Source organism: Spermophilus citellus (genome assembly GCF_964194105.1).
Source record: "Spermophilus citellus genome assembly, chromosome: X".
NCBI lineage: Eukaryota > Metazoa > Chordata > Mammalia > Rodentia > Sciuridae > Spermophilus > Spermophilus citellus.
In genome coordinates, this window is record NC_138190.1 from 87,916,609 (window position 1) to 88,053,913 (window position 137,305).

The 137,305-nt window shown below is 37.2% G+C and overlaps 3 protein-coding genes across 7 annotated transcripts; 2 read left to right on the top strand and 1 right to left on the bottom strand.

The window, feature by feature from the left end:
• The first annotated feature begins 6,678 nt into the window (after positions 1-6,678).
• SYTL4 (synaptotagmin like 4) lies at positions 6,679-74,253 on the top strand. 3 transcript variants are annotated; one of them, XR_014020066.1, is made up of 18 exons: positions 6,682-6,807; positions 7,274-7,364; positions 34,871-35,050; positions 35,301-35,516; positions 35,846-35,955; positions 36,191-36,293; positions 51,960-52,061; positions 52,564-52,639; positions 53,167-53,257; positions 53,372-53,475; positions 54,212-54,340; positions 57,589-57,767; positions 58,312-58,414; positions 58,954-59,115; positions 63,527-63,635; positions 66,510-66,609; positions 67,368-67,919; positions 68,025-69,612. XR_014020066.1 is itself a non-coding variant. In XM_081277554.1 (18 exons), exons 3-18 carry the CDS (start codon positions 34,941-34,943, stop codon positions 69,661-69,663), a joined length of 2,052 nt encoding a protein of 683 aa, XP_081133680.1. In that variant the 5' UTR covers positions 6,682-6,807; positions 7,274-7,364; positions 34,871-34,940; the 3' UTR covers positions 69,664-74,253. The 3 variants fall into 3 exon arrangements, 2 of the variants coding, with proteins under 2 accessions (XP_081133681.1, XP_081133680.1); XM_081277554.1 differs by having other exon boundaries at positions 67,368-67,576; positions 69,515-74,253; XM_081277555.1 differs by lacking the exon at positions 7,274-7,364 and having other exon boundaries at positions 6,679-6,807; positions 67,368-67,576; positions 69,515-74,253.
• Positions 74,254-74,386: 133 nt separating this feature from the next.
• Positions 74,387-98,293, bottom strand: SRPX2 (sushi repeat containing protein X-linked 2). The gene is made up of 11 exons (XM_081277556.1): positions 97,945-98,293; positions 96,134-96,344; positions 91,686-91,766; positions 82,940-83,131; positions 80,662-80,838; positions 80,245-80,371; positions 79,966-80,087; positions 78,975-79,154; positions 78,520-78,653; positions 75,927-76,048; positions 74,387-74,908 (listed from the first exon to the last, which is right to left on the bottom strand). The coding sequence occupies exons 2-11, from the start codon at positions 96,213-96,215 to the stop codon at positions 74,728-74,730; spliced, it is 1,398 nt and encodes a 465-aa protein (XP_081133682.1). The 5' UTR covers positions 96,216-96,344; positions 97,945-98,293; the 3' UTR covers positions 74,387-74,727.
• Positions 98,294-105,559: 7,266 nt separating this feature from the next.
• TSPAN6 (tetraspanin 6) lies at positions 105,560-112,637 on the top strand. Of its 3 annotated transcripts, none has more exons than XM_081277474.1 (8): positions 105,560-105,772; positions 106,845-107,033; positions 107,340-107,414; positions 108,080-108,178; positions 108,550-108,684; positions 109,260-109,343; positions 111,296-111,419; positions 112,367-112,637. In XM_081277474.1, exons 2-7 carry the CDS (start codon positions 107,022-107,024, stop codon positions 111,362-111,364), a joined length of 474 nt encoding a protein of 157 aa, XP_081133600.1. In that variant the 5' UTR covers positions 105,560-105,772; positions 106,845-107,021; the 3' UTR covers positions 111,365-111,419; positions 112,367-112,637. The 3 variants fall into 3 exon arrangements, with proteins under 3 accessions (XP_081133600.1, XP_081133598.1, XP_081133599.1); XM_081277472.1 differs by lacking the exon at positions 105,560-105,772 and adding an exon at positions 105,779-105,946; XM_081277473.1 differs by lacking the exons at positions 105,560-105,772; positions 111,296-111,419 and adding an exon at positions 105,779-105,946.
• The last annotated feature ends 24,668 nt before the right edge of the window (positions 112,638-137,305 follow it).

Consider the following 137,305-nt stretch of genomic DNA (forward strand, 5'->3'; position numbering starts at 1 on the left):
ATTATTTTTAATAGATTTTATTTTTAATGATTTTATTAGTGCATTATAGTTATGCATACTATTGCAGATCATTCTGACATAATAATACATGCATGGAATGTAATTTGCTCCACTTGGGTCTCCAGTATTTCCTCTTTCTCTTCCCTCATCCATCCCCCTATTTCCCTTTTTGTATTCTACTGGTCTTTCCTCTATTCATTTATAGATTTTTTAAAAAAACTTATGCTTTATAGATATACATAATGGTGAAAATCACAATGGTAAATTCATATATGTACATAACATAATTTGGTCAATTTCATTCCACCATTCCTCCCTTTTCCTGTCCTTGTTCCCTCCCCTTCAATTCCCTTCCTCTACTCCACTGATCTCTTCTATTTTCATTGACTATCCTCTCAATCGCCTCCCTTATTTCACTCTAGCTTCCACATATGAGAGAAAACATTCAACCATTGACTTTCTGAGCCTTAGCATGATATTCTCCAACTCCATCCATTTACCAGCAAATGCCATAATTTTATTCTTCTTTATGGATGAGAAAAACTTCATTGTGCATATATAGCACATTTTCTTTACCCATTCATCTGTTAATGGGCATCTGGGTTGGTTCAATAACTTGACTATTATGAATTGTGCTGCTATAAACATTAATATGCCTGTATCACTAGAATATTGCTGATGTTAGGTTTTTTTTGGATAAATATGGAAGAATGTAACACTTGGGTCATATGGTGATTCTTTCCCTAGTCTTTTGAGGGATTTCCATACTGCTTTCCAGAGTGGTTGTACTAATTTGTAGTCCCAACCAGCAATGTATAAGCATACCTCCCCCTACTCCCACATTTGCACCAGCATTATTATTGTATGTATTATTTTTTTGTTTTTGTTTAAAATATTTTGTAGTTATAAATGGACAGTATGCCTTTATTTTGTTTGTTTATTTTTATGTGGTGCTAAGGATTGAACCCAGTGCCTCACACGTGCAAGGCAAGTACTCTGCCACTGACCTACAGCCCCAGTCCTTATTGTTTGTATTCTTAATGATTGCCATTCTAACTGGAATGAGGTAAAATCTCAATGTAGTTTTTATTTGCATTTCCCTGTTTTCTAGGGATATAGAATATTTTTTCACATATTTGTTTGTATTTATTTTTTTAAGATGTGTTTGTTTAGTTCTTTTGCCCAGTTATTAATAGGGTTATTTGGTTTTTTTAATGTTAACATTTGTGAGTTCTATATATATATTCTGGGTATTAATTTCTTGTCAGAGTAGCAGCTGGCAAAGATCTTCTCCCATTATGTAGTCTCTCTTTTCATGATTTTAATTGTTTCCTTTGCTGTGCAGAAGCTTTTCAATTTAGTGCTGTTCCACTTATTGATTCTTGGTTTTATTTCTTGAGCTTTTAAGGGTCTTGTTAAGGAAGTCGGTACTTGCACCAATATGTTGAAGTGTTGCTCTGGATTTCTTCTAGTACATGCAAAGTTTCTGATCTAATTCTTAGCTCTTTGATCCACATCGAAGTGGCTTTTGTAGGGGGAGGGAAGACTGGGATCTAGTTTCATTCTTCTACAGATAGGTATATAGTTTTCCCAGCACCACTTCTCCAGCATATGTTTTTTGGCATCTTTATCTAGTACCCGATGACCATATCTATATGGATTTTTCTCTGTGTCTTCTATTTCATTGGTCTTCATGTCTGTTTTAAGGTCAATACAATGCTATTTTGGTTTCTATAGCTCTGTAGTATCATTCAAGGTCAAGTATTGTGATACCTCCAGCATCATTCTTCTGGTTCAGGATTGCTTTGGCTTGTAACAGTCAAGATTTAGGAACAACCTAAATATCATTTTATAATTATATAAAAAATGTGGTATATCTATACATTGGAATAATATTTAGCCATTAAAAGGATGAAAGCTGATTTGAGTGATGTTATAAAAAAATAGCAGAGCAGGGAAATCCAGAGCTTTATGAATGACTATAATTAGCTACTGAATAAATCCCAAATTATTATTATTATTATTATTATTATTATTGGTACCAGGGATTGAAACCAGGGGCATTTAACCACCAAGCCATATCCCAGCCTTTTTTGCTTTTTATTTTGAGGCATGGTCTTGCTAAGTTGTTGCTGTCTTTGAACTTGCAATCCTTCTGATTCAGTCCCCCAAACCACTGGGATTACAGGCATCTACCACCATTCTTGGCCAAAATTCTTAACACGACTCACAATGTCTCTGAAATTTTAGTCTCTGCATATCTGTAATGAGTAGTGTGTCTCCAAATTCATACAAGCTAGGAGAGAGTCATGGAACACATTTTTCCTTACATCCATCAGGAAGAACTAACCCTACAAACATCTTGATCTCAGACTTCTAGCCTCCAGAGCTGTGAGAAAAAAAATTATGTTGTTAAGTCACTCAGTTTCTGGTACTTTGTTATGACAGCCCTAAAAATCTAATACACATTTTTTTAGCTTCATCTATCATCACCTTTTCCTTATATCTATGTTCCAACAACACCACTGTACCTGTAGTTCCTTGCACATATCTAGTATTATTCTAGCCTTTTTGCTTTGACTTATGGTATTTTTTTCTGCCTGGAATTCCTTTCTACCTTTTTGGTCTACTTAATTCCTACTCAATCTTTAAGATTCAGAGAAGCTATTGCTTTTTCCAGGGACTCTTCACAGTCTACTTTCCTACCAGGGTAATGCAAATGGTCTTCCTATGCATTCCCACATATCCTGAGTATCTCTTTAGCTTTGCCTTTTCCATATTACTTTATAATTTTATGTTTATAATTTGCCTGCCCTTATACCCCACCCCAGTCAATAAACAGTGAACTTCCTGAGGAAAGGGTCACCCAAATTGCAGTGCTTAGCACAGTATACTTTGCACATAGCAATGGATACATATCATTGAATGAATGTTTTTTTCAGCATTTGTTCTTCTTCTATCTTTTCTTAGCACTTACTTAAGTGCTTTGCCTACGGAACATATCAGTAATGTTGACATTATTAATTGGGGACATTTATCAGTATGTGGAGATATTTTTGGTGGTCACAACTGGAAAAAAGTTACTAGCATTTAATGGATAGATGAAAGAGATTCTGCTCAGTATCCTACAATGTACAGGATGGCTCGCTCCACCCTAAAACAAAGAAGTATCCTGTCAAAAATGTCAATAGTGTGCAAATTGATAAATGCTCATCTTGACTGAGAGACTGCACCTAATTTTTATAGCCTGTACTCACTGACTCAGTATAGACAACTAGTACACTAAATTTACTTTGTTAGGAAGACTGCTTTTTCCTTTCTTCTTTTCTTATCTCTCTCTCTCTCTCTCTCTGTTTACTAAAATAAACTATTATTCAACATGAGATGAAGAGGGAGTGTCCTGAAAATCAGAATTGAAACTTTGGCAATTAGAAAATACCTTATAGGGGCTGGGATGGTGGCTCATTGGTAGAGCACTTGGCTAGCACATATGAGGCACTGGGTTTAATCCTCAGCACCACATTAAAAAATAAAGAAAATAAAGATTTAAAAAAGAAGCTTTTTTTTTAACAAATAAAGTACCTGATAATTAGGAGACTATAAATTACAATATCTTTAAGCCCTGGAATGCTTTGTAGCAATGAAAATGAATGAACTATAGCTATATCTATTAACAAGGATAAGCCACATAAGCATAAAATTGAGGAAAGCAAATTTCAGAAGGTACTTACAGAGTAATACTATTTATGTAAAGTATTACATATTGTTCAGCAATAGACACATATATAGTAAATGTTATGTAGATACACATAGAATGATCAAGACTAAAATCTGAGATAGTGAAATCCTTGCAATGGAGAAAAACATAGGGGGATTTAATTGTATTAGTAATGCTTTATTTCTTCAGTTTAGTAGTGGGCATATCATTTTAAAATTATTCTCTATATGTTTATGTATTTTTGAAACTCTTAAGAGTTTTAAAAAAGAAAAATTGCTAAATATTGAGGTATTCTGTCTCTGGGAGCTGAGGAAAATCTCCATATTTTCAAGTTTGCAGTAGCCAGAACATCCTCAACGTGGCAAAATTGAACAACTCATTGAATCCAATCATTCACTACAGACAGGAGTTTACATACTGTAAGTAGGATCATAATCCATAAGTTCCTGTTTATATTTTTGCACAGGATAGTGCCTGGACTTGTTTGCTTTGGACCTCTCACAATATTTAATATAAAAATTTGAGCACAGAATTCTTGTGGCAGACAAGTAGGATCAATAAAAATAGACAGCAGTTTGCAAAGCAGAGAATATGTGCTAACTTTTCTAACTTTGTTTTGGTTTATTGTTGATGTTTGACACACTGTGATTTGTAACTGGGTCAGTGAGATCCTCTTGGAGGAGTCAGATTCTCACATCCTCTTTAGTGAAGTGGACGTTGGAGAGTGAGAAAACTGCACACATAGAAAGAAGTAAAAACAAAATTTTCCTGAGGAATAAAGGGGCTGGACTAAATGTTTTCTGATGTTACTTCTGGCTGAAGATGTTTCCAGCTCCTGTCAAGCACCACTTGCAAAGGAGTCACCACAGTCCCTGTTTGGGAGTGGACCACATACAACGACCAAGGCTGAGCAGAACACCCCTTCAAGGTCTGAGTTGGCAAAGCTACAAACAAAAGGATTTCCTTTTTGAAGTGGCTGCTTCACACTTCAGGGTGGAGGCAGGGTACTGAGAGGCTAAAGTATGAAAGAAAACTGAGTTTTCCAGGCTTCAGAGCCTGGGACTGGATTTTTATTGTTTTGTCTGCAAGAATTAAAATGATTTTTGCCTTTTAAAGATTTTTCAAAAAGATTTTTAAATTACCAAAGCCATAATGATCATTATAAGAAAATTGAAAAACACAGAAAATTAGGAGGAAAACAAAAATTCACTTAGTTTACCACTTACAGATATTCATTATTAGTATTTTGCATGTTTCCTTCTAATGTTTACCATGCATATCCCATCCTTTAATTGTTGGGAACATATTTTATATTAAATGTTGTATACTACTTTCAACTAATGTTATAACATAAGCATTTCCCTGGCATAGTAAACTACATGGAAATATCAGTTTGTCTATATAATGTTCCATTTTATGACTTTAGCATAATTTACTGAACCATTGAATCATGCTATTTTTCCCTAGTGTTTTATTATTCTACATAATACTAGGATTAACATAATTGGACAAAACATTTGTGTACATCTCTTTTTCCTTATATTATTGTTACTGAGGGCCTACTATGTGCCAGGTACTATGCTAGATGCCAGGTTTGTGCCTTGAGTGACATGCTGCTTTTAATGAGATAGAAAATACTGTAGAAATAGTAAATTTAAGTGAATTGATGATGGTGGGTTCAGCTTTGGATGTGTTGAATGTGAGGTAACTATAGGACATACTCATGGAGATGTCAAGAAAATAGAAGCTGTCTGGGTAGAATTAGAAAATTGCAGTTGTGGACTTTCAGAGATCAGGTAGTAGAGGAGGAACCTGTAAATGAGACTGAAGTAGTAAAAGGAAAAGCAGAAGAAAATGTTGTCATAGAAGCTACAGGAAGAGTTTCAAGGAGGATGAAATGTTTAAAACTATTGAATGTAGAGGGCAGGTCCAGAAAGACAAGGGCTGATAATGCCCTGTTTAGTTATTTATTTGTTGAGGGATTTGTTAAATCAGAGGTCATTGGTTGGATATCTGGTTAAGCACAGTTTCAGTGGGGGAAGGAAACAGACTGTTGGGGGCTGAAAAATGAATGAGAAGTAAGGGAATGAAAGTTGCAAACACACATGTAAATACATTTTCAATAAATTTGCTGGAAGAGGAGCCTCATATGTAGATAGGATAGAGGCTTGAACAGATTTATTTGGGGATGGGAGATGAGAGACTTGAGTATGTGTAATAACTGATATGAAGAAAGGAGGGGAGAGAGAAGAAGGGAGATATCTCTAACTATTGCATAGATATAAACATTTTAAAGTTTACTGATTCATAGTTGTCACGTGCTTTCTAAAAGGGCTTTAAACCAACAAACAAGTCTACCAGCAGTTTTGAGAGAATTTGTTTGGTGGTCACTTTGTCATTATTAAATGTTATTTTTAAAACCCACGAAATTTTTTGCCAAATAATCACATTATTGTGCTAATTTGTTCTTCTTTTATTACTAGTGAATTGAGTATTTTAATCAATTGTGTCCTAGAGCACGAATATGCAACTTTACTCTATGTTCTTTGCCCAAAACGTTTCTATTTTAGATGGGTATTTATATTTGTTATAAAAAGCTGAAAGTCAAAGAATCAGATGCCACATATTTTATTTTCCCAAATTATATAGTTGAGAATCTTTTATTTTCTTAGAAGTACAGGACGATTTGACAACTTTGGGCTCAGCTGAAGAGAAGAGAGGTACGTGATATTACCATCTAAGAGTGACCACAGATGGAAGTAAACGGGGGAGGAAGCATGTCTAGCTTGAGATCCAGTCCCTGAGCTCCTTTTCCTACCCCTGGAAGACATTCCTCCAGTGTCTTAAGGCTTTGGCTCACCTTCAGGCTGTGTGGGCCCCCTCCTAAGGAGCCTGGAGCATTGTGCGGCCCCTTTAAGAGTCCAGCTCCTCCCCGCTCCAGGGAAAGTTGCAGCTTTTTCCGCCTCCTGGGAGGGTGAGTTGGGCCAGCTGCCCGGCGCAGGGTTGCGGTCTTACCGGAGCCAGAGACCCTCCCTTGAATCCGACACTGGGACGACTAGCCCTCTCGCGGCACTTGTTGCAGGTGACAGGTAGGTCCGCAGCCAGTGGCCGCCCCTTCGCCCTCTGTCCAGGACTCTTTCTGGACTCCCAGCCCCTTTTCGCTGCTAAAACGCCCCCACCCCCATATCAGAGACTTAAGTCCTTCTCTAGCCCCCTTCCGTCTTTCCTTCTCCTTAGCTGACCGACTGTTCCCTCCGTCCTGTGGGTCTCTTTGGACCGCACCCCCAACGCTTTGAGTCCCGTCTGCTTGGGGCGGTCCCTCCTGCCACTTTTCTTTCTCTTGGACTTCTTCAGTCTGGTCTCGCCCACACGTAGTCAACACGGACCATATCTCTCGAGGTGCTGCCTCATCCCTGTCATCCCTGGTGCGGTGTGCTTAGACTTTTCCCGCCAGCCGAGCCCCTCCAGAGAGTTGGCCGGGTGGGCGGGGGTGGGGCCGAGCTCCTAGCGGGAACTGTACTCCAGACGTCCTGTCACCTTTGGTTTCTCTCACAGCGCTCCCCAGTCGCAAGGGGTCTCTGCCCTGCCCTGTCTGTGCTCAGACCTCGAGGCGTTGGCTTCCCTGTCCTCAGCTGGTCATCCATAGGTAAAAGTGGGAGGCCGGTTGGTTCTGCCTCAGTGAGCTCTCTGCGCTTGGGAATGGGGTCCCAGATCTGTGCTCTGGGGCTGAACTGCTTTATCTTGCTGCCTGTCAAGCAGGCTGTGGTGATTTGCTCCTGGGGGAGCACCTCCAAAGCCCACACTAGGGACATAGAACACTTCTATCTTCTGTGATGGTTTGTAAAGGGCAGAAGTTATTTCTCCTGCCCTTAATGTTGAATAAGATGGGGTTTTGGTGGTGAAATAAATCGATTAAAATTCTGGTGGCTTTAAAAAATAATCAGTTTCTCACTAACCATTTCTTCCCCTAGTATTCTGCTTCTTCAGGAGCAGAGGATCTAGCATTCCACATATTGCTTCTGGCCGGGTGACCCTAGATCCTGTACATTCGTGGCAGAAATTAGTCTTCAGTACTTCCTGGACCTCCTGTTTTTAACTGGCTTCTTTTCTGCTCTTTCAGTTCCCCACCCCCACCACTCATAAATCCGTTACTTGTAGGGAATAATGACCTAAACTATTTCTAAACTGTTTACCCCCAATAACTATGTCTATTGCAGAGTTGTGGCCCTAATAACATTTCTGGTTCTTTCTCTCTCTCCCGTGTGTGTGTGTGTGTGTGTGTGTGTGTGTGTGTGTAAGCCCCTTCAAAAAATGCTAGTAGAAAAAGCCCACTGATGACTTATGAGGCTTTTTGGGTAGGGGATGAATATTTCTGGTAACACAATTTCAGATGTTTTACTCTAAGTTAAAGCAGTGACATGGAGCTTGGAGGCCTGTTCTAGGGTAATTTATCAGTGAGTGTATATAGCATTCTGGTTGGTACTCTGAGCATTTCCCCTTAAAGTCTGCTCCTGATAATGGTTGTTAGAATTATTTATTGCTAGGCATGATAATAAGTTCTTTACATAGTTATCTCATACAATTCTCAAGATAACTCAATGCAGTACGTTACGGTTATAACCAGGATGATGGAGATTTGGAGATTAAGTGCCTTGCGCTAAATCACTCTCTGATGGGGGCACAGTTTATGTTCCTATCCCGTCACATTATCACTACTGTCTTGGATGTTAGGAACACTAATAGCTCAGGGGTGAGGACTAAGTAATTAAAAACTTCTCTTTTAAGCTCAAGCATATGTTTTGGCCTTTAGTTTCATCATAGGTGCACTGTGGGGGCTTTGGACTACTTACAGCACTAATGTCTTACCCTCTTCATTTCCAGTGTAAGGCTGCTTGCCATATTGTCACTATAAAAACATACTTTTGAGTGTACCTGGATGAATGAAATTTGGGCTTTTAACTCAGTGTTAACTGTCCTGAAGTTAGGAGAACATGACCCTGGATTCTAGGGATGTACACCCGACTCAGCTTCATCAGCTCCTGATGGCTAGGGGAGAAATAATGGGGTGGCAGGTGATAAGAATTTCTCCACATCCATGCCTTAGAGCATGAGGGTGTTGGTGTACTTGTTTTGTTATGGGATGAATAGAGTATCTTAGGCCATAATAATGGGAGGGAAGATGTCTACCCCAACTCCAGCTCTGGGAATTTCAGCAAACTGTTCTCTTTTGTTTTTCTTCCTGAAAAGCTGATTTGTCACCCATACCCTTATCCTTGCCATTAATTCTTGTTCATCTCTCAAGATTTAGCTCTAAAGTCACTTCCTTTGTGACAACCTTACTGAACATACACTCCCTTCCCGCAAGCAGAATTACTAGTTATCCTGTTTAAAGCAATTTATTTACTCCTCAATAAAGCCCTTAACACCACTCTTGGTTGTTTTTGCACCTGGAAGGTTGTAGCCTTTCTAAGGGCAAGGTCTGGATGTTGGAACTCCCTTTGTCTTAAGCACAAGAGATTAACTGTTCTAGGAACTGGGGATACTATGCTTTCAAGGGGGTTGACATGTGGTGATGATGGGATTGAAACACCATCTTGAGGTACTTGAATCCCCATAGTTGGGAATTTGTATTGAAATGTTACCTTCATAGCAAGGCATTCCATGACTATTGCATTTAAACTTGTAACCCATTCCTGAACATTCTTTATATTCCTTCCCTACCTTGTTATTGCTTATTATTTGTTTCCTCTCCCTCCATAACATAAAGTTCAGTTGGACAGTGACTGCTGTCTGCTGTATTCACTGGTAGACCCCAGGACTCAAAACAGTGCCTGGGATATCATTGGTGCATACAGATATTTGTGAAATGAATTAATGAATGACATTCACATTCTAGGATCTGGCACTCTTTTGTATGCTCCTGGGCCTGAAATTAAACCTGCCCAGTTTGTCACCCTACAGGTGTAAGGTTGCCCCTGGCCCAGTTCTCTTATAGTTTTCCTTCTACTGAGTTTTGCTTTGAGATTTCATTCCTGATGACAACTTTGACCTAGTTGGAAGTGCTTCCTCTCTCTTTTTCTAAAGCATAGGTCTCTGGATGGAAACTTCTAAAGTATAAAAGTAAAAATGCAAAGATGTTATGCTTCTTGGTGGTAGGAATGAGGGCTGCACATTGGGAGGAGGGGATGTGGATTGTCAGATGTCCTGAGGCCTTTTGGGCACTTGGCAAGCTCAGGAAGAGGTTGAAGAAAGTTACTATGCAACAGGGAAATGAACAGCTCAAAAGAATAATAGATGCCACAAATTAGGCTTCTGGCCTCAAGTCACCCTTAGCCTTTGAGGTGTGAAATAGTTACTGAATTATAAACTTTATGGTAAAGCAATAGCTGAATGTGACTTGTGTAGTACTTGACTAATTCTATACTAGGTTCTATACTAGGAGGACTATGCAAGTGGGGAAAACCATTGTGTGACAGAAAACAAAAAAGTGCTATTTCATTTAAATGTGTTTTGAAAGGTTCAGGAAAAGGCCAGAATCCCTTCAAAACAGGCTTGGTGTTGGGTGCAGTGGCGCATGCCTGTAATCCCAGTGGCTTTGGAAGCTGAGGCAGGAGGATTGTGAGTTCAAAGCCAGCCATTACTCTAAGCAACTCAGTGAAGCCCTGACTCTAAATAAAATACTAAATAGGGCTGGGGATGTGGCTCAGCATTTCAGTTCCTCTGAGTTCAATCTCCAGTACCAAACAAACAAACAAACAAACAAAACAAAAACCAGACTTGGGGGCTGGGGCTGTAGCTCAGTGGTAGAGCACTTGCCTAGCATGTGTGAGGCACTGAGTTCCATCCTCAGTACCAAATAACAATAAACAAATAAAATAAAGGCATTCTGTCCATCTACAACTATAAAAAGAAATTTAAAAAACAGACTTGGAAGGAATTGAGCCCTGGAAAATGTGGTAAATATTTTACCATTTAATATATGCTAATTTTTTTTGAAACTCAAGTTTGTACAAGAAACGACTCAATTTCTCCATGAACTTCAAACATTTGGAGTTACCCAGAACTCAAATCAGTGGAGTTTTCTTGATCCTAGAGGCTCTCATTTAGCCTCAAAGCTTTAAATAGTATCTATCAAGGTACATGTCACTCCCAAATTTATATCTCTGACCTGGACCTTTCTTATAAGCATTAGTTTCATATCTTCACTGAACTATTTGACATCTCTTCTTGTCTGTTTAATAATATCTCAAATATAACATAGCTAAAACAACTCCTCATTGCATTCACATTCTCAACCCCTTCCTTTAGCTTCCCTTATCTCAGTAAAATGGCACCATCATCCATTTAGTTGCTTAACCCAAGAACATGGGGTCACCCTTCATTCCTTTCTTTTTCTTACACCACTGCCACATTTAATTCACGAGGAAGTCCTGCCAATCTGATCTTCAGACTGTATCATGTATTCTGCCACAGCCTCCACCTCCTCTGCCTATGACCCTAGTCCAAACCACAAGGCTGCAATGAATATCCTTGCATAATACTTAAGGATATACACACATAAGTATTTCTGAGGGTTGGCTTTCTAGTAGGAGAATTTTTGGGTCAGGGAGATGTTGATCAAAGAGTACAGAGTTTCAGTTAGACTGGAGGAGTATATTTTAGTGATCTATTGCACTACATGGTGACCATGTTTAATAATAATGTAGAATATACTTAAAATTAAAATTGTTTTATATATATATGTGTGTGTGTGTGTCTGTGTATATATATATATATATATTTTTTTTTTTTTCGTGGTTGTGGGGTTGGAACCCAGGACCTTTCATGTGCTAGGCAAGCACTGTATCACTGACCTGTATTCCCAGACCAAGAATAGATTTTTGACATTCTTACCACAAGAAAAAAATAAATGGGTGAGATGATAGGTATGTTAATTAGCTAAACTGAATCTTTCTAAAATGCATAGACCTAAATATCAAATTGTTTCTCATAAATATAGACAATTATCACATCAATTAAAAATAAATAAAATATTTATACATTTAATATTTTGAATAGGCAAAGCCAAAGCGACATCCTTCCATGCATACTAGGCAAGCTCAATACTACTGAGCTATGTCCCTAGTCTGTGACAATCTTCTGAATTTTTGCCAGTCTGATGTGATGGGAAGGAGTCAGTAGAGCATGAGGAACCAGAAAAGTCTTTTAATTTTGCTTTGCTTTAACTACAGGAGAGAGATGAGACAATTTATGTATAGATAGCAGAGAGCTTGATGATGCAAGGTCCTTGAGCAAGTTGAGGGCGGGTGGGGTATGTGCATCGCAGAATGAAAAGGGAGAAAAGATGAAAAGACTAGCCTCAGAGAAAGGGAGGTAGTTCTTTCATTGAAATGGGAGGGGAAGAGTGCAGGACTGATGAAGCTGTGGAGAAGGAACTGTGTAAAGGTAGTATTTTGAAGGTGACACCCCCTGTTTACAAAGGTCTAAAATGGCATTTGAGTGGGATGAAAAGAACTCTGTGGGGGTACATTATCAAAATTATGCATACATAGATTAAAGTATCATGTTGTACACCACAAATACATGCATTTTTGTCAATTATACTCCCATAAAGCTAGAAAAATAAACAAAAAGAGGCTTGGATAATTTGAATTTGTCTCTACCTCCAGTCACAGAACCTGTCTATCCCATTCTCTTTAGTGGCACTTATTTCCCCAGGTCTAGAAATAAAGTGCAGAGAATCTAGTTTAAGGGATTTGTCTGGGTGACTATGACTGAAATATGAGAAGGCAGGAGATTGGATGGTGCTAGCAAAAGTAGACTTGAAATGATGGGCCACTGTGACTTTCTTATCTGGGTGACCAGACCTTGAACAGGAATAATTTGTAAGAGATATGACATTTCCATGGTGTCTACACTGTTTCCTTGTTTGTAGCTCTACCAGTTTAGGCATTAGAATAGCTTTAGTATCAGTGTCTTTAACTGTTGCTAGCAGCTTATCAGAAAGTATGGATTGATTTACTGAGAATGTACAATCTGCCCACTGATTGCCTACCGTATGCCAGGATCCTGCAGTAGGTCTGTCTGTCCGTCCGTCCATCCATCCATCCATCCATCCATATACTTGAGATGTTGTAGAGATGAAGGTAGACAATGACTGTTTTTTGGAGCTTATTTCAGCAGAGTAGGCATATGTTAAGTGTAATTAATTATTATTTGCAGGCCGGGTGCAGTGACCCATGCCTGTAATCCCAGTGGCTCTGAAGGCTGAGGCAGGAGGATTGTGAGTCCAAAGCCATCCTCAGCAAAAGCGAGGAGCTAAGCAACTCAGTGAGACCCTGTCTCTAAATAAAATACAAAATAGGGCTGGGGATGTGGCTCAGTAGTTGAGTGCCCCTGAGTTCAATCCCCGGTCCGCCTACCAATATTATTAATTGCAATTGTTGTAAGTTCTGTGAAGTTCAGTTTTTTAGAAATAAAAATGTAATGTTGCTTTCTAATAGGTTTTATTAATTTATATTTGCCAGCAAAGTATGAGAGTACCTCTTAAACCTTCCTTTTTAAAAACTTAACATTGTCTCTATAAAATTTTGCTGAGTTGATTTGCATAGATCCTATATGCATCCTCCCATGGACTTTAAATAATCCCTTGATGATTTATAATACTTGATGCAATGTAAATGAACTGTACTCAATTGTTATACTATATTGCTGTACTGTTTAAGAAATTATGGCAAGACAAAGGTCTGTACCATTCGGTACAGATGCAGTTTTTCTGAATATCTGCAGATGTTGAATCTGTAGACATGGAACCTGCATATACAGAGAGCTGATTTTTATTTCTGTTATTACTAGGCTACTCAGTTTGTGACACTTCCTTATAGCAGCCTGAACAAACTAAGGCAGAGACCAAAGAGTTTTGACAACTGAATGTGATTCTGGATCAGGGGTGGGAGAGAAACTAGCAATAAATGACATTATGGAGAAAATTTTTGCTGAATTGATAAGCAAACAAAAAAAACCTTTATTGCCTGTGAGTGTAAAATGTTTTCTTTTTGACATCTGTTGGCCACTTGATTTTCATCATTTAAGAATTATCTCTTTGTGCTCTCTATTGGATATTTACTTCTCCTTGATTTTAGTAGATTTCTTTCTTGTTTGAAACCATGAATTACCCTTCTTTTTCCTCTTCTCTCATCTCTGAAAACCCCAGTCTTTGTGGCCATTCATTTTTTATCTCCTTTGAACTTCTTTCTTACCTAGTTTGGTGTGTTGACAGATCTGAGTATTTTTTTTATTGGTTGACCAGGTAAAAGCTAACATAATCAACTGTTCTCCTCTGCTAATCTCATTTCTCAGAGGCAACAATGTTAAATTTGTGTCTATTTCCAGACATTTTTCCATGCCTAGATAGACTATTTCCATCCAACCAGTCTCTCTACACTTACGGGTAAAAAAAGAAATACAAGTAGAATCATAGTATATATGTTTTGTAAGGTATTTTTTGCTTAATATGCAATAGCAAGTGTTCAGTGTCAGATATATAGAACTATCTCCTTTTTCTCAACTGTATAATATTCAGTTGTGTATATGAACCATAATTAATTAATTTTCTATAGATTGATATTTATATTCTTTAATTTTTTTGCTGTTTCAGACATTGAACTTATATATATATATGTGTGTATATATGTATAGTATATGTTGACTATATTATGTTGAATATCAGTAGAATAAGGTTTACAAAAGAGTATGGCTCTATCAAAAAAGGGTGAGTGGTGCTGAAGACTAGGAAAGGTCTAGGAAGGTAAAGACTAAGAATTTTCCATTGAATTAGGAAACTCTTGGTGACCCTAGTTAGAACACTTTTGGGGGAATGTGAGGTGGAAAACTAGACTTTGGTGGGTTAAGAAGTAATTGGGGAGATGAGGAGGTGGAAGGAGTGTATATGGATAATTCTTTATGGATATTGTTTTTGAAGAGCTGAGAAAGGGTAGTAGTGGGGGAAGGGTTCAGATATGGGAAGTTTATTTTTAATAATTTAGGAGGAACTTTAGTATCTTTAAAGGCTGGTGGGAAGGAAGGGATAAATGATAAAGGAAAGTCCTTATTGGGCAAAGTACTTATGCCAGATGGGAGAGGATCCAGAATGAAGTGGAGGATTATCCTGAATAGGTCTAGGTGAAAATAGATTTATATATTTGGCAGGAAGCACTTGTCTGGTGGCATTTATATTTCTCTATGATGTAAAAAGTAAGACCAATCTCTTAGAGCAGGAGTTGAGATGGGACAGAGTTTGGGTTGGATTTTTGAGGTACCTGAGGATGGTTTAGATTAGTTATCATGGGGAACAGGAAAGCAAGGACCAGGGAAGCATAGTTGCAGTGCCAGGGAGTGTTGAGGTAAGCTTGGTAACCAATAATTCATATGGATAATAATCTACCAAATGGATTTTGCTTTTCACTAGATATCAGGAGTCCCTGTGTAGGCATAAAGTACCTCAGATTTGTAATGCAGTTATGAGTTATTAAGGATGATGGATGAGAGTGCAGTTGAAATAATAGAATCCAAACCTTCTAGAAAAGGAAGGGAAGACACGAGAAAACTGACAAGATGAAAGTAGAAGGATCTATGGAAGACTGCTCCCATGAGGATTGAGAAGAGGCTTGGGGGAGTCACTAAGTGAACAGACTAGAAAGTTAGGAGGTTATAGTCAGAGAGTAGTATTGAATTAATGATATCAAAGGTGGTGGAGTCCTAAATGATAAGCTCTTGGGTGTGGTTGAATGTTACATGGTATTCTTGATGCTATTCAACAAATATTTACTCAACAAATATTTATTGTGTGCATTTTCAGGCCAGTTAGCACCCTAGGCATTGAAGAAATGAACAAAATGAAATCTTGCACCCCCACAGACCCCAAAACCACCAAGTCCCTTCTCTCATATAGCTTACAGTCTAGTGGGGGAGATTATTTACTTTTTAAATGTTTAATTCACATGTAATAATTGTAGAGAGTCTTTATTTTATTTTATTTTGGTACTGCAGATTGAATTCAGGGACACTAGACCACTGACCCACATCCACAGCCTGTTTTTATATTTATTTAGAGACAGGGTCTCACTGAGTTGCCTCACTTTTGCCAAGGCTGGCTTTGAACTTGCGATCCTCCTGTCTCAGACTCCAGAGCTGCTGGAACTATAGGCATGTGCCACTGTGCCTAGCAAGAGATTCTTTATTTTTATACAATAAAAGGGTATCTTTGTTGATATGCTGATTCCTGCATGTAGTTCTATTTAGAATTAATAATAATACCAGGGTCAAATATTAAATACTTGGGACTAGGAAAGTATATCTAAACATTTTGGGTGCCTTGTTTTATTTTAAAGTATACTAAATGAATTATGAGAATTTATACCTCTTCTTCCTTAGAATTTTTAAGGCACTTTTATGTACTATGTCAGTATTAAAGATAAACAAATATATACAAATCTAATTTGAACAGTTTAAGTGGTTTTAATTTTTATACTTTATTTTTTAAATATTAGAACATCGCTTCTAGATGTAGAACAGATGTTGAGAATATCTGTACTAATCTTACAAAAAGGATTTGATACCATGTGTAAAGTAATTATGGTTGAACAGTTTAGGAGGGAAAGAGGGCTTACAGTAAGTTGATACCTTACATTTATTTTATATTATTTTCAAATTTATACCTAGCCATTTGTGTATATATATGTGCTCATGTATATATTTCTTGATATTTTACTTGAAATAAATTAGCATTTATTTAATGTCTTAGAGGCCTTAACACTTTAAAATTATCTGATGTGTATGCAGTTCTATTTAAGTTTGGCTACAGGATATTTGATTATGTTGTAAGTTTGTGTGACCATAGCTAGATCACAGCATCCCTAAAATTAAAAAGAAACCAAATGCATGAAATCACACTTATGTGTGAACATGGGCTGGATTAGTCACTAACCATCATGGTTTCTCATTTAAGGGGACTGAGTGTGGGTGATTTTTAGGTGACGTGACTTGCAAGAAATATTCAGATGCTAACTAGAGTTCAGTTTAGGTATCTCCACCATCTGTGATCCTGGCAGGATAAGAGGGTCTTCTTTGTGGGGATGCGCTTTATCAAAGCTTATTGAATAAGGAAAGATAGTGGTGTTCTATGCAGTAATGGGGCTGATTAAAAAACAATAATGTGTTGACTCTTATCAAACTTTTCAAAAATATTTTGTGCATATAAATGATCTGATTTTACAATATCTTTTTTTTTTTTTTTTTGTAGAGTGAGAGATTGAACCTAGGGTCTTGCACATGATAAGCAAGTGCTATGCCACTAAGCTGAACTATACCCCTCTTCTTTTAGTTGGGAATTTCTGGGTCTTTTAAAACTCCTGAACTCTTAAGGGAAGGACTATGGCAGAGAAGAGGGTGAATTGGCTATTCTTTACCCATCAACATTATTATTGGGATCTTATGGAGCCTGACTGGAAGCTTCCAGTATAGGTTTCAAAAGTTTTCAGAAAGCTAAATGTGATTTTTCTTTTTCTTTTCTTTTCTTTCTTTCTTTTTTTTTGGGGGGGGGTAGTGCTGGAGATTGAATTCAGGGTCTCATGTATGCCAGGCAAACACTGTATCACTGAGCTATATCCCTATCCTGAAATTTCCCCTGTAGCCAGGTCGGGTGTTTGGACAAATGGCCTCAGTTTATGATATTTTAAACTTTTATGGATCACATTTATGGAGGTTTGCTCCTTAGGATTGATGGTGGGTTTAAGATGCCTTGAGTTGCTGAGGAGCTGGGGTAAAATGTGAAATCATGAAAATAAGATCACATTTCCACATATCCAAAACAACTACTTTGTTGAAAAAAAATGTAGATTACAATGTCCAGCTTCCCTTTAGGTCTTATTTATTATTTGAAGTGGGAATTTCCTTTACTTATGAATATAATTTGATGGTATTGAAAGGTAAACATGTGGGCTGGGGATGTGGCTCAAGCGGTAGCACGCTCGCCTGGCATGCGTGTGACCCGGGTTCGATCCTCAGCACCACATACCAACAAAGATGTTGTGTCCGCAGAGAACTAAAAAATAAAATATTAAAAATTCTCTCTCTCTCTCTCTCTCTCTCTCTCTCTCTCTCTCTCTCTTCTCTCACTCTCTCTTTAAAAAAAAACAAAAGAAAGGTAAACATTGGATTCCATCTAGAGGAATTAGTTCCCATGTGTGATTCTAAGAGCTAACAAAAGAGATATTTTAATTACTCTTGCTACCCTAACCACTATGCTCTTGCCATCCTTCAGAAGAGATGTCTAGAAGAGGACAAAGGGTCCTCTTCAGCGTGTAGAGGACAGTTCACAGGACTGGGAAAATAAGCCAGACTGAGGACCTTTCAATCATTGATCTGTTAGTAACTGAGAGCTTAAAAAACACCTCAAGTGCTGGGGTTGTGGCCCAGAGGTAGAGTGCTTGCCTTGCTGCACATGTGATCCTCAGCACCACATAAAAGTAAATAAACAAAATAAAGTTATAAAAAAGATTATAAAACCACCCCAAGTTCCCAAGTGCAAAATATCTCATTTTCCAATTATTACCACACAGAGTAATATTCGCAGAATTTGAAGAGACATTTTAGCATAATTAATGGTTAAAAGCTAGGACTCTGGAGCCAGGTTGCCTGGGCCCAAAAAGTAGACTGTCACTTATTATGTCACTTAAGGGACATTGACCTTGGGCATGTTATTTACTCAATTTTGGACTCACTTTCACAAATATAAAATAAAATAGATATAATAATTATAATACTTTTTATAAAACAGATATAATAATTGTAATAGATATAAAATAGATATAACAATTCTTACAAGATAGATGTTACAATTCTAATACCTATCTCATAGTGTGATTGTCAGGACTAAATAACTGCATTGTATAAAGTGCTTAGGAAAGTGCCTGGTACATAATAAGCATTATAGAAGTGTTTGCTGTCATCATCGTCATCACCATCATCTTCATCAGTTGGTGTATATCTCAATAGGAGCAAAAACTGCAAAATGCTTCAGCACCTGCAAACCCTACTTTTATGGAATAAATTTTGAAAGGGATCATTTGTAGCCAAAATCTTAGTGCAAAACATAAATCAGAATCTTGCAAAATTGAGAGCTAGTTGTAAATGTCTCAGTGTTAGGGAAAAACAAAATTCAACTTGCTACTATAATACTTCTGAAAATGGACTGAGTAGGGGCAAGCCCTTGTTGTGTGAGCCATGAATGTGCTCCATGGGTGGGCCAATGGGGGTCTAGACCCCAGTTAATCAGTGGGAAGGCTTGGTTGCTTTTTGGTTTTGGAGCCTTGATTCTGATTTTTCACTTTGTCTCAATTCCTGTTTTTCTTCCTTTTGATCCAAATTTTTAAATTCATGCTATTTTGTTATGTTTTATGTATCTTTGTAAGACACTTTAAATCCTGTCTGGAACAGTGTATAAATAAATATCTTTTAAACTGATCATATCTAATTACTAACATTTGCTTAATATTTATGCTTGTCAGTCTACCCCCATGCAGAGAGGTACTGTGACTTTCCATCTGGGCAAAAATGCTGATTAGGTTTCTCAAATTTCGTAGAAAGATGTCAAAACAGCCATATGCTCATATATTTTCCAAAGCATAAAGTTAATAATAATTAAAACTAAACAGCTACTAATATTAGGTGCTTATGTTAGGCCAGTCCACTATTCCATGCTTTTTACTCATGATACATCCTTAAATCTTCACAGTCTTAGGCAGGAGTTATTATTGCCAAATTATAAATGGGGAAACTGAGACTCATGGAGGATAAACAAATTGCCCAGAGTTCATATAACTAAAAGAGTAGTGAAGGAGGGATTTGAACTCAGGCAGCCTGGTTCCAGACCCAGTACTTTTAAGCACTATTCTATGCTATACTGTTCTTAATTAGAGATGTAGCACATCAGAACTCCTAGTCCTAGTAGAAGAGGCTTTTCTGTGTTATAGGACACTCACAGGTCCTGCAGATTTTACATCATTGTTGTGTTTGTAATATGTCCCTTTCCCTCTCTTCATCGTTACCCTCTACTCTTAGATCTCATCATGTTCCCCCTGGATTTATGCCACATCCTCCTCAAATTCACATTCTGTCTTGGTGTCAGAGTTCTCTAACAGGTCCTTGCCTTATCTAAAACACTTCAAGGGTTCCTGTTGTCAAAAGCCAGTTAGCATTGTTTCTGAATATAGCATATCAAACTCCCCCTGCCTCTTGTGATGTGGTCTCCACCTGCCCCTTCCACATTCTCCCATACAATTACCAGCCAGCATTACTGCACTGCTTGCTCATACCATGTTGCTTTTTGCCTCCATGCTTTTGCAAATACTATGCAGTCTTCCTGGAAAGCCCTCTTTCTCCTGGTTAACCAACTGCTACACATTAATTTACAACCAGTTCATGTGCGTCTGCTGGATATCCTTTCTCGTTCCCTTTCCCCTGCTGGATTAAGTGCACTACCTTGGTATTCTCACAATATCCCATGCATATATATTTTTTGCTTACCATGTTTTTATATGATTATCTGTTTAAGTGTCTCTTTTCACTAGACCGTGAGCTCTTTGTGGCCATGGACTATGCTTTATTCTTTTATCCTTTGCCAACTAGCATAGCACTTGGCACATGGTGGCCTCCCAACTAGTTCACATTCTGTAAACAGTGCAGAGTACAAAGCTTCAGGCCAGGGAAAGACGTAGAAGGCACACAGACATTCAGTTATAACTACCAGGACAGCAGAAGGAGGTATCACAGAGGAATCTTTGGGGAGACATCTATTTACATCATTTAATTCAGGAGCCAGGAGGAGCTTGGGTGGGGGTTTATACCTAAAAAGACGTTGAAACTTCTGAGAAGCTAGACTTAGCATCTTTGCAATTTGAATCTATTTTGAGTTTGAGTAGCTTAGAATACATAGCTAAACACATGTGTTTTCATAAGCATATTTATAAACTTCTAGGAGAGATATCGCCTTAAAATTGAATGGAGCAGTTCATACAATACCAATACAGTATCCCAATGTCAATATTGTATTGACTATAAACCGTGTTGCATGCCCATTCAGATATTACCAGTAAGATGCTATCAACTAGTACCTTTTTGTATAGGTGGATAGATCCAGACAAGGGGATTTCTGATTTCTGGAAGTCCTGGGTCCTTGGAAGCTAGCTTCTTTTCTTTTTCTTTCTTTCTTCTTTTTCTTTTATTTCTTTCTTCTTTTCCTTTTTTTTTTTTTTTTGTACTGAGGATTTAACACAGAGGCACTTTACTACTGAGCTACATCTCCAGCCATTTTTATTTTTTATTTTGAGACAGGGTATGGCTAAGTTGGTGAGGGTCTCGCTAAATTGGTAAGGCAGGCCTCGAACTTTTGATCCTCCTACCTCAGCCTTCTTAGTCACTGGGATTAGAGGATTACCATTGTGCCTGGCCCTGGAAGCTTTCTTTTCTATATGGGTTTTTAAAAACATATTTTAATTGTAGGTGGGCACAACACCTTTATTTTATTTATTTATATGTGGTGCTGAGGAATAAATCCAGTGCTTCACATGTGCTAGGTGAGTACTGTACTGCTGAGCCACAACCCCAGCCTCTCTATAAGGATTTTTAAAAAATTCTAGAGACTCAACCACATACCCCAGATATAGTTTCATTTTTCTGTGTTCTAAAATCAGCTCTTACCATTAGATTATAAACTATAAAGCTATGCCCATACCTTGGGTACTAGATTTTGCTAGCCTTTGAGCTACGCTTCACTTATGTTTGAAGACCCACACTTAAAGTAATATTAATTGTGACTGTGCTTTAGATGGATCTGCTTTGGATATTGTCATTGCCTTGGTGATAGTTAATAGAGGCTGCTGTGTATGCCTTATGGCAACATAGATTATAATCATCAGAATGACTTATTTTTTCCTAATTAAAATAAATCTTCTCTATATGTAAGCAGAATCATGGAAACATATGGCAGCTGGTAAGAATGGTTTCCCTCAACTCTCCTTTTGGAGAAATTTCTCCAACTTTTTGATCTTTTACTCTTATCATCCAAAATTTGGATAACCCCTGATATATATTTATTTATTTGTAAGTTATAAATTTAACATTATACTTATAGTATATTATCAAGCATGTACAAAGCTGGACATAAAGGATGAAAGATGAACACTGTTTAATCTTAATTTTAATATTTATTAATGGTAGAGTAACCTTTGCTCTCATTTTGATGAGAGTGGTGACATTAAGTATGCTTCATTTAAACAAAATCTTGGTTTAAGATACAGCTACTTGAAGATCTAATTTATGTTTATTTTTGTACTTGATTTTAATGCTGATACTTCACAAAAGATTTGTCTAAAAATAAAAGGAGTGTGTTGTTGGATGAACTTAGTAAATAATGACACTCATATTCTAGTTCCAGGCACCAGTTATAAAAATGTTTTGTTGCTACACCATCTTCCCTGCTCTGAGCATGTTACATTTTAAATTTTTAGCAAATTATTTACAACTCATTGAAGGTTTTCATATGAGTTACAAGATGAAACATATCTTTTATGCAATAAAATTATACAATAATGGAAATATTTCAAATATACTTTGTATTGCTTATTCTCTATTTTAAAAACCATGGCATAAAATATTTTATTGTTTAAATTAATAAAAAATCTTCTGGTACCTTATATGTATTCTGGAATTATAAAATTTATGATTACAAGAAGAAAGTTACATATAATCTTTAAAAATTTTAAATAATTTTATCAAGGCATAATTGACATACAATAAATTACACATATTTTAAACTATAAAATTTAATAAATTTGACATTTATGAATACCCATGAAAGATAATGAACATATGATTACCTCCTGTTGTGGTTTCAGTGTGTTTCCACAAAGTTCATATGTTGGAAACTTACCAATACCACAGTGTTGGGAAATGGGGCCTAATGGTGTTTTGGTTATGAGGTCCTATCCTCATAAATGGATTAATGTCATTATTGTGCCAGTGGCTTATATAAGTAATTTTAGCCCCTCTTGTCCTATGCCCTGCCTTTTCTCTTTTGTGTGCATACACTTTCTTGCCTTTCTACCTTTTGCCACAAGATGATGAAGAAAGAGCCTCTTACCACCTGTGGCCTCCAGAACTAAATCAAAGAAATTTCTTATTTATAAATTATCCAATCTCTGGTATTCTGTCATGCCAGTATGAAATGGACTATGACACCTCTACAAGTTTTCTGGTACCATGTTGTCATTTTTCCTTCCTGTTCCTCTCTATTCTGTTGCCCACCTCCAACCACTGATCTGTTTTCTGTCACTATAGATTAATTTGCATTTTCTAGAGTTCTATACAAGTGAAATTCTGCACTGTGTTTTCTTTTTTGCCGGACTTCTTTCAGTCACCATAATTATTTTGAGATTCGTCTATGTTACTGTGTGTGTTAGTAGTTCATTCCTATTTATTACTGAGCAGTACACCATTGAATGGCTATTCTGCAATTTGTTTACTCATTTACCTCTTAATAGACATTTGTGTTGTTTCTAAGTTTTGTCTATTGTGAACGATATTGTTGTTAACATTCACATTCAGGTCTTTGTGTGGGTGGGCATATGTTTTTGCTTTTCTTGGGTAAGTACCTGAAAATGGAAAGCCTGGGTCATATGGGAAATGCATGTTTAATTTTTTTTTAAACAAATAAGCTGTCTCATAAAGTGATTGTACCATTTTACATTCTATATCTCTTCCACATCACTGTAGTGCTTGAGAGATTCAGTTGCTTCAAATTCTGCCCAACATTTGGTCTATTTTTTTTTATTTTAGCCATTGTTATAAGCACATAGAGATATGTGGTTTTAGTTTGCATTTCCCTAATAGTTAATGGCATTGAGAATCTTTTCATATGCTCATTTGCTATTTGCATATCTTCTTTGGTGAAGTGTTGTATATTTTTAAAAATTTTTGAGGTGTTAAAATTATGGAGTATTCAGAATTCTTTAGATATTATGTCCTTATCAGTCATGTCATTAACAACTATTTTCTTCCAATATATGATTTGTTTTTTAAATTTTCTTTTAATTATCTTTAAAATAGCCAAAGTTTTAATTTGATGAAGTCTAATTTATTATGTTCTGCATCATTTTTTGGCTTCATGTCAGAAATCTTTGCATTTTGAAATATGGCTACCCAGTTTTTCCAGTACTACTTGTTGAAAAGACTATCATTTCTCCACTGAACTGTCTTGTAGCTTTATAAGGAAAATCAAATGACTCTAAACATAACAATTGATTTTTGTACTCTCTATTCTGTTCCACTGATCTATTTGTCTATCTTCATGTCAATATCACACTTGCTTGATTACTTTAGATTAATAATAAGTCTTGAAATCAGGTAATGTGAGTTCGGATTTTGTTCTACATTTGTTTTTTTAATATTTATTTTTTAGTTGCAGTTGGACACAATAACTTTATTTTGTTTATTTATTTTTTTGTGGTGCTGAGGATCAAACCCAGGGCTCTGCATGTGCCAAGCGAGTGCTCTACCACTGAGCCACAACCCCAGCCCCTCCCTCTACATATGTTTTGAACCTCATGATACATTATTAGTTTTCCTCTAAACAATCAATCTATATATATATATATATATATATATATATATATATATAAGATATTTTTTAGTTGTAGATGGACACAATACCTTTATTTTATTTATTTATTTTTATGTGGTGCTGAGGATCAAACCCAGGGCCTCACACATGCTAGATGAATGCTGTACCACTGAGCCACAACCCCAGGCCCTCAATTATATTTTTAAAATAAAATTAAATAATACAAGTATTTATACTCACATAATTGCCATTACATGTATTCTTCATTCCTTTTTGTATTATTTTCCTTCTGCCTGAAGGACTTCCTTTAACATTTTTTATAGAGCAGTTCTGATGATGATTAATTCTTTCAACTTTAGCATGTATGAAAAACCTTTATTTCCCTCTGTTGTTGAGTAATATTTTGTTGGGTGTAGAATTTTAGATTGATGAAATTTTTTCCCTTATATATCTTAGAGGTGCCCTTCCATTGTTGTCACAATTAAATTGTTTCCAATGATAGATTTGCTTTCATCATTATTTTTGTGCATCTTTATGTAAAGTGTCCTCCTTCCCCTACCCAGAGTGCTTTTAAGATTTTTCTTGTTATTTCTGGTTTTAAACAGTTTGACCATATGGAGTGGTTTTCTTTATGTTTCTTGTGCTTGAAGTTCATTGAGCTTCTGGGATCTGACAATTTATAGTGTTCATCAAATTTAGGTCATTATTTCTTTAAGTATTTTTTCAGTGCCTCCACTTCCTTTGATGACTCCAATTGCATGTACATTAGGCAGCTTGAAGTTATCCCACAGCTCATTAATTCTGTTATTTTTTAAAAATTTTTTATTTCTGTGTTTCATTTTGGATAGTTTCTGTGTCTGCAAGTTCACCATAATATTTAATCTGTTGTTAATTGTAACCAGTGCATTTTTCATCTGAGATGTTGTAGTTTTTATCTCTAGGTTTAAGTCTTTTAAAAAAAAAACTTTTCCGTGTCTCTCCTCAACTTTTTGAACATATACAATGTGGTTATAATAACTGCCTGCTTTAATGACTTGGTTAATTCTAACATTTATGTCAGTTAGTCATCTTAATTGATTTTCCTTCTCATTACAGATTCTATTTTTCTCCTTTTCTGTGTGCCTGGTAATTTTTATTGGGTACCAGATATCGAGAATTTTAACTTGTTGGGTTCTACCTATTTTGATATTACTGTAGATATTTTTGAGTTCTATTCTGGGATGTACTTAGTTGCTTGGTAACAGATTGATCCTTTCAGGTTTTTCTGTTTAGATTTGGTAGGCAGGACCAGAGCAGTGCACTGGTCTAGGACTAATTATTTCTCACTACTGAGACCCTCAGTACTCTAGCCAGTATGCTGTAAATCATAAGGTTTTCCAAGTTGATGAGAATAGGCACTATTCCTGTCCCTGTGTGAACAACAGGTATGGTACTTTTGAATTCTTTCAGGTGATTCTTTTCCTGGAGTAGTTTCCTCACAGATGTTCCATGCACTTATCAGTCCTTTGCTGAATATGTCAGGGAGACTAGGTGTAGGTCTCTAAATACCTTTCTCTATGCAGTTCTATCAATGCTGTATGTTATGAATTCTAGCTATTTGGATTTTCTCAGACTCTCAGTGCTGTTTTCTCAACTTGGAGAGTTCACCAAACTCTCCCAGGCTTCTTCCTTCCTGTACCATGGCCTGAAAACTCTCTTGAGACAGTAAATTGGGAAAATCAAAAGGTTCAACTCATTTGTTTCCCATCTCTCAGAGATCATAGTCCTGCATTGATTGATGTTCAATGTCTTGAAAACCATTACTTTATGTATTTTGTCTATTTGTTGCTGTTTAAAGCAGGGTAGAAATTCATCCTTTGTTTTTCATCTTGCACAAAAGTTGAATGACATTTTGAAATCTGCAATTATTTTGACCAATTATAATATGTAGCCCAATTTCAATTATCATCTTTCAAAAGTGTAGACATCATCACATTTCTTCTTTGACATAGCTAAATCGGTTCTAAATAACTATGTTCAAATGTATACAGAATGTGGCATACAGGAATATAGATAAATCACTAATCAGTTTCTGTGTAACACATATTATCACTTAACAAGAGCAGTTTAGTTTAAGGCTTCTTGGTTAAGACTCTGGTTCTTTGAAAGACTCTGGTTCACTTTTCATGCTCAGTGAGGTATAAATATTGCCAAAATCATTTATTATCCTTAGTCTAAATGGCAAAATACTTTTATCATATCACTTTGGTAGAATATGAGTGTTAATCCATTATAGTTTCATACAAAACCACCATATAATTACAGTTTGTACATTTAGAGGAATAATTTAATGCCAGTTCAACTTTTTAGACCATGAACATGAGTTAATTTGTCAGAAATTATTCTTTCACTTATAAGGTTTTCAGCATAATTACTCACTTAAAAAAGGCCTGAAATCTGACATAACTTTCCTACATACATATATGAATAGACCACAGTGAATCTAAAAAAAAAAATCCTGAAACTTAAATGATGTCTAGATACAGTTTAATTCACAGTTCATCTGTATTATCTAAAAGGAAATGAATGTCATGTTCTAAGACCTACTAGTTAAGCCTGAAAACATGAATACACATATATAAACTGACAAAATATGGGCTGAAGATGTAACTCAGTGGAAGAGCACCTGCATAGCTTGAACATGGACCTGGGTTTGATCCCCAGCTCCTCAAAAGAAAAAAAGCTAACACTGAGCATTCTCTGCTTTTGCATTTTTTAGCATTTTACATATTTCAAAAACTCCTTTAATCTGTAAAATGCAAGCCCAAAAGAGCAGGTACAGTTATCTTTTTTTAACTAATGAAGAAATTGAGTCACTGAGAGATTAGTAAATTGCCCAAGGTTACATAGCTAGTAAGTGATGAAGTTGGGATTCACATTCAGACAGTCTTGCTCTATAGTCCAAGGTTTTAACCAAAACACACATACTGTCTCAGGAAAACAAATTTTTTTTTTCTTCTCAGCTCTAATACTCCTCTTCAGCTTCTGTAGGTTTAAGTTTAAACACATATGCACAAATAGATTTCTGATTGAAAATATTCACTAAATATTTATTCAGCTCATATGGTATATCAGGCAACTATGCCAAGCCCGTGGAGATATGAGGTCCAGATATAGGTCTTGCCTTCAAGAAGATCACTTCTGGTGGAAATTTTATTTTGAACTCGAATATTATCATCTTTATATTTATACATAGCCTTCATGTTTGGGAAAGTAGGGGGATTAGTGTTCACAACAAATTTAACACAGCAAAATGTGTTGTATATTTGCTGCCCCATGCAGAGTTATTACTTGGTGTTTTCCTAATTCACATAAATTTTCAATTTTGGAAAACCAACAATGATTTTTAATCTATGTACTATTCTTATATGGAATTCTATACTTTTGGAAACTTTTTAAATATTTTAAGTTCTTTCCCAAGGTCATATAGATGATAAATAGGAGAGCTAGGATTTATCTCAAGTCTGTTTTACACCACTATTTTCATTATTACATGCTCCCTTTTCATTTTTTAAAACTGGTCTTTAGAATCTCAAATACTTTGAGATAACTTGTTCTTCCCCTTCTTGAAAACCAGTTGTGTGAATGTTAGTTTCAATGTTTATTCATTATTCTTAGTCTATAAGATTAGGATATAGGTTGGATATGTAGAATTGTACATAAATCTATTAAATCAAATGTGTTGTTAAACTTGTTTATATATTTAGTAAATTTTATCTGCTTGTACTATCAGTAGATGAGAGAGATATGTTAACCTCCATTTTTGATGGTAAAGTTTAGTTTAATGCTTTTTTAAGTATTTTCATTGAAAAAACAACCTGATTTTTAGTAATAATTGTACAAAATTGCTAACTAAACAAGCCACCTTTTCTAAAATATTTTTTGGTGAGTAGCATGGGTCCCACAAGGATATTATATTAAGATATTTCATCTGAGTCTTGACTCATCTGAATCCTGACACTGCAGGACTAACATGAAACAAATTGACCATCAAACTCAGGTTCTGACACTCATGTTATCTGAGCTGTGGTCTTCCCTGTAGTAATCCTTGCCCTTTTGACTACACACCTGTGACTGAATGGAAATAAAGGGCCTTAAGTTTTCTTGAGCTTTGGTTTCTCTATTAAACCCTTGTATTTGTAAATTCATAGTATCTTTATGGTCATAGCTCCTCCAACTTCACATTTGTCTTTTTTATTGTATATAACTGTATTTGCACCTACATTATTTTTCTGAGTTTGAGTTTTCAAAATGTGAGGCACCATGTATCACAAAATGATATCACTTAATTCATTGTACATGAAATCATTATTTTTATCCCGCAATTCCCTTTTTTAATTTTATCCCATAGTATAGGGAATGGTGGGGGAGGGGGTGAGGCAAAAGGCAAGTTTCTTTTCTAAGATTTAATGAAAGATTAAGTCTCATTATGGTTTGTGCTTTGATCTACAGGTTATTTAGAAGTACCTTCATAAATTTCTGAAAAGTGTTGATTAAAAATTCTTTTATTGATTTCTTATTTAATTTCCTTCAAGTCAAAGATCATGGTTTGCATGAAAAGGATCTAAAAAAGATTTATTGAGACCTGAATCACAGCCTAATACATGGTTAATTCATGGGATAAATATTCCATATGTGCTTGAAAGAGTGTAATTTTCCAATTGGATATAGAATTTTTCACATGTCCATTAAATCAAGCTCATATTGTTGTTCAACTTGCTTATATATTTAATAATTTTCTATTTGTAATGTTAATAATTGAAATAATTATTTAGAGGTATGCTAACCTAGCAGTTTGATGGTCAAGTTTTAAATTTCTCTGTAGTTGTACTTAATCTTCCTTTATGTATTTAAAGATGTTTTATTACTGGGTACAGGCTTATTATCTGTATGTTGTCATCTTCCCTCTCCTTTATTCTTTATTGTCTTGAATTTTTCCATTCAGATATTAATATGGCTACCTAAACCTTTTTTTTGGTATGCATTTACTTAGTACATATTTTTCCTTTTTTTTTTTTGCTTTCAATCTTTCCCTGAATTTATATTCTAGATATCCCCCTTATATATAACGCATTGCTGTATTTTTTCCTTTATTGAGTCTGTTTTCTCTGTATTTAAAGGATAAGTTTTGCTCATATGTGTTTTATATTTATAAATATATTTGAACTTGTTTTAACCATCTTACCTTTTGTTATTCTGTTTGTCTTTTACCTCCTATGTTTTCTTTTTTCTCTTTTAATTTTTCTTCCTATTCTGTTTTCTTCTCTCCATTACCAATTCTGCAAGAACCCATTTCAATTTAGCTGACTTGAAACAGGGTCAGTGTTGGAAACAGAAGCTATTGGTGGTTGAATGTAGGGTGGGGGTGTGATATAGCTTCTGAAAGGAGTCAGAATGGCAAGTGATAGGGGAAGAGAAAGCAGAGAGCTAATAGAATTCATGGTTGATGGGCTTAAAATATTTTTTTACAAGTGTGAGACAAGGATGCCTAATAGGTCTAGAGGGAAAGAAAGTGGGAATGTAAAATAAACAAAGGCTTAAAATAAAACCCAAAGGGACTAGGTAAGCAAACTGAACAAGTACAAGGAACAGGATTTGTGGGTGACTACAAAAAAATAAATCTGAGACTTTAGATAAGGAATTGCATAGTATGTGGTTATGGTAGTAAACTGTTCAGGCATTGATATTGATTTGGGATTTTTAGGGGCACTTGTGGTAGAAGGATGAAGGTTGTGGTAGTCAGCATTCCTTTACTGTAATAAAATACTTGAGATAACTTATAAAGAGGAAATATTTGTTTAGTTTCACAGTTTTAGAGACTTAAGACCATTATCATTTGGCCCCTTTGCTTTGGGTCTGTGGTGGTATAGCACATCTCTGCTTCTGTGGCTGAGAAAGTCCATTTACCTCATAGTCGAGTGCACAAACTAGGTTCTCACAATCCCTCTTGAGGGATTGCCCCCAGTTACCTAAGCCCTCCCACTAGGCCTCACCTCTTAAAGGCTCCATTACCTTCCATTAGGACCAGACTGGGGACCAAGCATTTAACATATGGGTCTTCAGGGGACAATTCAAATCTAAGCTATAGCAAAATTACGTGGATATGGAATATACTGGTGAGAGATAGTCAGAGTTGAGCTGTCTAAATCCAGAATGTATAGGAAAAGAAGATATTAACAAGAGGCAAGAGGACTAAAAGAAAATTAGGGCTAAAGAGACTTTGGTCTTGATAAGGTTGAAGAATGGGTATAGTGGTTATGAACTGTAGTTGGTGTTATGATTTGGATTTGGAATGTCCACCAAAACCTCATGTGCTGAAGGCAATGTAGCAATGTCCAGAGGTAGGGCTTTTGGGAAATGGTTGGGTCATGAGAGCTATAACATCATCAGTGGATTAATCCATTTGATGGATGAGAATTGGACTACTGGGATGCATAGAAACTGTAGGCAGGTAGGGGCATGGTTGGAGGAAGTAGGTCACTGAGGTCATGCCTTTGAGGACTAAATATTGTCCTTGGCTCCTTTCTCTCAATCTTTCTCTGTTTCCTGGCTGCCATGAATGAGCTTTTCTTCACCATACCCTTCTACTATGATATTCTGCCTCATCTCAGGCCTAGAGTAATGGAGTTGGCCAACTCTGGACTGAGATCTATGAAACTGTGAGCCAAAGTTGACTTTTCCTCCTCTAAGTTTTTTTTTTTTCAGGTATTTGTCATAGTAACTGAAAGCTGAATAATACAGTTGGAAAGTGGGGATTCTTGAATTTAAAATTTCAGAGAGAGGCAGTTCTGGTTATTCAGGTCTGTAAATGAAAAATAAAGGAAAGATATATGGTGCTAATAGTTCTATTTATTTATGGTACTATCTTCATTTCCTCAAAGATATTCCTACTTCCTTAGTTTTTGATATTACTTGATCTCATTATGCTGTGTGGCTTTCTCATTACAGAACTCTGCTGCCTTTCCACAAGTACCAGTTTTCTAATAAATCTGGTATTATTCTTATTTCCACTGTAGTTGCATGGCAACTGGTATTACCTATTTTATCTGTGAACCATTGAATTTTGGCCAGTGCTTCAGCCATAATTATACATATGAAAATTTATTTCCACATTATTTGATTATTCCCTTGAATATTTTATAATTGCTTTCACCTTTATTCTGCCTGGATAGAGCCAGTAGAATACCAGCTCTAGAATCAGATTACCTGGGCTTGAATCCCAGCAAGTTCACTTTATTCTTAGGCAAGTTAACTTCATGTCCCCTGAATCTTCATCTATACAGTGGAGATAATAATAGTTACTTACTCTTGGGAAATAATTAAATTAGTACATATGCAAACCATTTGTTTGGAATCTAGTAAATTCTGAATAAATGGAACTATTGGGGTGGTAATGACAGTGATGGTGATCAAAATATTGGTGTCACATGAAAAATTATCAGATATTGTATTAGGCCAGATGTATAAGAGAATATTAAAAAATATTTACTTGGAGTGTATATATTCCCCTGGGGTAAAGAACTAAGAATAAATCCTCAAGAAGTATGTTAGAAAGGGTCTCTGAAAGAAGTTTTGATACTTATCATTCAATAAAACTGCAAAATTGACAATTCGAGAGAATATTGAGGGTTCAGGAACGTGTATAGCTTTTCTATGTTGTTTATACTTTCTGTTGTTTTTAAGCAATTAGTAAAAAATAACAATAAAGTGAAAGGGGCTTATTTTCTATCTTCAGGGGAGAGCAGAGGAGATAAGCATGATTCTTATTTTCTTTCCTAGTTTGTCTACGCTGGACTCGTTGTCTGCCATGATTACCAAATCTTTATTTTCAGAACAGTTTTCCTCCTGAGGCCCAGGTACCTCCAACTACAACCTGGGCTTAATTCCTGTATATCCTGTATGCAGCACAAACAATATGGTTAAAAGAAAACTTCGTGCCTTCCAAACCTGTTTTTTTTTTTCTTGTATCGCCTGTCATTGTGAGGGCTGTCACCATCCAGTCTAATTGTCTAACCTAGACATGTGAGCTAGGCTTCTTTAGCTTCACCTTCTTCATCTTCTACCACTTAGTCATGCCATTCTGCCAGTTCTCCTTGAACCTATTCTTGGTTCCTTTGTTTCAATTCTTGGCTCAGGTATTTATAATTTTAGAAAATTCAATAAGCATTTATATTCTAAACAAGTGTTCCAAGCATGATTGACCCTTTGTTGGATATTATTTAATTTTCTTGACAACCTTTCAAGGTACCCCCTTTTATAGATGAGAAACCAAAGGATTACAGATATAAAATTATTTGTCCAACTAGTTAGAGGCACAGTTAATAATCCTAGGTTGTCTTTTGCCTGGACCACTGCAATAATCTCCCTGCCTCCTTTGAATTGTTTTTTCTTTGAAATGTAAAGGGAAGACACAGGTTAAAAAATCAGAACTATATAAACTAAAAGGTTAAAATGGTCTCCTCTCAAATCACCCCAAGAAAAACTAATGATTATGTTTTTTTATTCTAGATCTTATTCTTTGAATATACAAATGTTTAGATACTTTATAAAAGAGATAATTCTTTATTATCCTAAAGTTACTTCTTGTCACTCATGGACATATTTTCCATGTATGTATGTATCTACCACATTTTTTGAATGGCTACATAGTATTCTATTATATGGAAGCATTATTTTGTTTAATGATTTCTCTGTTTAAGAACTTTTTTGTTCTTGGGGCTGGGGTGTAGCTCAGCAGTAGAGTGCTTGCCTAGCACATGCAAGGCCCTGGGTTTGATCCTCAGCACCACATAAAAATAAGTAAGTAAAATAAAGGCATTATGTTCAACTACACCTAAAAAATAAATATTAAAAAAAGAACTTTTTTATTCTTAAAATAATGTATTACTCAGCTTTAAAGAAGAATAAAATTATGACATTTGCTGGTAAATTGATGGAGTTGCAGAATATCATGCTAAGTAAGCCAATCCCCCAAAACCAAAGTTTGCATCTGATATGCAGATGCTAATTCAAAATAAGGGGGCACTAGAGAAGAATAGAGTTACTTTAGATTATGTAGAGGGGAGTGAAGGGAGGGGAAGGGATATGGGGATACAAAGGATAGTAGAATGAAATAGGCATTATTACCTTGTGTACATAAATGACTGCATGAGTGATGTGATTCTAAACATGTATAATCAGAAAAATGAGAAATTATACCCCATTTATATATGATTCATTCTACCATCATGAATAACTAATTAAATATTTTTTAAAAATGTAGCAATAACACTCTTATATAAATAGGCCCTTCCATAATATTTATGTGACTATTTTTATTATGTAGATTCTTATTATTGCCTATTTTAGAATGTGATGGGTGGTACCAAATGCCCTTCAATTAATTCTTTGAATAAATCTCTCATACTATAAATACCAATCTTTGTAAAATGAATTATATCATATCATTTCTAACATCAAAAAGCAAAACCAAAGATGTTTGTTGGATTCAAATTATTGATACAATACATTTTTAAATTCTTCATTTTAAAGAGTATTTAAACTTTATGATTGGGTCCCAATCTAACTTTCTTACCATTTTTCTTCCATGAACAAATATGTTCTCTGTTTGATAATGCAAAATCCAAATCTTATGTAAAACCCTCCCATCTATATAGATCTCTCTCCCCTTCACTATGTAAGATAGAATTACTTACTTCCTTCTCTGAATTCCCATGTACTTAATTTATAATACTCCTGACAGCACTTGATATATTTTACTGTCCTCCAGTGTGTCTGTCTCCTCCATTACTCTGCAAACTTCCTAAGGGCAAGAACTGAGTCTTATTCATATCTCTATCTCCAGCACTCTGCATAATTCCTGAAAGAGTGGTGCTCAACAAATCTTCATGAAATGGTGGAAGATATTCTTCAGTTGTAGTGATAGTACAACAAGAACTTTGGGAGGTAGAGTAGGTAGTGTAATTTTTTGAAGCATAGCCCCATACTGACTGAATACAGGAATGTAGAAGCTGGTCAGGAATGGAGAAATTGGACTAAACTGGCAGGAGTCCTCATGTGATTTTTCCTTACACTACAGACACCAGCTGCCTGTTTATTTGGGTTACTTGAGAACATTTAAAGTAATGAAAATTGAATGATTGAGGATCCACTTGGTAGATTGAGAGTTTGACTGTTTCATGCTCTTTTTAGACTCTAATGCTTATGCTAAAAGATCCAATCATTTCCCACAGTTATGAATAACTCCTTGAAAAATCAAAAAATCTTCATTTTTAGGGCATGACTCAAGTTGGAAGAGGAATAGTAAATAGATTAGATACTTTTTTTTGTCTCTGTAGCCTAGTTCAAGAGGAAAGTAGCCTACTGAAAGGCTCTAGAGCTGTGGGCCTATTCTGGAATAAATCATCTATGTGAAATGGGTTGTTCTTTCATTTTAGGCAACGCTGGAAGTTCTCCTTGTTCGGTTGCTTTGAAGAAAGAGGAGTACAAGAGAAAGTAGAATACATCATGTCAGAGATACTAGACCTCTCTTTTCTGTCTGAGGTGGAAAGGGATTTGATCCTTAATGTTCTACAGCGAGATGAGGAGCTTCGGAAAGCAGATGAGAAAAGGATTAGGTAAGAGTCCAAGAAATAGTATAAGGTCCCATTCCCTTGACCAGTGATATCTAGGCTTTTCTTTTTGCTTCTCTTTTGACTTTCAGAAGAAATTGTGTACATGACATTTACAATTCTTTGTTGGGTCAAGTTGGGCTCTGAGTTTGTTGCTTTCACATAATCAAATAGTGTGTCTTTGCCCCTCAACTCTTCTCCATCTGACCTACACAGATCCTGAATCCAATTGTGCTTGTCTTTTGGGGCTTGGCAGGCGACTGAAGAATGAACTACTGGAAATCAAAAGGAAAGGGGCCAAGAGGGGTAGCCAACACTACAGTGATCGGACCTGTGCCCGGTGCCAAGAGAGTCTGGGCCGTTTGACTCCCAAGACCAACACTTGTTGGGGTTGTAATCACCTGGTGTGTCGGGACTGCCGCATCCAGGAAAGCAATGGTACCTGGAGGTGCAAGGTGTGCGCCAAAGAAATGTGAGTGTTAACCTATGGCTGAGTAAGAGAAGAGTCCTGACTATGGTATTCAATTCTTTTCCTCAGTCTTTGACAGGAGCCATTCTGCATCCCCCCCCCCCGCCCCGGTGCTGGGGATTGAACTCAGGGCCTTGCACATGCTAGGCAATTGCTCTACCACTGAGCTACATCTTCAGCCTTTTTTAGATTTTATTTTGAGACAAGGTATCGCTAACTTGCCCAGACTGGCCTTGAACTTGTAATCCTTCCTCAGCCTGCCATGTAACTTGGATTAAAGGCATGTATAACCATACCTGGTACATTGGTCATTTTCTTTCATTCCTTCCCAGAGAGCTGAAGAAAGCAACTGGAGACTGGTTTTATGACCAGAAAGTGAACCGCTTTGCTTACCGCACAGGCAGTGAGATAATCAGGATGTCCCTGCGGCGTAAACCTGCAGGTACTGGGCTTTTCTAGGGATGGTTCCCTGTAGGACTTACCCTTAGCCATAGATCCTAGTGTGTTCTGAATGGTGGAGTCTTAACTCCATGGGCTTAGATGGTTTGTGGGAATATAAAAGATTGTACCGCCATCCCTTCTGCAAGTGTTATGATTTTGTAGGAGATGCTGTGAGCATTGTTTCCCTTTCCTACACTCATCAACACCACCCCAATATGCTTTTGTTTGTCTTTAAGCAAATAAAAGAGAGACAGTGGGACATTCCCTCCTTCATCAGACACAGATGGGTGATATCTGGCCAGGAAGAAAGATTATTCAGGAGCAACAGCAGGAACCCAGGTGAGAACCAAGTAGTTATTTAAGGAAATGCTACAACATTCCTTTAATTCTTTTATTACTTTTTAGAAATTCTTCTATCTCATAGATGTTCATTATAAGAATATTTGGATACTACCATACTAGTGTCTGTTGTATTCTGCTGCCTTTCCTATCCTCTACTATCCCTCCTCCCCTCCCTTCCACTCCCATCTTCTCTCTCTACCCCATCTACTGTAATTCATTTCTCTCCCTTGTTTTTTTCCCCCTTTCGCTTCACCTCCTCTTATATGTAATTTTGTAAAACGATGAGGGTCTCCTTCCATTTCCATGCAATTTCCCTTCTCTCTCCCTTTCCCTCCCCCCTCTTGACCCTGTTTAATGGTGATCTTCTTCTCATGCTCTTCCTCCGTGCTCTTTTCTTAGTTGCTCTCCCTATATCAAAGATGACATTTGGCATTTGTTTTTTAGGGATTGGTTAGCTTCACTTAGCATAATCTGCTCCGATGTGATTCTGCAATCTGTATACGGGGGAAAAATGGGAGTTCATAACCCACTTGAATCAAATGTATGAAATATGATATGTTTTGAACAACTAATAAAAAAATAAAATAAATAAATTTTTAAAAGAATATTTGGAATACGCAGAAAAGGGTAAAAGGGAAAAATCAATCCTAATTCTAAAACTCATGTAAACAGTAACATGTAAATAGTAACATTTGGGCATATTTACTTCATAAGAACAAGCTGAAGGCAAATAAAAATAACACATAATCATTATTTTAAAAAATTAAACAGTAGTCCCACCAGCAGTGTATGAGTGTGCCTCTCCCCCCACATCCTCACCAACACTTATTGTTGTTTGTCTTCATAATGGCGGCCATTCTGACTGGAGTGATATGGTATCTTAGAGTAGTTTTGATTTGCATTTCTCTAATTGCTAGAGATTATGAACATTTTTTCATATATTTATTCATTAAGGGGGCAGGGGGTTAGCAAGGATGGTGGAATGTGATGGACATCATTATCCAAAGTACATGTATGAAGACACAAATTGGCGTGAACATACTTTATGTACAACCAGAGATATGAAAAAATGTGCTGTATATGTGCAATAAGAATTGTAATGCATTCCGCTGTCATTTATTTTTTTTAAAAAATCAATTAAAAAATTAAACAGTACAGGAAATGAGAAAGAAGAAAGCCACAAATCACTGAGATCCTTGATACCCAAGTTTTCACATTATATATTATGTGAAAATCATTTAATATATCTTTTATCTATAGAGAGATGACTGGATGGATAGACTGAAGAAACTTCATAATATTGGATCATCATATACTAAATTAAAGTCATTCCTTCCCTTTTTTTCAGTGCAGGGGAAAAAACCCAGGGTTTCACATGCCAGGCAAGTGCTCTACCACTGAGCTACATCCACAGCTCCAAAATTATTTCATTTAATTTTGTTTGAATTTAACAGAATAACACACTAAAATAAAATGGAAGAATTGCTAATCTTTCGTTAGCAGTCAGTTAATCATTTTTGAAAGTTCCTGTTTCAATATTAAACATTATCATTTGATTCTCTGCTCTGAAAGAAGAAGAGATTCGATTTCTTATGTTTCCTTTCAATTCTTTTGCCCTATTCCTATTTGCCATTCAAGTCATTTAGATTTTATCAAGGTTTATAACATTTAAATTGTTATACAATCATAAATCATTAGCTTTTTAAAGTAGTTTGTTTATTTTTTATTTTAAAAGGATTATATGCTGACAATTGCACCATGGTGTATCTATTTCTGCATTCTTTATTTCTTGATTGTTTGGATTTCATCTTTGAGAAGTTCCTTCAACAAGGACTTGTAGTATTTATTGCATTCTTTCGTGTTAAGAGCATTTGCCAAATGTCTTTATATTTGAACAATATCTTAGCTGAGTATTATATTCTTGGGTCACATTTTCTTTCCCTCATAATATTTTAGACATTGCTAAGTTACCTTCTGCTATTGAATATAACTGTGAAGAAGTCTAATACTAACACGATTTGTTTTCCTTCCTTGTAGGCAACTTTGTATGTATGTGTTCACATGTGCACAAGTATGCATGTGGGTGTATGTGTGTGCATGTGATTGGATTTACTGTATCATTTTTCCTGATTTGTGGTATATCCTTGATGAGTTCTTTCTTCATTGTGGGAATTTTTATAAGTTAAGTTCACCACCTCAGGGGTATTGGATTTCCTTATCCTCTGTTTCTGTACCACTGCTTTTTGGTTTTTTACTGTATGATGTTAACCATGATTAACCAAACCTGATCCTTCATGCTATCACTTTTTTCACCATTTTCTTTCTCCCCTCCTTATCCTTGTCTCATTTCCTTATCCTTTTTTCTTGTCTATTGCTGTTTTTAATTTTAATGATTTGAATGAATTGTTTTTTTAGGTTTCAATATTTTTACTTTGCTTTCAGTCTTCTTTTTTCTCTTATTTTTTATCATTTTGTATTTGAGCTCTTCATTTTTATCAAATCTGTATTCTTTTTTTTCTTGGAAATTGTTTCTTTATTTGGGCTCTCCAAATTTTTTTTCTTTTATTTTTTACCATTTATTATTATTTTTTACATGCCAGTAGAGTATATTTTGTAATATTATACATACATACAATAAGTATAACTTGTTCTGATTAGGATCTCTCTCATTATATGGTTGTACATGATGTGGAGTTACATTTGTCATGTATTTAAATATGAGGATAAGAAAGATATGTCCAATTGATTCTATTGTCTGTTCTTTTACCATCCCCCCTCCCTTCCCTTTATTCCCCTTTGTCTAGTCCAATGAACATCTAATCTTTACCTCCCTTGTTGTGGGTTAGTATATCCACATATCAGAGAGAACATTCTGCCTTTGGATTTTGGGGATGGACTTGTTTCACTTAGCATGATATTCTCCAGTTCCATCCACTTACTGGCAAATGCCATAATTTCATTCTTCTTTATGGCTGAGTAATATTCCATTGGGTGTATATACCACATTTTCTTCATCCATTCATCTGGTTTTAAGCATATAATCCAAGGAGTGGGATAATGGAGTCAAATGGTGGTTCCATTCTCAGTTTTCTTTTTTTTACATTCCAAGTTTTCTAAGGAATTTCTATGCTGCTTTCCAGAGTGGTTGCACCAATTTGCAGTCCCACCAGCAATGTATAACTGAACCTCTTTCCCCACATGCTCACCAACATCTATTTTTGCTTGTATTCTTGATAATTGCCATTCTGACTGAGTGACATGGAATTTCAGTGTAGTTTTGATCAAATTTGTATTAAGTTGCCTGTGGTGTAAAGTACTCACAACAACAACAATAACAACAACAAACCTATTTGTTTTTCTAGGTTTATATTCTGCTCCACACTAGGTTCTTTGTATATCTTGTAAGTTTTTTGTTTCTCCCTACTCTATGGCTATTCATGTCTGCAGACCATTTTATTTCATTTTACTAGTATCTAATAGGGAAAGTTTTGTCTATATCTTTTGTTTGCTCTGACACAGGTTATGTGAATTGTTCTGGACAAACTTCTGACCTCAGTTTTGAAACAATTTATTTGGTCATTAGATATACTGTAGGTAGATAAGAACTGAACACTGCCTTCTGTATATAGTCAATTTCTTGGACAGAGATACATTCTGACAAATGCATCATTAGGCGATTTTGTGGTCATATGAGCATCAGAGAGTGCACATGTGCAAAATAAGATGACTATGATGTCACTGTGTGATATGACTTACTTTATTGGACCATCAGTCCATCATTGACTAAAATAGCATTATATAGCTTATGATCATACTTTTAAAATTTTATTTTTAAATTAAAAAATTTCATCTGATACATAAAAGTATACATTTATGGGGTACCATGTTATGTTTTGATAAATTCACACATTGTGTAATGTTCAAACCAGGTAAACCTGTATCTCCTTTGTCATCACCTCTTTATGATGAAATCACTAAAAAATATTATATTTTTTTAAAAAAATACACTGTACATTATCATCATATATAGTCATCTGAGTGTATAATAACATACCAGTGTTCCTTTTTTCCCATCTAACTATACTTAGTATTCATTAATCAATCTCTCTCCAACTGTCCTTTCCTTCTATTCTTTCTGGCCTCTGGTAACTCTCATTATACTGTCAACTTGTATGAGGTCCAATTTTTAGATTGTACATGTGAATAAGATCATGTAGCCATAGTTCTGTGCTTGGATTATTTCACTTAACACAATGATCTCCAGTTCTATCCATAAATGGCAGAGTTTCATTGTTTTTTAAATATTTATTATTTAGTTTTAGGTGGATACAGTATCTTTATTTTTTATATTTTTTATATTGTGCTGAGGATCAAACCCAGTGCCTCACACATGCTAGGTGAGCACTCTACCACTGAGCCACAATTCCAGCCCCTCATTGTTTTTATGGCTGAATAGTATTCCATTGTGTATATATACCACATTTTTAAAATTCATTCATAGGTTGATGGTACTCAGGTTGTTTTCCATTTCTTGGTTGTTGTGAAGAGTGTTGCATTCAGATGTCTCTTTGACATACTGATTTCATTTTCTTTGCATATATACCCAGTGGTGGGATTACTGGATCAAAAGGTAGTTCTTTAAATTTTTTGAGGAACCGCCATACTGTTTTCTATAATTGCTACACTAATTTACATTCACATTAACAGCATAAAAGGCTTCCCTTTCTCTACATTCTTGCCAGCACTTGCTGTCTTCTATCTTTTTGGTAATAGCTATTCTTACTGGGGTAAGATGATAATCTTATTATGGTTTTAATTTGCATTTCCCTGATGATTGGTAATGTTGAACATTTTTCCACACACCTATTAGCCATTTGGATGTCTTCTTTTCCTAAATGTCTATTTGGATGCATTACTCATTTTAATTGGATTATTATTTTTTATTGAGTTTTTATTGAGTTCTTTGAGTTCCTTATATATTCTGTATATTAATCACTTGATATATGTGTAGTTTGCAAATATTTTCACTTACTCTGTAGGTTGTCTCTTCACTATGTTTATTATTTCCTTTGCTATACAAAGGAAATAATAAACATAGTTTGATCTAATCCTATTTGTTTATTTTTGCTTTCATTTCCTTTGCCTTGCCCTAAAAATACTTGCCCATTCCAATGTCCCATAGCATTTCTCTTATGTTTTTTTCTATGAGTTTCATGGTTTCAGGTCTTACATGAAGGTCCTTAATCCATTTTGACATGAATTTTATAATTGGTGAGAGATATGGGTCAAGTTTCATTTTTCTTCATATGGATATCCAATTTCCTGGCACCATTTATTGAAATGATTATTGTATTTCTTTTATTGTAACATTTTTTTTTGTACTGGGGATTGAGAACCCAGGAGTATTTTAATACTGAGCTACATCCCTGGTCATTTTTTTTTTTTTTTGAGACAGGGTCTGGCTAAGTTGCTGAGACTGGACAGGAACTTGTGATCCTCCTGGCTGTTTCCTCCTTGCTGTGATTACAGACATGCACCATGATGCCTGTCATTGCTTGCAATTTGATGGAAGGGGTGGAAAGCAGCCTGTGGTCCTGGTTTTAATTTCCTTCAATTATTTTAAATTTCCTCATGGAGGCTTAGTTGGCCCACCTTTGGGTGAATCCTCAAGCTCATTCCAGTGTCTGTGGAACAGTCTTGTCTGCCTCTGTTGAGGTTCTACAGAAGCACATGGGATTATAAATCTTGAGGACTTTTGTTTTTCTTGACTTATCTTAGGTCGGCCTACTCACACACTCTGCTCAGTACCACTTTGGGAAGTATTGTGAAGGAGCTTTTCTGAGCTGAATCTTCTATTTTCACCATGAATTTTTGAACTGTATGACTTGAGGCCATACCTTGCCACTTTGGTTGCTGCTGTTCAATTTTAGGCTTATGTATGTATGTGTACGTGTGCCTTTCCCCCCTAACTTTCCCTCAACCAAAAGGAAATAATTTCATCACATTTTATACGATGTTAAAAATATATAAATTAAGTCCTCTACTAATCTAACTGCCTCTGCCCCAATTATTGTTATAAGTCATTAATAGTTTTGGCAAATAGGCTACCAAATTGTCTAAGCACACATACCTAGGTCGAATACCTATACTTTTAATCTCTCTTTTTTTTAAAAAGGATGATATTTTTTAAAAAGGATGATATATATATATATATATATATATATATATATATATATATATATATATATATAATAAGATATATAAAGCAAAAAATAAAGAGAGAGAACTTTAAAAACTCAGTAATACAGACATTCCCATAGGAAATGGGAAAGATGTGAACAGACCTTTCACCAAACACAATTTATAGATGTCAGATAAGCACATGAAAAGATGTTCAGCATTCTTAGTCATTACATAAATGCAAATTAAAATCACCATAAGATACTACTATGTGCCCTCTAAAATTAAAGACTGACCATACCACTTATAAGCAGGGATGTAGAACAATTAGGATTCTCATAACCTGCTTATGAGAACACACAATGGTGTAGCATTTTGAAAAAATTTAGCAGTGTCCTAAGAAAAGTTCAATGTGTACCTACTTTGTGATTCAGCCATTTCATTCATAGGTATTTACTCAAGAGTGGCAAAAGCATATGTTCATTCAAAGAATTGTACAGGAATGTTCATAGCGGCTTTATTTGTAATAGCTAAGACCTGGAAACAATCCAAATGTCCAGTAAAAGGTGGATGGATAAGCTGGGTTTGTTTATACAATGGAATACTAGTCAGCTACGGAAAGGAATGAACTATTGATACATGCAGTAATGACCTAGATGAATTTTAAAGTAATAATAATACCAATTGTTAAACATCATACAAAACAATACCTACTGTGTGATTCTGGGTTTTTTTGCCTTTTAAAAAATTATTTATTCTAATTAGGGATATATGACGGAATGCATTTTGATTCATTGTACACAATTGCAGCACAACTTTTCTGTTTTTATTTTATTTTATTTTTTTTTATTGGTTGTTCACAACGTTACAAAGCTCTTGACATATCATACTTCATACATTAGACTGAAGTGGGTTATGAACTCCCAATTTTACCCCAAATGCAGATTGCAGAGTCACATCGGTTACACATCCACAATTTTACATAATGCCCTATTGGTAATTGTTGTACTCTGCTCCCTTTCCTATCCCCCACTATCCCCCCTCCCCTCCCCTCCCTTTTACTCTCTCTACCCCATCTACTGTAATCCATCTCCCTCCTTATTTATTTTCCCATTCCCCACCCAGCCTCTTATATGTAATTACAACTTTTCATTTCTCTGGTTGTACACAATGTAGCGTCACACCTCATGTGCAGTAACACACGTATCTAGGGTAATGATGTCCATCTCATTCTATACTCTACCTTTTTGATGTGATTTTATGTTATGAAGATTTTCTTATTTTGTGTCTGTCTTTTTTTTCTTTTTTTTTTTTTTGACGTTGATGGACCTTTATTTTATTCATTTACTTATATGTGGTGCTGAGAATTGAACCCAGGGCCTCACACATGCTAGGTAAATGCTCTACCACTGAGCCACAACTCCAGCCCCTCTTTTTTTTTATTATTAGTTGTTCAAAACATTACAAGGCAGAATACAGCAGTTACTAATAGGGCATTATGTAAAAATGTGGATGTGTAACCGATGTGATTCTGCAATCTGCATTTGGGGTAAAAATGGGAGTTCATAACCCACTTGATTCTAATGTATGAAATATGATATGTCAAGAGCTTTATAATGTGTGATTCTGTTTATATAAAATTCTAAAAAATACAAACTAGTTTTTCATAACAGAAATCAGATTATCAGAAATAAGAAATAAGACTCTTATTTGCCAGGGGACAGGGCCAAGGGGGATGGGAGGGATTATCAAGGGGCATAAAGAAACTTTTTGGAACAATAAATGTTCCTCAGTTTAATTGTGGTTATGTTTGTAAAGGTATATACATATGTCAAAACTCATCAATTGGGACTGGGGTTGTGGCTCAGGGGTATAGCACTTGCCTAGCATGTGTGAGGCACTGGGTTCAATCCTCAGCACCACATAAAAAAATAAGATAAAGATATTGTGTCCATCTACAACTAAAAAAAACTTAAAAACTCATCAAGTTGCACATTTAAACATGTAGCTTATTTATGTCAATTATAAATCAAGGAATAAAAGGAAAAATATAACATGGACTTCTTTCCATGACAGCACCAAGATATAAGTGTGGTGTTTCATTATATGTATGTACTGTGATTTTATCATCACAGCCCTGGTTTGGTGACTCATCTGTTCTGGGTGAAGAGGCCCCTTTTTACTTTGTGGATAAGGATAAGAATGGCTTTTATTTGCTGAAATTGATTAACACATCTGACATCATCAGTCAGAATGTAATTTCTGAAACTTACTGCTTCTGGCTGTCCATGACCTCTAGTCTCATTGGACCCAGAAGACTCTTATTTATCCTAAACATGGAAACAGATTAAGTGACATAAGTGATCTTTCCCATAAAATTATGGAGCCCCAGAGATAATCTAATTCAACCCCCTTATTTTTACAGAAAAGAAAGCAGGATAAGTGATTTACCTGTGATCATACAGATAGCTAGAGCACAGGACTCCCATCTCTTAGTTTATTTTTTACAGAACAGATGTCAAATAATTGCTTTTTTGCCCTGGGGTTGTTTGTATTAGCTCTGGATCAGTACACATTAATCTTTAGGAAAAAACACAAGCAAAAACCACTCTCCATGGGTCACTGTTAAACATCTTCTCTGGAGGAACGATTTTGCTAGGAGTTCTTTTTTCTTTGGAGCAAAGGGGAGGAAAGAATGATTTTAAAGTAAAAAAATAAAATCAAGTTCCCTGCTGTGCCTTGTACTATAAAGCTAATCCATTTTTTTAAAGGAATGACTGGTGTTTCACTTCTTGCAAGCCCTAGGATTTCAACCCCTGCTGTCTGTTTTCACAGAACTATCTCAAACATCATGTGACAACTTGGAAAGTTTATTCTTTACTGGGTAGGATGTTGTAGATTTGGATACTATTCTTTGTTCATTTATTATTTTGTTGGTTTATTTGATAAATACATATGAATGCCTACCATGTGCCAGGAACTATTCCCTTGCTAGCAGACTTTAAATTTTGGGGTAGTAGGCACACATGCACAAACACACACACACACACACACACACACACACACAAACACACACAAGATCAGTAAACAAATAGTATATCAGATGTTGACAAGTGCAATGGAGAAAATTAAGGAGACTTGAAAGGAAAGGGAATGCTAGGAATACACTATATATATTGTTTAGGCTAGCTAGGGAAAGTCTTAGTGGGGTAACATTTGAGCAAAGGCAATAAGCAAATGAAGGTGCAAACTTTGAGAGTATCTTATGGAAGAACATTGCAGGCAGAGAAAACAGTAGGTATAAAGATACTAAAATGATGTTTGTGTTTTATACTTTTGGATAATCTGGAACTGAGTGAGTAGGGTGGAATGGGAGGAGATAAATACAGAGATGGGGCAGATCATATAAAACTTGATTGACACTTGAAAGTACTGTCTTACTGTGTATGAGAAGATTGGTTCTGAGTGAGTGACATGATCTCATTTTTCTTTTGAAAAACTGAGATAAAATTTGCGTAACATAAAACCATCATTTTAACAAATTTAATGTGTTCAATGCTGTGGTTGTTAGTAGTGATGGTTACAGTACATTCTTTTTTTATATTTTTTTATTGGTTGTTCAAAACATTACAAAGCTCATGATATATCTTCTTTCATACATTTGACTCAATTGGGTTATGAACTCCCATTTTTACCCCAAATACAAATTGCAGAATCACATCGGTTACACACTCACATTTTTACATAATGGCATATTAGTGACTGTTGTATTCTGCTACCTTTCCTATGCCCTACTATCCCCCCTCCCCTCCCCACCCATCATCCCTCTCTACCTCATCTGCTGTTGTTCAGTTCTCTCCCTTGTTTCCCCCCCTTTCCCCTCACATCCTCTTCTATGTAATATTGTGTAACATTGAGGGTCTCCTACCATTTCCATATGCTTTCCCTTCTCTCTCCCTTTCTCTCCCCCCACTCGTCTTTGTTTAATGTTAATCTTTTCCTCATGCTCTTCCTCCCTGTTCTGTTCTTAGTTGCTCTCTTTATATCAAAGAAGACATTTGGCATTTGTTTTTTAAGGATTGGCTAGCTTCGCTTAGCATAATCTGCTCTAATGCCATCCATTTCCCTGCAAATTCTATGATTTTGTCATTTTTTATTGCTGTGTAGTACTCCATTGTGTATAGATGCCACATTTTTTTTTATCCATTCATCTATTGAAGGGCATCTAGGTTGGTTCCACAGTCTAGCTATTGTGAATTGTGCCGCTATGATCATTGATGTGGCAGTATCCCTATAGTACGCTCTTTTAAGATCCTCAGGGAATAGTCCGAGGAGGGCGATAGCTGGGTCAAATGGTGGATCCATTCCCAGCTTTCCCAGGTATCTCCAAACTGCTTTCCAAATTGGCCTTACCAATTTGCAGTCCCACCAGCAGTGTACAAGTGTACCCTTTTCCCCACATCCTCGCCAACACTTATTGTTTTTTGACTTCATAATGGCTGCCAATCTTACTGGAGTGAGATGGTATCTTAGGGTGGTTTTGATTTGCATTTCTCTGACTGCTAGAGATGGTGAGCATTTTTTCATGTACTTGTTGATTGATTGTATGTCCTCCTCTGTGAAGTGTCTGTTCAGGTCCTTGGCCCATTTGTTGATTGGGTTATTTGTTATCTTATTGTTTAATTTTTTGAGTTCTTTGTATATTCTGGATATTAGGGCTCTATCTGAAGTGTGAGGGGTAAAAATTTGTTCCCAGGATGTAGGCTCTCTATTCACCTCTCTTATTGTTTCTTTTGCTAGGAAAAAGCTTTTTAGTTTAAGTAAGACCCATTTATTTATTCTTGTTATTAACTCTTGTGCTATGGGCGTCCTATTAAGGAATTTGGAGCCCGACCCCACAGTATGTAGATCGTAGCCAACTTTTTCTTCTATGAGACACAGTGTCTCTGATTTGATATCTAGCTCCTTGATCCATTTTGAGTTAACTTTTGTGCATGGCGAGAGAAAGGGATTCAGTTTCATTTTGTTGCATATGGATTTTCAATTTTCCCAGCACCATTTGTTGAAGATGCTATCCTTCCTCCATTGCATGCTTTTAGCCCCTTTATCAAATATAAGAAAGTTGTAATTTTGTGGATTGGTTTCTGTGTCCTCTATTCTGTACCATTGGTCCACCTGCCTGTTTTGGTACCAGTACCACGCTGTTTTTGTTACTATTGCTTTGTAGTACAGTTTGAACTCTGGTATTGCTATACCTTCAGATTCACACTTCCTGCTTAGAATTGCTTTTGCTATTCTGGGTCTTTTGTTTTTCCATATGAATTTCATGATTGCTTTATCTATTTCTACAAGAAATGCCATTGGGATTTTAGTTGGCATCGCATTAAACCTGTAGAGAACTTTGGGTAGTATTGCCATTTTGATGATGTTAGTTCTGCCTATCCATGAACAGGGTACATTTTTCCATCTTCTAAGATCTTCTTCTATCTCTCTCTTTAGGGTTCTGTAGTTTTAATTGTATAAATCTTTCACCTCTTTTGTTAGGTTGATTCCCAAGTATTTTATTTTCTTTGAGGATATTGTGAATGGAGTGGTTTTCCTCATTTCCATTTCAGAAGTTTTGTTGCTGATATACAGGAATGCCTTTGATTTATGCATGTTGATTTTATATCCTGCCACTTTGCTGAATTCATTTATTAACTCTAGCAGTTTCTTTGTAGACCCTTTTGGGTCTGTTAAATATATTATCATGTCATCCACAAATTTCATCCCTGGGATGCAAGGATGGTTCAATATACGGAAATCAATAAATGTTATTCACCACATCAATAGACTTAAAGACAAGAACCATATGATCATCTCGATAGATGCAGAAAAAGCATTTGACAAAGTACAGCATACCTTTATGTTCAAAACACTAGAAAAGATAGGGATAACAGTAACTTATCTCAACATTGTAAAAGCTATATATGCTAAACTTCAGGCTAGCATCATCCTAAATGGAGAAAAACTGAAGGCATTCCCTCTAAAATCTGGAACAAGACAGGGATGCCCTCTATCACCACTTCTATTCAATTTAGTTCTTGAAACACTAGCCAGAGCAATTAGACAGACAAAAGAAATTAAATGCACTACATTCTTAAAGTACTATCTAAATTCAGAACATTTTCATCACCCCTCAAAGAAATCCTGTACCCAATAGGCATCCACTCCCCATTTTCTACTTTCTATCTCTCTGTATTTGCCTAATTTGTATTCTGTTTCATACAAATAGAGTCATAAAAATGTGGCCATTTGTGTCTGGCTTCTTTCAGTTAGCATAACATTTTCAAGATTCCTTCATGTTGCATCATGTATCAGAACTTAATTTCCTTTTATAGGAGAATAATATTACATGTATGTGTGTGTGTGTGTGTGTGTGTGTGTGTGTGTGTATACACACAAAATTTTTATATAGTCATCCATAGATGGAAATTTGGGTTGTTTTCACATTTTTGGCTATTTGGAATAATGTTGATATGAACATTTATGTTTTTACACGAATGTATGTTTTTTAATGCTCTCAGGTATATATCTAGGAGTGGAATTGCTGAACTGTCTGATTTATATTTTCCAGGCTCTTTTTTGGCCACTGAGTTGTGAATGGACTGACTGGAGATAAAGAAAGAAGCAGGGAGATTTGTTAGGAGGCTATTGCAACCATTCACTTGCCAAACAGTAATGCTTTGGACCAGAGTAATAGCACTGGAAGGGATGGGGACTGATGAGATTCTAGATGTATTTTGGAGATAGAGACAAGAGGATTTGCTGACATATTTTATTTGTATTATGAGATAAAGAGAGGAGTCAAGGATAATTATTGAAATTTTCAATCTTAGAAATGACAGAAGGGAGTTTCCATTTGATGAGATTGAGGGAAGAGCAGGTTTTGGCGAAGATTGGGGCTTTGGTTTTAGACTTGTGTTTGACCCATCCAAGTTGGAGAGGCTGAGTAGGCTATTGGAAAAATAAGTCTGCATTTAAGACATACATTTAAGTTATAAGCTTATAGGTGATATTTAAAGCCATGATACAAGATGAGATCATTTAGGAGTAATGCTAGATGGAGAAGAGAAGCAACCCTGAGAAGAAGCCTGGACACAATCCAAATGGTAGAGTTCCTAGAGAGGAGGAGGGACCAGAAACGGAAACTGAGAAGGGGCAGCCAGTGAGCTTAAAGGAAGAAACCTTGGGGGTATGGAGATCTGGGAGTCAAGGGAAATTAATTCAGATATTAGAGATAGAATGACTTTTTCCCTTTTCCTGATTTTCTTATTAATTCTTTGAGATAAGAGGCCCAGGGATGATATTTTGCCTTTTAGATATGAGGACTGCTGTTTTATTTTTATTTTTTTTAATTAAAAACTTGTTAAAACTTGGGAATAATATTTCCTTGCCTTTTATCTGAATAAAAGGTAATATGTGTTCATTATAAAATGTAAACATTAAAACAATCCTTTAAATTAAAGTAAACAAGAAAGCAAAAGCTTTTAACCAAAGCTTAAAGTTCCCCCATTTAACTGAAATTTTTACCCTTTGACCAACACTTTTCTCTGACTTCCTCAGCCCCACCAGTAACTCTCCATCATTGTACTCTTCAACGTCAACTACCATTCTGCTCTTTGTCTCTGTGAGTTAGACTTTACACTTCACATGAGTGAGATTATGCAGTATTTGTCTTTCTGTGTCTGTCTTTTTTCACTCAGCATAATGTCTTCCATGTTCATTACACTATAGAAAAACACAGGATTTCCTTTGTGTGTGTGTGTGTATGTGTGTGTGTTGCTAGGGACTGAACCCAGGGCCTTGTGTACGCAAGGCAAGCACTGTACCAACTGAGATATATCCCCAGCCTAGGATTTCTTTCTTTTTAAAGGCTGAACAATATTCTATTATATATATCCATATTTTTCCAACCCACTTATCAGTTGATGGACATTTTGGTTACCTTTACTTCTTAGGTACTGTGAATAATGTTGCAATAAACATGGAGATACAGATATCTCTGTTTAAAAAAATTGTTCTTTTTAGTTATACATGGCAGTATTGTATTAATTGACTTATTTGGTGCAACCACTCTGGAAAGCAGTATGGTTTCCTAAAAAATCTTGGAATGTAATCACAGTTTTTTTTTACCAGTTATCCCATTCCTTGGTGTATATCCAAAGGAGCTAAAAACAGCATACTTCAGTGATGCAGCCACATCGATGTTTATTACCAGCTCAATTCACAATAGCTAAGCTATGAAACCAACCTATATGTAGTACATATACACAATGGAATATAACTGAGCCAGAAAGAAGAATGATATTATGGCATTTGCTGGTAGATGGATGGAACTGGAGACTATTATGCTAAGTGAAATAAGCCAATCCCCTAAAACCAAAGGTCATATTATCTCTCTGATATGTGGATGTTAACACACAACAAGGACGGAGAGGAAGAATAGAAGTTCAGTAGATTAGACAAAGGGGGATGAAGGGAAGGGAGGGGATCAGGAATAGGAAAGAGAGTGGAATGATTTTCACATAACTTTCCTATGTACATTTATGAATATACCACAGTGACTCTCTATGTATCATATACAGTCTCAGGACTTGGAACCTTATTAGGAGGGCTGCTGTTTTAAATGCTTAGGTTCATCATTCACTATGATAATTAAGCTTTAAAGCCACTTTGGACTTCTGCATACTGTCTTTAAGACATACTGATTATTTGTGGATCTACCTAAGTTGCATTGAAGGAATTTATTCAAGAATTTGATCAACAGACATTTAACTATCTAACTTATGCTAAACCTGTCTTCTAAGCAATGGGAACATGGTGGTGCGCAAGCTATGTGGTCACTGATCTCATGTAACTTAGTCTATTGGAATAGAAAGACATTAAACAAATCATTTAACAAAGTAAATAATTTGTTTTAAAGACATAAATACTTACATATGTTATGAATGTTATCAAGAATTGGGGTATTTGGGGAGCAAGTTTGTTAATCCAGACTTAGGATATGGTCAGAGAAATCTGGAGGAATTGACATAAGGAGAGACCTCAAGAAAGAGTAGATTCAGCTAGATGAAGAAAAGTAGCCACTGTGAAAAGAACATCTCAGGCAAAGAAAAGAAGGAAGAGAAAGAACTTTGGGATATTCAAGGAACCAAAAGGTCTTCTTCTTTCCAGAACGAAAGTACAAAGAAGAGTGGAGGGTGAAAGATGAGGCTGGAGTACTGAGCAGGGTTCAAATCATAATGATTTTCCTGCCAGGCCAAGTAATTTGAATTCAGTTCCAACAGAAATAGGGAACCTATGAAGTTTTTACAATCTACTCGTACTTATTTGAGAAAAATCACTTAGGCTACAGTAGTGAATGAATTATTAGAAAGGAGGTCCTACTGGAGGCAGGATAGCTAATTTCCTTTAAATATTGACTCTTTGTTTTTATTCTAGCATGCCATTCGAAGTGCCAAAGCAGAAAAATGGAAAGAGTGTGATAGAGGCTGAGAGTGAGAGTTTGGATAGCTACACAGCTGACTCAGACAGCACCTCCAGGTTGGGTTTCCCCCATTTTCCTTACTATTTCCCATTTCCCTTATGTCTGCTCAACCTAAGTTCCCATTTTGTTCTGTAGCATCAGAATGCATGTTTGCTATGCCTTGAGTGTTCCTGATTTCTGTCCTCAGGAAATCGAATGCAGTATTTTCTTCCCAGAAGTCTTTCAGTAGGTCTTCTAGTGATTTGGCTCTGGGTACAGCTTCTTGGAGTGTGTTAAGTTCCCCAGTCTGCTGTACCTTGGAGGATTCTTCCTAGCCCAGAAGCAATTGATGCCACTGCCCCTTAGGAATGGGAGTGTGAGTGTTTGTGTTTGTATAAAGTTGCATATTTGATCTTCTGCATTCCTTCAAGGTAAATCAGATATGAAGTGTATTTTTTGGATTTGGTTACTATGATGACCCCAAGCCAGTGACTCTCCCTCCTTGCTAGAGCTTTGAGTCCTGATTAAAAGAGGAAGGGGAGGAGGTAACTTAGTTCTAACTTCTGAATCTGCCTCCAGGAGAGACTCTCTGGATAAATCTGGCCTCTTTCCAGAATGGAAGAAGATGTCTTCCCCTAAATCTCAAGTTGAAAAGGTAAACCAGGCTATTTGTCTTTCCTTCTCTTCTTTCCCTTCCTCCCTCTCCCTTGCTCCCTCCCTTCTTTCCTTCCTTCCTTTCTTTCCCCTCTCATCTCCTCTCCTCTTTTCTTTCTTTCCTTCTTTCTTTACTCAGGCCAAATTTATTTATTCATTTATTAGTATTTAGTTGTCAATGGTCCTTTATTTTATTTATTTGTATGTGGTGCTGAGAATAGAACCTAGTGTCTCACACATACTAGGCAAGTGCTCTAGCAACCCCAGCCCCCTCAGGCCAAATTCAAATCAGAAATTCAACTAAACAAATTTCACTTCAGATTTATCTGGGAGCATTTCCTAAGGGTTTAGTTGAAATGCATGAGAAAATAGGTTTTGTAGTACTTTCATACATTTAATCTTTCTTGTAAGTTTGTCATAGTGGACTGAAAATCTGAAGCTTATTCCACTTCATGCTCTCCTTTGTTACTCATTCCTACCACCTACCCGACTATCCTTTTCCATTTTATTTCCCTTGTTCTTTCCTAGGAAATTCATTCAGGGGGTGAAAATGTGGTACCTGTTGATGAGGGTGAAATGATATTCAAGAAGAACACCAGAAAAATCCTCAGGCCTTCAGGTAGCCAGTTTCCCTTTATAGCCTTTGGGACTGAAATTCTGAATATCCTTTCTGGGCTCTTGTTATGGAGTAGAGTGGGTCTCTTTTGATTTGGGTTTTTGGTCTTCCACTCAGAATGCACTAAATCTGTGATAGATCTGCGCCCAGAAGATATGGAGCATGAAAGTGGCTCCTTGGGAGACAGAAGCAAATCTGTCCCAGGCCTCAATGTGGATATGGTAAGTACTATTATATATTTAATTTGGCCAGTACATTCATTTTTTTAATGTAGAGGTGATTTTAGTATTTGTTTTCAATCTGTTTAATTATTAAGAAAAATGCAACATGAATGTTGATTGCCCCCAATTTCTGAAGTAAATCCAGTTCCTGTTTTGCTTAAAGGAAATAACTGTTTTCTCTGTTATCTTCTAATATATTGCTGGATATATAGTTAAGTGCTCAAATAAATACTTATTTCAAAAATGTAAAGGGATGGATGGGTTGAAGTAGTTGAATGGAAAAGAGTTATATCTCCTATAAAAATGTTAAGTACTTATATCTTATTCTTTGTTAAATATGATAAAATGGCTTTCTTTCTGGGAAGCCAGAAATGGGGAACCATATAAAAATAAAAATACTTGCATATGTGTTTACATGAAGTCTCAGAACCTTGCAGCCATTATGGTTTCCACTAAAGGAAAGATATTAGTTTTTGAAGTTTATCTTTTTTTGGGGGGTGGATACCAGGGATTGAACTCAGGGGCACTTCACCACTGAGCCACATCCCCAGCCCTATTTTGTATTTTATTTAGAGACAAGGTCTCACTGAGTCGCTTAGTGCCTCACTTTTGCTGAGGCTGGGTTTGAACTCACGATCCTCCTGCCTCAGCCTCCAGAGACCCTGGGATTACAGGCATGTGCCCCTGCACCTTGGTATTATTTTTATTAATTCTTAGTCTATATTTACTGCTCCAGGAAGAAAAAGAGGCAGAAACAAAAGCAATAGCAGCAGCAGAAGAAGAAGAAGAAGAAGACATTGACCACCTGGTGAAGTTGCATCGCCAGAAACTAGCCAGAAGCAGCATGCAAAGTGGATCCTCCATGGTAAGTTCTGTTAGTTCTGTGGTTAGAGACACTTCCAGGAAGAAAGAAGACCCTCCTTAGAGCAGACTCAGTACCTGGCAAAATCAGCCTAGATGCCTTTTCCAGGTAAAGCAGATGCATTTGTTTGTACTTATCCTCAACCATGAGGTGAATGAATGGGCTTTTTGTGCCATACAAGCAAAGATTTACTATACCTTCACAAACCCAAAGCAGCTGGGACTATATGGTCATGGTCTTATGCTTAGTATATATCTACATGACTTCCTGAACCTATCTATACCCTGGATAATATTACATTAGGTCAGTATGGCTATATAGCTTTGTGAACAGTAACTATAACTTCTCCCTTTAAGTAGTACTCAGCTATGAAATGAGAAAGAACAGATTTCTTCATCATAGCCCACTCCAGATTTTCACATTAAAAAGAAGTGAGTATCATGACAAGAGCTCTGGCAGGTTTAGTTGGCATCAGGGTATGGTTAAGAATCATGGTATCGGGGCTGGGGATGTGGCTCAAGCGGTAGCGCGCTCGCCTGGCATGCGTGCGGCCCGGGTTCGATCCTCAGCACCACATACCAACAAAGATGTTGTGTCCGCCGAGAACTAAAAAATAAATATTAAAAATTCTCTCACTCTCTCTCCTCTCTCACTCTCTCTTAAAAAAAAAGAATCATGGTATCAGTCAGGATCATGAAGTTAAAGTGATGCTTAAGAATCAGGGCCTAACTTAAGATCAGCACTTCATTATATTGGTGCAGGCACTGAATTCCTTAAAAGACCCTGAAATTGCAAGACATAAAACCAAGAGTCAGTAAGTGGGACAGTATGAAATTAAAAAGCTTCTACCCAGCAAAGGAAATATTAAGAGCCTGAAGAGAAAGCCTACGAAATGGGAGAAAATCTTTGCTACCTACTCTTCAGATAGGGGATTAATATCTAGAATATATAAAGAACTCAAAAAACTTAACACCAAAAAAACCCCTAATCAATAAAATGGGCAAAATAACTAAACAGACATTTCTCAAAAGAAGCAACTCAAATACATGAGAAAATGTTCAACATCCCTAGCAATCAGGGAATTGCAAATCAAAACTACACTGAGATTTCATCTCACCCCAGTTAGAATGGTAATCATCAAGAATACAAAGAATGATAATTTCTGGAAAGGGTGTGGTGTAAAAAGTACTCTTATACATTGTTGGTAGGACTGCGCATTAGTATAGCCATACTGGAAAGCAGTATGGAGATTCCTCAGAAAACTAGGAGTGGAACCACCATATTACCCAGCTATCCCACCCCTTGGTATATATCCTAAAGAACTAAAATCAGTATACTATAGTGATATAGCCACATTAATGGTTAGAGTAGTACAATTCACAATAGCCAAGTTATGGAACCAGCCCAGGTGCCCATCGATAGAGGAATGGAGTAAGAAAATGTTCTATGTATACACAATGGAGTTTTACTCAGCTACGAAGAATGAAATTATCACATATGCTGGTACATGGATGGGACTAGAGAACACCATGCTAAGTTAAATAAGCCAGATTCAGAAATCCAAGCTAGAGTAAAGTAAGAGAGAAAAGGAGGTGGCATGTTGGATCTCATAAAGAAAGAGGTATGATCAGTAGAGTTGAAGGAGATTGAGGTGGAGTGAGGAAGGATGGGAAAGGGAAGGAAATGCAGAATGAATTTCACAAAATCACCCTATGTGCATTTATAAATATGCCACAGTGAATCCCACTTTTATGTGTATCTATAAAGTACCAATTAAAAAATATAAATGAGCTGGGCATGGTGGTGCACACCTGTAATCCCAGCAGCTTGGGAGGCTGAGACAGGAGGATCGTGAGTTCAAAGCCAGCCTCAGCAATTTAGTGAGGCACTAAGCAACTCAGTGAGACCCTGTCTCTAAATAAAATACAAAATAGGGCTGGAGGTGCGGCTCAGTGGTCGAGTGCCCCTAAGTTCAATCCCCGGTATCCACCCCACCAAAAAAGATAAACTTCAAAAACTAATATTTTCCTTTAGTGGAAACCATAATTGTTGCAAAGCTTTGAGATTTCATGTAAACACATATGCAAGAATTTTTATTTTTATATGTTACCCCATTTCTGGCTTCCCAGAAAGAAAGCTATTTTTGTAGGAGATGCTGTGAAGGTTGCTTCCCTTCCCTGCACTCATCAATACCAATCAATCTCCAGTGTGTGTGTGTGTGTGTGTGTGTGTGTGTGTGTGTGTGTGTATGTGTATGGGACTAAGATTCAGGTGATCTTATTTGTCATCACTGTTCACTATATATATACACAAAGTAGACTAGTAGAGTAGAATAAGGGGAATAGGAAAAGGGGGAGTAGAGATAAAGGGGTAGGCAGTGGGGACTGAATGAAACAGGGTAACTTAAATTCCATGCATGTATGATTATATCAAAATGAACCCCACTAATATTTACAATTATAATGCACCAACAAAAGCAAAGCAAAAAAATTGGCCTAGTTCTATCATGCATATAAAGATTGATATTATTTAGGGGAAACAGTTGGGAACAAGGGTGAGTAGTTTCACACTCACACACAGGAAGAGAATGTCAGGCCCACACAGCTAATCACTATCAGAGAGGAAAATGCCTTTGTACTTCAGGTGGTATTTCCTCCCTATCCCTGTACCCAATTCTGGCAGTCTCTTTTCTGTATAGGTTTTAATAGAGATAATGTAGATAATAAAGGCATGTTATTTAAATTAGTAACTAACCTCTTCTAGCCAAAGTTTTCTTAATTTTTTTTACTTATAGATGGACATGATACCTTTATTTTATTTTGATATGGTGCTGAGGATTGAACCCAGTGCCTCACACATGCTAGGCAAGCACTCTACCACTGAGCCACAGCCCCAATGGTTTAACATATATAACACAAACTATAAATAGACTTAATTGCACCTTACCTCTACTCCTTGCACACTTTCTGGGGCAAGTGAAAAATTAACAATAAAATGTGTAAAAGGAGGGGAAAAGAGAAGCTAAAAGCCTAGGTGAGCCACAAACTAATTTATTAACCTGAACAATTGTGAGTGTGCTGCTAGCTGTGACTCATCCTCTAGGTAAAGGACTGCTAGCAATATTTTCTCCTTGAAGGAGCTTCTGACATTTTGTTTTGTTTGATGACTATGACTTTATTGTGATGGAAGTGTGAGCATTGTGGGTGGCAGAGTGTGCCTTCCTCAGACATTTGTGGGTGTTTTATCTTCAGAGTACCATTGGCAGCATGATGAGCATCTATAGTGAAGCTGGTGATTTTGGGAACATCTTTGTGACTGGCAAGATTGCCTTTTCCCTTAAGTTTGAGCAGAAGACACAGACTCTGGTCATCCATGTGAAGGAGTGCTACCAGCTGGCCTATGCTGATGAAGCCAAGAAACGCTCTAACCCGTGAGTCTTCTGGAACTTAACTGATGCTCTGAGATGATAGATTAGACCTTGGCATTTGTCTGGGCAGCCTTGTTTTTATTTTTTTTTTCATTTGTGGATGGACATTTATTTATTTATGCAGTGCTAAGGATGGAACTCAATGCCTCACACATACCAGGCAAGCCCTCTACCACTGAGATACAACCCCAGCCTATCTCTGGGCATTCTAGAACTGAAGTTATCACTTCCTGGAGGAATGGATAGATGGGTGAAAGAAAGGGCTCAAGACTGTGAAAAAGCAAGAATAGCATATCTTGCTAGGCTTAATGTGACAATTAATTTTTTTTTAGTTATAGATGGACACATATCTTTGTTTATTTATTTTATGTGGTGCTGAGAATTAAACCCAGTGCCTCACATGTGCAAGGCAAGTGCTCTGCCACTGAGTCACAGCCCACATTTTTGACATTGCATTTCATCATGGCACATTTATATGGAGAGCAGGGAAGAAAGAAGAGGCTTGAGAAAAGACAGCAAATTACTCAGTACTCTCTTTGATTGCTAGATATGTGAAGACTTATCTTCTACCTGATAAATCTCGCCAAGGGAAAAGAAAAACTAGCATCAAACGGGATACTGTCAATCCACTGTATGATGAAATCTTCAGGGTAAGTATCTAGAGGGGAAAGACCTTGTTCTGTCTTATGTGCTAGGCTAGAGCTATACCTCTGCAACATGGCTGGTTGACATGGGTTTCAGTGAGCCATGTTTGTGTCTGAGGATCTGCTCTAGGCATCTGTTCACATCCTGACCTCTTAGAGAAGAGAACAAAAGTAATCTGGCTTTCTTGGAGTATTGCAAGGTTAGAGATTCAGGTGGCCAAAAATTTCATTTTAAAAAGCTATTTGGAATAAAGATTCTCCTTGGAAATTATTTTTTTATGCTCCAGTGTCCTTATTCACTCAACAACAACAACAACAAAAAAATCAATTAAATTTCCAGGTCTTCCCATGGAGTGTGGTAGATTTTTGTGAAATATAGTAAATTGAAGCTTTTTGAATGAGGAAACTTAGTGCTTAGGGACTTAAGTAATTTGATATTTAGGACTATGGACTTTAAGTATGGATTACTTAGGATTTGGAAAAAAAATCTATTTTGATAAATTACTACTAACTAACCATCTTGGACTTCTACTTTCCCTTCACAGTATGAGATTCCAGAATCTCTCCTGGCCCAAAGAACCTTGCAGTTTTCAGTTTGGCATCATGGTCGTTTTGGCAGAAATACTTTCCTTGGAGAGGCGGAGGTTCAGATGGATTCCTGGAAGCTTGATAAGAAAATGGATCATTGTCTCCCTTTACACGGAAAGGTAGTCAGCTTTAACAATTGCTTCCACAGCTTGGGTCTGAGGTAGAATTGTCTGCAGTGACCTCTGCTGGTCTGTTGATAACAGTTTTGAATGTAGTCTTCTATAGAGTTCTAGCACACCCTGATGGCATTTTTGAGTTTGACAGCAATTTCAGGCTCTCTTGTATGTCAAGGGTGAGAAATCTTTTCTGTGTAAGGCAGGCAAAGTATGTAGCCATGGATTTGCTTCAAAAATCTTTCATATATGTTCCAGGCTTTGCCTCTTAACCTTCCATAATCTGTGTGTATCCTAAAATTCCTAACTTGTACCTTTTCTTCACACTAAACTTGGTGTATCCTCATCTGCACCCCTTTCCCAAGCTGACCTTGCTAAAGAAGTGGCAAATAAAGCAATTCACAGAGCTCCAATTTTTGTACTCTTGGTTGCTTACACAGGCTAGGGAATATTTTACTTTGGAGATGGCACCTCAAGTGAGAGTGTAGCAGTGTGGCATAATTGTGCCTGTATCTGAGTGCAGACCTGGATTGGAATCTTGGTTCTGTCACTTGCCAGCTAGGTGAGTAACTTAACTTATAAATTAACTTAGGGAAGTCACCTAACTTCTGTGAGCGTCCATTTCTTCATCTATAAAATAAAGATAAAAATACTATTCCTCTTTTGCAAGGTTGTATGGGAAGTACCAGTCAGTACCTGGCATATAATGGACAGTCAATAGATTACTGTCATTCTGATTAGATAAAATTGCCAAAACAGATAAGTTAAAAACTTAATTAACTTCTTCATTATCAGAACTATATGAAAACAACTATTTTTATGATAACATTTAAGTATTTAAAACAATATATGAAATATAGGGTATCTTTGGAAGAGTAGACACAATACTAGTAATGGTGATGGCTTCTAGGAAGGGAGTCTGAGATGGAGGGAAGATTTAGCTTTCTAAAACTTTTGAGCTTTATACTATGTTAAGAGAATTAATCATAAAAGAATTTATATGCATGTGATTGCAAATTAAAACAATGTAAAGTGTATAAAAAGAAAGTGAATTTCATTTTTTAGAAATACTGTTAATGAATCTTACTATCACAAATAATTATAATGCATCAATAAAAATGTGGAAGAGAAAAAAAGAAATCACACTGATAACATCTATATTGCTGAGTCAAATGAAGTATATATCCAATAATTTTATAGCTGTTGTCCTAAAAGCATTAATACTATTGATTTCATTTAAAAATAATAATAATAAACCAAGAAAGCAGTTATTAACAAAGCTACTACATGTTATTATTAAATTTGTTAAATTTAGATTTTCTTAAGCATTTGGCAGGAAAATCATTCTCTCAGTGGCCTATAGTATATATATTATATTGGAAATGTGGCTGTAAACCATCCTGAACTAGTGTTAATAAAAATGTCTTACATAAAAAAGAAGCTTCATTAAAATGGAGGTCTATACTCTTTGCAAATATTTTGGTCCACAATGAAAATGCACTACTGAAAAAATATGCTAGTCTCTAGCTAATGCTAAACTTCCATTTTTAAGGGCACTGAAGTTTACAATTTAGAAATTAATAAGTTCTGTAGACATTTTATAAACAACAAAAACATCATCCCCATATTATATATTTTCTTTAATTTATTTTATATATTTTTAGTTGTAGATGGACCTTTATTTTTATTTATTTATATGTGGTGTTGAGAATCTAACCCAGTGTATGCTATGCAAGCACTGTTCCACTGAGCCACAACCCCAGGCCTCTCCTTTAATTTAAAACATTCTACATTTGTTGTTTTGGGGTTTTTCTTTTTTTTTTTTTCTTTTTTGCCCCAACAATTCATTTGCTCCCATTCCATTTTGTCTTGCTGGCATATCTCTCCCAATTCTTCTGTATCTCTCTCATATACTAAACTTTGTGTATTCTGGATATGTGTTACATTGATCCAAACTGAGATAATGACTTGCATGCCAAATGCTTTAGGTATTTAAGATGGTAGGAAAGCATAATCCCCATAGGTTATGCTCAGTGGTGAGGGTATAGTTAAGAAGAGCCCTAATGAATACCAGCAGGTGAAAGAGTACCTCCAGTCTGTAGGAGCTCCTGGTCTGAAAGCCAAATCATAAAGAAGAGATTCTTGTAGAAAGAGCCAAAAAAGTAAAACAATTCTGCCACTCAAAGCCAGAGATGATAGGCTACTCATCCCAGATATGCATTCATTCACTCAATAAATTCATTAAATAAATATTTGTGGAGTACCTACTATGTGCCAGGTACTTTTTAATTTTTTATACATTTGTTTTATTTATTTTTATGTGGTGCTGAGGATCAAACCCAGGGCCTCGCATGTGCAAGGTGAGTGCTCTACCACTGAGCCACAACCCCATTCACCCAGGTACTTTGACTAAGGGTTGGACATACTAGGATGAACAAAAATAGACTTGAAACCTGTCTTCATGGCATCTAGGTTTTAATGGTAGAGACAAATATTAAGAAAAATAATATAATATTATATTAATATTAATATAATAATACATATTTTTAGATAATATAGCATATTTGAACCTTGTGACAGAGTTCTACCTTGCTCTCAAATGTCTCTAAGCTCACTTTTATTTTTTTGGTGCTGGGATGGAACCCAGGACCTTGTGCATGCTAGGTGAACTCTGCCACTGGGCTGTGTACTCTCATGCCACATGCCCTTTTTTAAAAAAATACCTTTTGTATTTAAAAATCATGCAAGTGATACATGCCATTTTCACTTTTAAAAACACTGTAGAAATCAATATAGAGTAAAAAGGAAAAGTCTTCTTTCCTTTCCCCATTTTGCTGCCTTCCCTAGAGGAAACAAATATTTGTCCAGATCTTTCTGGGTTTACTATGCAGTATATAATGATTAAAAGCATTGACTCTGGATCCAATCTGCCTGAATTTGAATCCTGGTGCTGCCAATTATTAGATGTGTGACCTTGGGCAAGTTACTTGATCCCTCTGTTCCATAGCCTGTAAAATGGGGATAATAAACTCATTTCTATAGGGACTGTATTGAGGATCAAACAAAATGATTTTTTAAAAAAGCTTATAACAGTGTCAGCACATTATAAGTGCTATAAAAGTGATGATAATAGGGCTGAGGTTGTAACTCAGTGGTAGAGCACTTGCCTAGCACGTGTGAGGCACTGGGTTCAAATCTCAGCACCACATATAAACAAATAAAGGTCCATTGACAATTAAAAAAATATTAAAAAAGTGATGATGATAATCATCGTTATTTGCATATGTATATATTCACATGAGTATATTTTGGTACAAGTGAGTTTTTTTGCATCTTGCTTTATTAGCTTAATAGTATGTCTTGGGATCTTTACATGTCAGTATTCCTTTTTGTTAGAATAAAAATGAAATCACAAAATTTGGTTTCTTTTTAACCAATAGTTAAAAGTTAGTCATTTTGTAGACATATAATTAAGTACATCTTACCTACAGCTAAGATCTAACCTGAAAAAATCATTTTCTATAAAGGGACAATAGACACATAGCCAAGATATATAGTTGTAGCCAGAATCATCCAAGTAACTCCTGGTTTAACCTGTCAGATTGTCCCAGGAAGTCCATATTCAAGGTGTTAGCCAAAGGAGTAGTTTCTTTTCTGCAGTGGCACTCCACCTTACTTTACTTATACTTGGGTCATCAGACATAGTTGTCACCTTCAAAGTCTACATACTTTCTCAGTACTGCATGCCATATGCCACATGAAGGCATTAAAATCACTCATTGAATCCTTACTATATTGATTAATATTTTGATTGTTTCCACTTTGGGGCTATTAATGACCATTCTGATAGCAAGATTCTTCATCATGGTGTCAATCCTTTCTGAGTTTGTATGGCAACTGTGCTGGCAGACCTTTTAGAGTATTGGTTAATTTTTTTTTTGTACTAGGGATTGAACCTAGGGTTTATTAACTACTGAGCCACATCCCCAGCCCCCCTTTTTTTCACATTTTATTTTGAGACAGAGTCTCGCTAAGTCCTTAGGGTCTCACTAAATTGCTGAGGCTAGCTTTGAGCTTGCAATCCTCCTGCCTCAGCCTTCCAATTTGCTGGGATTACAGGTGTATGCCACCATGCCTGGCCAGAGTATCAGAATCTAGAAATTGTATTCCCAAAGTGGCACAATAGTGAGTATTGTAGAAGAGCCTTTGTTGGTTCTTCTGCCTCTCTTCTGGAAGAAATTGCCTTAGAAGCCTGTGGCGAACATGGCCTAGGGACCCTGGATTATATCCAGAAGTAGAAGGATCCTCTTATGCCATGAAGCTGTTCTTCAGGGATATTTTTAGTATCCCTTCAGGGTGAAGTCCCTACAGTTCCTGAGAAGTCTGATTTGACCTGTTGGGTTTCCCTGTGTTTCAGATCAGTGGTGAGTCTCTGACTGGTGTACCATTATACAAAGGAGAGTTGGTGGTTTCATTGAAATACATCCCAGCCTCCAAACTCCCTGCTGGAGGCAACCGGAAAAAAAGTGAGTTTTATTTGGGGCCTCAGATTTAGCTCTTAGTCTTCTGCATAGGATCTGTATGAGACTGGTGCTGGCACTGTTGAAGAGACTAGACTGGGATCTTCCCTGGATCTTCTTCCCTAGAAGGTTTTTCTACATTTTCAACCAGAATGTAGAAAAGGTATACATTCTACATGTTTTAGGGTTAGTATTCATTTAAAAAAAATCTCTATTTTTATTTTTATGTGGTGCTGAGGATCAAACCTTTGTCAGTTCCTCACACATGTGAGGCAACCTCTCTACTACTGAGCTACAACCCCAGGCCTTGGCATTCATTTTTAAAAATTATTTTTTTAGGATATTAAACTAAGTTGGTCTTGGTCCAGCTATGGCAAGATGCTAAGAAGGCAAAAGATAACAAAACTTTAGAGGCTGAGAATGGTGGTTGGAAAGGGTAATAAAGTATGAGAAACAGGAAGTTGAAGGCTGTGAGGAAGAATTATCCAACTTGCCAAGCAGTATGCTAGTGACTACAGACATGTAGATGAATAAGACATAATATTTGCTCTCCCTTGAGGCAGTTAGCTTAGCAAGAAAGATAGTCATGTGCTAAAAGGTGCCCAGATACAGGAGTGATGAATTCTATCTAGTTACATTTAGGAAAGCTTTGAAGAAACATTAACATTGAAATTAGATCTTCAGATTTTGCCAGGCAGAAAATGAGGGAGGACAAGGAAACAAGAACATACCCCAAAGACGGGATAGCATGAGCACAGGTTTTAAAAATGCCTGAGAAATGTGTGGTTGTGTGTGAATGTTTGGGAGTAAATCACTTCATTCAGTGGGGCTGGAGTTATGGTATATATTTGTCTATTTGGGACTGGGGCTGGGATTGGAGATAAGTCCCAATGAGAAGGGCTTTGAATGTAAATTCAACTTGATTTGTTGGCAATGGGAAATCAGAGTTCTTAAAATTATACCTCCAGCAAGGGCTAATCTAGAAGATTTCAGGAAACAATGAGGTCTGGGAGGAGAGTGTGCAGAATGACTAGAGATGAGGGGCAAGAAAGTAACCACAGGGAATAGCAACAGTTAGATAAGAGAGGAATAAATGTCAGTGAAGTAGGGTTTATTGAGAGAGAAACTTCAGGAGAGAGATTCAGGAAGAAGAGGGCGGGGTTGTTGATAGTATTAACAGTACTAAAATACTACAAGGAGCTCAGGCTGGATGAGGACTGAAAAGACACAGCTCACTGGTATTTCATTGCATTTTCAACTGATTCATGGAAGCAGAAACCAGATTTCACTAGAAACTAGGTTGAGTACATGAGGCAAAGAAATAGAGGTGGTAAATGTGGGCTTTTCCCCTTCAGGGTGATTGATGGGGAAAGAAAAGAGAGATATGGAGAATAGCCTGAGGAAGAAGAGATAAGGTTGAGGGGAGGTTTTCTTTTAAGTGGATTTTTAAATAAAGAAGACATGAAATTAGCATAAATCTAGATTGAGGGAAAGGGATCAGTAGAGGAAGAAATATTAAAGTGGTGATGGGGGTTTTGATTGATATTGCTAGATTAGTTCTGTGAAGTAAGGATGGGATCAAGAAGTCAAACAGAGGGATTCCTTTTTTGTAATTTTTAATTATTTCATTCATTTTTTATATGTTTTTGTACCAAGTGTGCTCTATACTGAACTACATGACAGGGTTTTGATAAATTGCCAAGGCTTGCCTGGAATTTGTCATTTTCCTGCCTCAGCCTTCAGAAGTACACCATCAAACCCAGCTCTTTTTAAAATCATTCAGCAAACATCGATGTTCATAGCAGCACAATTCACAATAGCAAGACTGTGGAACCAACCTAGATGCCCTTCAATAGATGAATGGATAAAAAAATGTGGCATCTATACACTCTGTATTACTCTGCATTAAAAAATGACAAAATCATAGAATTTGGAGGGAAATGGATGACATTAGAGCAGATTATGCTAAGTGAAGCCAGCCAATCCCTAAAAAACAAATGCCAAATGTCTTCTTTGATATAAGGAGAGTAACTAAGAACAGAGTAGGGACGAAGAGCATAAGAAGAAGATTAACATTAAACAGGGATGAGAGGTGGGAGGGAAAGCGAGAGGGAAGGGAAATTGCATGGAAATGGAAGGAGACCCTCATGGTTATACAAAATTACATACAAGAGGAAGTGAGGGGGAAGGGAAAAATAATACAAGGGGGAGAAATGAATTACAGTGGAGGGGGTAGAGAGAGAAGAGGGGAGGGGAGGGAAGGGGAGGGGGGATAGTAGAGGATAGGAAAGGCAGCAGAATACAACAGACTCTAGTATGGCAATATGTAAATCAATGGAAGTGTAACTGATGTGATTCTGCAATCTGTATACAGGGTAAAAATGGGAGTTCATAACCCACTTGAATCAAAATGTGAAATATGATATGTCAAGAACTATGTAATGTTTTGAACAACCAACAATAAAAAAAAATAAAAAAAAAGAAGTACACCATCAAACCCAACTCTTTTTAAAATCATTCAGCAAATGTCAGGAAACTTTATTTCTCCAAGCTTCAATTTTCTCATCTATAAAATGATAGTAATAGTGTGTATCTCATAGGATTGTTTTGAGAATTAAATGCTTAAGGTAGTGTCTGGCACGTAGCCAGTTTTCAATAAGTGTTTATTGCTATTGGGGTTGTAATTAATTGAGGACCTACTGCTTACAGGCACTGTGCTAGTTACTGAGAGTACAAGTCAGGCATGGTTCAGTTGTTTTATGGATCTTGCTACCTTCAGGACTATGCAGATCAATCTTAAGATAAACCACTATGCAGATCAATCTTAAGATAAACCTGGAGGTATAGGGGCTCACTTGCTATATCTAACATTCCTTACAGATAAAGGTGGTGAAGGGGGAGAGCTCCAGGTATGGATCAAAGAAGCTAAGAATCTGACAGCTGCCAAATCAGGAGGGACTTCAGACAGCTTTGTCAAGGGGTGAGTCCCTGGACCAGCACCAAACTATGAAGTTTCAAGATAAGATAGTTAACAAAGAAATCCAATTGACCTTTCCCTGTTGTTACTCTGCTTATGTGTCCTACCACCCTCAGGAACCAACTATGTTTCTGAAATTAGGTAATGGAAAAACCTCCACTACCACCTTTGCATTGGCCTGAACTCAGTTTGGACTGTGCTGTGGTGCTAATATACAAAGAGGAGGGTGGTAGACAGATAGATTCTGACTTTTTTCTGATTCATGTTCTTAATTAGTCCTAGGTAAGAATCTATATTCCCTGACTAGATTTGGGGACTCAGTGCTTTGTTCCCCATAATTTTTAAGCAATGCTAGCTCCCTCCAAATTATAGGTCACTCACTGACTCATGCTCTCTAGCAAATCATGTTCAGCTAAGTCAAACCAAACCAATCCAGATCAATAGATATTACTATTTGTTTTATTTACCTTGCATAGGAGGAATGGAAGCAAATATATAAAACTCATTTTTGGTAGAGCATAGACAAAGCCTGACTAATAATATATTCATTTTTTTTCTCCAAGTTAAAGGAATTAAATCAGGGGAAGTATCTAGTGGGGAGAGTAGGAACTCTGCTTCAACAGATTCAAAGAAGGGGTACTGCACATGGATCTAGGTGTTGACTCACCTTCCTGGGCTAGGCCTGTGGTAAGGGAAAGAGGAATTTAGACACATACTGCCAAGCTTTGAGTAGGTGTTGATTATTCCCCACCCTCTGCCAGATACCTCCTTCCTACGAGGAACAAGGCCAGTAAGCGTAAAACTCCAGTGATGAAGAAGACCCTGAATCCCCACTACAACCATACATTTGTCTACAATGATGTGAGGCTGGAAGATCTACAACACATGTGCTTGGAACTTACTGTGTGGGACCGGGAGCCCCTGGCCAGCAATGATTTCCTGGGAGGGGTCAGACTAGGTGTTGGCACTGGTGAGAGTTTTCTTCCTCCATCTTCAGTTGTCTCTTATCTATTTCACTCCCAGCACCTCCCACCTCCAGAAACACAAAGCTCCTCTATGATGGGACTTGTCTTCTTTCCTTTCAGATGACACTCAACAAATATTTGTTGAGTACGTTCTATGTGCCAGGCCTAGAGCAAGGCAGAAGTCATTGATATTATGTATATAGATAAATGTGATGCTGATAGCCAGGAACTCCATCATCCTTACACACACACACACACACACACACACACACACACACACAATCTACACACCTACCTATATATCTATATGTATAATGCTATATTCTATCCTGTTACAATGAATAAAAGGTTCTCACTTGTCTCCCATCCAAGTACTAACCAGGCCCGACCCTGCTTAGCTTCCGAGATCAGACGAGATCGGGCGCGTTCAGGGTGGTATGGCCGTAGACAAAGGTTCTCACTTGTAAAAGCTAATCTCTCTCTGTGTTCTGTACCACCCTCTCCCCTTCTCAATGACCTCACTTCTGTAATCTCCATCTCTCCCATATGATAAGTTTCATTCTCCCTACCTGTTGAAGGTGAATACAGATATGCTCTGGTGTTTCCAAATCTTATTAAATAAAAATAAACCTTTTCTTGACTACATGTCCCCTTTCTAATTCTTAAAAATAATGGTCTCTACTTCCTCAACTTTCCTTTGTTTGCACTAGAATTTTTAGCACTATTTAACATAGATGATCACTCCCTTTTTCCTGTAATACTTCTATTGATTTTATACTCTTTGATTCCCTTTCAACCAACTGATTTTCACTTCTCAGTTTTCTTTGTGGGTTCCTCATTCTATACTCAAAATCTAAATACAAGTAGTCTCAGGTCCTCTTCTTTTCTCTCTCCACAATCTGCATTCCTATGACCTTAAATACTACTTTTTTTTATTAATAACTAACATAAAGCATCTAGAATGATGTTTTACACATATAAGCTAGTCCATGTAAGTCTCCTGATTAAAACTATTCAGTGACTTGTTTCATATTTAGAAAACAATAGGGGTGTGTACCAATCCTATATGCCAAGCCTATAAGCCCTGGTATAATATGGACCCTCTGTTCTTTCTGATCCTTCTCATATCATTCTCCCAGCTGCTCACTGTGCTCCAACCATGATAATTTAGTTCTTTTCTACAAATATACCAAGCTCATTTCCACCTCAGAACCTTTGCAATTATTGTTTCTTCTGTCTGGAAAGACTGGCTGCCTCTTATCCTTTAGGTCTTAACTCACCAAGAGTTCCTCAGACCATTCGTTCTACAGTAGGTCCTAATCCAGACACTCTAAATCCCCCTGCTGATTTACTTCATAACATTATCCTCACAATCTTTTGTTAATTTTCTTGTTTTCTTTTCTTTTTTTATTCAAATTAAAGCTGCCTGAAGGCAGGGTGATTTTTTTGCTTTCTTCATCATTATATCTCTGGAGGCTATAAGAATACCTGGCACATAGTAGGTACTCAGTAAATATTTATTAAAAGAATGAATGAACAAAAGAATAGGAATGATGCCACATCTAACTTTAGGCTGGAGTCTACAGCTAGAGAAAAAGTTGTTCAGATTTTTAAAAATTCAAATCCATTTGGAAATAATAGAAGGACAAATGCTCTGGCATTGGCAACAGACTCCAGAGCTCTGTATCATCCTCTGAATAAGAAGTCTCTAGTGACCCTGTGGTATTTGTAGTACTGTTTCATCAACCCAAAATCTCCTTATAGTCTCAGGAGCACAGAAATATCTGAGCAGGATCAATAGGGAATACTTCCCAGATTGCTGTCCCCATCAGCCCATTTTCATAGCACATTTTCTTTGGAGCAGCTACCCTTGCTGTATGACCCATCATTGATGAGTCAAGCAATGGGGTCTCTGGTCAGCCTTCTCTGGTATTTCTCCTCAGGGATCAGTAATGGGGAAGTGGTGGACTGGATGGACTCGACTGGGGAAGAAGTGAGCCTGTGGCAGAAGATGCGACAGTACCCAGGGTCTTGGGCTGAAGGGACTCTGCAACTCCGTTCTTCAATGGCCAAGCAGAAGCTGGGTTTATGAGTTCCTGTCATATTCTACAGGTCCAGCCCTGGCCAGGGCAAATCAGAGGAAGTAACAAAACTAAGAGCAAATATTTCTAATTTAATATGTGTGTGTGTTGGATGTACATGTACAAGCACGTATTTCTGCAAATCTTATGCTAGCTAGAGTGATGCAGCCTTGTTCCCCTTTAAAAAGCAGGCTCAAGAAAAAGGGCCTCTTTGAAATGTTTTTATTTGTGCACGATCTAGTATATTTCAGAGTCCATTCTTTCTTTCATCATTATGAGATTTAATTAACTTAAAAACCTTTTAAAACAACTTTCTATTTTCTGTCTTAATATTTTTGTTCTTATTTCTCCAGGGAGCCCTGGCTACCTTTGGCATTAGTTTTAGTCTGTAGTTTAAGGTGTACCTGATCTGAGGCTAAGGTTCTGGGAAGCAGTTTTGTGTCACTAAAGACAGGGCAATATGGGAGAGAGGTAAATAGGTCTTCTCCTTCTCTCTAATTTATACTTTTAACTCATGTTCTACCTGGATAATTTTCTGGAATTTGGCTTTTAACTTTTCTTCTTGTTAAGTAGTTTTCACCTTGCTTGGGTGTATGGTTTTCTTTGAAATGAAAAGAAAACTCCCCAGCTCCTTCCAGTTCTATATGCCTTTACTATACCTCTGGGGAATCCTTATAATGGAGTTAGTTTAGAAAAGCACTTTAATTAAATAATGGCCTTTTGACGGAGTCATGAACATGCCTAGTGAGACCTTCTGGCTGATCCCAGAGGACTTGAATGACTGAGGGTAAAGTGTTTCACAGCTCATTCTGATGTCTCAGAATTTTAAACTGATAACAGCAGTTAATTGAGAGAGAACTCACTTCTCTAATGAAAGATGAGACATCTTCACTCATGTTCCACATCTTCCTCAGTGTTTGTGTCTAAGATGTGTTGCTATGCAGAATATGGTCCACATACCTCTGTATCAGTCAGAAGAGCCAAAGACTGTCTAAAATGGCACAGTGCTTGCCCAGACTGGGGACTGTTAGTACTCCAAGAGAACGTGGATAGAGAATCTCCCAGTTATTCTGCCCTTCTACCTGATGTAGTTTCAGCTCCCATTTTTTCTATTGTTTCTTCAACTTGACCTACATGTAACATGGGTGTGGTAGTGTTGAGGCTTTTTGAAGAAAGTTCTGGTAAACTAACTTTCACTTCCTTATACTCTTACAAACTGACCTTTTTATTCATATGAGTGTATTCCACACAAAATTGTGTGTAGAAGGAGTGTATACCAGAAAAGAAATCCCTTTCAGTAGAGGCAGTTGCTAGCTGATGGTCCTATAAGGCCACTGGATTGAGGGCAGGTATGGCAGTTTCTACTGTATGTGTGAACTAAACTGAGGAATGTTTTAAAAGGTTTGTTTGGTGTGGATTGACACTGTAATGAAAAGCATAACTTGAGATCCTGTGTTGTAACTTGCTCTTTTGTTTCCCACCTTTGAAATGAATGTGTGCTTCAATAAAGCTTTCTGACTTGTCAAATGTTTTCATTCATTAGTTCTGTGGAAGCCTTTGTGTATGATGTCCTGACTTACTATTGTTCCTTTCTACACGTGGCTTGAAGGGTAAGAACCAGAGTGACAAATGCCTTTCCCTAATCATCATATGCTGATTTGAAGAAAATTTGCCTTTCTCCACATTGCTGCCTGATACTTTTGCTGGGTTTGAATCCCTTGTCCTGTATGTTTGGTATCTACGGAGAGAACTAAAAATCCATCTTAAAAGAGGCACCACTTTTCTATTTCTGAAGTACCAAGGGAAGTCCACCTTTGGCTTTATGGATCCTCCCTTGCTAGAGTAGGGGAGAGATGTTCACATAGGAGCCGAAGAAACACATTCCCTGTTAGAAGCACTTCTTTCTAGTTTCTTCAATTCTTCTGGGAATTGGGGACTTCTTCCTCTGCTTCTACTACCATCATTGAGTTTTTTTAAAAATACTTTTTTAGATGTTGATGGACCTTTATTTTGTTCATTTATTTATGTGCAGTGCTGAGAATCAAACCCAGTGCCTCACACATGATAGGCAAGAGCTCTACCACTGAGACACAACCCCAGCTCCCCATCATTTAGTTTTGAGAAATAAATAACACAGATGCTAAGTAACCCATCTCTGAATTTAGGCTCTGGGTTTCTAGGTAGAGGCCAAGTGATTCTTGATCTCTTGTGCAAAAAGGTATTAATATTTATCAAATGCCTTTTGATATAAGACTTTATATATTGATCTTTCTATTATACCTTATGCAGTAGGAAATCTTCCCTTCCTACAGATGAGGAAACTTGAGTCCTTATGATAGAGTTGAGATTCGAATGAAGGTCTGATTCTACGAAGCATGTGAGAATGGTATGTGTGTTATGGAAAAAATCAAAGGAAGGGATGACTCATCTCTTCTAAAATATGGGTTTAATTTACAAAATAGAAAAATCAGAATGTTTTGGTTATTACTTAGCCAGCTTAGTGACTGTATAGCTGTGTGTGTGTGTGTGTGTGTGTATGTGTGTGTGTGTGTGTATGTGTATATATATGTGTCCCCAGAGAGGTTCAAAGAGAGAAATAGAGATATGTATATATCAGGGTCTTGCTAGTCCCTTTGGGCTGGCTGTGGGCCTGGTTCTGCTTCCGTCTCTCTCTCTCTTTTTAAATTATTTATTTATTTTTATGTGGTGTTGAGGATGGAACCCAGGCCTCGCATATGCTAGACAGGCACTCTACTACTGAGCCACAACCCCAACCCTACTTCAATCTCTTTCCCCTGCTTTAGGAGTTGGGATTTCTTGAGTCATAATCTATAAAGGAGGTTATAGTAAAACTAGCAAAAGAAAGCAAGATTGACTTGTTTTGACTACTCAAAATGAAATTATAGCTCTTTAGTTGTTTTAAGCTAGAGAAACATTACATGCAAGAATCAGGCCCAGGTGGGAACTCTGCTCAGGGAGTAATGAGCCCCCTCTGTTATCTGTTGGGCCTTTGGCTTGCAGTCTATCCTGGCTTGCCACTTGGAGTATTAGTGATAAAGACAAGGAAGGGCATTTATCTTCCCCAGTGTGCAATCTTTGCCTTTGGAACCACAGACCTTGTCTAACCAGAAATTTCCTACATGAACTCATTGTATTTTGCCTTCTACCCATAACTTGCCCTTGGCCTTTCAAAGCTTCTGTATTCCCCTGAAGGGAAGATGAAGAAGGGATTTTTTTTTTGTTCTAAGTTTGATCATTTCTTCCATGTTCCATTCCACCCAAAAGCTGCCTAACATTTTATTTTGCATTTTGAAAATGAGATTTCCACTAAACCCCAGTGGAAATAGCTTCTCTCTGACTCACTACTACCCCCATATGTTCTGGACTCATGATTTATGTCCTATCACTCTGCTTTAAAGAGCAAATTTTCTTGGGTGGAAAGATGTTCATTTCCCTCTTTCCTCCAGGGACTACTCTGAGTCTTGAATCTGAATAGGATTTTAGAAGATGGAAACTTTCTTGCTTAGAGTGTTCAGCTGACTTTAAATGGGGAGTAGAAAAAGAAGTAGAAGCCAGATGGCAAACTAAGAACATTGACTCTGGAGACAGACTGCTACTGTTTTAATGCTGACTCTGTCACTAATAAGTGGCACTTATTAGTTATCTTAGGTAGATTGCCTATCCTCACTGAGCTTCAATTCTCTCATCTGTAAAAGGGAGGTAATAACAGTTCCTACCTTATAGGTTTCTTGTGAAGACCTCAGAGTGAATCAGTAGGGTATTTAGAATGGCACTGGCACATAGTGAACGCTTGAACCTCCCAGCCAGCCTACTTCCTCTCCCCTCTAGCTTTCCATTGATGACCCCTGGTTAAAATCAAAGGAAAAAGACTGCTTAGTCTTAATTATGACTCTGGGTTCCATGAACTTATAAAATAAGGTTCTCAACAGCAAGGGGAAGAACACTTTTCTTTCAAACATTGACATCCCACTGGGTAGGACTGAAGAAGAATCTGGGGCTGGGGATGTAGTTCCATGGTAGAGTGCATGCATAGTCTGTGCAGGGCCATGGGTTCATCCCCTAGCTCACACATATACATACAAAACAAACAAAAACCAGGACTCTGTGGCTCCATTTTCTAAAAGCCCAATAACCCATCCTCAATTTACTTTCAGGCCTGCTCCTTAAGACTTGACTTTGTGCCACTGTAGCTCCCACCTGCTCTGTGGCTATCCGAGGAAGTTAATACCAGAGGTGGAGTCTGCTTTCTTTCCCTACTATCTTCAGTGGTAGTTTTAGTACCCTAGATCATGGAATGGGAAGGAGGTTCCCCTAATGAAGGAACAATACTGTCTACCTTTTGTTATGGGGAATGGAGGCCTCAGTAGGTAGAGGTTCTTGCCTGTGAGCCAGCTGGAAGGGCCAGGAGAAAGCATCATGCTGTGACTAGCTATTTCTTCCCAAACTCCCTCCCATGGCAATGTTTTTGTAACTCTTGATGAAGCAATAGTTCAAACAATATTTTTAGCCCAATGCCCTACAAGGGGAAATGACAAATAGGTTCAAGAATGTTTTGTAGATCCATGCCATCCCATCTCAGCCACAGAGATAGTTACATTGTAAGGAAAATGCAGCTACACTTCTTGAAGTGTACTGGATGTCTTTTGCAATGGTGCTGCCCTCTGCTGTCACCTCAGGGTATAGGAAGCATTTAAAACACAACTGGTAAGTGAATCAATTTAGAATTTACTTATCTGAAAGACTTTGGAGAGCAGGGCAGAGGCCCGGATTAGGAAATGAAGACTTCCTACCCCCAATGCACTGCTCAAAGCCTGTACTCAGTCCCTGCTTAGCTTTGGAGTCTCCTCCAGTGCTAATTGAATCATAGACTTGCTTAGGGAAACTATGGCACAGTCCTAAAATGATGTCTAGAAATATCTCTGGATTGGCAAACCTCACTCACCTCAGAGTCCTGTCCCTAGAACTGTGGGATACAATTTCTTTCTTTTATTAGGCCTCAGTTTCAGCTAACTAGGGGAATTTTCCCTTGACATCAACCTTGCCCTGGCTCAAGTTCACTCGCAGACATCCCTTTGCTCCCGGCGCTGGATCAGTTCCTGGTTGCTGAGCAAGTAGTCATCAATGAATGTGAAGATTTCCTCAGGGGTTACAGGTTCCATGTAGCGTTCCCGATCAATACCCTGCTTGTCAATCAACACCATATTGAAGTAGGAGCGAGTAAGGCGCTGAAATTGCCTAGAGAGAGCAGACCAGGAAGGTGTGAGCATTTGTCCCACAGGGCTCTACTACCCTCTGATCTTTCACAGCTCCACTGATGGACTAGTTCCTCCCAAATCCCATCTCCATCCCCTCTACTACCTATCTATCTCAAGTTCCTTTGCTTTTTTCTGCTGAAGTCCAAATCTTGCTGATTCTATGTGTTTAGGACTGCTAAGCTCTCCCTTCCTCATCCCAGCTGGGGCAACTTTGTTATTACCAGGCTGTGCTTCTATTGTAGACTCCTTTAAGCAGGACTAAGAATCCTGCATGGAATAACTCCAGGGGGTGCCCATCATAGACACCATGATACACATGCACATTATACATGGCAGCCCTGAAGGTGATAAATACTACCTGATTAACTATTCCATCCAAGGCTGCAAGTCTGCAGTGTCCTTCCTCTGAATATTTCCTAGTCTTTCTAATTGAGACTGAATATCCCCACTAATATTGAGCCCTGGAGGCAGGTATTGTTTCTAGAACAGACAACACAGATGGCTTTACTGTCCCTGAGAATATGTGGAAGCACTGGAAGGCTGATAATGTATAGATGATGAGAAAAGTCAACTTCTACCACCTGTCACTTCTAACCTCTTCCCTATGGGCTGATGAATATGATTCAGATTTTAGTGCCTAAAGAAGCCTTTTGGAGACAGAAGGTAAAAAGAGAAAGTCATGAAGCAACAGGATCTCAGGCTGCTATGAGTCAAGTTTGGGTTAACTGTCTCAGTCCTGACTGTGCTTCAAAGTTATCTGAGGTGCCATTATAAAAAAAACACAAAGGTGGGACCTGGTAATTGCATTTTCAAGTCCCATTTGATTCACATGCCTTGCCAGTGTTAAGAATCACTCTCTGGTCTTACCTAATGCATCCATAAGAGTTCAAACACAAGAAGTAACTCAAGAGAGTAGTTTTGTCACAACCCTCTGTTGCTAGTGTCCTTCCTGCCTAGGGTTTCTGCCCATCCCCAACCTATAGCCTCCCAGCCTAGACCTGAGCTCCTCGATGATGCTGGCTGACAGCTGTTGCTCTCGGATGCGCCCCACCTCCTGAGGTGGCTGCCCCACCAGCTCAATGATGGTCACATGCCGCAGGTCCAGTCCACAGGTGGATTGCTGGGAAGAGGGAGAGAACATTTAATGGAACAGGCCTTTGCCCTGGAATCTCAGGCTACTTGATTGATTCCTTCTGAGACCACATGAGGCAGTGTGGGACAGGAGGGGCTTCTCCTGCAATGATCACACAATCATAGGATCACACAATCATAGGATCACACTGATCACAATATGCAATCTACAAAACCTTTTCCTTCCATCAGTCCTACAAAATTGTTCCATTCCTTCTACTGAAGTGTATGAAACTGGTTATACAATGAGGAATAGAAAAGAGAAGCATAATTATTAAGCTGCTACTGCGGGAATGTAATCAATCATTGCTTAGCTTTTCATAGGTTTTAAACTACTTAGGTTCTTAATGGATGGCTATTGTGATATGATAATAATGACTATTGTTTCTTATTTATTTACATTTATTTAATACTTTGTAGAAATCAACTAATTTAATCCTTACAACAGACCTAACAAGGTAGGTGGTGTCATTCTGAAGAGGCAAAAGTAACTTGTCCAAATTTGTATGACAATAAGATTCAGACTGAGGACTTATACCACTTACCCAAGTATGTCCTCTTTATCACTAGGCTACATCCCAGGGCCTTCTCTCAGTCGATTTATCCAAAATAATTGCCAGTGGTCTTTATCCCCTTAATTGCCTTCTGGGTAGCAAAATCCTGTAACCCTACCTATACTGGCTCTTTGTCCTGCTTTGTACAGTAAGGTCTCCTATTAGCCAGTTGCCAGAATGAGGCTTAAAGTGGTATTGAACATTCCCTGGTGCCCCACATCTGTTTTGCCTTTGATCTCCTCCTCTCATCCTGACCTCAAAGTCACTGTCCTTGCTGGCAGATTCCTTTTTTTTTTCTTGCTTCCCATTAAACTAAACTGTTGACTTTGTCTGTTTTTTTTGGGATCCATGGAGATATAAGGTCCTTTTTGGTCTAGACTCCCAGGTTCACCTTTTTGGCTAAATTGCTGCCGTCATGGGCCTCTTAACATTGACTTGACAACTTCTATGATTCAACCTTAGTCATGTCAGAACATTCTTTTTAGCAACCTAGTGTGTTCTTTTTATAAGTCTTTTTATAAGTCCTCATGGTTATATCTATTCTGTCTTTTTATAAGTCCTCATGGTCATATCTATTCTGTCCTATTTACCTCTCCTTTTCCCAACAGTGAGTTTGGCTAGGTATCTCTTAGTATGTTAAAAATAATTGTTATGGTTTGGATATGAGGTATCCCCTGAAAAAAGCTCCTATGTTAAGGCAGGGGGTGAAATGATTAGATTATTAGTGCCATAATCTAATCAGTGGATTAATCCACTTGATGGATGAATAATTTGAAAGGACCACTATATGGTTGGTAATTGTAAGCAAGTAGAATGTGGCTGGAAGAAGTAGGTAACTGGGAATGTGCCCTTGGGGGTTATATATTTTTGTCCCTGTTTCCCTGTAACTGCTTGCATGTTCCCTGGATGCCATGAGCTGAGGAGTTTTCCTCTGCTTTGCCCTTTTTCCATGATGTTCTGCTTTACCTCAGACCCAGAGCAATGGAGTAGGCCAACTATGAACTGAACCCCTGAAACTATGATCCTAAAATAAACTTTCATTTGCTAAATCAGTCATAGCGATGCAAAACTAACACAATCATCGTACAACTTTATTTTTACTTTGAGATATCACAATCACTGTCCTACTGGTAGTGATTGAGAGCACAAACACTGGAGCTAGACTGCCTGGGTTCAATCCCAGGTGTACCACTTACTATATAGTGACTCTGAGTAAATCACTTAATCTCACTATGTCTCAGTTCCCCCACCTATTTAATGGAGATTATAATAGCATATACCTTACAAGGACTATTGTGGGAATTAGATGAGTATATGCAAAACATGTAGATCAGAACCAGGTTCTGATCTAAGTGTTCCTTAGTGCTATTATTTCTTGAAAACACAAATGGATTTAACTCCTAGAATTGACATTTGATCTTATCTGTCTTTTTTTTTAAAGAGAGAGGAGAGAGAGAGAGAGAGAGAGAGAGAGAGAGAGAGAGAGAGAATTTTTAATATTTATTTTTTAGTTCTCGGCGGACACAACATCTTTGTTGGTATGTGGTGCTGAGGATCGAACCCGGGCCGCACGCATGCCAGGCAAGCACGCTACCGCTTGAGCCACATCCCCAGCCCTTATCTGTCTTATAAGTCTCTCTAGAGTGCTTTGTCACACTCCCTTCCCAACCTTCACCCAGTCCCCCAAAAGTCACATCTACCACTTTAGTGGCCTTGTTGCCTTTTCAGTAAAAGCACAGCAGTTTTTAGCAATCTACTAAATACATCTATGATATAACTGATCAAATGCTACCAAGTAAAAGTTTGAAGAAGTGGGATTTGTGCTGCAGAAAGCAATAATTTGATTTGAGAAAGATAAGAGGGTAAAATAAAGGAGCTAAGTCCTCATTAGGGGAGCGGGCCTTACCTGTAGCATAGAGATTTGCATTTTATAATATCGGTTGGAGGGATCAGGAGCTGAGATGATCAGGAGTCGCTGTTTCTCATAGAACTGATCCAGGAGGCCAGCAGCTGAGTTGACATTGACATTAATCTTCATGGCTAGGGCAGATGTAGATGGCCAGTCAGAGACTGTCCTTTTCCTTCACCTGATTGGGTAATGCTAACATCTTGAGGAGTTCCAGTTTTTGAATTAATCTTTCTGGTTGTTTCTCCCTTCCCTGGAAAGAAATCCTGAAAGAAACTTGGAGATTTTAAACTCTTCTTGGGGTAGGCATATTCTAGGTGGAATGTTGCCCCTCATAATAGATGTGTCTCAGAGGCCCCTATTCCCACATCATTCACATCACTATTAGACCCCTAAGCTATGGGGGAATCCTCCAGAGTACCCTTGATTAATTCCCATTTCCTGATTTCACTCACGAGTACAGATAGGTGGTGATCCTGACCACTGACGACTGGACTGGCAGACCCGGGAGGGGGTTCCCTGGCGCTCATAACCACCATCACAGTGGTATTCACAGGTGGCACCATAGTTGTCGCCTGCTGAGGTGCAGGTGAGGTAGCCATGCTGCGGTGGTTTCAGAACTGGGCAGCGTCTCACTGTCAGGGAGAAATTCAAGTTAGGGATTATGGTGTTTCTAGAAGATGTCTACTCTGGGCTTTCTAGAGCAAGAGATTTGAGATAATCAGGATGATTTTTCTATATTTCCAATGATTGGAGATAGAGCAAGAATTTTCCTTTCTTAAGGAATTAAATTTGAAATATAAACAGAGACTAGAAACACCGGTTAATATATACATTGTCTTCAAAAAACTATCAATCTGTGAAAGAAAATATTGTCATCTATGTTTGTAGATACTATGATGCCCTGTATGAATATGATCACCTTGCAGAATTACTTTTTATAGTAGAAATAAGTTGGAAGAGTGGTAAAAGTCCATGATTGGGAGGATTAATCAAATCATGATATATTCTTAGAGCATAATGTTATGCTGTCATTGATAATATTTCTGAAGAAATTTTAAAGAATATGGGAGGGCTGGGGTTGTGGCTCAGCGGTAGAGTGCTTGCCTGGCATGTGTGAGACACTGGGTTTGATCCTCAGCACCACATAACAATGAATAAAAATAAAATAAAAGTATTGTGTCCATCTACAGCTATTTTTTTAAAAAAGAAAAGAAATGGATACAGAGTATCTTCATGAATTTTATCTAGTTTTAGGAGAATAAGAAAAAAGAGTCAAAGTTTTTGTAGCATTTGTATGTACATGTAATGGAAGCTTCATTAATGAACCTGTTTTGGTGAAGTCTGTTTCAGGCATAGAGAGGAGAGGGTCATTGTGGGCTTATAGAAACTCAGGGAAGAGCAGGAACAATGAACAATGTAAAAACCGAAGAATTTTCTTCTGACCTTGTACTTTCACAATGAACTTGCAGCTGGCCCGGTTATAAGCTCGGTCATAGGCGGTGTAACGAATCACATACTCTCCTTCAGGAAAGTGAGAACCAGGCTCTGGGCCCCGAAGTGTTACCCTGATTGAGATAGGATGAAGGAGCTACTGAGGAAAAAGATACTTAGAATTGAGATCTGAAGAACATCATCACTGTGGTCTCAGCCTGTACAGTTTCAATATGAACAGACTGAGGGACTGGGAGATGCTGTTGGAAAGCATGTGTAACTGAAGCTCACCTGGTGATGGTACCATCAGCAGAATCTTTCACCACGGGTGGGTCCCAGTAGACTCTAGCAGTCAGTTTCTCTGGCTCTGCTATCTTCTCACGTGAGTGGGGACAATGGATCTTGGGAGGATCTATGTCTATGAAGGTCAAAAATCAAGTGTCAATTTGTGGGCCCCCTGCCTTCCCTGGAGGGGACCCATTGAACCAAACCACACACCACTGGGTAAGTAGAAAGTTCAAGGTTTTCAGGGAGACTGGGGAAAGAAGCCTGACTCTAGGGGAAGTAATCATTTTGTTAAGCTTGTGCTCATGGGGCCCCCTTCATAGTGAGCAGGAATATCTTTGCAATTAGAATTCCATTTTGCTTGTGGACATAATGCTAGGATGACTCTTTGCAACAGGAAAAATAGGAGCAACTGTCATTTACCTACACATACAGGCTCGCCTCCACTCCATCGCCCATCTTCCATGCAGATTCGGCTGCGGTCACCTTCTAGGTGGTAGCCACTAGAACAACTATAGTCACAGCGGGAGTCAAGAAGCACTCCATTTGTGCAGCTGTAGGTGCCACTAGCGATGAATGGCAGTGCATGACATCTCATCTCTAAGAGAGAAGCAAGTGGCAAGCTCAGTGCCCTGTGGGACTAACTGGAGGTGATGCATCTAGCTCATGGAGAACCATATCAGAGACAATGAATATACAGAAACCTGACCCAAACTGCTTTACATTTTTATGCCACACTGCTTTCCCCCTGAACTGCCTTTTTAATTTTCATATTACAAGGTGTAGAAGCACTCTTGGTGTATGTGCAAGGGGGTGGGGGTGTCTCAAAGAAGTAAACTACTTGCCCAAGCACGTGAACTTCAGAGTCAGACCTGAACTGGCATGCCAGCTCTACCTCTTATTTGCTCTATGACTTGAAAAATTGCCTAATCTCTATTAGACTCAGTGTTTTTTTTTAATTGTAAAATGTGTATGCTTCACAACATTGTTGTACAAATTAACAGATACAATGCCTAGAAACCTCTAGGCTCATTTAGAGCCTCAGCAGTTGTTAGTTTTCATCTCTTGTTCCTCAGATGCTATAAGCTCTTGAGTATGTTCAAAGCTTCTTTTGAATATCATTCCTATACTTGCACAGCCACTTCTCACTTGCATGCCAGAGTGGGATGGCTTTATGTCCATGTGATAGTACAAGTCAGGCCAGTGCCTGGAGGGCCAGGTGTGGTGGTATTTGATTAAGGAGGAATCTGTGTGCTTTAGATACCATGTGGTGTGTCAGAGACTGCCACCATGAAATAATTGTAAGCCTATGTTTGTGGAAGTCTTGTTTGTGATAACTGATACTTAAGAGAAGTAGGGCTATATATTTCTTTAGATTGTCTTAGTTCAAATCCTGCAAAAGTTGAATATTTGAAACTTTGAATGAAGATTCTATATAAGCTACTTTCATTTTGTTTCTTGGCCAAACCAGATTTCAAGTTTATTGCCTTTTTTGTTTTCCAATATCTGATATGTAAAAACCTATGCAAAAATGATCTCCTTGAAATCAGAGCCAAGAGAAAAGTTTGTGTCTTCAGATGAATTTGTTTGCTTAGTATTATATGACAGTGAAAATAATAGATCCAAAGTGTTTGTCCTTTTGTCTCTTACAAGGAAGCTCAAAGCTAGATTTAGTGCTCAATGTAATAATCAACTCAATCTAGGAACCTGGAAATATGCATGTCTCCATTCTTTTAACCGGTTTTATGCTTGCTTATAATTTATAGCTTTGTTTATTTCAATTTGTCAGGCCAATTCAAATTTATTTTGGAAATAATGGGGTTTAAATCCTAAAACAACTTAATTACAGTCACCCAGAGGATGGTACTGACTTCTTTCTGGCTATCAGGCTTCTCCTCTACTCCACACCACCTTCTCTGACCAACCTCATTTCTCTGAATGCTCAGTCCTCTGTGTCCGGGTATAGAGCATTCATGTGCACACATTTCTATCCCATTAGGCTATAAGTGGCCTGAGGGTAGGTGAGGAATTGAGTAAGCTCTTGCAGTGATCAGTACAGGCCCCCTATACAATACAGGATGTCCTACAAATTGTATTCAGTGATGGACACATGAATATTCAAAGCTCATCTGCTAAAAGGAGGTAGACTATGGAGTTTGAATAATAGCTGGGGGTTTGGATGTTAAAGGGAGACATAGTTTGGGATGTGTGTCTATTAATATCCTCATATCCTAACCTTAGGGATTCTCCTTTCTGACTTTCGGAAGAAAATGAAGAATAGCAGGGTTTCATAGCTTCACTGGCAAGGCATTCTAAGGTTATAGGCCAGGAAGAACACAACTTGACCACAAATGGGAAAGAATCTGAAACTGTAAATCCTCCAGAACTCCAAAAGAAGGCCCAGTTCCACATCAGGCCTTGGGGTCAAGCCTTAGCCTCCTACATGCACTTCTGAGTTCCCTGAGTTGGAAAGGCTGGCTGCTACTTAAATGCCCAAATCACTCAGACAGTAACTACAGGAATAGAAAATAAAGTAGAATGTTAGGATGAGGAAATGCCTCAATGGAGGGGGGGGGGAGGCTCTGGAAAATTCTCAATTTAAACTTGAAAGAAAGGCATAATAACACCTCCAGGGAGATACCCTAAGTGACTGGCTGGCATCTCTCATGCTCATGTCAGCATGTGCACACATGCAACTTACGCCTGCAGTAGGCAGTTCCAGACCAACGGCGGTTTGGCAGGCATTGAACTGATCTCCGTCCAATCAGTCGAAAGCCACGGTCACAGGAGAGCTCGCAACGAGTACCAAGGCTACTGTGATAATTTCCTCCCCTTGGTGAATAGCATGTGGCTTCTCCATCCTGGATATTTAATGTGTAACACCATCGGGGGACTGTAGCAACAGGAGAAAAGTAAGCTAGAATCATAATAATTAAGACAGTATGGTGTTGGTAAAAGGGCAGTAACATATCAATGGGACAGAACAGCGATCTCAGAAATAGATCTACACCAGTGTACCAAAATGATTTTTTGACAATGTTACCAAAACAATACAATGGAGGAAAGGACCTTTCAGACAAATGGAGCTGGAACAATTGAAACTTCATAGGAAGACAGAAAGGAGAGAGAGAAAGAAAAGAAAAGAAAAGAAAAGAAAGAAAAAGAGGGAAAGAAAAGAAAAGGGAAAAAAGAAAAGACAATCTAATACAAGAAATTATCCAAAAATTAATTCAAAATGGATGATGGACTTAAGTGTAAAAAAGAAAAATACAAAACTTGTAGGAAAAAAACATAGTAGAAAATCACTGGGAATGAGGAGTAGGCAAAAAAGTCTAAAATATAACACCAAAACTGCAATTCATAAAAAGTCAATAAGTTGGACATTGTTAAAATTAAAATATTTTGCTCTATGAAAGGCACTATTAAGAGATCAAAGACAAGGCACAAATTGGTAGAAAATAGTTGCAAACTACATATCCAACAAAAGACTAATATCTCAAATATAAAAAGAACTATCAAAAGTCAACAGTAAAAAAAGCAAACAATCCAGCTATAACATGGACAAAGGATGAACAGACATATTACCAAAGTACTGATGGTAAATAAGCACATGAAAAGGTGTTGAGCATTATTAGACATTAAAAATGCAAATTAAAACCACAATGAGATATCATTAATAGAAACATTAGAATGTCTAAATTTTAAAAAATGGCAGTAACAAAGAGAGACATTGGAACTCTCATACATGGCTGGTGGAAATGCAAAAACACAGCTGCCTTGGAAAATAATTTAGTAGTTTCTTATGAAGGTAATAATAAATCTTATTGCAAAGAAAATATGTTTACTAAATGATTTTGAAATACACTTTAAGGTATTTTCCCAAGTGAAATGAAAACCTGAGTTCACACCAAAATCCTATACAGAAAAGTGTTTTTTTTTTGATGTGCTATTTTTTAAAGTTAAAATGAATCTCATTATCATGTACATCCACAAGACTGGGATCCTAATTAGAATAAGATATATTCCAACCTTGTATATTCTACTGTCATGTATAAAAAGAACAAATTAAAATTTTGAAAATAATATTTTAATATACACAAATGTTTAAAGTTATTCTATCATAATTGCCAAAAGCTGGAAATAGATGTCTTTCTATGGGTGAATGATTAAACTAACTTTAGTTTATCCATATACAAGAATGAAGTACTGATACATGCAACAACATAAATAAATCTCAAAAGCAGTTTGGGAAGTGAAGGAAGCCAGATTCCAAAGACTGCATTTTGTAGGATTCCATTATATGACAAAGCTATAGGGACACATTCAGGCAAAAATATAGGGACAGGGTGCAGATCAGTGGTTGTTGAAGATGAGGGGTTGAGGTCAGGGATAATCTCAAAGGAGTAGCACTGGGCAAGTTTTGGAGACAATGTAAGTATTTTGTATTATCTTGGTTGTTATCCCACTCTATGCATTTGTCAAAACACACAGAACTATATTCCCCCAAATGAAGTCTACTATATGTGAATGTAAAACAAAAAAAAAATTAAAACACAAAAATATACATTAGAGACAGAAAAGGAAAGTGACAGCAAAGAAGGTTGCTTAGAAATGAAAGTCCAATCTCAGTTCAGTACTGAGAAAAAGAGGTTACAGAGCATCATAAAGATGCCTCACAGACTGTACAAAATAAATAAATGACTCTTCAATGGGTTTGGATTTTAAAGAGACACATGTAAACAAATGGAGGGCCACCTGTCCAAGGAGGTTTATACAGCATGTACCACATCTGTTTGCCTAAGGTTGGGAAGATTAAAGCCCCATGTGAGCTGATTTGATTCCCAAATCCTAAGGACAAAAACAAACAAACAAACAAACAAAACCCAAACCACTCTGAGACTTAACAAAAAAGCACATCAGGAGCTATAGGATAAAAGAAAGGCTGGAGCTTCTGCTTGAGTGCAGCTGGAGAATGAAGACAGATGACAGAGAGAAAACTATTCTTCAACTAACGCCACGTTTGGGGCTCCCAGTATTAGTTTCAAGCCTGTGGCAGTGACAGGACTGCCATCTGGAGACACCATCTCCAAATTACAGAAAGTCTCTTAAGCACTATAGTTGCAGAGCTGTTGATTATAAGGCCACAACACATATTACAACGACCTTAAATGGGAGGTTGGGACCTCAGCAATCACTTCCATTCTATTTTTTTCTCTTATTCCATCAAGGAAAATACACATCAGATTGAAACTGATTTAAAAAGCAAGCATGGTAAAGGGAAATAGAAAGCTTAGGATAAATACTGAGACAGTAAGAGAGGCCCAGCTATTGTAAATAAGTTCAAATTTGCTGGCCCAGAGGAATCCTGGCATAAAGAAAAAAACATTGGAAGGCTGGTAAAGAGCAAAGCAACAATAATCCCCATTTTCAAATAAGAAAGAAGGTAGCCTCTTAGAACTATAGCCTGGTGACACTGAAAGCATAGTTTTCTAGAATATTTAAAGGTATGACTTATCATCTGTTAGAGAAGTAATGATTTCCAGGAGCACTCAAGAACAAGTAATTGCAGACTGACCTCATTTCCTTTTTGGGTAGGGCCACCGGACTGGTAGAACAGGAGAAATGAAGTGAAGCATGTGTCAATACTTTTCATGCCAGTGATGTGGATGAGAGGAAGAAATATGGGAGGGGTGACAATACAGTTAGAGAGATTCATAACTGGCTGAACAACTGTACCCAAAGAATGCCAATGGGAAACTGAAACTAAGAACATGGTTAAATAATGCATGGTAGCTGGGTGTGGTGGCACATGACTATTACAACCAGTAATAGCCATTTGGGAGGCTGAGGCAGAAGGATGGCAAGTTTGAGGCCAATCCAGAAATTTAGTGAGGATCTAAGTGACTCAAAATAAAAAATAAAAATGTCTGGGGGAATGTGGCTCAGTAGTTAAGTGCCCCAGGATTCAATCCACAAAACAAAACAAAAAAATTAAATACTGTATGGTGAGAATGTCTGTTTGGAAATGTGTGTTAGTCTATATTGAGTACTCACTATGACTAGGTACCATACTACATAATTTTCCTTCATATACATCACCTTATATAGTTCCCCCAACAGCCCTCTGAGGTTAAGTAGGTATTTAGACTTATTTTACAGATGAGTAAGTAACTTTCCCAGGGTCCCTCAGCAAATAAGAAATAGGGCTGAGATTTAGACCAGAACTTTTTCTTCTCTAAAACCCATGTTTTTTCTAAGTACTAAATTTGCTACTGCAGCAGCTATTTTGAAGGGTATATTGACCTTTTTGAAGAGGTAATGTATGCATATGGGTCAAATCCCCCAGAGTATAATATATTACCCAGTAAAATGTCCCCACCCAATCCTACTTTCGTTCTAAGACCCCATTGTTAATAGTTTCTTTATGCATATAATACAAATGTTGGTACAGCATCTTGTTTCCCCTCCTTTATAACACATGGAGCAGTATATCATGTCTATTGTTGCCACCATTGCTTTTTTTGGTGTGTTGTTGTGGCTTGAACCATGCCAGGGCTTCACACATACCAGGAAAATGCTCTACCATTGAGCTATACCTCCAGCTCCTACCATTACCTTTTAAAAAAATAAAATGAATGTTGTAGCTTAGAAATATTTCCATATCACTACCTAGTAAGGATGTGATTTGTTTAAATGAAATAACATAAAATATTTAGTACACTGACTGGCACATAATAAGAGTTTGTCCAGGGCCAAAGAGCTATAAGGGTTCTCTCTTTTTTAAAAGGCTTGTAATGGAAAGAGCACTGACAACAGGTTTGAAAGGTCCTTCTCTGTAATTACCTTCAGATAACCCAGGCAGAGTGACTAGTTTGCTCAGTGCTGAGGCAAGCTGTGAGGAAAGCAGCAGCCCAGCAGACTGAGGGTGCACCTGACTCCAAGCTGTTTCATGATAAGGGAATAACAGGAAATGCAAGATTAGTAAAAATGGTACCAAACTACATGGGCAGTTTGCTCTACAATAATCTTATGTTTTTTATTGCTTAGCAGTTGTTTTTATCTTTTTTCTTTTTAGATAATGAGTTACATTTTTAAAATATCTTCAAAAATTTTTTTTTAGTTGCAGATGGACAATATCTTATTTTTTTATCCTTATGTGGTGCTGAGGCTCGAACCCAGTGCCTCACACATGCCAGGTGAGTGCTCTACCATTGAGCTATAGCCCCAGCCCCAGTGAGTTACATTTTTAATGAAAGAGATGAAATAAGATGGCTCTGAAGTCAGACAGACCTGAGTTTAAATCCCTGTTTTGTGGGGCTGTGGCTGTGGCTCAGTGGCAGAGTGCTTGCCTGTCATGTGTGGAGCACTGGGTTCGATCACAAACAAAATTAAGCAAATAAAATAAAGTCATGCTGTCCATCAACAGCTACAAAATAATTTTTTAAAAATAAATAAATTCCTGTTTTGTTTCCTCTAAGCCCTGTGACCCTAAATTTAACTTCCATGAGCTTAGTTTCCTGATCTGTAAAACAAGGGATAATAAATCAATTCTATAGAGCTGTGGTAAGAATCAATTAAAATACACATGTAAAATATCTAGTCCTATGAATGATATTTCCTAAATCAGTGTCTGGGTTTGAGCCCCTGTCTCATCAGTATTCAAATAACAACACATTGTGATTTCCAGTGTCTTGGCATGTAGCTGTGACACATATGATTATCATCTGGGACACCAAATTACAGAAAGTCCTTAATCACTACAGTTGCAGAGCTGTTGATTATGAAGTGACAAGGGTCTTACAAGGGAGGTTGGGACCTCAGGTTGTACTTTTCCTGGCTACTCCTTTCCACTCATCATTAATAACTATGTTTGATTCATTTTATGTCCTGAGAGTAAGTCCTAAAGAGAGCTATAAGACATTAGACCCCAAGGTCAAATGTTGCCATGTGACTTATATTTTTCTTTTTTTGGTACTGGGGATTGAATCCAGAGGCACTTTACAACTGAACCACATCCTCAGTCCTTTTACTTTTTATTTTGAGACAGGGTCTTGTTAACTTGCTTAGGGCCTCACTAAGTTGCCAAGGCTGACCTTGATCATGCAATCAATCCTTCTGCCTCAGCCTCCTGAGTCACTGGGATTACAGGTGTGCACCACCACACCTGACTGACTTATATTTTTCTAAAGGTCTTTTTGCTAATTTAAAAATGGCCAATGAGGCAGATAATATTAATTATAGGGCTGCTAGACCCCTCAAAAATACCTTCTATGTTTGTTGCTTTTTTACTATCCCATTTAGAGTCTACAATCTGGTTTCTGTTCCTAGGATACTGACGGTCAGCATCTACTTTTAACATAGCTCTGTGGGAGTGATATTCATGGCTCCTTCTGTTAAATGGATAGATATTTTCTTGAGAGTAATAAAAAGTAGATCAAAGAGTCAGTACATGATGAGTAGTTTAGGTAATAAATACTGATTTCATAAGAGGTATATAGTAGTACCCCTTAATATTCAGTGAGAGAGAGTAAGGAAAAGCTCACCCTGAATGAAGCACAGATTTCAAGTGGGAAGAAGGGTGAGAAGATGTCAAACTGTGAAGACAGATGGAGACCAGATTCTGATTAAAAATTGTCATAGTGGAGCTGGGTATGTTGGCACATGCCTGGAATCCCAGTGGCTCAAGAGGCTGAGGAAGGAGGATCACAGATTTGAAGCCAGCCTCAGCAACTTAGTGAGGTACTAAGCATCTTAGCAAGCCCTTGTCTCAAAATAAAAAATAAAGAAGGGCTAGGGATGTGGCTCAGTTGTTAAGGGTCTCTGGGTTCAATCCCTAGTACCAGAAAGAAGAAAAAAGAAAAATGGTCATAGTGGGACACTAGGTTTAGGGGAGAAAAACATGAGTCAGAGAATGCAGTTAGGGGCAACTAGCATTATTCATGTGTGAAGTAATAAAAGTTTTATTCCCATGGATTAATAATGAAATGATAGGTCTTGGTGAATGAGAAAAAGGAACTATTAAAGGTGATGGGGATGATTAGAAGTGATACTGAGGTATTCTAACTAAGAGAATGTCAGAAGTAGGAAGGTCAACTGGTAGAACCTTCTTCAGGCAAGATTGAAGAATTTTGTTTTAGATATCTCCAAATGGAAGTGTCTAGCAGCAATTGGAGATATAATCCAGGAGCCTGAGACCAGTCAAGGTTGCCCAAGATCCCAGCTTCATTCTCTGTATTTTTGCCACCAGAGAACCCATCTTCTTTCTTGGCTTCAGCTATGAACAGAGTAATAAAATGTCATGGATCCCAAAGAAGAGGGGTTTAAAAGAAAGGGGCTTGCTCAGTGCTGCTGGAGAGACTGAGGAGACTAAAGCTCAAAGCCATGTGATTTGATCATGGGAGAGAATTACAGACTTCAAGAGATGTTTCAGTTTGGAGATTAGTGGGTGGGTGGAAAACAGACTACAGGAGGTTTAGAATTTAGTGGGCACTGAGACAGAGGCAGTGGGTGTGGACCATTGATAACAAGAAGAGACAAAGTAACTAAAAAGTGGCATAGAAAAACCCCAAACTCTGATCATTCTTCCTACTGAAATGGTTTTGTCAAAGGTCACCTCCTTTTTGTTAAATAAAATTTCTCCCTTCGATGTGATCTCTTTGTAATACCTGACATAGTTGATTTCTTAACCTTTCCATTTTCCTAAAACTCTCTTCTTATGTGCCTTCTGTAATACGATAGACACTACCCTGATCTTCTTTGATATGGCTGACTGCTAACTCTCTCTGCCTTGCTGGCTCCTTTTTTCCTACTCATATCTACAGATGTCTTCTAAGGCTTTGACCTTGGCCTCTGTTTCCTCAGAGCCCATTCATCTAAGTCAGGGACTCACAGAGCTTCATATTTCCACTTCCAACTGTTCATAGACTATCTTTACCAAACCAGTTTTTTTGTTGTTGTTGTTGTTGTTGTTTTTTTTTTTTTTTTTTTTTTTTGGTACTAGAGATTGAATCCAAGAGTGTATTACCACTGATCTATGTCCCTAGCCCTTTTTATTTTGAGACAGGGCTTTGCTAAATTGCTGAGTTTGTCCTCAGACTTACCTCAGCTTCTTGAGTTACTGGGATTACAGGTATGCACCCCTGCAGCCAGCTCTAGTTTTTTTTTTTTTTTTTAACTTTGTCTTTTAGAGGAGTATTATAGTTCTCCTAGGTATTCAGACTGGATGCTTTCAGACATCAGTTTCTTTCTTTCTTGGTTCATCAAATCTGTACCAAATCTTGGTCATTTTCTTTGAAATGTATCTGGGGTACATCTTTTTATTTTCAGTGCTGGAGATTGAACCCAGGGCTTTGCACATGCTAGGAAAGCACTCTACCACTGAGCTGCAACCCAGCCCATTCTACAGCATATCCTTATTCTCCATTTCAGTGCCACACTCTCAATCATCTCTAGCTAACATTACTATAACTGGTTCCTAGAGAGCCTCCCAGACGCAGGCTCTACTCTTCCCAATCCTTACTTTCTGAACAGAATAAGCAGGTTAGTGTTCTACGATTATCATTTACAATGTCGCTTCCCTCTGCAAAAACCTGTGATATGGTCCTTATATCTCTTAGCACAACAGCTAAACTTTTCTGCAATCACATGCTAAGCATAGAAACAGAGAATCAGAAATGGAAGGGATATTAGATATCACTGGCCTAACCTTTCTTTTAATGCAGGAATCGTTATTTAGCATTTGTCACAGGTGGTCCGTTGCCTCTCCTTAGAATAGTGCCTATGTCATAAAGGCTTTCCTAATTTGATCTCACTCTTTATATTTAATTTTGTTCTCTATTACTCCCTTCACATTCCATCTCCTCCAGTCAGGCTATTTTTTTCTTAACTCCCTCCTGTAATGGGTCTGCTCTTACCTCCATATCTTTGGCCACCTCCTTTGCCAAGTGCCCTTCCCTCCCCTTTCCAGTTTTCAAAATCCTATTCATCATTGAAAGTCTAGCCTAAATGTCACCATTCATGAATGATTTCCCGGCTTCTTTGTCTCAACTCCCATTGCATTTACTGCTACCACAGTCTCATGCTTACTTGCTTGGCATGTGCTAATTTTATCCTCCCTTCACCCCCAACAGAATATCAGCTTTTTAAGGAGGATAAACCCCCTATCTTAGACTTTGCATCACACAATGGCATACCTTGCATAGGATTAGGTATACATGGGGTACTCAGTCAATATTAAGGATTAATAATAGATGGACAACCTCAGGCTAGAAAGGTGAGGTCCCACAGCATGTCAGTAACCAAGTTCATGTTTAAAATCATAGCCTCAATAATTCATTGTGCTGCATTTTTGGCACATATGAGCCAAGCCTGGAGGAGGATGCTTCAGGGAAGAGCCTGGGCGTGAGGCCAGGGAGAGAGTGTTCCTGAGATTGAAAAGTGAAGATTACCTCTGTAGTCTAGGGCAGGAGCCCGTGGGACCTCTTCTGCATAGACTTCATTGTAGCTTTCATCTGGATAGTAGCCTGAGCCTATAAAAAAGAAGACAGTATCAAGATGGTGTGTATATTTGTTCCTAAATTCTTCCCAGCTCCCCCACAACTTTGTTGTGGGTCAGGGAGCCAAGTGACTTGCAAACTTGTATTAACTTACTGTGGGTGACCCTCAGTATATAAGAGGATCACTGTAAAAGGCAAGCTCATGGTCAGGGAACACAGTAATAGCACTGAAAGACTCCTTTCAAAAGAAAAATAATTAAAATTCTTGACCATCCAGCAGTCCTGTCAATCTGGATTATAAGTGATCCATTTCCTTGATGCAACCTGAGATTCTTGGTGAGACACTGATGACCAAACTAAGAAGATGGACTCTTGTCTCAGGTAGGAGGAAAAAAGAAAGCCAAAGTGTCTTCCTTCTGTTAGTGACAGGCCTGCTCAAAGTCCTCAGAGGAAAATAGTTCAAGCTCCCATTAGCCTACAGGGCAGGGGTATTTTTGTCACCTGACTGCTATTGCTGGGGGTGGCATGCCAAGGCAGAGATGGATGGCTCAAAAGGCAAGAAGGAATGAGAACAGTCTCATGAGAACTTTGTCCTGGTTTGGGAAAATACGGAGACAGAATACTTTTTGTTTCTTTTACTTTTTTGTTTTGTTTTGAAGTGCTGGGGATAGAGTCCAGGGCCTCATTGTGCTAAGCAAGCCCTCTATCACTGAGTTATAACCCAGCCCAAGGCAAAGTCCTTTGGATAAATTTCCTGTTCCTGTAATCAGCAGGAGCTTTAGTAGGGAATGGCTGAACTAGAGGACATTCTTAATCTACCTCCATCCAGTTAAGTGATTCATTCCCTGGTGGAGGCAGGTCTGCAGCTGTCTGGGAGACTAAACAGTATGTTCCACCAGACAGCAGGAAATCCGTCATGAATAGGAACTAATTGGAAAACAACTTGGTTCTTTCCGGAGTGAAGTTTCAGGAAACCCTTCTTCCAGCACGCCCTGAGCTCTAATGCACATAGGAATAGGATAACCAACCAGTGCTGAAGTCTGAGAGAATTCTCCATTTTTTAGGAGAAGGTGTGCTTTTAGAACAAGGCTGAGTTTTAGTGTCTGTGTAAACAGACCACAAGCTGGAGGCCTCCTCTCTGTGAAAATGAAGAGGGCCCCCTGCACTAAAGGGTGGAGCAGTGGGCTAGATGATGAAGTTCCTTTACTCTCCACAGGTCCAGATGGGGATGGGGAGTGTTGGGAAACCAGTCCAACTTGGTGAACAAGGGAATGAATCAAATTGAAAGTTTGCCTTATGAAATCATGTCCTTGTTGGTTTGCCTTCATTCCAAAGGAAAGAGTTCATTTTTTCTCTTTCCCTTTCGTGTTTTTTCTTTCTGTTTTCCCAATTAATTTCTTCTGGGTTCCCTTTATTTCTCCTTAGACCTCATCTCCCCTGCTTTCTCTTTTCCCACATGGGAGGTTTCTTTGTGAGGCATGGAATTCTTGTCAGCTGTTTCAGTTTAGTACTAGCCTCAAAGCTTCACAGCTCCTGTAAACAGGAGACCAGATGTGTGTTACTCCCTAAAGTATTAGGTCTCCCCGCTCTTGTTACAGAGCTAGCTTGGGAAGAAATGCTCAGCAGGGAGCAAACAGCTGTTTACCAGAAGAGAAAACAGGAGTGTCAGAGGTCTATGGCTGGATAACAATAACATCAAGACAGCAATGACTGCCAACATCACTCAGCTCCTACTCTGGGTTAAGCATATGTTATGTCACTGTGATATCTCAATGGGGTAGATACTATTAACACTCTCCAATGTACAGAGGAAGAGGCTGGCTCAGAGTAATTAAGGAAGTTGCTAGTAAGTAGCAGAGTGGGCATTTCAGCTCAGGTCTATTTGACCCCTATTTTCTGAAGTCAGACATTCCACTAAAAATAATTGTAGAGGAGAGCTTTTGACAATGTGTATCATGAATTTAAAAAAAAAAAAACCCACATCTTTTTTGGAATACAGCTTTGTGTGTGTGTGTGTGTGTGTGTGTGTGTGTGTGTGTGTGTGTGTAGGGGGAGGAAGGCCACCAAGTGTTTTACATCAATCCACAATTACAGGGGATGTGGAAAAACTGAGGAGAAGCTTCAATCAGATAATTACAGTCTCCACCATCGTGCAGAGGTAGGTAGACCAGTGCCAAGTTTTCTTTGTACCAGGAATGGGCTCAGACCACTTAATACTTTATACCTCTGCGTTTTTCTTCCTAGCCTGACTTTGAGTATTTTTATGCATATATTGGGATATTGAGGTGGGGTATAAGAATGAAACTAAAGTAGCAAACTCTCTACACTATTCTATTTGCATGTCCTTCATTGGCACTGGGGGATGGGCTTGGACAGCATTTCTCAATTCTTTAGATTAATCGGTGGTTGGTTACAGTGTGGTCTGTTACTGGGTTCCTTCAACTTCCATAGCACAGTTAGACCCTCTAAACATGGTCTTTCATAAAGGAAAGGTTGGAAATGTGACTGATAGTTGAAGACTAAGATCTTCATTAATGCTTAGTTTATGATGACAAATACATTCTGACTTCCTGAACTGCACAGCTATGCCAATACACACTTTTAATCCTCTCTTGGCTTCATTTATATTTGTAAAATTTCCCACCCTTTGCTAATTATACCTGGATCCTTTTCCTGATTAACACAAAATTCTCACTTGGTTACTTTCCTTTGTTCCATTTCCACTAGAGCATAAGGCTATACAATAGGAAAAAAAAAAAAAAAAACAGTGCTGGATATATAGGGAGTGCTCCATAAGTATTTGTTGGGTGAATGAACAAATGAATGGAGGAAAATCCAGTGGCTTAGCAAGCAAAGTAGGGGAGAACCATAGGACCTCAAATTATGTAGTCTCCTAAGAAGGATTTGCAGGGCTTTCAGACACCTCACCAGCCTGGGCTCCTCAGAAGCAGCAGTGATTCACAGGAAAGTGGGGAGTGCCTCCTTTGCAAACAAGCCCTTTGAGACCCTCAAATGAATCTAAATTAAAAAACAAACAAACAAACAAAAAAAAAACCCATTTCCTCAGAACTCCAACAGTCCAGGCTCTCTATTCTGGGAAAGGCAAAGGCCTTTGCATGCAATGAGGTTTCACACAGTTGTTCAAATTTGGGTTTTGAGCCATCTATCTTTGTTCCCTTAGTCCTGTGATCTTTGCCTGGATTTTGGTCTTCCATGCTTGAACTGAAGTAAGTGGGAGGCTGGGGAGGACAGCTGCATATTTACCTCCTGGAGACTTGAGGCACCTTTAACCCCAAACAGTGTGTACTCTGCCAAGGGCTTCATTTGAATTTCTTCATCTCAATGTCAGCCCTTGTGTTTCACCCCCTACAAAGCCAGGTTAAGCCAAAAAGAGGAAGAAGTTTGCATATTTGTATGAAAGCTTGATGCAGCTGTTCCAGACAAACAAACCTACTGCCAAAGGCCTCCACCAGGAGCTAAGGGTATGTGGAAAATTTTAGTGGCAATGACTGTGGCTGTGATGAGAGCAGTTTGTTATTTACTCATCTCTGGATATTTTCCTAACCCCAATGGTCGTGCCTGTCTCATTCCCCTATCCTCCACCCCTCAGTTCCTGTGAGGGCAGACACTACAGTCCACAGAATATTCTTAGCACTTGGAATGCCAGCTGGGCCCCATCAAAAACCTCTATATGTCAGTTCATTATCCTTCTCTCACCCCTACCCACCTCCCATTTTCTCTCTCCTCACTGAATCCACTCTTGTAGCTCTCTGTCCCTGGGGACAGAGGGTGAAACACTGAGGAATCCAGAAATCTCCATCCCTTCTGAAGTAAGGAACAAGAAAAAGAAACTGGGAAATTCCTGATTAAGAGAATGTGATCTGTATTGCTATTAAGAGCTTTACCAGAAAGGGGCTGTCATAATCTCATACATAAGGTCTGGGAGGTCAAAAGGGAGAGAAGAAGTATGATGGATTGCCTGTCTCCCCCATTTTTTTTCTCAAATGAGATAATTGGTCTAAGTTCCATTTTTGCAATATTGACAAGGGTATTTGAGTCATAATTTGAATAAAGATTTAACTCATAAAGAAATGATTAGAGAACAGTTTTTAGGAAGATAAGTGCAAAAGCAGGTTAGACAATAGCTTAAAAGGCCATGCTGTCCAACCTTTTCAGCTTTATGCTCTCACAAACCCATTTTCAAACAGCTCTTGTTAGGGTGCCTCAAAGGCTATCCTTGGTAGCTAATTGGAATATTTGGCCATCTTTATTGCCCTTTAGTAGCTTTTCTTTATATCTAAAATAAAGGTCTTTCATGATAGTCTAACTCTTCCCTTCTCCAGGTCTTGGTCTCAGCTCTGCCCTCCCTGGAAATAAAGGCCATCAGCTCTAGAACTTACCTGCATACCATGTTGGTGTCACTGCTGGAGTTAGGAAGAGCAGCAGAGAGATAGCTCCTCTTTGAATTAGTTGACCAACCATCCTTGAAAGGGAGGATTAGGGAAATAAAAAATAAGGGTATGTAGCCCAAAGTACCCAGATAAAGGAAAATGCTTTCAGAAGCCAGCCACCTATGAGCTTCCAAAGTGAGAAGAAGCAGATGTATGGGATCTGTGAGGAAGAAGAAAGATTTTAAAATTAATAATGCCTGCCATACCATCCCCTACATAAAGATGTTCTACTTTATAGAATAACAAGACTATTATTATGGTCCCTTTTCCCCAGACATTAAATGATCTATCTTCAACTGATCCTGGTGGGATCAGATGAAGATGTTCCTTGGACCAAGTTATGGGGATAGACACTTAAGTACAAGACCAGGAAAAGGCTAACATAAAGTCATACAGAACCAGAAGGGAATCTGGTGATCTAAAGGCTGCCAGTTAATGGTTTCATTTATTCATCTAATATTTCTTAACCATTGATCTGAGAAAGTATTAGCATATAGTCTAAGAGCTTGAATACTGAAGTTATACAGATCAGAATGTGAATCCAGTTTTGTCACCTATTAGCTATGGGACCTTGGACAAATTCCTTAAATATTTGAGCCTCTATTTCCTCATCTATAAAATGGAAATAAGAATAGCATCTATCTTATAGAATATATTATTACCTGACATATAGGGAACTAATCAATATGTATTGAAATTATTTTTACCAACTTCACACTGGACAGGACTGGATGTTTACCTTCTCTAGTCTCCCAGGCAGTAACGATACCTTGGCTCTGTTCCTAGCTTTGGGTTTTGAGGCTTAGTGGTTTGGTAATGGCTTCTGACTTTCAAGTCCCGTCTAACCTTCTAGTTTTACCCTGCTGAGCCAACAGGAAGTCAGAGAGGTTAGGGTCCATGAGGAGAGGGTGAGCAGGTTCCAATTATCCTCTTACTTCCCAGTCTGCCTTCACTTTAATGGGATGGGAACTTTTTTGGTTCCAGTGGGCAAAAACTTCATAAATGACAGTATTAAAATTTGATGCCCATTGGTAAAAACTGGTCACTAGACATTTTTCAGCAAGCACCCACTCACCCACATGCTTTCAATGAAATGTCATGCTCAGAGGAGGAGTCAGTTCCAGAAACGCAAAAGCAAAATGATGGCAGACTCTGGCCAGTATCACTTTAGGACATTTTGTAGTTCCTTGCTGCCTGGCTTCAGAGAGTGTCAATTAAGCTGAATAGAGAAAAAAGTGAGAGTAAATAAGGGAGGTAAGGAAAATGGTAATATGTAGAAAGGATGCTAGAAAGAAAAGAAAATCTGATAAAGCTAAAGAAAAGAGGTGGATTGAAGAGGCAATAAAAGTAAAAAGGGATTAAAGAAAGAACCAGGAAAATGAACAGCTAGAAAATTATCACTGATCCTTTTCCCACATCTAGCCTCAATTCACTTCCTTTGTTCTGCAGCAGGGATTTTCCTTTTTTCATACCTAATACTCAGTGTGACCCTTTACGTGCCCACCTCCTTCTCAATCTCAGACTGAAAATGTGACTCACCAGAGACAGCCATCCTTTATTGTGGGCTGAGAAGTTAGTGGGAACATTAGTCTGCAACCAGGTCAGGGTACAAATGAAAACAGCATGTGATCCAATTTCATAAAAGATCATCTTCTCCCCGTTCTAACCCCCAGTCATGTTGTCCAAGTCCTGGGTCTCCTTACCAGTCCATAGCTGTGAAATAAGGTAGAGTAGTATGAAGAGTTAATTGCAAATCTTACCTGTGTTATAGTTTTTTTGTGTTCTTCTCTCTCCTCCTCTTTCTCTTTCCTTTCTGCTCCTCTCATCAGCCGGGGGGGGGGGGGGGGAAACAACAAACTTCTACTTTAACATTCCTAGAACGAGTGGCTCCTGGTCTGTCTGGGCCTCCGGAATTCTGTTAACACTGCCCAGATGTTAGGACGTTAACATTTGCCAAAAGTTGCCTTAAAGCTATATTATCCCCAAAGCTATAGCTGTTCCTCCCTTAAAGAAGAGTTTTAGAGAGATGGGGAAGAAAAGACAGAAGGATTAAAAGAACTCCGTCTGTCTGCTGCAGAACAGGGGGAAGTGTGAATGGCACTGGCCCTAAGCCTGTGAGTATAGTGATGACTAACAGAGGCTGGTTAAAGGGCTTCCAGAGATGTGTTGTGCTGAAGAACACACTACTTTTTATTACTCAGCATTACATCAGGATTGAATGAAAAGGAATTTCACAAACTCCAAGGAAAAGAGAAGAGTGTTAGCTGGCTTTGATATTCCCTGGAGATTTCTTCTATAATTTCTTAGTACTCTCAAACTCCAAGTTGCCTTACCATCTATATGGTACAGGGTCAGGCACACTTTGAAATCCTTGTGCCAATGACCTAATTTCTCAGGACTTCAGTTTCTGATAAAATTATCTTTACAAAAAAAAAAAAAAATCCATGCACTTTGTGTGTGGTGTTAGGAATTGAACCCAGGGCCTCCCACATGACAATCAAGCATTCTACAACTGAGCTACCTCACTAACTTTACCATGCCTTTCTTGCCAGAAGAATCAAGACTGATTTTTCATATTAAGAATGGAGGAAAAGCATGTCTAGAGAAGCTTTTGTGGGATGATTTTAAGCAAATCTAAATGATACATGCAAGGCAAATTTGTAGCCATTGCTAAATAGTTACCAGTCATCTCTGATGGAGAGCTGTTTCTCTTAACTAAACAAGCTTTCTTCATCTTGATATTCAGTAATGAGATTATTCTTGAGTAGTACAGACTGGATCTTTACTTTCTTTCTTTCCTCAAAGTTGATATTTATATCTCTTGAAAAATTAGTGGTTGTCGATGAAAAAATGTTTAACCATTATTGAAATGGTTTTTCTTCTATGTGTATAAACAAATTGTTAACTCCTTCTCAGTCATCAAGGGAAGAACTATACTTAAAATAATACAAAGTTTAGTTACCAGCCTGAAACTATTTCATATCCAATTAATCACAAATACATTTTGAATATGTGACATGTGTTCAAAACTGTGACAGCAATAGAGTAACAGAAGACATGATCTTGACCTAATTCATTCAATAAATTTATCAAGCATCTACTGTGTCACACAGAGATGGTGAATATAGTGGGGAACAAGACAAAATCCCTGACATCCTAATTAATTCAACAAATATTTGTTGAGCATTTGTTGTGTGCCTCACATTGTTTTAGGTGCTTGAGAGACATCAATGAACAAAATGTATAAAAATCCCTGCCTTTATGGAGGAGACAGACATCAAGCAAAAATGTTCTTAATTACAATTGTGTGTGTTCAGGAATCTTTATTGGTCATTTACTAGAAGGCAAGCATATGGGATACAGTGGTGAGAAAGGCATGTGTGATCCTTCATCTTATTTAAGCTTACTTTCAAGCTTCCCGATAATTTATGTTTAGTAGGGGTGAGAAGGGGGACACTGATAATTAGAAAACTATGGAACACTATACAGTAACAAAATGCTAGAAGCTATAGTGTAGACTCAGGACTCTAGAAGGAGAGAGGAGGGAGGTGTCTGGGGAGTGGTGAACTTTGGTTTATTCTCAGGCAAAGAAATTGACATAGATAGGAGCTCCATTGTTAGATCAGAGTGGGAGGGGCCTTTGGGTAAGATGGTTCAAGGGAGTGAGAGGAAACAAAATTGAATAAATAGGATTGGGATAGAAGATTCAATTTAGAAGTTGATTCTGAATTCATATGTTAGGAAAAAGTAAATATAAGAAATGAGTGTTTGTGTGTGTGTGTGTGTGTGTGTGTGAGAGAGAGAGAGAGAGAGAGAGAGAGAGAGAGAGAGAGAGAGAGAGAAGAATATGAGAGACAGATCAGGCAAAGCAATAAATTCTATCAGGGTTGTTTTCTTTCTAAAATAAACTTTCACTGGCTCCCTCTTGGCATAGAATACAGTCTGACCTTCTTAGCCTGGCATACCATATCCGTCACAAACAAACCCTATCTGTGTCCTCAACCTAGATTTAAACATTCATCTTGTGATTCCTCATTCTAGATACACTGATCTTCTTGCTCTTCCTTTCATGCTTTTGTGCCTTTGTACATATTTACTCTGTATTACCTTCCCTTCTTTCTTGGCCTGTTGAAATTGTATGCATCCTTTCTGCTGAGAAGGCTCCTCCAGCTCATCTGGGTCAGAGGTAGTTCACTTTGCCTGCCTTATCTCTAACAGCACACTGTGTGCATTTCAATTATAGAACTTGTTGCGCTTATGGACATTTTTTAAAAATTTATCTTTGACCCCTAGTAAGCTGTGAGGTCCTAGAGGGCAAGGGCTTTGTTTTAGCCTTGTTCTTATTCTAAGCACCCAACACAAAGATGCATAGGGCCTCAATCCCACTTAAAGCTAGAGGGAGTGAAACAAAGAAAGGTCAATGAAGAAAGTGAAGTGGGGAGAATATGGAAATCATAGAGAGATAAATAGGATAAGTGATATGAGAAGGACAGCATTCCTGTGAAGCACTGGGGAAAGTAATATGGAGAGGTTATCCAAAACAAGTGGGGTTACTTTAAAATTTATCTTTACAGCAACTGCTATGTGCGTAGAACAAAGATACTGTAAGGAAGTTAAAAAAATCCCACCTATCTGTAGGGTTTGGATGGGAAGATAAGACAAAGACATAGACAAAATACATATTAAACTTATTAAATTTCTTAATGCTTGGTACCATTTTCAACTTTGACTCTTAATCTTAAAAGCAGTCAATAAAGTATTGTTTTTTAAAAAATTACTAGATATAGAAACTGACTTACTTAGGTGAGATCTCAGCAAAGTTCAATGAGGCTTGACTGGAAACAACTTTGTCAGAAAACAGGTATTGATTGTAAAGCTTGATACAATTCAAAAAGGAGTTTTCATTTCTTTATGTCCCAAACTATATTATTATGAGTTTTGAAGAAGATGATATCAGGGATTGAAAGGTTTCATGGAGAATCTGAAAAGAGTAGATGAAAAAATGATCAAAATCTGGACACAGCAAGAGAATTTCAGGGAAGGATAACAGGAACATACAAGAGACAATAGGAAATAAAGTATATATTACTATTCAGGAAATTAATTTTAATTGAGGATATGAATTAACTGATGAAAAGATAAGGTATCACATGATCATAACATAAAATATGGCATTTTCAGAAAATAAGGAAGAAGTACTTTGAAATTTCATAATAGGCACTTAGCCAAAGAGTAATTGGAGAGATGCTGGAAAAGGGACTGGAAAATGAAAGTTTATTATGTGTGTTTATGAAAGGTTATTATGTGAATAAGTGATAAAATGTATTCTGAGTGAAATGGCAGATGCCTTTTTACTGGTTCCTGACACACAGAGTAGGAATGTCTCAAGACCTTATCTAGCAGCTCAACTTAATTTTCCAGTTTTATGATAGTGTGATATTGGGGTGTCTTAAACACTTAGTTTTTAATTTGATTTAAATAATCAGTCCTTGAGTAACTACTGTGCAGGTACCTCTAGAGACCAGCCAAGACCTTAATGAGCAATGAACTCAACAGGGATTGGCTGGGCACCCAATGAGCTCATCAATTGAGCATTATGTCCTAGGGTGTTCAGGTGGGTATAAAAGAAAGTGCAGGAGCCCTGCCACACTGGCTCTTCTGTAGTTTCTGAACATCTAGACAGCAGGATGTAAAGTAGGTAAGTAGAAATGTAAAGCAGGTACTATAGGATTGATTAAAGGTCTGAATTAGAGTGAGTGTTGGTCAGACTGTGAGTGCTGATGTTAGAGAAAGAGGTGGGGTGTGGGAAGGGAATATTCTCATTTAGTTGGGGTGAAGATGGACATTGAGTAGAGGGAGAAATTGGATTTGGGTGGGCAGGGAGTAGGGAACAAGCCTTGCTTATTGAGGGGATAATCATATTGGCTTGGTATGGAACAGAAAATTCATACTGGAAAAGTGGTGGGGAATAGGTTAAGAGTGTGTTGTGGGGGGGTTTAGAAGGGGTGGAAGGTCGGAGTGGCACGGGAGAGGTCTGAATTTAAAAGCAAAATAGTGTTTGTCATTTCCCTTGCCTGATGTCTGCCAAAGAAAGCCATTTAAACCTAATCATGAAGGTTACAGGAAGTTAATGGGGAAGGGACACAAACCTCTAGTAAATGTTGAATTGTGTTATGCGAGTGAAGGCAAGAGTAAACCTCAACAAAAACTCCCCAAGAGCAAGTCAGAATTGGGGTAATCATCAAGTTACTTATGCTTCAGGGGCTCCAAAGAGCCCTTGTTTGTGGCTAAATGTCTGAGCAACAGCAGTCTTTGTTCCGGTTATTCTGAGCCAAGATAGCTGTACGACAGCTGCCATGTCTCATCAGAGAGTAGGCCCTGTTTCTGATGAAGGAAACAGACACAGGCTGGGCTTAGACCTAGGGAAGCTACTTAGTCTCTTTAAACCTCTATCTTCATTTGTAAAATGAGGGCAGTAGCAATGCTGATCTCATAATAGAGCTTTTGTGATGTGTTCACATGGTAACCAGTATCAAGTGCTTAGCAACCGTGGTTGGTACATAGTTAGTGCTCACTATTACAGTTATTATTAATATTTAAGAAAAAATTATCTTATGGAATAGATAAACACTTCTTAAATTGCCTTAGATGGAATTAAGTATCCCTTTGGTTTGGGTTTGGACCTGGACATTGGCTTAGGTTTGAACTGAACTTCTGAGTTTGGTGGCATGGCAGAGGTGGGAGGTGAGGGGGACTGGGTGTAGTGGGGTGGGAGGCTTTAGTGCAAGGTGTTGCGGCCATAGGAACATTAATTTCCATGTCAGTCTCTGGTTTAATTTGGCAAGGATGTTGTTCAAACAAAGCAGCGTTGTGAGTGGCAGAGGAAGGGTGAGGAGAAAAGTCAACACATTCTTGGAAATAAGATGTGGCTTTTGCTTTTAGCAATTTTGTTTTTCTGTCAGCCACAGAAATATTTCTTTGCTCTCAGGCGCAAAGTGAAAACCCTTTCCAGGACATGGTACAAACCTAAGCTTCAAAAGAAACTTTCTGTTTAAGATGCTAGTTAGCAAGACTTCTTTGGATACTTGTTTTTAGTACAAGGATACCTCATAGGATGAATGTGTATGTGTGTGTTGTGTGTAATTTATCCATTCTATGTCTTTTTGTGCTAGGCCTTTCTAATTTTAGGATAAAGACTGAAAGTGCAATAATTCACTCTCCAATAGTTGTTCCTTGGACCTTAGTTGTCTGGCAAGATATTATAGGAGCTGGTCCTAGGTCAATATTCAAAGCAACAGTGAAGCTCTGTGTGACCAAGTCAATGGAACTTTCCTGTTTTCTGGTTATGTGGTATATGTTTAAGGCAAAATTTCAAGCAGAAAAAAAATTGGGAATCCACCTCTACTCCATGAAAAGAGGACTTTTTGCAATTGCAGAGCAGTAAATGGCTCCTTGTGATGTGAATGATGATGTCAATGATGATGAGATCGGATGGATGGGGAACTGATAATGCCTTCTAACCCCACTGCTCTAGAGATAACATAACGTTTATTTGACATCCAGTTTCTGCCCTCAAAGAACTTACACTTTGGTTGAGAAATCAGACATTAACACACATTCTGTGCTATAACAATATAGATCAATATGTTAATGATACATACTGAAACTTGAACCTACGTACATGATTTAAGAAGAAAAACGATTTCACTTTCATACTTTAAACGACATAATTTACTAGGGATGTCCATTTATAAAACTTCAATGCTCTGTTTCACTGAATGGATAGAGGAACATATGAATCAATACTATTTGTTAGTTTCAACTCAGATTTCCTAGGGGTAACTGTATTTTCCTATATAAGGATATATTTTTATAGAGGAAGCAGAAGGGCCTGAGAAAGTTTCATGAAGTATATATTTTCTACTAAACTGAAAATTGAGTGTTTTAAAATTTATTTTTTGTTGGTACATTTTAATCATACATAAAAGTGGGATTCATTGTGACACATTCATACACATACATGATGTAATTTGGTTAATCTCATTACCCAGTACCACCTCTTTTCCCCCTATTCCCTCTTTCACTCACTGGTCTCCTTTTACTCACTGGTCTCCTTTTTATTTTCATGAGACTGTCCCTTTTCTTTTTCCCTTTTTTTCTCTCTAGCTTCCACATGGGAGCAAACATTTGACCCTTGACTGTTTAGCATAATGCTCTCCAGTTCCATCCATTTTCCTGCAAAGGATATAATTTCTTTCTTCTTTATGGCTGAATAAAACTCTATTGTGTGTGTGTGTGTGTGTGTGTGTGTGTGTGTATATATATATATATATATATATATATATATATATATATATATATAAATCACATTTTCTTTATCCATTTGTCAGTTGATGGACATCTGTACTGGTTCTATAACTTGGCTATTGTGAATTGTGTTGCTGTACAGTGGTATACATGTATTGCTATAGTATGCTGACTTTAATTCTTTTAGATATATACCAAAAAATTTATCTAAGTTGGACCCATATGGTGATTCCATTCCTAGTGTTTTGAGAAACCTCCATAATGATTTTCAAAATAGTTGTACTAATTTACAGTCTTACAAAACACACCCCAAAACCAAATATAATAAGTATCTGTTAAAATAGAAGAAGCAGCCTGGATTAGAAAGCACAGGAATCTCTAGTTTTGACTGTGATATTAGCTTTGTGACGTTAGGTTTTAATCTCTGTGATCAGTTGGTTCTTAATGGGAAGAATCAGGGGGCTGAAATACACAGTGCTTTTCACTGTTAACATGTCAGAGGGCCTCACATTTACCTGGCATTCTCTGTAGTACCCTCCCTTTTTATAAGTTTACAGTTAGTGGCTGAATTCTATGTTCGTTAGTTATTCACCTCAACCTTCCAATGACTTAGGGGACAAGAAAGCAGTGGGATAATGGAGGTTTGCTAACTCCTGAAGGACATTTTGAAATTATTGTCTTTTAATACTTAGCTTTGGAATTCTTTCAAAAAGTGATAATTTCCTTCCGTTTATTCTTATCACTCCCCCAATAAAACAATGTTCTTAAATTGAGAGCAAAATTGAGGAGTAAAATCAGCCTGATTTCACCAGAAATTCACTTTTTGTCTAAACAAATGCTTCTGTATGTATTGCTTGGCAATCTGCTTGTTTTTGTTTGGAAATATAATTCTTGTCGGTATTTTCCCACGTAATAACGTTCTTATATAGTTTCTAACCTTTCTTATTCTTTTGTTTTTCCTTCTAGGGGCAGCAGTGGCCAGGGAGGCCGAATCATAAAGCACTGCGGGCGGTGCTGACGATACAAACAATAATGAGGAAGTTATAAGGACGGGAGAGAGGTGGGGGGGGCGGGTAAGATTCTTCGGGAGGAAAAAAAAAAATCGAAGCAAACTCCACTGAAGATCTAAGATATTTCTGACACTAGAACCTTTGTGTACAGTTTTCGGTAACCTTCGGCAGGGGGTGCTCGGAAATCGTCGCCACTTTCCGGACAGCCTCCCTCACCTCACCCTCTAGAAAATCGTACAGTGTTTCCGGCTCTTCTCAGTTGCAGACGCTCGTAAGTTTCCGGAGAAATTCGGGGACTCGGAGTCTCGTTCGCTCTGTTCGATCGCCTGGTGCGGTGGTGCAGGGTCTCGGGATAGTCATGGCGTCCCCGTCTCGGAGACTGCAGACTAAACCAGTCATTACTTGTTTCAAGAGTGTTCTCTTGATCTACACTTTCATCTTCTGGGTGAGAGACGGAAGCGTCCAGGCACTGCCCGGGATTCCGGGCTTAGATGCGGGTGTGTGTGTGTGACCCTGAGTGGAGGGAACTCAGGTCGAGGATGGGGTGGGGTTTGAGCGATTGTCGCTTTTGGGACCCCCGGCGCCGGCGACTAGTAGCTGGGCATCGAGTCTGCACCGGGGTCACGGTAAGGGAAGGGCGAGCTGGGACACAGACACGACAAACGTTCTGAGTTCGAAGCTGGAGGCGAGGAAGGGAGTTAAACCGCCAGAGCACGCGAGGGGGTGTCCATGAACATTTGGAGAGGCAAGACTAGCCCGGCCAGTTTGAGGGCTCGCTTGCCTACTAGTATCTTTCTTTTCACTACTTCGTAAGAGGGGAGTGTTTCTCACAGGTAAGTATAGTCTGGCTCCACTCCCGCCAATCTATTCTTGGATTTGCTTTTGTATACTATCCCTTTGTAATCCTGTTCAACCCTAAGCTAGAGAGATCTTTTAATAGAGAGTGGGGATGGGGGGAGGTTTCTGAAACTCAAAAACACGTTTTTTTTTTTTTTATTCCCCTCCAGGAAGGTTTTCTTCTTTAAGACTGGAGTAAAAGGGTTAAGGAAGTTTTCATTCCTCAGGCAAATATACCATGAGCTTGTTTTTACAACAAGAAAACAAATGAATTTAAAGAATTTGGACAACCTGCTTTGCCTATGGCCTACATTTATTGGGCAGATCCCCTTCATACCCTCATCCACCCTCCCCACTTGTCTGCCATATTCCAGCTACAATGCTTGGGCCATCCAACTGCTAAATTAGTTCTCACACCCATTGCGTCTTAAGTACTTCCTGGTTTGTGATTTGAAAATGCTAGCGTATGCAGTGCCTAACTTTCTATTCTCTGATTTCTCATGTAGATCACTGGTGTTATCCTTCTTGCTGTTGGCATTTGGGGCAAGGTGAGCCTGGAAAATTATTTTTCACTTTTAAATGAGAAGGCCACCAACGTCCCCTTCGTGCTCATTGGCACAGGCACTGTCATTATTCTTTTGGGCACCTTTGGCTGTTTTGCTACCTGCCGAGCTTCTGCATGGATGCTGAAACTGGTGAGCCCTTGTTTTCAGTAAAAATTGATTCTTGATTTTAGAAAAGTCTTATATGTTGTGGACTTTGTTTCTTGGAACTGGCCACAGCCCTTTACAATTTTTCCTGTTCCTTATGAAAATTTGCCAAGTAACAGTTCTCCACTCCAATTTCCACTTTCAAAGTAGACATTTTGATACTGTTTCCCCTGCCCTTTTCAATAAAAATATGCTGAACTGACTGAAAACAATATTTTCCCCCTTTGCCTCCCTTTGCAGCTGTAATAAATCTTATTTATGCTGACTTGAACTTTCTTTTTTATCCCACAGTATGCAATGTTTCTGACTCTCATTTTTTTGGTCGAACTGGTTGCTGCCATCGTAGGATTTGTTTTCAGACATGAGGTAAATGTGACTTAGGGAATCTTAATCTAGTAAAACGTATCCTCTAGAGAATAAAAATGGATTAGGTAGCAGAATTAAATAACATTTAATATTTAAAAGTCACTTAAAGCTATATTTAAACCTTATTTTCAATCTTAGCCTACAATAATGGCTTTCTAGTAAAAATTTTAGCCCACTCTTATTGATTTTATAAATGAAAATTTAGAAAATTGTAGACTGACAATCATCAAAAGAAAATTAAAGGTACTTGGGGTTGCTATGAAATCATTCAGTGAATAGCAAAAGCTCATTAGAGTGTCTAACAGTACATTTTCCCAAATTAGGTTTTGTAGCTTCATTCCATAGTCATCAAATTTATAGTCAGTTTAAAGTGGAGAAAGATTGGGGGTGAGGAGTGTGGAACAGACAGTACAGAGCTGCCACTTGGATAATAAATTATCTCACAGCACTTTGAAATTGTCATGGTTATTGTCTTACATTGTGATGTTTTTGCTTAGTGTACCCTCAGCTGTACTATATTCCCTAAGAAGACAGGACTAGATGATGGAAGTTAATTATTATACATCAAAGATACATGCAAGAATTTCTTATTTGACCCTAGAAATCAAAAGAACTTTCTAGAATATTTGTTTACTGGCATTGTGTTTTTTTTTTTTTTGCTATAGATTAAGAACAGCTTTAAGACTAATTATGAGAAAGCTTTAAAGCAGTACAACTCGACGGGAGATTATAGAAGTGAAGCAGTAGACAAGATCCAAAGTACGGTAAGTTGGTTATAGGTGGTGGATTCTAAAGAGGGGAACACATCCTATTTGCCTCAGAGAAAGGATAGAGTCAGGCTACTATATTGTTCACTTGAAATGTGGACTCTTCTCACTTCTGTACATGTTTTTTCCCTTCCCACCTACATTATAGACAAATACTATTAGTGCCTACTATAGCAGGAAAGTAAGGTGAGTCCAAAATTATCATGCTTGGTGTTAGAACCAAGTAGAATCTCTTGAATCAATTGAGGTGAGAGACCATTGAATACAATAAATGTTGTTTTGAGCACAAATTTCATTAGAAAATGATGTCAGGCTAAATATTTGACTCCCAAGTTGTAATATGAACTATGATTTGTTGGATTTTTCAGTTGCATTGTTGCGGTGTCACCAATTATAATGATTGGAAAGATACAAAATATTACATAGAAACAGGATTTCCCAAGAGTTGCTGTAAACTTGAAGATTGTTCTCCACAAAAAGATGCAGATAAAGTAAACAATGAAGTAAGGAATCTTTTTTTTTTTTTTTTTTTTTTTTTTTTTTTGGTATAAGGGAACCCCCAGGGTTGCTTAACCACTGAGCCACATCCCCAGCCCTTTTTATTTTTTTTTATTTTGGTACAAGGTCTTCCTAAGTTGTTTAGGGCCCTTTCTTAGTTGGTGAAGCTGGCTTTGAACTCACGATCCTCTTGCCACAGCCTCCTGAGCTGTTGGGATTACTGGTGTGCACCACCATGCCCCCTGCAAGGAGCCTTTTAGAATTAATTTGACAATATTTGAGGGCTTAATACAGAGTTGATGTAATATTTAATTTTTGCTCACATTAATACTCATAATCTGAGGTAGGCAGGCAGGTGATGACTTGATTTCATGCAATAAGCAAGTAATACTTTCAAAGTTATAATTGAAAATTGGAAATAGTTGGGATTGAGAACATACACAGGAAAAGAGATTTCAATAAAAATGACAGGCTAATAATAGTTAAAGCTCATCTTTCTGCAAAAGCTATATGATCAAAGTATTATATAGAAAAACAGATTACTTGTGTTGTACTTAATGATCCTTCCCCCTCCCATTAGGGTTGTTTTATAAAGGTGATGACCATTATAGAGTCAGAAATGGGAGTTGTTGCAGGAATTTCCTTTGGAGTTGCTTGCTTCCAGGTAAGTCTCCTCATTCCTTAGGAAATATTTCATTCCTCTGTAGGTATAAGCTAGAAGATTTTCACTTTTAATGCTTGAAGGTTTTGCTTTAGGGGCCTGGATAGTGGGAGCAATGTAAGAGAAATCACATTTTTTAAAAAAAAAAATTCAGCCATCTAGTATAAAAAATCCTTTTATTTATTTTTTTTGTGGTAGAGTGATTGGACTTGTTTTGTATACTTAGCATTTTAGTCAGCTTTTTCAATGCTGTGACTAAAAGATCTGACAAGAACAACTGTACAGGAGGAAAGGTTTATCTAGGGGCTCACAGTTTCAGAGATCTCAGTCCATAGATAGCAGGCTCTATTCCTCGTGGCTTGAGATGAGGCAGAACATCATGGCAAAAGAATATGGCAAAGGGAAGCAGCTCACATGATGATCAGAGAGCAGAGAGACTCCACTTGTCAGATACAAAATATATCCCAAAGGCACCCCACCCCCCCGCCAGGGACCCACCTCCTCTAGGCACACCCTTACCTGTCTTCTGTTACCATTCAGTGAATCCCATCAGAGGATGAGTTCACTGATTGGGTTAAGGCTCTCATAACAAAATCATTTCTCCTATAAAACTTCTTGAATTGACTCATGCATGAGCTATCAGGGGACACCTCACATCCAAATCATAACACACAGTATTGATTTTGATTTGTGATTGGGTCATTCTTTTTTTTTTTAAATTTTTTAAGTTTTTTAGCTGTAGATGCACACAATGTCTTTATTTTTATTTATTTATATTTGGTGCTGAGGATCAAACCCAGTGCCTCATGCATGCGAGGCAAGCACTCTACCACTGAGCTACAACCCCAGCCCTGATTGGGTCATTCTTTAGGTTTGTTTTATTTAAGGAGGGACTATATCTTGTATCTTAGGTTTTTCTTCACAACTTTCCACAACTACAGAGTTGTCTACATTTTTATTATCATTACCATGGCTTTTGATGTTTCAAGGCATGAACTAGAAGAAAGACCCAGTGATATCTCAGTTAACTAAACAAACATGAGATGGATAGGAACATTGTTTTTTTTTTTTTTTTTTTTTTTTTTTTTTTTTTTTTTTTTTTTAGCAATCATTCAAGATTCTAAAAACATCAGGATCTTTCCTGGATTGCAGCTACCCTAGTGAGTTGCATATAAGTTCCAGCCTATGAAAATTAAGATCACACAACTCCACATTCAATATGTGCCTGTTTTTTTTTTTTTTTTTTTTTGTGGACATTATGTTTAGGTTGAGTTGTCTTTCCTAAGTATGCTTCTTGCTGTAGCATGAAAAAATTGTGTTGTGGCTTAAATTATTTTTTTAGGGCATGGACTTTTTGTCCCTTATATTCAACATTCTAAAAATAAAGACTAATCCAAGGGTAGTCCTAATATATTTATAAAGTAGCATATAGAACTATCTAAATCTGTACTAATAACAGAAGCCAGTGGCCTGTTTTGAGCACTTCTAATTATTAAATAACATCAAAATCTCAGCTACTCTGGCCCCAAAGTGCTCAGTAACCATAATAGAGCAAGTGGCTACTATATTGAACAACATGAATATTCTAGAACATTTACATTATCACAGCACTGCTTTTCAAGAAAATCAATGCCCTCATCAATGGAGGTTTTACTTGATAAGATGCTTATTCTAAGCCATATCCTTATTTTTTCCCTGGTAATCACCGATGGTTACTTCAAAACTCATGACTCCTGAATTTTCCTTCAGTGCCAGTAGTGAAATTCTGGGTCACAGTAGTAGTAAAACTTATGTTCTTTGAATGTGATTTAGAGTCTGTAGAACATCAAAAAATAACTATAAAAGCTCAAAAAATTGTTGGTGAATTAAAAGTGAAAGAATAATACATCTGTATGCTGAGATCTTCAAGCTCTCTCATGTATGTGTGTTTAATATTGTTTGTATTCTCTTTTCAGCTAGTTGGAATCTTTCTAGCCTACTACCTCTCTCGTGCCATAACAAATAACCAGTATGAGATAGTGTGAACAAAAAAACAAAACAAAAAAAAAGAACAAGGGCTTATTTCTCTGCAACTTAAAGGTGCGTTCATTTTGGTTCTCAGCTCTGTTAGCACTGATGTTTACTCCAGCCTGTGCATGTATTGCATGGACTGAGTTTGCCAACGTCTTGTCCAGTAGCATATTCCAGTCTTGCTGATGCTGTGTGAGCCCTGCATTAGGTAAGGTAGTTCTGTATATACAAAGGCCTGGCCAGAAAAGAAGAACCTAGCTTGTTCTGTGTATGCTTTCTGTGTTTATGCAACAGAAGAACTCCTATGGATTTACATATTTACATGCATATTGCAACCTAAAGATCATAAGTAGTCAATCCTCTTTCTCACATATTTCAACCTAAGAGTGGAGAGAAACAGAAAATCCCAATAGTTACTTTATTCATGAGACTACCTGGCAAGTGCACTCTGCTCTTGACCCTTGGCCAATATTGGTACTTCTTTCTCTAATTTTCATTCACCACAGTCTTTTTTTTCCCCCAGCACATTTTTTTTTGTACTGGGGATTGAACCCAGGGGCACTCAACCACTGAGCCACATCCCCAGCCATTTTTTGTATTTTATTTAGAGACAGGTTCTCAATGAGTTGCTTAGGGCCTCGCCTCTCCTGTGTCTGCCTCCCAAGCCACTGGGATTACAGGCATGGGCCACTGCGCCTGGCTCACCACAGTCTTAATCAGTGCTTCCAAGTGTTATTTTCTTGGTAAAGAGATGTTTTTGGTTGACTATTATTAGGAGCCATAAATTATCAGATTTTGAGGAAAATAAAATATTGTGATAATTGTTGGCTGAGTGAATCCCTAAGGTACCCTTCACATTGTAATTGAGCCACTGACAAGGAACAGATGAGGTCTTCATTAGGGGGAATAGATTAGAATGTGGGCAAATAAATACAGATTTAACATTGAGGTAACAAATGAATGCAGGTATTAAAACTTAGGTTATAAGTAAATTAACTTTTTTTCTTTAATTTTAGGATATTTAGGTTCCCCTGTGAATTATAAAATCGCCTGGTTGGAAGACTGACATCACTAGTTACCAGTAGGCTGAAAAACTACACCAGTAGATTGAAAAACTACATCAGTAGACTGAAAAACTATACCAGTAGACTGATTCAATCAAGATGTTTGTTCAGTATGTTCTAAGTCCACTTTCTGTCCCATGATGTCTCATTCATGTTAGATCTTTGAAACCCTGTATCTCTCTGAAACACTGGAAGAGCTAGTAAATTGTAAAATGAAGTAAAACTATGTTTCTCTTGACTTTCTTTCTCAGAGTGTAGCCTTTAAAAGGCACTGTGTAATTGCTGTTTTGATACATTGTAATCAAGGGAAACTTGACCCCTCTGAATTTGCTAATTTATGTAGTTTGATTGAAAATTGTTGTCTCTGAACTGGTTCCTTCCCAGGCAAGGTTATTTGGTTTTATTTTGTAATTACATCAAGAAAGTTAAATGTTCCATTAGTCTCTGTTCTGCTGATAGGCAGAGGGTCATACTATATACTTTAATTCCAGCTAGTCATTGGATAGAACCTATCTATCATTGCAGTTCCTGGGTGGTGGTAATAGTCTACAGCCTTGAGTCTAAAGCAGTGAAACTAAAAGGTACTACCTGTGTTCAATGATACATCAGAGTTCAGCATACAATTTATATTTTTTGCCTCCAAATTAGGGTATTTATACTGGTGTTTATACTTTCCCTATTGTTTGAAAGGGTCCAATTATTACTTTAGTGGTGCTAGAATTTGTATTTTCCTTACAGACTCAATGGAACTTTTCATTAACTCTAGCTAAAATTTCTTTACCAGGTTGATATGACTTAACTGTCAATATTATGGTCAACTTTAATAGTCTTAGTTTTGGTTGTGTCCTTGGTTAATAAATATAAATATTTCACTTAAATATTGTTGTCCTCTAAAAGAATTATGTTAACTTTTAGAAAATCTTCTGGGATGGTTGTTTTCCACTGAGAAAGTGAAGGTCCCATGTTTCTACTTGGAGTATATTTTTTAAGTTGAAATGATAGCTGAGGCCTTAATTCTTGTGTCATTAAAAATTAATTTTTCTATTTAAAAAACTATTTCCTATAATAGGATTACATTCCATTTGTGAAATACCATATGCTTAGCATTCTCCTAGAGATCACTTTTTTGTTTGTATAGTTTGCATTAAAAAGCAATAAAGGGAAATACTTAACCTGTATCTTTAGTATAATAATTAATAGTTACTTAAATTTGACTTGAAATTTGGTAATTGTTTCTAGTGTTTTGAGTCTCTCTATTCAACTATTAGTAGAATCTTTCATTTCTGATTGCCACATAGTCCCAGAATAGATGGTAAGTAGAGTCAAATACTGTTATAAATGAAATGGACAAAACTAATTAAGTAAGAATAATTAATTCTGGGTACATGTCTCAAAACGTTTGGAGTTATTGCATAAAAAGGGTATTCTCCATTAGAACATTTGGTGAGTGGCTTTTGTGACACAAGAAGAGTGATAAGAAAACAGTTGAAAAATAGTGACTACAAATGTAGTAAATCAGATTTCTGTCTCTTGGGATTAGTGAAGGTATAGAAGCAAATATTTGGAGGCTCATTAGCAATTTTCAAACAGGTATTTTTCACTAGAAAACCTTGAAAAACCTTAGTTTTTTAGTTGTAGATGAACAAAATAACTACTTTTTTATGTGATGCTGAGGATTGAACCCAGTGCCTCACACATGCTAGGCAAGCACTCTACCACTGAGCTACAATCTCAACCCTTTGAAAAATCTTTGAAGGTTTTCCCCAGGGCTCACATACTATTTAAGCTTTCTACATCCCCAGCCTCTCTCATTAAAATGGAAAATAACTAAGGAAAATTAAAATATGGTGAGTGGAAAAAACACTGCACATCACACTTCTGGTAGATTCATTTGTTTTTTGTTTTTATTAGTACATTATAGTTATATATAATGGGGGGAAGTTCAATTTGTCATGTACATGCATACATATAATTTGCTCCATTTTATTCCCTGGTTGTTGAGAGCCACAGCCACAGGGGCCCCAGCAAACTTCCAGCTGCCAGCAAACTTCCAACTGCTGGCTGATGATTGGCTCACAGCAGCCCCAGCAACATCTAGCTGATTGGCTCCTCTGCAGTGATGTTCATTGGGCTGTTTCCCTGCCCTTCAGACTGCCAGCTGATGATTGGCTCACAGCGGCCCCAGCAACATCTAGCTGATTGGCTCCTCCACGGAGCTGCTCATTGGGGGACTTCTTTGGCTCCGCCCACGCAACCCAGCCAATCGGCCTCAAGAACAGGAGGATGGTGGGAGGTGGTGAGGTTTGTGTGGGGGTGAGAGGCTTGTGGGAAGCCGGTGGTGGCAGTTGGGCTCTGAGGGTTTTTCCCTGAGGAGCTGTTTTGTTTGGCCTTTGTAGTTCTAAAAATAAAGTTAGTTTCTTTTGACAAGTGGCTCCTGAATTGTGCCCAGCCAGACTGCGGCACCTGGTACTTCCCTTTACCTATTCTTCCTCTCCCTAATCTCCTTTCTCCATTGGCTCTCCTTTTATTTACTCATTGCTTTTTTAAAAAATTGGTACATTATACATAAAGGGTGGAACTCATCATGATATGTTCTTAAATGCACACAACACGATTTTTTAAAGCTTCATTTCACAGTTCCTTCCCTTTCTCATCTCTCTTCCTTCCTCCTCAATCTGCTTCCTATACTCCACTGTTTTCCATTAAGTTTTTATGGTTCACTTTTTAAAATTTCCTTATTTTGCTCTAGCTTCTGCATATGGGAGAAAACACTTGATCCTTGACTTTCAGAATCTTGGCTTATTTCACTTAGCAAGTTGTTCTCCACTTCCATCTATTTACTACAAGTGCCATAATTTAATTTTTCCTTATGGCTGAGTAAAAAACTCCATTGTGTGTGTGTGTGTGTGTGTCTATGTATCTATATAGCTATCATTCTTTCTATCTATCTATATCATCTATCTATATCTCATTTTCTTTATCCATCTTGTTTATGGGCTCCAGGGATGGTTCCATAACTTGGCTATTGTTAATGTGCTGCAATAAACATTGGTTTGTTTTTAAAGTGAGTTTATTTTGGATAGTCAGTTCCAAAAGTCCTTTTCATCTGATGTTTGTGTATGTAATTACTGGTGTGTAAACCTTAAATTTGAAGGTAATGAGTACATTGATTTCACCTGATTATAACTGGTGCAATGAAAAGTTGATGTATCTTTAATAATTTGCTAATTAGAATAGCTGGTTAGAGTGAGGCTATCTGTTGATGTAAATTAAACATTAAGAGTTTCCACTGGATGCAGTTCACATATACACCTTTCTGTGGTGACATCCCCAGTGGCAGAGGGAATGAATTTGCTCAGTGTTGCAGGCCTGAACTTTGGTCTTCATAATGAAATTCCTTTGAAGTTTTGTTTTATAAAAGTCTGGCAAATTTTATATTTTATTCCACAATATATCCATGTTTAAATTTAAAATAATTCTTTATCTTTGATGTGCCAAATGTATCCTGTGGGTTGCCTTATTTCCAGACACCAGATTTCTAGCTGCAAGGTGGCTCTGAGCTCCACTTTGAAAAGCAGAGATCTGTAGGTATATTTTCTGAAAATGTGGAAAGCTTGGTAGCTTTCCATGGTCTATTCCATGTGGGTTGATGGCTTTATATGGTGGGCATCAAATTTTTATAGAAATAAGTGCCTAATACAAGGTATAAATACCATTTGTGTTTTTCCTCAGAGCTCACACAAGATTTTTTGAGACTTGCTGTTTTTAACTTTCTGTCAGAATCCAAAATGGTTACTTTGCTAGTGATGTAGCCAAACAAATCTGTTAAATTATGAGATGCAAGGCAATATAAGCATTTTTTTGTGTGTGAAACTGAGGAAACTTTTGGTTCCTTTGGACTATTATATGTGGGTTTTTGTGTTTGTAGGAAAAATCTAACAAGATTCAAATGCCATTTTTGCTTTTTTTCACAACATACATAAACTACTTTGAGGTTTTATATATATTTTTTAGGTTTACTTCCCTTCTAGCTTAGCAGAGTTAGGCACTTGTAAGAGCACAGTCAAAGCTAATGAATAAATGAATGAGTGAGTGTAATTACAATGATTCTTTAATATTCTGTGAAATAAGATGATTTAAATCTCTCCTTCTATAAAGCCACTATTTGTATAAAATAAACTACCTGCCCAGTCAGAAACCACTTAACCTCAGAAACCACTGCTAACTTCCTCCTGATCAAATCACTTTCTGCTACTTCTGTTTCTTGAATTCTTTGCTGCATTTGATACCACTGAATTTTTCTCGTTTCATTTTGACTTTGTAATATTCTGATTTTCTTCTTTATTTCTTCCACTAGTTGTTTTCTGTTTGAATTTCATTCTCTTTTTCCAGTGTGGCAGCCCTGAAGGGCTTATATTTAGCTTTCTGCTGTTAGATTATGCTGATCTTACTTTGAGGAATTAAATGTGGATGACCAACATGACTAATGTGGTTACTCTCAGGTCATGCACTTTAGTTGTATAGTTATATGTTCACCTTGCTTTCATTTCCTTGATTCTCCAATACCTAAAAGCTTAGCATTACAAACACTTAAAAATGTAAAAATGTTCCTCCTCTAACAGTAGTGCATGGATAGTTAGTTGTAGGCACACTTTAGAAGTTGACTGAGCTGACTCTTTAACTTGAGATAACCCCATTTATGGGAACTAGAGAAAATGGGGCAGCTGCTCTAAGAGTTTACTATCATTGGCTCTGCTACCTGTGTTTATCAGGTGAACATGATAGATTAGAACAAGGTAGATTAGCATACTTGATTGGACAAATACGTCCTCTAAATTATTATTTAAAAAATTAAAATGGTGAGTGGGAAAGGCCTTTTTCTACTTCAAAAGAAGTTTTTCACCACCTTTCCTGGCAAAACACAATTTAGTCATAGTATCCTCAAGGCAAATCAAATTGAAATGATTATATATATATATAATATATATATATATATATATATATATATATATATATATATAATCATATATATAAATATAAAATGTAGATTTCTGCAGTGTATAGTAGGTGAAACAACTATTCAGAATCATTGCTAGAAAGATAAAGTAGCTACACTATGTTCACAGGTGGGGCAACTCACCTAGGGTATAGCATAATAGAATTTGAGAGGTAAGGGACAGCATTACATGCCTTTTCTCTCTGTCCAGGAAGGCCATGTACTTCCTTAATAGAAAAATGGTATATAAGAGAATACCATTTGCACAAAGACTTTCTCCAGAGGGGAGGCAAGAGAACTAATATTTATTGAGCACTTACTAATTGCTCCAATTGTCTATATGGGGGTGGAAGTGTTAGCCTAATTTTCCAGAAAAATAATGAAAAAAGTGTTAAATAATTTTCCCAAGGTCATTCAACTGGTATATTCAATTCTGGGATTTGAACTTAAAGCTGACCATAGCCCACACTTCTTCCCTGGATTTTGTTTCACCTTTTTCTTTATTTTGGTACTGGGAATCAAACCCGGGCCCTCATGCATGCTAGGCAAGAGCTTTACCACTGAGCCACACCCCTAACCTGATTTTATTGCATTTTAATAGCTAAAGGGTTTATGTGACATAGCCTATAGTCTTATCCTCCAAATATCTTTTAATCAAACTATTAAATATGAAATCTTTAGAAGGAAACCTTTATGAAAGTGTATCCTATTTTCTAATAATATGCCCTTGCGAGGTGTTAGTATATAATAAAAACATATTAGAAACAAACCCTGTTGTTACTGCTGACCTATACAATATTCTTGAACAAAGGAAATAATTCCAAATAATTAACTAGTTTAAACATTATCCCCTCCTATTTTCTTTTCCTTGTCACACACAGTCCGATGCTTCTTAAGTTTCTATGCTAATATTTCCTATGTTAGTATAGATATTCCAAAACATTTGGTTGCTTTCATAGAATATTCCCATGTGTATATCTTTATCAAGTTAAAAAAAAAAAAACAAACCTCTGCTGCAGACACATGTCAGAGAATCATTCTCACCTCATAGGCACAAATCCAAACTCTTGTTTTCATTAAATGGGTTGGTTTGTACATGTGCACATGCATGCAGAGGATCTATTCTCTTATAGGATAGGAGCAATTTCCCAGGTTGCCAACCCTCCTGGTGTGACCCAGGGGAACTCAGGAGGTTGAAAGCTGCACACTACAGCTCAATGCAGCCTTGAATCCAGCCCAAATTCTGTTTTGCTCAAGCAGAGTAAACCACACAGGCCCTTCTTTCATGAAGTCTCCCTCAGCCCCCTACCCAACCCTTCTTGGCTTCAACCCAATCATGGAGCTCCCACACTGGCAGGATTAAATGTAGCAGAAAACAAGTCAGGGCAATTATTTGAGAACTTAGCCTAAAGATATATCCCAAAGAATTTGGGAAAAGATAAAAAAATTCAGAGAAAATTAAAAATGTATAATTTAACAAATCAAAGATAACTAATGTTTTGATCTAAAAATAGAGATTGCTTATCCATGAAATGAATACATGAATTACTATAAATGTATTAAAAACAGCTCAAAGAAGTATAAGGTAATATGTGAAAGTCTCCTTCTCCTGCTTATCTCATTCTTATTGCCCAGAGGGATCACAGATTAAGGTTCCTTGTGATACTTTCCATACATTGTCATATTCAAGTATATCTGTACATTCTTTTCCTCCTATAAATGGAAGTCAAGGATAAGATCACAGATTGTAAGATGAACTGTGTTTGGATTCATCTTGATAAATTACTAATTGTGTGCTCTGTGGAAAGTTATGTGGGCTTTCTGTGCCTCAGTCTCCTTATTTAGGAAAGGGGAATAAATAGTATTAGCCACGTCATAGGGCTGTTAGGAGGATTAAATGAGTTGCTGTATCCCAAGTACTTAAAACAGTGTCTGCTATGTATTAAATGCTATGCTAAGTGTCAGTACTAATTTTTACAAGGTCTTTAGTGAAATAAATTTTTCATATCATAGAATTATTTTAAAGTGTATAATTCAGTGATTTTTTAGTAACATTACTGAGTGGTATAATCATCACCAGAAATCAATTTTAGAACATTTTCAGCCCCTTATAAGATCTCCTGTGTTCATTTACATTTAATCACTATTCCTGTCCCCCATACATAGGTGATCATTAATTTACTTTCTCTTTTTTTAGGTATTTCATAGAAATGGAATCATATAATATTTGGTCGCTTGAGTTTTTCATTTCAAAAAATGTTTCTGAGATTCATCTATAATGCAATGTGTATTAATAGTCTGTTCCATTTTATTGCTGAATAGTATTTCATGGCATGGATAGACCACATTCTGTCTATCCATTTGCCAGTTGATGGACATTTCGGTTGGATCCAACTTTTGGCAATTATTAATAATGCTATTGTAAACATTTCCATGCAAGTCTTTATGTGGATATATTAAACTCATCCTAAGTATTTTATTCTCTTGACACTATTTTAAATGATAGTTCATTCTTTGATTTTGATTGGTGCATTGCTTGTGTTCAGAAATGCAATTGATTTTATGTGTTGGTCTTATATCCTGTGGCCATGATTTTAATTTGAATGCCTTGGGATTTTCTATATACGTGATTATGTCATATGTGAATAGAATATTTGTACTTCCACCTTTCCAGTCTGGATGATTTATTTTCATTTTATTGCCTCATTGTACTGGATAGAACTTCCAGTACAATTTTAAATAAAAGTAGCAAGAACACATATTTGTGTCTTGTTTCTGATCTTAGAGAAAAGCTTTCAATCTTTCATAACTAAGCATGATGTTAACTGTGGATTTTTCATAAATGCTCTTTTATCAGGTTGAACAAGTTCTCTTCTACTCCCAGCTGAATATTATATATATTTTTTTTTTATCATGAAAGGGTGTTATATATTTCCAAAACCTTTTTGTGTCTACTGAAGAAATTGAATTTTATATTTTATATAATAATTTAATCGATCATTTTAGGTATATCATTACATTGATTGCTTTTCATGTTGAACCAGTCGTCCATTCTTGGGATGAATTCTACTTGGTCAAAATTTATAAAGCTTTCTTATATTGCTGGGTTTGGTTTGCTGGCATTCTTTTGAGGTTTTTGTGTCCATATTCACAAGGGATTTTTGTCTGTTGTTTTTCTGTGATATCTTTGTCTGATTTTGGTATCGGTAACAATGACCTCATAGAACGAATTGTGAAGTGTTCCTTCCTATTATAATGTTTGAAAGAGTTTGTGAAGGATTGGTATTAGTTCATCTTTTAACGTTTGATGGAATTAATTAGTAAGCACAGGTTCTGAACTGTGTTTTTCTTTTTGGAAAGTTTTTTGATTCACAATTCAATTTCTTGTTATAAATCTATTCAGATTTTCTATTTTTTTGAGTTAGTTTTGATAGTTTTTGTTGGTCTAGGAATTTATCTATTTCTTGTTTTTTATTTAATTTAGGTTCCATGCGATTGTCCATAGTGTTCCTTTATAATGCTATTGTTACTCTAAGTTTGATAGTGATGTCTGTTCTTTCATTCATAATTCATTAATTTGAGGTTTCTTCCTCCACCCTTTTGTCAGCCTAGATAGATTTATCAATTTCGTTGACCTTTTCAAGGAATCAACTTTGGTTTTATTGATTTTCTTTGTTTTTCTATTCTCTAAGGCAATTAGTTTCTCACTAATCATTTTAATATCCTTTGTATTTAATTTGCCCTTTATTTTCTACTTTCTTAAGGTAGAAATTTATATTTATTGATTTGAGATTTTTAAAAAAATATTTTTTAGTTGTAGATGGACACAATATTTTATTTTTATGTGGCGCTGAGGATCAAATCCAATCCCTTCCATATGCGAAGTAAGCACTCTACCACTAAGCTACAACTCCAGCCCTTGAGATCTTTTTAATCATAGGCATTTAGAGGGATAAATTTCTCATTAACTGTTACTTTGGCTATATCCAGTACATTTTGCTTTGTGTGATTTTGTTTCAATTCAGATAAAAGGACTTCCTAGTTTCTCTTGGAGTTTCTTCCTTGACCTATGAGGTTTTTAGAAATGTGTTGTTATATTTCCTCCTTGTTGTCATCTTTCTTTTGTTCTAATATAATACCATTTTGGCCACATGACAGACTTCATATAATTTTACTCTTTTTAAATTTACTAACACTTGTTTTATAGCCTACATAAGTTTTCCTGCACAATGTTCTTGATAAAATTTATATTCTGCTTCTGTTAGGCAGAGTGTTCTATAGATTTTTATTAGATTGTTAGTTTCTTATGTTCTAGTATCTATTGATCTTCTGCCTACTTTCTATGCCTGTTGTTGAATGTGGGGTATTAAAATATATATTATTGTTGCTTTATCTATTTCTACCTTCAATTTTCTTAATTTCATGTATTCTAAGGCTTTTTTGTTAGATGTGTGTGTGTGTGTGTGTGTGTGTGTGTGTATATATATATATATATATATATATATATATATATATATATATATATATAAATTATATTTTCCTGTTGAGTTGACCATTTTATCATTATAAAATGTAACTATTTGTTTCTAAAAACCTTTTTTGGTCTTAAAGTCTATTTTGTTCACTATTATTATAGTTACTTCAGCCTTTTTAAAATTTTTTCAAAATTTTTTGTACTGGGGATTGAACCCAGGGATGCATAACCACTAAGCCATATCCCCAGGCTGTTTTTAATGTTTTATTTTTAGACAGGATCTTGCTAATTTGCTTAGGGCCTTGCTAAATTACGGAGGCTGGCTTTTGAATTTACAGTCCTCCTGCCTCAGCCTCCTGAGCCACAGGGATTATAGGCATGCACCGCTGCACCCAGTCTACTCTAGCCTTCTTTTGGTTACTGTTTGTATATCTTTTAGCATATACTGTTTGTGTACTTTTCTTTCTTTTACTTTCAACCTATTTGGGTATTTGAATATAAAATGTATCTCTTGAAGAGGGTATATAGTTGAATCACATTTGCTTTTATCTATTCTCTTGATATGTCTCTCATTTGGAGATTTTACTCCATGTATAATATTTAATGTAATTGCTAATAATGAAGGACTGGATCCTGGCATTTTTATACTTGTTTTCTGTATGTCTTATACTTTTTTGACCTCTTTTCTACCATTACTGTCTTCTTTTGTGATAAAAAGGTATTTTTAGTGTGTTATTTTAATTACTTTGTTCTTGTTTTAGTTACATTTTATTGGCCTTTTATTATGTATCTTTTGAGTTATTTTTTTCAATGATTGCTCTAGGGAATATAATTAGCACATTAAAACAATGTGGTTCAAAGTAGTACTGAAGGAATTCTTGATTGACATTTTTTTTTTCAGCACATTTTGATATAATCATACAAGCATGGGGTATATCTTATTCTAGTTAGGACCCCATTCTCATGGATATGCACAATGTTGAATTTCACTGTGGTCTATTCATATAATGTAAATAGGAAAACTATGCCAGGTTCATATTTCTTGCATGTCAAGTTTGCTACTTAAAAAATGGTTTCAGTTTTTGTTCATCTGGGAATGTGTTAATTTCTCTTTCAGTTTTGAAAGATAGTTTTGTCAAAAAGGAATTCTTTTTTAAATTTATTTTTATTTTTAAATTTTATTTATTAATTTTTAATTTTTTATTAGTTGCTCAACATTACAATGATCTTGACATATCATAGATTTGATTCAAATGGGGTACATAATCTTATTTTTCCATGTGTACAGATTGCAGGATCACATTGATTATACAGCCACGTTTATACATAGGGCCATACTAGTGTCTATTGTATACTGCTACCCTTCCTATCCCCCTCTCCCCTCCCATCACCTCTTTCTACCCAATCTACTGTGACACGTTTCTCTCTTTTGTTCCCCCACACATCATCTTATATGTAATTTTGCATAACAATGAGGGTCTCCTATGTCATCTTAATCACCTCTGGCCTCCATGGTTTCTGATGATATTTCTGCTCTTAATCTTACTGAGGATCCCTTGTATCTGGTAAATTGCTTTCTTCTTTCTTCTTTAAGAAGTCTTTGTTTCTGTCTTTCTTTTCTTGTTTTATTGTTTTAGTTGTAGATGGAAAGAATGTTTATTTTATTTATTTATTTTTTATGTGGTGCTGGGGATTGAACAAGTGCCTCACGCATGCCACAACCCCAGCCCTTGTTTCTGTCTTTCAACAGTTTGTCTATGATCTGTCTAGGCATAGATATTCTTTCATTCATCCTATTTGGTGTTTTTAATTGAGCTTTTGGGATATGTAAATCAAAGTTCTCTCATGAAATTTGTGAAGTTTTTGGCTATTATTTCTCCAAATATTCTTTCTGGTTTATTACCCTCTTTCTTGCATTTTTGGAACTCCCATCATATATACATTGGTATTCTTAGTGGTATCCTGCAGGTCTCTGGGGTTCTGTCAATTTTTCTTCATTTTTTTAATACTTTTTTTTTTTTTAACTGAGCTATGTCCCCAATCCTTTTTGTTTTTTAATTCAAGAGAGAATTTTGCTAAGTTGCTCTGTTGTCAGGGCTGACCTTGAACTTGTAATCCTCTGGCCTCAGACTCCCAAATTGCTGAGATTCTAGGTGTGCATGCCCAGCCATTCTTTTTACTTTCTATTACTCAAATTGGATGATCTCACATAACCTGTCTTTGGATTATCTGCTTCATTTGTCAGCTCAAATCTGCTGTTGAACTCTTCTAGTGAAGTTTTCATTTCAATATTGTACTTTTCAACTCTGTAATTTCTATTTGGATCTTTTAAAACTTCTATATTTTATTGATATTCTGTTATTTGGTGAGATTTCACTGTCATATTTTTCTTTAATTCTTTTTTTTTTGTGGGGGGTATAAGGGATCAAACTCAGGGACACTTGACCACTGAGCCACACCCCTAGCCATATTTTGTATTTTTCTTTGTATTTTTATTTTAGAGACAGGGTCTTACAGAGTTGTCTAGGGCCTTGCTAAGTTGCTGAGGCTGGCTTTGAACTCTATCCTCCTTCCTGAGCCTCCCGAGTTGCTGGGATAACAAGAGTGCACCACCACGCCCAACTTCTTTAATTCTTCAGACATGGTTTTCTTTTGTTTATTGAACATATTTATGAAGCTGCTTTGAGTCATTGTTTAATAAATCAGTTCCTGAGCTTCTATAGGGAGTTTCTATTGACTGATCTCCCTAACCTATATAGGGGTAATACTTCCCGGTGTCTTTGTTTGTCTTACATAAAATTATATCTATCTATTTATTTTTTTAATTTTTTACATACTTGACAATAGTGGAATGCATTACACTCATTATTACCCTTTACAGAACAATTTGAAAACTGGAAATTATAGATAATATAATTTGACCCCTAAGTCACCTCCCCCCCCAGTATTTCCTGCTGTTGTTGATCTGTTTGTTGACTTTTGTAGTGACTTTTCAGGACTAATTCTATAAGGTTTATATTGCCTGTAGTATGAGGTGTATAAGTCTCTGATCATTTAGTTTAATGATCTCAAAACAATTTTTCTTCTCTTTGCCAGTGATGAGGGGGCTCTTTGCCATTTGAGGAATACCTTTGACCTTCAGACAGGAGGTTTATAACTCCTCCTTAACCTTCACTTTAGCTTGCACAGAACTTTAAGATTAGCCAGATATGGGAGATTAATGGCCTCAGATCTTTCATGGGCATGTACACAGCTCTGCACATGCATGTGACTTTCTAGATCCCTAGAAACATGAGAGCTCTTTAAATCCCACTATGGACATCTAGATCTTTTAATATTTTTTTGGTAAATTCAGGTAGCTGTCATATTTGACAACTGCAGTACAGATGGAATTTTATTATGCAGAAAGCTCTGAGTCAAGTCAAATAATTAAAACCCTCTGTAAGTGTGGTTTTTCCCGGGGAAAATAGTGACAATACTCTGGGGATGGAACTTTTTGAGGAGTTTTAAACCTAGTTAGCCCACTCTGGTGGCTATAAGGCTGAACATGGGAATAGGCCAAAAATGCCCTAATGTGCTATTATAGAAGTTCAGTAGTTTTTATTGTGTAAATGTTTTTCCAATTGCTTTATATCTTTTGTTAATTTCCAGATTTCTAAAAATGTTAGTTTTTATAATTTAACATGTATTTTCTTGCTTCTATGAAGGAATGATTTATAGAGGTCCTCACTTTGCCATTCCAGAAAGCTCACCTGGTTAGCTATTATTATATTTGATAAGCTATTTTGCAGCTTCCTACCACCCTTTAACAATTCCTCTTAAAGGTTTTTTTATACTAGGTCATGCTAATCTTATGTAATGTTTCATAGTGGGTTGCAACCTAATTTATCTAGCTATGGCTAAAATCCAGTACCCTCTTATAAGTTGCTCTGGGTCTCTGATCAAAATTCAAAATGGAACTTACAGTTGTTAATGAACATTTTAGTTAGCTAGCTACTGGTGAACTTTTTCTTTCACAGTTGCAACTAGAATGTATTACACATAGTTGGGCTCATTAATTGTTTTTGTAGAAGGCACGAGAAAAAAAACAAACATTGTGTCCACATTGCTATAAAGGAGAAAATAATAATGTTTAAAAGCAGGTTATAAAGTGGAGAAGTAATTGAAGTTCTGCCATTTAAGATCTGATATATTGGGCTGGGGATGTGGCTCAAGCAGTAGCGTGCTCGCCTGACATGCGTGCGGCCCGGGTTCGATCCTCAGCACCACATACCAACAAAGATGTTGTGTCCGCCGAGAACTAAAAAAATAAATAAATATTAAAAATTCTCTCTCTCTCTCTCCTCTCTCACTCTCTCTTGAAAAAATATTAAAAAAAAGATCTGATATATCTAAATGCCAGGTAAAGTTAAAAGGGAGATTTATTATAACATCTGTAAATAAAAACACCTCATTTGTTTAAGATAACGTCTTCAATTATGTTCATTGTCTTTTGGGCACTAGCATCATTTCCAAAAACCATGCCAGTCTTGCTAAACACATAGCTTATTCTTTCATATCCTTCACACATGGCCATTCCAGGGCTATTGATATTATGTTACTCAAATCAATCCAGTAGGCAAAGGCATTGAGTGGGTAGCACACCGGGACTAGAGGCAGGCAGCATGGAGGATAAGTAGTGGTCTTACTATGTTGCCACGATAGACTCCTTGGTAACTGTGGAAAAGTTGCATTAATGTCTCAGTTTCCAATTCTCTTAAGTGAGACAATGAATTAGCAGGGAATACAAAAATCATCATAAAAGCATTTTAGTGGTTTTTTACCATGATCATGTACTCTTCAGGGAAACGGAATTTGGTCAAGTAAGCCACTGATAAACGATTATACTTTTATATGTTTTTAAAAATTCTTACAATAATTTTGTACCTTAGTGAATTTAGTGAAAATCATATAGTTACCAAGAAAAAAGCTACTATTTCCCCATTGAAATATAGTTACTATAATATAGCAGTTCTACACATGGGTTCTAGAGCCAGAGAGCTGGTTCTGGTGTCTTAGCTCTGCCATTTACCAGGGCATATGACCTTGAACAATATCAGTTTCTTCATTTATAAGATAGGAATAATTATAGTCCTCCCCTTATCTATGGGATTTCTATAAGGATTAAATTAGTTAATACAAGAAAAACTCCATATTAGGCCAATAGTAAGCACTCAATAAACATTAAATACTATTATTATTCATTTAAAATGCTCTCCTTTTCTCAGGTACCAAACAGGAGCCAGTAAGACAGGTGGAGGCTGAGATGGCAAGGAATTATATTATCTATAATTTCCAGCTGAGGTGGCAAGGATGAGAACAATAAAATCATAGGCTTTCATGTAGTACCACCAAGGAGATCATAGTTCTGACAGTGGTGTTGCTTACATAATATCAATTGTTCTGTCTTTAGTATTAGCATGTTTTATAAAACATAACAGTGTTATTCAGAATGTATCCTTGGGCTACTTGCATCAGAATCACCAGGGGAGGGAAAATTGATGAAATGCAAATTCCAGGGCTTCATTCCAAAGCTTCAGAATCTGAATTCCCAGACCATAAACAAGACTGTATATTTTTTTGGTACTGGGGATTGAATCCAGGGGTGATTTATCACTGAGCTACATCCACATTCCTTTTTACTATTTATTTTCAGACAGGGTTTCACTAAGCTGCCGAGGCTGGCTTCAAACTTGTGATCTTCCTGCTTTAGTCTTTTGAGTTACTGGGATTACAGACATGTGCCACCTTGCCTGGCAAGACTATAAATTTTTAGAAGTCACTCTAGGAACTTCTGATATAGACTACAAAGTGAGAACCAGCAGACCAAGGAATATTTAGATATGATTTGGCCAGCACAGAAAGTAGCTAGTAATACTGACAATGATGTCAAATGGCACTAGTTTATGAAGCCATATTCAGCTTGATCCTGGAGCTGCTCTGACTTTATTTGCTTCTGCTCTCAAGCTAAGAAATAAAATTTTTGTGTAATTTTTGCACTCAGGCTATAAGATATTCTGCTTCTGGGCATGGCAAAGAAAAGTTTAATTCTTAGTTTTATAAGGTATTTACCAAGTACATTTTTGATACTGGCTGTAGCTCTTGATTTTACCAGTAGGGAGCACAGTCAGTCTATTGATCTTAAGCTTTGTATTACAAAAAATTCTGAGATGATATTTTCTCTGTTAGTGTGGAAATCTTATTCTCCTAGTTGGGTAGAAAGAGACAAAGGCCAATTCTGTTGTTGGGTAGGAATGTGACTCTCAGGTGGGATTGATCATTTTTCAATGATTACATAGAATGAAACACATCTAAACTTTTTACACATAAAAAATATGATCTCTTAGACATGACATTCCATGAAATGAAATAGAGCCCTTTTTTCATGAATAACACAGGCTCCAAATGAGCACTTTGGAACAGGGTGTGAAGAGTAGAGAAATGTGTAAGAAAAGTTATGAGATGTTGAGTTGCTTTATTTTTTAAAATAATGTGCTTTGGCATGTGTAATTAGACACCTAGATGGAAATACTTAAATGTCTGATGAAAGATAAATTTAAATTTTCTGTGGTCTGAGGTGTTTTCTCTTTCTGCTCCTGCAGACCACTTAATTATCATCTTAGAAAAAACTGGATGGGCACAGGTTTGGGGTCCTTGGAAAGAAGCTAAAACATAGCTTTCCCTCCCTTGCTCCAGCTCCCTGAAGTCAAAATATTTATGACAACTATAGTATTGGCCTCAAATGAAAAAAAAAAAACTGTCTCTTTTCTATACAACTTTCCATGAATTCAAAGAGAAGAATTGGTTCACTAATAAAATGTAGGCATTGGTAAAAACAAGTTTTATTTTATTTTATTTTATTTTTTTTTTTTTTTTTTATTGCATTTTAATAGGCTTGATTCATTTTTGAATCTTCATTCCAAAATCTTTAATTCTTTTTTTTTTTTTTATATATATTGTTTTTTTTTTTTTTTTTTTTTTTTTTTTTTACATTTTTTTTATTGGTTGTTCACAACATTACAAAGCTCTTGACATATTATATTTCATACATTAGATTGACATGGGTTATGAACTCCCAATTTTACCCCAAATGCAGATTGCAGAATCACGTCAGTTACACATCCACAATTTTACATAATGCCATATTAGTGACTGTTGTATTCTGCTACTTTTCCTATCCCCTACTTTCCCCCCTCCCCTCCCCTCCCATCTTCTCTCTCTACCCCATCTACTGTAATTCATTTCTCTCTTTGTTTATTTTCCCATTCCCCTCACAACCTCTTATATGTAATTTTGTTTAGCAATGAGTGTCTCCCTTCATTTCCATGCAATTTCCCTTTTCTCTCCCTTTCCCTCCCATCTCAAGTCTCTGTTTAATGTTACTCTTTTCTTCCTACTCTTCCTCCCTGCTCTGTTCATACTTGCTCTCATTATATCAAAGAAGACATTTGGTATCTGTTTTTTAGGGTTTGGCTAGCTTCACTAAGCATAATCTGCTCTAATTCCATCCATTTCCCTGCAAATTCTATGATTTTGTCATTTTTTAATGCAGAGTAATACTCCATTGTGTATAAATGCCACATTTTTTTTATCCATTCGTCTATTGAAGGGCATCTGGGTTGGTTCCACAGTCTAGCTATTGTGAATTGTGCTGCTATGAACATCGATGTGGCAGTGTCCCTGTAGCATGCTCTTTTAAGGTCTTCAGGGAATAGTCCGAGAAGGGCAATAGCAGGGTCAAATGGTGGTTCCATTCCCAGCTTTCCCAGGAATCTCCAAACTGCTTTCCAAATTGGCCGCACCAATTTGCAGTCCCACCAGCAATGTACAAGTGTACCCTTTTCTCCACATCCTCGCCAGCACTTGTTGTTGTTTGAATTCATAGTGGCTGCCAATCTTACTGGAGTGAGATGGTATCTTAGGGTGGTTTTGATTTGCATTTCTCTGACTGCTAGAGATGGAGAGCATTTTTTCATGTACTTGTTGATTGATTGTATATCCTCCTCTGAGAAGTGTCTGTTCAGGTCCTTGGCCCATTTGTTGATTGGGTTATTTGTTATCTTATTGTCTAGTTTTTTGAGTTCTTTGTATACTCTGGATATTAGGGCTCTATCTGAAGTGTGAGGAGTAAAAATTCGTTCCCAGGATGTAGGCTCCCTATTTACCTCTCTTATTGTTTCTTTTGCTGAAAAAAAACTTTTAAGTTTAATTAAGTCCCATTTGTTGATTCTAGTTGTTAACTCTTGTGCTATGGGTGTCCTATTAAGGAATTTGGAGCCCGACCCCACAATCTGTAGATCTGAGCCAACTTTATCTTCTATCAGACGCAGAGTTTCTGGTTTGATATCAAGCTCCTTGATCCATTTTGAGTTAACTTTTGTGCATGGCGAGAGAAAGGGATTCAGTTTCATTTTGTTGCATATGGATTTCCAGTTTTCCCAACACCATTTGTTGAAGATGCTATCCTTCCTCCATTGCATGCTTATAGCCCCTTTATCAAATATAAGATAGTTGTAACTTTGTGGGTTAGTCTCTGTGTCCTCTATTTTATACCATTGGTCCACTCGCCTGTTTTGGTACCAGTACCATGCTGTTTTTGTCACTATTGCTCTGTAATATAGTTTGAAATCTGGTATCGCTATACCGCCTGATTCACTCTTTCTGCTTAGAATTGCTTTTGCTATTCTGGGTCTTTTATTTTTCCATATGAATTTCATGATTGCTTTATCTATTTCTACAAGAAATGCCGTTGGGATTTTGATTGGCATTGCATTAAATCTATAAAGAACTTTTGTAAAAACAAGTTTTAGAGTGAAAAAAAAATGTGGACTGAATATCGAGACAAGTAGAGTTTCTGTGAAGCAATCTCTCAGTACTTGAAGCAGGCTCATTCTTAAGATGCCAAAATGTAATACTGGGTCAAAACGTAGGGGAATGTTGGTTAATATTTATTTAATGTCCACAATGAATGTGCTGTAGGGAGTTTGTGTTAGTTGGCCTGAAGACTGAACAAGTTTCAAACTAATAAATATTTTTCTTCATTTTTTTCTCTGGTGGCCTAAATAGTCACCATAGTTTCTCTGAATATAAAGGTTTTTGCTCTTGGGATTGGTCCATAAATTGGTTACAAACTTTTATATCTCCAAAGCCATATTCATTGGGATGACTGATAGGATCCACTGATGATACAAAAGATGATGATTTAGAAAAATAAGTGTGGATTATTGGCTACTTTAAAGAAAAGGGAAATTTCCCTGGGTGACAGTAAAATAAAACTTGTTTTTTCTGGACTCAGACTCTCACATCTGCTCTGTGTATGATATGTAATGAAATTTACTCTGCTAGACACATTTTTATTCCACACAATGTAGAACATGAACTTTTTCTAGTCAATTTAACTCTGTCAAAAAATCCTCTTTAAAGAATAATATCATTTTATAAAGGCCTTACTACAAAATATAATAAAATTTAAAGAGAAAAACTTTTCCCTTTACTTTTTTCAAAATGATGCTCTATTTTGATACAAGAGCAAGAGCTATGGTTATTTAGATGGGGGTTTTTCTCTTTTCCCAACTAGTTCTAAATCTCTTAGTGCCACTTTCCCTTCTTTGCTGATAAAAATGAAAAACAGATTAAAAAAACCTTGTAAAAGATAGCAGAAAATGGAATTGTTTACTTTGTCCTATACTATCTTTGGGGATAATCTCTCAACTATAACAAGTCCATACCATTGTTTCATCTATACATGTGGGATCAGTCTACAGCAAAACCATGAAGCCAGCAAATTGTTTTTAATTTGCTTCCTACACTCAGTTTTTTTTTTTTTTTTTGGTAGCAGAAATTGAAGCCAGGGGTGCTTAACCACTGAGCAACAACCCCAGGCCTTTTTAAACATTTTTAAAAATTTAGATACAGGGCCTCGCCTAATTGCTGAGGCTGGCTTTGAGCTTGTGATCCTCTTGCCTCAGCCTCCCAAGCTGCTGGGATTACAGATGTGTGCCACTGCACCCTGCACCATCAGCCTTTTGATGTGTAGTATCTTGATTCCACAGATCCTCTAGATGCTTTCCCTCACATATCCTTTGTTTTTCCATGAGTGTTTTTGGTTCTCTTATGGTTTCGTTCTTCAGAGAAAAGTTAATCTCATGAACTAGTTTGAGATAATATGTGAATGGGTCCTAATATGTTAACGCTTTACCACATTCTAGGCAATATATTTGCATTTAACAGGGATTTTGAGAGAAAGCAACTTAATATAAAATGGGATGACTTCTTAATAGGCATTCTAGATCTTGTGACAAGTTACTAGATATTCCCAAGATTGCAGAATTCTTTCTCTAGTGTGTCTTCTCATCTTCTTACTTGCTAACATAATTTTGGTTACATTTGAAGTGATAATACATCTAGAACAAAGACTAATACCAGTATCTTTTGAAACTAAATTTGGTCATATCATGCTTATGATATGTAAGTGGAAGTCCCCTTAAAAGATAGGGACAACTTTTGTCCTATCCAGCTTCCTTCTGATGCCAAAATGGAAGTTCATATATAATGGCTAGAACTAGAAATATCATAGGTGATGAGGTGACCTTGAGCATGAAAACCAAGTATTGAAAATGGTAACACAAAAAGATAGGTGCATGGATCACTTGACCAGACAACTTGGACTACATACTTTTTACCTTGTTTAAGATACATATTTTGTGATTTTTCTGTTATATTCAGCTTAACCTGATACTAAGGTTACAATGAAACAACTATTTTTGGGAAATCAGGTTTTGCCAATCTCTCAGCATAGTTGATAGGCTGATTCTGAGAAAATCATCCCTATTGGTTTTTTGTAAGAGTTTTTGGTCTCTGGGAAGCATATGTAAAGAATTCTTGCTCTCATGAATCCTCTAAAAAATACATACTTTCTTAATTGTTTACAAAGTCTAGGTCTTATCATGCCAGATATTTTGTAAATGACTGGACAACAAAGAGGAAAAATTATTTTCTACTGCTGTCACAGTATTTAGTGCTAGGTTCCTCATTTCTTGTTGATCATATTAGTTTAACAGTTGCCCTCAGTTGGCACATATTTGTAGGAAGAAACTCTCAGAAGTAATTTAGAGGAACAGGAAATGTAAAAGGTCAATCATGAACCATTCTGATTTTAGCATGTGATTTAGTGTTACCAAAATATCAAAAGCTGTTATTGGGGACATGGGGGAATTTGAATCACAGTGGTTGGCTAGATACACATGGCAGAACAACATTGCTGTGTAAGGGTCAACCCCTACCTCAAAGATTGGATTTCAGTGAATACAGTGAATATGTGAGTTGGCATGACACCTGGGTCCCTTTGCAAAACAAATAAGCTAGGCAGTATTCTAGATAGACACACTGCTGTTTTTTATTCTCTGCTTCAGGAACTCAGTCATGGCTAGGGGCCACACACCAATCTCTTGCCCTTGACAGACATCTTACTCTTGGCTCAGTGATGACTGACATGGGTGTAAGCCTGAATTGTGTTTTAGTAGTAAGTTAAGACCAGCAGAAATGCTGTTGTCAGTGGAAAATTCAGAATGGTAAATGATAGCATCAATCAGAGAAAGATAATATAAACAATATATTCATATTATTCACATTATTGTCAGAGATCTCCACATTATGGAGTTGCTGAGGGGGTTTTGTTGTTGTACTATTTATTTACCTGTTTGTTTAGGATGAGGAATTTACTGTGCCTTGATCTATTCCCCTTAGTTAAGTCTTCCTCTCTTTTTGAGTCCTTTCATCAAGAACAATAAGCATGAGTATGAAGTAAGAGAATGGAAGAAAAGAAGTAAATAGAAACTAAATATCAAAGCAGCAAGGAGACAAGTGGCTATTTGCTCACTGAGTGACAAATGACAGAATTAAGTATTGAACTAAATTAATAATTATTGCAGTCATTGGGTAAGTAGCTTTCATGAAAATTGATTAAAGATATCCTAAGAGACTTTGGCGCTGGACTTTGGAATGGCAGGGGCAATATATTTTTTTTTTGTGTGTGTACATTCGTACCTAGATTTTAATATGTAGCCACTTTTCTTTCTTGTTAGGGAACAGCATGCTGTCAGCAAAATTAAGCCCTAGAATGAAACTTCTTCAAAAAAGGAAAGCCAAAATGAAATCATTTTTAAGGGTATAAATAAAATAGATCCACGCATTTCCTGACAGCCTGAATGAGAAGGTCCATATTTATCTCAGTAAGCTTTCAGCGTTAGACTTTAGGAGCCAAAGTGACAGTTTTGGACTCAGCCAGACAGTGAGACTTACATATAAAGACTCAAAATAGATTTCCTTTGTCCCTAGTCCTGCCAAAGAGCCATTTTAGGTGTGCAGGAAGGCACTGAGCACACTAATACACAGTGTCCTTATGCTGAGTGGGAGCAATGGATGGATTTGCCTCACCTGACTTTTCTTGATTGGAATTTAGATCCCCATAGAATCTGAAAGGTAATATGATATTTCTTGTGATTCAACATCAGATATGCTTCTTGACTCTTTTTATTTTTTATACATAAAAATCATTGAAAATTTAGATGAAAATGCCAAAAGCCTGCATTTGTATAATGGAAATAGATCATTGAGCTGTGGGCAATCATCGATGCTTTTGATCATTCTGGGATTAGAGAAATTCCTTACTCTTGTAGAAATTGTCAAAAGATAAAGAATAAAAATGGATTTAAGTAAGATAAGACATTTTATCCCCAATTTGAACAGAACTCATGGCTAACTTTTTATAATAATAGTCTGAAGGACTTTATAGCTGTGTTCTGTTACAGCCTCCTCTTTTTCTTCTACCTTCACCCCTGTCTTTTTTCTTCTTACTATCTTTAATTTAAAGACCACCCGTATATTTTATTCTATACTAGTTTCTAGACAGAACAAAATGGGAGAAGGCATATATGGGCTCTCTTCTTTTAGAATTTGCAGATTAGACATCTATGTAAAGGGTATGTGCATTGAACAATATTAACTTATATAGGCATGGAAAGAGGTAGAAAAGATTTAGATATCATATTTAGGCAAGAGGAAAATGGAATTTTAACAACATTTTTAAATTACTTAGAGACAATTCTAAAGGAAGTGGGATGGCTAGATAAATATAGAATGAAATTAAGATGTCTGAAAAAGCCAAAGGGGTGGAGAGAGCAGTGGGAGAAGTAAAAGGATATGAGGTGGTAGTTCAGAGTGTTTTGATTAAGGAGGTTTTGAGTGTTCAAATTCTTAATTCTTAATGTAGTAAGTAGCCATTATAGACTCTGAGGAAAGGAAATGGCATTAATAAAATCTATAAATGAAAAATAAACTTTGTGTAAAAGCATTTATGTTAGTTTCAGTCTACAACCTTGGACTTCACCAGGGAGGAAGTTGTAACAACTCAGCTGAGAAGTAGTTTGTAGCCTGAACTATAATCATAATTGAAGGATGGCTTAGGAGGACAAGTTGGGACCATTTGGCAAGAGACTAGAGAAGAGGACAGAGATTCATTTAAATCCCTGCCAGGTATCTGGCTAGGGAGCTCAGAATTACTTCATTGTTTTGTCTTGTGATGGGCCCAGGGAAGAGTGATAGAACGAAAAGAGGCTGCTTTAGCTTTAATGGGGTCCATCAGAGGGAAGTATAAGTTATGTTGTAACAAGTCTCTACACAGGACCTAAATGAGTGGCAAAAATCTCTGATAGAAGGGATATCATGCCTTCTCCAACCTTTCTAGCCTGGTCTAGGCCTAAAGTGAAGTGACAGATTAGTGTTGGGATTTTTTTGTTTGCTGTGTTGTTTTTCCCCTAAGAATAAGATGATTCAAATGCTTCTTAAACATGCCTTTTGTACTTTCTTTTGAACTCATGGTCTGCCACATTAAAGGGATCATACTTTCCCATAGTGAAATTATTTGAAGTATCTTATTTGAAGAAAAAATGCTTTCTGAATTAAAAGAATGTGATTAGGAACTCTGAGCCCAAAGATGTGCTAGGGAACTGTCTATACCTCTCTCTCTCTCTCTCTCTCTCTCTCTCTCTCTCTCTGTGTGTGTGTGTGTACATATACATCGCATACACAACTGCAGTTAGTTGGGTATAAGTTCCTATATTTGTGATTGTGCTTATGTATTTTGAGTGTGTTATCTTTTTTTTTAGAAATACCTTCTACTTCATTTCTATCCCCTACAGAGCATGGTGTATTTAGTATACTAATAGGCTGTATAAATTTGAATGTCTGGGTTGGTATTGTGGCTCAGTGGCAGATCGCTTGCCTAGCACATGTGAGGCATTAGGTTCGATTCTCAGCACCATGTATCAATAAATAAAAAATAAAAGTCCATTGGCAACTAAAAATAATTTAAAAAATTCGAATGTCTTAAGAATTTAAAATTATTAGATAATCTTAAAAATGTTAAAATGAATAATTTATTAAGAAACAATAAGAGAGAACATCACAAAGTGCATATAACCTCAAGTTATTCTATTTCAACTATAAATTAATGCCTGTTCTTAGTATTTCAAAATGACGTGTTCTAAATCATCCTCAATAAAAAGAAAATATTTTAATGATATGCATTATTAGATATACTTTATTGTGTTCTCATTCTGTGAAAATTAGTAATCCAAGTATGGCATGTATGCTATCAATTAATGACTGGCTAATCTTAAATTAGTCTTGGGCAAAGCTGTTTGTATGAGTTTTCTTAACTTTTAAATGGGGGAAAATAAGTTCTGACCTATGGGCATTTTGGTGAGGATTTTATTTGAAACTCCTTTTCTGATGGATAGTTTCATTCAGATATTTCCATGACACAATAACTTTGAAGTTGAGCAATGAAGGATACTGCCTTCAAATGACACTAGATGTGGTGACAGATTGGTAGAGCATGAATTATGAAACTTGACCTGCCTGGGATATCAAGGTTAGTTAACATTACCCTCTAAACTATTGTTTTCATTTTTCTCTTGTCCCTTTCCTGTTTCCCAAGCAAATTATGGGGTGATTAGGAACTAGGCCTTACCCTTCCTTTAAGAAAGTGGCACACTGCCAGTTCCCTGTGGTTTGGGAGGGAAAATCCCATTTGATTCTTCACCTCAGTAACTTCCTATCATGCCTGTTTCTGTGAATGATATTTATGGGTCCCTGTTTTTCAGATAATTGCCTTGGAAAGTTATGTAACCAGACACTGATCTAAAGAGAAGTCAGACGTGAAGGTTATAAAATGTTGAATTTGTCCAATGTTGAGTTCCTGTTCACAGGAAGAGAGCCTGGGACCCTTTTTGCTAAGTTAGCTTTCTCCTTTGCTGAGTCTGAACACTTGGAATATTTTAGTGTTGGCCTGCTGTGACTTACTGCCTGTCCAGCAGCTTAA

What these genes read in the sequence shown, in the direction of transcription:
- SYTL4 (XM_081277555.1), top strand. Translation starts at nt 34,941, where the DNA reads ATGTCAGAGATACTAGACCTCTCTTTTCTGTCTGAGGTGGAAAGGGAT. An exon ending in GAGCAACAGCAGGAACCCAG is followed by an intron (nt 36,294 to 51,959) that starts GTGAGAACCAAG and finishes TTTTTATTCTAG; the next exon opens with CATGCCATTCGAAGTGCCAA. An exon ending in GACTCAGACAGCACCTCCAG is followed by an intron (nt 52,062 to 52,563) that starts GTTGGGTTTCCC and finishes ATCTGCCTCCAG; the next exon opens with GAGAGACTCTCTGGATAAAT.
- SRPX2 (XM_081277556.1), bottom strand. Translation starts at nt 96,215, where the DNA reads ATGGTTGGTCAACTAATTCAAAGAGGAGCTATCTCTCTGCTGCTCTTC. An exon ending in AGGCGAGCCTGTATGTGTAG is followed by an intron (nt 80,372 to 80,661) that starts GTAAATGACAGT and finishes TGACCTTCATAG; the next exon opens with ACATAGATCCTCCCAAGATC. An exon ending in AGCATCATCGAGGAGCTCAG is followed by an intron (nt 74,909 to 75,926) that starts GTCTAGGCTGGG and finishes TGCTCTCTCTAG; the next exon opens with GCAATTTCAGCGCCTTACTC.
- TSPAN6 (XM_081277472.1), top strand. Translation starts at nt 105,860, where the DNA reads ATGGCGTCCCCGTCTCGGAGACTGCAGACTAAACCAGTCATTACTTGT. An exon ending in TCTACACTTTCATCTTCTGG is followed by an intron (nt 105,947 to 106,844) that starts GTGAGAGACGGA and finishes TTTCTCATGTAG; the next exon opens with ATCACTGGTGTTATCCTTCT. An exon ending in CTGCATGGATGCTGAAACTG is followed by an intron (nt 107,034 to 107,339) that starts GTGAGCCCTTGT and finishes TTTATCCCACAG; the next exon opens with TATGCAATGTTTCTGACTCT.